Source organism: Syngnathus typhle, linkage group LG12, assembly GCF_033458585.1.
Source record: "Syngnathus typhle isolate RoL2023-S1 ecotype Sweden linkage group LG12, RoL_Styp_1.0, whole genome shotgun sequence".
Classification (NCBI taxonomy): Eukaryota; Metazoa; Chordata; class Actinopteri; order Syngnathiformes; family Syngnathidae; genus Syngnathus; species Syngnathus typhle.
The window spans coordinates 3590618-3711429 of record NC_083749.1 but is presented as its reverse complement, the minus strand read 5'-3'; the positions used below and the strand labels follow the sequence as shown (position 1 = coordinate 3711429).

At 41.1% G+C, this 120812-nt stretch overlaps 7 protein-coding genes across 12 annotated transcripts; 5 read left to right on the top strand and 2 right to left on the bottom strand.

The window, feature by feature from the left end:
- Positions 1–12906: 12906 nt before the first annotated feature.
- ube2g1b (ubiquitin-conjugating enzyme E2G 1b (UBC7 homolog, yeast)) lies at positions 12907–14619 on the top strand. Of its 2 annotated transcripts, XM_061292558.1 has the most exons (6): positions 12911–13120; positions 13404–13506; positions 13599–13696; positions 13770–13948; positions 14027–14120; positions 14197–14619. In XM_061292558.1, the coding sequence occupies exons 1-5, from the start codon at positions 13078–13080 to the stop codon at positions 14111–14113; spliced, it is 510 nt and encodes a 169-aa protein (XP_061148542.1). In that variant the 5' UTR covers positions 12911–13077; the 3' UTR covers positions 14114–14120; positions 14197–14619. The 2 variants fall into 2 exon arrangements, with proteins under 2 accessions (XP_061148541.1, XP_061148542.1); XM_061292557.1 differs by having other exon boundaries at positions 12907–13120; positions 13770–14120.
- Positions 14321–16489, bottom strand: arpc3 (actin related protein 2/3 complex, subunit 3). The gene is made up of 7 exons (XM_061292559.1): positions 16338–16489; positions 15945–16044; positions 15650–15726; positions 15438–15506; positions 15214–15340; positions 15053–15147; positions 14321–14948 (listed from the first exon to the last, which is right to left on the bottom strand). The coding sequence occupies exons 1-7, from the start codon at positions 16341–16343 to the stop codon at positions 14886–14888; spliced, it is 537 nt and encodes a 178-aa protein (XP_061148543.1). The 5' UTR covers positions 16344–16489; the 3' UTR covers positions 14321–14885.
- A 17-nt stretch (positions 16490–16506) lies between these two features.
- On the bottom strand, positions 16507–18580 carry gpn3 (GPN-loop GTPase 3). Its single transcript, XM_061292554.1, has 8 exons — positions 18403–18580; positions 18180–18288; positions 17780–17947; positions 17578–17702; positions 17386–17501; positions 17153–17249; positions 16936–17064; positions 16507–16756 (listed from the first exon to the last, which is right to left on the bottom strand). The coding sequence occupies exons 1-8, from the start codon at positions 18448–18450 to the stop codon at positions 16691–16693; spliced, it is 858 nt and encodes a 285-aa protein (XP_061148538.1). The 5' UTR covers positions 18451–18580; the 3' UTR covers positions 16507–16690.
- A 143-nt stretch (positions 18581–18723) lies between these two features.
- rnf170 (ring finger protein 170) lies at positions 18724–20741 on the top strand. Of its 2 annotated transcripts, none has more exons than XM_061292556.1 (7): positions 18724–18958; positions 19018–19208; positions 19299–19377; positions 19452–19581; positions 19676–19749; positions 19827–19958; positions 20059–20741. In XM_061292556.1, exons 2-7 carry the CDS (start codon positions 19069–19071, stop codon positions 20326–20328), a joined length of 825 nt encoding a protein of 274 aa, XP_061148540.1. In that variant the 5' UTR covers positions 18724–18958; positions 19018–19068; the 3' UTR covers positions 20329–20741. The 2 variants fall into 2 exon arrangements, with proteins under 2 accessions (XP_061148540.1, XP_061148539.1); XM_061292555.1 differs by having other exon boundaries at positions 18729–18958; positions 19034–19208.
- A 389-nt stretch (positions 20742–21130) lies between these two features.
- Positions 21131–31327, top strand: hook3 (hook microtubule-tethering protein 3). 4 transcript variants are annotated; one of them, XM_061292551.1, is made up of 25 exons: positions 21131–21319; positions 23451–23536; positions 23632–23704; positions 23829–23879; positions 23970–24102; positions 24176–24243; positions 24362–24424; positions 24636–24719; positions 25014–25076; positions 25307–25470; positions 25543–25683; positions 25807–25894; positions 25982–26095; positions 26173–26283; positions 26376–26460; positions 26527–26596; positions 26676–26816; positions 26901–26988; positions 27072–27106; positions 27175–27257; positions 27334–27434; positions 27511–27615; positions 27703–27774; positions 28111–28247; positions 28370–28771. In XM_061292551.1, the coding sequence occupies exons 1-25, from the start codon at positions 21263–21265 to the stop codon at positions 28380–28382; spliced, it is 2226 nt and encodes a 741-aa protein (XP_061148535.1). In that variant the 5' UTR covers positions 21131–21262; the 3' UTR covers positions 28383–28771. The 4 variants fall into 4 exon arrangements, with proteins under 4 accessions (XP_061148535.1, XP_061148534.1, XP_061148536.1 ...); XM_061292550.1 differs by lacking the exon at positions 28370–28771 and adding an exon at positions 29139–31327 and having other exon boundaries at positions 21132–21319; XM_061292552.1 differs by lacking the exons at positions 25014–25076; positions 28370–28771 and adding an exon at positions 29139–31327 and having other exon boundaries at positions 21135–21319.
- A 6411-nt stretch (positions 31328–37738) lies between these two features.
- On the top strand, positions 37739–64919 carry trabd2a (TraB domain containing 2A). The gene is made up of 7 exons (XM_061293956.1): positions 37739–38263; positions 39498–40058; positions 51877–52023; positions 52304–52478; positions 60626–60716; positions 61951–62223; positions 63660–64919. Exons 1-7 carry the CDS (start codon positions 38153–38155, stop codon positions 63847–63849), a joined length of 1548 nt encoding a protein of 515 aa, XP_061149940.1. The 5' UTR covers positions 37739–38152; the 3' UTR covers positions 63850–64919.
- A 37992-nt stretch (positions 64920–102911) lies between these two features.
- Positions 102912–118884, top strand: sfswap (splicing factor SWAP). The gene is made up of 19 exons (XM_061293413.1): positions 102912–103268; positions 104362–104525; positions 105133–105264; positions 105839–105915; positions 106430–106655; positions 106744–106844; positions 106938–107088; positions 107960–108200; positions 108362–108520; positions 108639–108732; positions 109333–109393; positions 109706–109809; positions 110042–110171; positions 111374–111570; positions 113206–113567; positions 113634–113765; positions 115822–115959; positions 116231–116300; positions 118399–118884. The coding sequence occupies exons 1-19, from the start codon at positions 103072–103074 to the stop codon at positions 118462–118464; spliced, it is 2802 nt and encodes a 933-aa protein (XP_061149397.1). The 5' UTR covers positions 102912–103071; the 3' UTR covers positions 118465–118884.
- Positions 118885–120812: the final 1928 nt, after the last annotated feature.

The window sequence follows — 120812 nt, the reverse complement described above, 5'->3', positions numbered from 1 at the left end:
CGGGACAGTCAGCAGCCCGGCCCGGCCCGGCAGCAGCTGTGCTAAACAGCGGTTAAAGGTTATCAAAGGAACGCAGTGACCCAGCGGACGATGGAGGAGAGCGGCTCTCCCTTCATCCGCCCAACACATCAGCTCAATACAAGGGGAATGAAATATCAAATGTGTATCGGATTCAGAATTCCCCTCTCGGAGGACGTCACTCGAGGAAGCTGAGTCAAGCGGAGGAGGAGTGGATGTAAAATATGAATTCTGACTGTTGCGCTTTGAAATACTGACATACATTGCTTTAGTTGCATTGGGAAAAAATCATGAGCATGCTGTATACGCCTTAGAATATTGATCGTTTCAGATTGGAAGGGTTATGATGATGGGTTTGGACTGACTGGTTGCTTAAAATGGCAGAAATATTGCATAATGTGTAAAAGCCTGGTGGAAAACCTATTACGGTACTGTAAGAAAAATAACAGACCAATTTTGTTGTTTTGCAATGTCAGCCAACAAAAGTTTACACAGCCCTGTTCAAATAAATGTCAGGAAAGAAATTTAAATGGTTTCCAGCCTTAACGTGACCAAAACAACTGAAATGTTATGGTTGCAAAAGTGTGCACACCCTCTAATCACTGGGATATAGTGGTGTTCCTGATTCGTTAATCAATAATGTTAAATGGTAGTCAGTCACTAATTGAAGTGTCTCTGATTAACCCCAAAATAAATTTCAACCGTTCTCCTTTTTTTAACAATTCCAGCAAAAACCTGCAAGTGCAGTCGCGCCCGAGAAATATATTTTTACACTAATATTGGAAACAACTTTGAAGAAAATAGTGCTCTTTGCAAGACATCTATTATAAACCTGTCACATTAATCGACATTATGTCACACTGAGCCGCATTACACTTTAAAAGCCTGCATGGAATCGGTGTCATTAACGTGGTAGGTAAGCCATTAAAGTTGAATAGTACAAAACAGTTTTTTTTTTTTTTAATATGTAGACATTTCACCTTATATACCTGAAACACTTTGTCAGTTGAACTTACCCAGCAGAGAGCCATCAATAATCCAGAGTGGTCACATGTGAGTCCTTCGCTCCAAAATGTGTCTGGCAAGTGACCGACTTGCATAACAATGAAGTCATTGAAGAGTTGTTCACCTGACTGGAAACAAAAAGCTCGTTAGAGGTCGAGGTGGGAGTGAAAATTAAAAAATTAAATAATAAGAATAAAATTTCCCCACCCTAACCCTGTGGTCATAAAAAAACTCCATTCACACCAATTAAATTTCAACAAAAATCGTCACAATTCCGTCAAATCCATTTATTAATTAAGCGTCATCGCCAGAGGTCACCTCGCTTATGAATTGTCGTACCGAAATTGTCCTTCCAAACGGCAGGGGCGTCACAAATAATATCGTTGAAGCTTAACAAATGAGGTGATTCGGCGTGGGTGCGTACTAACGGCATCATGTTGTAAAAGGACAATAAAATGCTCGAATGGAAACCATTTTTGCTCGCTGTGTGATGCTCCTTTTAGATAACGTTTCGTTCACACAAAGGAGCAAACGCGGGAACTGAGAAATGGGAGCAGCTGGAAAGGAAACACATATTGTGATTGAGCTTGTGACAAAGCTAATCACGACTACAGTGCGATTTATTCATAAGGCACAGTTATAACACCGAGCCGGGGACTCGTTTCGACGTTCTGCATTGTCTGCGAGGATTCTTTGTAATTCTGCTCACATATCGGGGAAGGGTTCAATTGAGAGCAGCTCGTAGCCAAGGATGGAGAAGAACGGGTTGAAAGTTCATTGGGAAGCCATTTGAGTTGTTTGATTGAAACAAAAGTGTTAAGAAAATATACGTTTTTCAATTATGCTCCATTTTCACTCGCATAAATATGTCGTCAATAGATTTACAAATCCTACTGGCAACTCACGTCTGAACTCTGCTAGCTATTAGTTAGCTACTATTCAGATAGCGAAAGGTTAGCTGTGGGATATTGCTAAAATAGCATGCTAGCAAATTTGTTTTTCTAAAAATAAAAAGCGCTAAAAATATTATTAAAAATTGGATGAATAATAGATTACCATTAAATCGAGTTGATAAAAACCTACGAACTGCGCTAGCTATGAATTAGCTATCAGCTAAAGTTAATGCTAAAATAGCATGATAGCTTATTAGTTAGTAAAAATGCACAAATGACAGTTTAGAAAATAGATGGATAATCCTGTTTTACAAAAAACAAACGGCAACCACAACCTGCTGCACAAACGAATCCTGGTCCCCAAGTAGGTCCAGTTCTTTCCTCATTTTCACAATAACATTGTTTTTTCTTAAGACGTCAGACCCATAAAATACTTGTCTGAAGACAAAACGACGTTGTAAATAAACAGAGAGGTCACTGCTGCACCAGTCCCAATGACAGGAAGACGTAAACAAACTATTTTCTATACCTGTCTGGTATTTTTCGATAAAAAGCCTTACGATAAACAGAAACCATATAATCAAGGTACATATATACATTAATACACACATGAAAATAGTCACAAGAGCAAAACAAAAGATACTCATCAGTAATCACTTGCTTTGTGTTATCGGGCCCTCTTGGTGCCAGGTTCTGTACTCTGGCTCATGTCAGAAGGGAGTAATTAACATTTATCAGTCTCTAGCAGACCTTTCCCACAGTGGAGAAAATGATGTGTAACCTGCAACATTTTTTTCTTTCTCTCTCTCGCTCTCCCATTGCAATGCACCCTCAACCTTTTCACCTTTCAGGGTGAGGGCTCCGATCAAGGCCCCCTCTGCAATTCAGTGGCAAACACTGAGTCACTGGCAACTGTGTGATTGTGTGCTACCTTCAAAGTTTACCATGGGTTATCCTAAACACAAAATTGAAATACACTTTTAAATCTAAAATGATTTGAAATTTTTTCCATACAGAATTTTCCAATCACAGATACCGTATTTGCCGCACTGTAAGGCGCACCGGATTATAAGGCGCACCTTCAATGAATGGCCCATTTTAAAACTTTGTCCACATATACAATATATACATTTGGCCCGCGGGCCGGACTTTGGACACGCCTGCTGTAGTGGCTCAATATTAGTCCATATATAAGGCGCACTGTCGGCGTTTGAGAAAATTGGAGGTTTTTAGGTGCGCCTTATAGTGCAGAAAATACGGTACCTTCGAAGACTGCTCGATTGGCCGCTGCTGGTGAAAAACATCAACAGTGCCATATGCTCATTGCTTCTTAATGAAATCAAATTAACCCGCGAAGCAGGAAATGAGTTTGATTGAAACATTTGAACCAATTCACAAATTTGATACCTCTTCACCGGATGATATCAATGGCTCCGATATTATTACGTACTACAAAGTCCGACAATATTACATTATTTTAATTGCATGGAGCTTAATTCCAGGTAGCATCAAATTAGTGGAAAAATATTATCAACCTAGATCCTCATTTAGATAACGCTGTTAGAGAAATATTTCTGCCGCTGTTGTTAAGCGGGCGTTGAAAGGTCAACGCTATTCTACCTTTTGTTATATTGATTAGTATGACATGGGTGGATCGTTTCCCGTAACATTTTAGATACTTGATGCGTGCCCTCTTTGCAATTATTGACTACCGGCTTGATGTTGTGTTTTGGGGAATGTACGATCAATTCAATAACCAAATAGTGACGATCACAATGCTATAAGTCGCCGCGTGGACAAATGATTGATCCCTCGATGTCTCTGATTGGCTAATTTTAGCTAGCCGTGACTAATAATTCTATTAGAGGCATAAAAATAATTTTTTATCTTCTTTTAAAATGAGTTTGAATGGCAACTTTGTATTATTGAAGAACTAGACACCTTTTTGTGGTGGAGCACATTAGAAAAGTGTTGAAGTGCAGAAGCAGCATGTTTCATAATGAGTCGGCAACAGTAGAGCGCACTGCAGCAGCGGCGTAAAGAAAGAGGAGCCCTGTTGCACATTAACGTCTGGAGTGGTTTACGAAGCAGATGAAAGCCTTCCACTAATCACATTTGCCAGGAGCTCACTTTTTTTCAACCAATACAATCTTAGGGATTTACCTGCATAAACAGCTTTTTTTTTCTAGGCTCTCATCAGATACAAACATGTAAATCACTTTGATACAGTCATGCTTGATATGGAAAATCAGAATGTTACTTTTGGGTAAGATTTTGTTACATTTGCATTAGAAGAGATGGTGAGTCAGGTGCATTCACATTTTTTTTTATATATTTTTTTATAATGTCGTTTTCCCAAAACAGCTCTCCAAATGACAATCTTGTACGGAAAACGTTTATGCATTCATGAGCCGCCGCGTAACCGCATTCACGACACAAACACAGTTAGCCAATGACACAATTTCGCACGAGTGCGTTTTGTGATTCATTTGGCCACGCCGGATTCACAGCAATTACGATTCTCATTAATTACGAGGAGCTGGCGAACAGAAGAGATAGGTGGAAAAGACTCCTGCGGCAGGTTGACGCCGAATCGCAAATGCAAGATTTAATCAAGTCATGCTTACTGAAAGTACTTATTAGACCGTCTTGTGTAACAAATCTACCTGCTTGTTTAATTCAAGAGGCACAATGCAATAATGGGTATTTTGATGAAACGTAATTAGTTCAAATTGGCAGCTTTATGCATAGCAGTGTCCTCGAGACACCGTTTATTATGCGGATATGGTGCGGTAGCTATTTTATGAAGAGTTGTGGGGGATGGATGGATGGATGGGTGGATGGATGGATGGATGGATGGATGGATGGATGGATGGATGGATGGATGGATGGATGGGTTGATGGATGGGGGGGTCGATGGATGGATTGATGGATAGTTGGATAGTTGGGGGGGTCAATGGGTGGATGGATGGATGGATGGATGGATGGATGGATGGATGGATGGATGGATGGATGGATGGATGGATGGATGGATGGGTGGGGGGTTGATGGATGGATGGATGGATGGATGGATGGATGGATGGATGGTTGGATGGATGGATGGAGGTCAGATAGATGGATGCATGAATAGATGGATGAATAAGTTTCATTTGAAAAGAGTGGCCTCAACCACAAGCTCCATCATTCTTCTAAAACTCAGCGGCGGTCTGATCAATGATAGCACTAATAACAACTGCCACGTCGTCACCGCTGTCTCATCATCCCGACTGACAGAGCCTAGCGGCACCTCTCCCCAGATTGCCTCTGCAGATTAGAACTGCATTAGACAGGCTATTTACCCAGCTAAAGCCCCCCCGCAGGCTCCCCCTTGATTTTGTTTGCCTACCAAAAACACCCCACGGAGGACATCACAACCTTTTTCAAAGTGAGAAATCACCGCTTCATGTATATTTCTCTGGTGACTTCTGATAAAAAAAAAAAAAACGAACTCAGCAATGGCGTTTTGAGGTAACTTCGCGGTGAAGATAATTCGCGGTCTTTCATAATTTTCAGTTTTCCCCACTTGGTGTGTAGCGTTCATTACATGGGCCAGAACCAAGGTGGCATCATTGACACAAATTTAAAGGTTAGCTTGGAACAAAACCACTTGCCCTTTTACTCTAATAAATATGCAGGAACCTCGGCGATGAAAAAGTGCCCATTCGCATCTATACATCAGGGGTGAATATATATTTTACACCCTCTTCTAAAAGAATGACCAAATTTCGGTTCGGGAACATCCGTTCCACTCGATGCCTGCGATGTGTGTGACAGAAAAAAAAAAAAAAAAAAGAGTCATTAATCACCTCGCAGCTCTCGGTAGTAACCGTCATTAGAACAAACGGGCATATTGCACCCGTGGCTTCCCTTGACATCAACACTTAACCATTAATCACCCAAATCACTTTGGAAGGGGGTGAGAAGAATCTTCATTGACGCGGAAAAAAAAAGAAAAGTTACTTTAATCCGAGCATTATCGCATTTGTGACCCTTTACGATGAAAGTTGAACTCATTCACTGCCGGTTATCCAATGTACGTTTTGACGTCTATTCTCGTCAATGGTAGTGAACGTTTCCGACAACGAATGTTCCGAAAGAACAAAGTGTATAATCTGTGGAAACTGAATCTAAATTTAGACGAGCGATTTTGATCTGAATTTCCCAACAAAAACAAATCAACCAATCACCTTTCAAGTCTCAAAGGTCTTTTTAAATTTATTCCGTCAGCTCTTTCCTCAACGGAGATGCAAAACAAAAACATTTCCGAAGCAACCCATCTGGCACGTTAGATTAATTGCTCCCAATTTTTATTCACAGGTGTAAAAAGAACTTCTCTTTCAACACAATAGGTATTTAGATATAAATGACCCGTTATGATAATGTCATTCTCTTGTTGCTCACATTTCCCAAAAGGTTGTTTTAAATTTTACGAGTGCCAATCTGTCCGTGCAAAAAAGGAGAGGAATTACTTGAATGAATCTCGTCTCTGGCGGTCTATTATCGGTTCCGGCTCTCTCTCGGAGATTGGGCCCGCCGTGCGACTGGTCCCGATAGACAAAATGGAAAAGCAAAATGTCATATTTCCTCCACCACTCTTTAATTCATGAGTCCCTCCCGCCTTATCGGACCGCTGGAGTCTTGACCTGTTTTACTTTCCGCTTGCGTCCATTGTGCGTGGGTGTTATTCCACCCCTGAAGACTTCTGTCTTCCCCTCACCGAACACCGCGCCAGGGCAAAGGGTCCCTCGGTTCCTCCCGCGGTGCTGATAACACCTCACACATCCCGAGTCAAGGGGATGGGGTAGGATAAGGCTTTCAGACTTCAGAATTGCTTTTCTTAAATTTGATTAGCATTTCATGCTGTTCCATTTTCTCGCCCTGCTCCAAGGGCAAGAAGTGGGATTATGCGGTCCACTTCCCGTGCATGATGTTACGGAACAAATGCATTAGGAGGGCCGGCGTTTGGAAAACCGAGGCTACGCTTTTGATCTTTCAGCCGTGGCGCCCTACGACTTTGGAAAAATGATAAATAATGAGGCGTTAATTGGGTGAATGGTGAAATTGCGGTGAGAAAGCGACCGTGCAAAAGACCGTGTTTGGTTTTGTCAAAATCGTGACGTCAAAAGAATAATTCCGTACAAGTTGTTCTCTGATTCCGGGAACGTCGGAGCCGATCTCGAATGACTCAGGAGCGAGCGGCGCGGTACATTCTGGAGTGATTGGCACTCGGTGATTGCGGTTGATTGTGCAGAGTTGAAAAGGACCTGATGTTTTTTTTTTCTTAAATGTCGTAGCTGAAGGATTGCTGGCTTTGGCTACTAAAATGTTCATCTCTGCTACAGTTCTGCTTTTTTGGTCACCAATGAGAAGTTAAAATAATGTTTGTTTCTACTTCTGACTTTAAGATGATGGATTTAGGTTTTGTTGAAAACACAAGGATGCTAATAAGATTCCTTCCTATATTTTCATTCATTATTATTTTTTTAAGAAGAACAGACTCGCCAACGACAGATGAATCATTCACAGAAACAGCAAACGCAATAACTTCTGGTCTTAACACTTAATAACAGGACAGCATAACATTATGTTCTTCTTAATGTGATAATACACGCGAAGATTTAAGCTGTTTTCTTTTGACAGCTGCGTGCAAGATGAGGTGGCAAGTGTGAGCTATTATCCCGCCGTGACTTCCCATCAATCATAGCGGGCGGAGTCATATTTAAAATGAAAAGAGGCACAGCTGCAAAGACGGCCCAGCTATCTGTCTTGTCCTTCATTATTGTCTTTTTCCATTTGCATTGATTGGCTATGTAAAAAAAAAATAAAAATGGCGGCTGAGAAGGGAAGATTTAGGAATAGGCGGTTGTGCTCTGGAGGCAACGATATGCTAGAAGGACTTTGACTTAGCTAGCATGGACAGATTAATCGATGATTAAAATAATCGTTTGCGAGTCGCGCTGAAATTGAAAAATGCGCAAGGGGATCGGAGTTGTGAATGATCGGTACTGGAGCATTAAAATCCGGATCTGATCACAACATTACAAATCATTTCCTATTTGAGGAGCAATTCACTAATGAGGTGCAATTCACTAATATTGAGGAGCAATTTCAGGTTCAGCCTTAGTCCAGCCTGGTCACAAGGAGGTCAAATAGACGGCATCCATCAACAAAGAAAATACCGGATAGATTCCCAAATGGCCTCTTCCCAGCCCTTGCAGCCACTCCAGAGTGATGACGGCCTTGTCGGGGATAAAAACCAGATCCATCCGTGTGATTTGTGGTCAGTGTGGCGATTTCAATACCCGTCTATGGCTTGATAAATGCGATTGCGATGAAATTGCCGTCCCCTGCATCCATTGCGAAACCGAAGAAGGCTCGTCGTGCAAAGTAGACACGATCCAAACAAAAGCAATTGCGGTCGAAACTATGACTGTCTTTGATCACGGCTTTTAAAGAAAAAAAAAAACAGCAACCACAAAAGAAAAAAAATAATTCAGACTGCCAGAGTAGATATCAAGGACCCAAATCAATAGGCCCATTTGAAGTCAAATAGGGCGATTCACTTCGGCTTCACTTGACAGCTTCTCTCAAGACTGGAGTGCCCGCTGGATAACCGTTGTCGACAAGAGAGAGACGCTGTAATCGAAAGATCAGTAAACGCAAAAGATTCGATGCCTAAGTCCATTCTCGCCGCGAGCTGTCGGACAGGGAAAAGAAATCTGCATTTTTCTGCCTAAGTACCTGGCTCAATCTTTTGGATTTTAAATTACCACAAAGGCACCTCCATATTCTCTGGGGAAATGTATCATCTTACCAACTGCATATATTTTGTTTCAATTGTAGCGAGTCAGGCGCCCAATATTGGCTCAGGCCGGAGGGAACTGCAGCGCTTCTATTGTAATTAGGAGCGTATTCGCTTTACCTGGGAGACAAGGAAGAGTGGCCGCTGGCATTTGATTGGTGCAAAACATAAGACGCGTATCCATCCAATCGAAGACCACATATGAAAGAGGCCAAGGTCGGATTTGAAAAAAAATTGGAATTGAACTTTTTTTTTTTTTTATCTGATCTGAGTAAAACAATCAGAAGTGAGCTGCAGTGTGATTACAATCTTAAATTCAACCAGTTTGTGTTTTGGAATCATTGCCGAGATACACTGGGCAATAAAAAATGAAATCTTTCAAATGTTTTCGCTATACGGTAATTTTCGGACTATAAGTCGCGTTTCTTTTCATAGTTTGGGTGGGGGGGGGGGGTTCGACTTATACTCAGGAGCGACTTATATACATATATATGTTTTTCTTTTCACTTTTTTGGGCATTTTATGGCTGGTGCGATTTATACTCCGGTGCGACTTATAGTCCGAAAATTACGGTATATTTAAAAAACAGTACATTGGTATATATAAAAAATATATTGGCCAAAACAAAAATCTCTCAAACTTTTAAGGGAATTTTCTGTATATATTTAAAAGTGGCATAGTGTGGTCATCAATTCCAACCAATTCTGACTTCCCTAAAGAATCAAATTACATCATCACCATAAGAACGCAACTGCATGATAAACCTTGGACCATCCGTGTTGTCTTCTACATGATATCTACTATATTGAAAAAATACACTGCACCGACAGAATGGGGAAAAACGACGCTGCAAAAGAAATCAGGCCGAGATGACAAAAAAGGACGCGAGCACACGGCGGGAAATGAAAATGTAAAACGTGTGACTTCCATCAGATTTATCCAGATCTCAAGAATAAGTAGAGTGCCTAGGCTTATTGGCATGAGAGCCTAAACGTGATTACGCTAACCCTCGTTCTGCTTGCAACACCTGCGCTCATCATGTCAAGTAATAACCTCACATTCAGACGGAGATTATCCGTAATCTTATTTCTGCCTCTTGAGTCTCGCTCGCATTTGATAACTGCCCGTACGGCAAATTAATTTGCATGGATTCCTTTCAATTAAACACACATGGAATACTTTGGGCATCCCTCAAAAATGGACACACAAACAAATGACCTTGAAGAGGATTTTCTCCTTCCATGTGTTAGCCATCAATCGCTAACACATAGCTAGCTTGTTTTCTGTCACAGTCTCTCTCGTGGATGATCTGCGTAGCATGATACATTAACCAGGCCAATTGCGTTTTCATCCTGTAATCTCGCAAATCAATGTTGTTGTAGCCTTTTACGCTCACGCGTAAAATGGAACACTGATAAACACCGAACGGCTCCCATTCGTGACCAGACACCAACCGAGAGGACAAGGGCATCTATTTCGGGTGGTCAGCCTGAGGGGGCCGTATCTTATTTTACAAGGTTGCGTTAAAATGGACCAAACGCCACGCGTGGTGCCATTAAGGGCCGCTGCGGAAACAAGCCCACGACGCGCATTACGTTTCGCTTTTACGGCGGCATTTCATTTGTCGGAAGTTTAACATCAATGAGGACTCCTAAGGGTGGGACATAACGGGCACTCAAAGTTGTGAGCAGGATAATCAGAGAAAGGATTTACCGTATTTCCTAACCTCTGTTCTGGTTTTCCGTGTCGGGGAAAAAAATTAAATGTTTATCCAAGTTTGTTTTTATTTACCTTTTGTTCTTTTTCAGGGATTAGTAAGTCCCGATTCTGGTTACTCATGGAAAATGGCGATACCAGCCATTCAATAAATAAAGTCGAATGGAGTAAGTCCTCCTTGGCAGTAGGTGGCGCTATACCATGGCAGTTGCATCAGAAGCAAAGGTCTTTCTTTACATTTTTGCTCCTGCGTTAAATAAAAGTCCAAGAGGTATCGGTTCTCGGTATCGAGTTCTCAAAGAGTCGACACTCCTACTCTTATCAGTCTGGAAAAAAAAGTATTTTTAGATCATAATGACTTCTGAATCTACGCTCAAGAAAATGTCACATTCCCATATTTTCGAACTATTTCGCAATTCTTATTATAGTTTGTGCAAAACCCTTTTTACAACCCAGTTACATATTAAAAATCACACACTGCTAAGTAAACGCCCAGCTACCTGTTAGTCATTTTCGACTGGACCGATAATTTCCGGCCAGATTGGAGTACTCCATTTATATCTACGTAGGGGCGAGTGAATTTACATCAAGGCAGGATGCAATCAGCCCTGGCAGGGGGTCACGCTCTGCCCCTGCGGGGGCGTAACGCTCCATTATTTCAATGAGGGCATATCAATGGGAAAATAAGCACAATCAAGAGGTTGGACAGGTCAATCAAACGGGAACACCAGATGGAGAAAGAATCACGATTGCGGCCTTTCAAATACATCCCTGACTTTGGTTGGCGTCTTCGTGTATTATGAGCCAGCGTTTGTATTTCTTTAAACGTTACAGACAGTGAGAGAGCAGTGAGACTTTCCCCAAAGATTATATTGGGACAGAAAAAGTCATGTTCTTATCTTACATATTTGCTTTGCAGGGATAAAGAAAAGTGTTGTGGGGTTTTGGAATTTTCTCGTCTGTGTGTTTGACTTGTACAAATGGAGAGTAATCTTTCATGCTCACTAGCCGTGTTTGGAAAGATGGGGGAAAAAGGAGATAGAAAAAGTATGTATGGTCTGCCTCGCTGATTCAGATCTCAAAAAAAAAAAAAATTCCTGAGTGGGTGCTCTATCGTCTTCACATATTTCCAAAACATGGACGTTTGAGTCTCTTCTCTATGAGTGTGAATGGCTGCTTGTCCAACTGGTGATCAACTGGCAACCAGTGCAGGCGACCACTTTAACTGGGATACGCTACTACCTGACTAAAGTGGCAATCTTATGAACTCAACAAAAAATTAATGTATGAATGTTGAGGTAAAGGTAAGCTTGGCTGCAAGGACAGTCAGCGGCTTTTTGTTGAATATCTGTGACACGCTGCCCCCTGTTGGAAGCTAGCAACAATGCAGGTTCCACTGCAGAATTAAAAGTAACCTTTAGTTTTCATTTCCTCTCCTTCTTGTCACTATTATTATTTGTATGTATTTATTTTTTATTATTTTAGTTTGGATTTGTGAAATGGATGAGTAGAAAAAGTCAACACGCCTCTGTTGTGTTGTCAGAATGAGGAGTTAAAAAAAAAAAAAAACTTCCTGCCATAAAACATTGCAACAATTCAAATCAACAATATAACTTCAATTTAAAGTGCAAGCAACTTTCACTCTCAGCAAATTGTTTTACATAAAAGCGATGATGATTAATGGTAGGTTGAAATGAGCAACATTCAGTGACCTTTGAGGCAACCTTTATTGAAGATGCCTAACCTTTTCTTAGAGAGAAAATTCTTATTGCCCGAGGAATAATAATGCCACAGTTTTTTTTTTTTTTAACCCTCCATGTGCTTAAATTACTGCTTGCTCACTACTTAGTAGTTCCATTTATTCCCCTTGTATAGAGTGGGCCTCTGCAACTATTTTGCAAATTAAAAAAAAAATATATATATATATATATATATATATATATATATATATCAGCTTTTGGACTTAAGCCTCTGTTGTTATTATTTTTTTTTTTTTTATTTAGCAATTCTGCACGTCCAGATTCTAGTTTGTACAAAATTTCTTCAGTCATAGAATATTTGTGCAAATTTGAATCAGAAATAGCATCATCGATTCTATTTTGGACTTGCTAAGTAGCCTGACGGCCTGATGCTCCACCTTTTTTGTTGTTTTTCTGAATTTATCGCAATAAATTAAACCTGACAAACCCCAAAGCTTCTCTCAAAAGAAAAAAAAAGAAAAAGAGCGCTTCGGAAATTGCCGAGGTTTGCCGAACTCACCCGAAGTAACCCGAAGTAACGCATGTTGGTCCTCTATTTCGCCCTTATTTCAGTGTAACAAATCTTACAATCAAACGTCATATAAGTTGAATTCTAACTGTTTTTTAAATACTGAAGGAAAATATTTGTCTCTTAGACTTCCGGTGAGCTTTTATACCCACCCGTTTATTTTGAAAGAGCGTCATACCTCTTTTTACGGCCAGCGACGTCCGCTTTCCATAATTAGAGAACGACGAAACGTGGATGTTGTCAAATGTCTTATTCACCAGGATCTGTTGTCTGACTATTTAATTCAAAGTTCCTTTTAAATAGCAGATTGGGAAAATTTTAGTCAAGTGAACAAAAATGACGGGACAGTCGGCTTTGTTGCTACGTAAACAATTAGCAGGTAAGTTAGCCAAGCGGTGCTACTGCCAACGAGAGGCACAGCTCGCTAACAACAACAATTTGTTGAGTTAAAATACATTTCTGTGTAATTCTGTAATAGTGAAACAAGAGTGAGCACTTGTAAGATTAGCTAGCCGCACTTAATCACTGGCTTGCACGTGAAGTTCTGTGTGCACGAGGACTAGTGAAAGGATTCGATGCCTTGTTGCGCAGTCGACGGTGTTGTTTACCTGTTTACCATTTTCTTGGTGATCACGTCTCAGCAAACAATTATAACCTTTCAGATCTGAACAAGAACCCCGTAGAAGGCTTCTCGGCTGGTCTTGTGGACGATAATGACATCTTTCAGTGGGAAGTCGTCGTTATTGGACCACAGGACACACTCTTGTAAGTGATCATCCTGTCATTGGCTTGGAAATGCTTGGTAGGAAATAAAAAAACAAGGGCTTAAAATTGAACTGCTGGTTTTTATTTTGTAGTGAAGGAGGTTTCTTCAAGGCCACGTTAACATTTCCAAGGGATTATCCTTTGAGACCACCAAAAATGAAGTTCATCACGGAAATCTGGCATCCAAATGGTTTGTAATTTTTTTATTTTTTCATGTGTGACGTCATCTACTACTCCAAGTCAATGAGTTGTCTTTTGGCCAGTTGCAAAAAACGGTGACGTATGCATCTCAATCCTGCACGAGCCCGGAGAAGACAAGTATGGGTATGAGAAGCCGGAGGAACGCTGGTTGCCAATCCATACGGTGGAGACCATCATGATCAGCGTCATCTCCATGTTGGCAGACCCCAACGGAGACTCACCCGCAAATGTGGACGCGGCGGTAAGTTGGTGTGCGATTGTCGACACCTTTTGTGGGAAAGACCGAATGTTCACATGTGTATGTGTGGCGCCTTTGCAGAAAGAGTGGCGTGATGATCCCAGAGGTGTTTTTAAAAAAAAGGTTGCACGTTGTGTGCGGAAAAGTCAAGAGATGGCTTTTGACTGACGTCTCAGTAAGTGCAACAATTTCAAATGTGATTGAGTGGCGGATAATCAGCGAGAGCTTGATCAACTTGTGTCATTTTTCAGATTGAAGATTAAACGAGTGGTACAACAAAGTCCACTTCGGAGTTCTGACCCATCATATTTCCGGACTTCAAAAGATTCAGCAAAAGCCATCAGTTGTTTATTTCCCCCCCCCCCCCCCCCCCCCCCCCCAAGAATCTCAATCCATATTTTAGTTTTCCCTTCATATAAAGTATTTATTTTTAAACAAGAACCTTTTTTTTTTTTTTTAAATAAGTCTGCCACACTGAGCCATACAGTGCCTTTTATAAAACCAAACTGAGGGCTAGTGTTGTAGAAAAACAAAAAGGGCATATCAGAATAGAATGCATGTCGTTTACAATCTTTGCTGTGGCGAGTGTTATTAAATAGAGTAGTTGTGTGAAATTGATTTGTTTTGTTTTGGAGGATAGTGCTGTTAAATAAATTTCAACCGTTACCAACTCATTTGAATGCATGTGTCATTTTTAAATGGGTGAACATTTTATGATTTAAAAGGATCATAGTAAATTGAAAATCAACTAAATTTCCCGCATCCACAATAACTTTATTGAATCAAGCACCAGCTCAATTTAAACGTACACTTATGTGACAACATGTCCTTAGCAACAGTATAAAATTGCTCTGCAAAAAGCACAAATCCGATCTTAAGAAATAAAGCGTCCATAAGGTGAGGCTCGGATGTTAACGCCGTGCGCCCCCCCCCTACCGGTTTACTGTCCTGGAGCAGACAGGCTCTTGTTCATGAACTGCTTCTTGACAAAACACATCCACCACTGCAAGAAACAAACAGAGGAGCATGCTTACACTTCTTTGCGAGCAAGAAGATTATTTGCTCCATAGATAAGTGCAATTTTACATTTTGTGTGTGTAGTCTCACCTTGCTGGGTTTGTCCGTCACAGGATCGAACACACGCTCGCATAGCCTCAAGCCGGTCTCCTGTCTGATCTGCTGGAGGTAAAGCCTCATTGTGTCTGGACAAGGTTGGAGAACGTCAAGAGATTATGTTTGACCACAAACATTGCATGGTTTTATCTCACCTTCCTCCTGCCTGTTAGCGGGCTTGGCGTACATGGCGTTGAGCGGAAAGCCGGGCTCTCCTGGAATGGGGAAGTGGGTAATGCCCAGCGTGTACATCTCCTTCTCCCCTTGGCCCCTGGAGCTGCACTGCAAAGGGTAAAAAAAAACACTTATCGACAAGCTGTTCGGCAGCGTTAGTGGATTTTTTTGTTTTGGGGGGGGGGGGGGGGGGGAGATTTGTCACCTTTTGCAGCTTCTTTAGACACTCCGAAATATAGAGTGTGATGTAGATCAACGTCCTGTCTGCCTCATTCTTAAAAGAAAAAAACAGACACATTCATAGAGCAGCAATGAAATTGCAAACTTCCAGTCTGGGCAATGAGAGGCAAGCAAGCTAGGGCATGTAAAGGAATGAAGTGCGCACAACGACATTGACGTTGGAAAAATGCATCTCACCTTGATTTCGTAGTTTTTGAAAAATACATTAGCCTTGAAATAGTAGATAGCCTCGTCGATGATGTCAGAATCGATTCCTGCGATGGACAAAAACAGACTACTTGATAATCAGTTTTTTTGGAATCATGTCATAATTATGCAAGCAGAATGTTTTGTCACTTCGGAAAATAGTATTAGTATGTTTGATAAGGATTTAAATGAATTTATCAGATCACCTAGAAACGTATTCTGTGAACAGGAAGTCACCCACTGACTAATCAACTAATCAAGTTTAAGAAACAGGAAATACGCTTACCATCTCCTCTCGCTGGTCCCTTAAACTGAGTTTTAAGGGGCATTAAAGCCATGTTCCCCACCGACCTGGTGTTCTCCTCCTGCATGGTTGAATGATAGGCCTGGCAAGAGAGGTTCAACATATCTGATGACAAATCCCAAACTCTAAAGCGTCTGCTTGCATTACTCCCTAAATGTCGCAATTTAGTAATTGTTTGCGCTGACATTTGAAATAAGGTTAAACATCAGTAGATACTGAATAAAGCGCGTACAAGCTATTTTATTAAGGAACGACTGCTAACCCTGCTAGCCATCGATGCTAACATCATAGTTAGCCCGCTCAACAGCGTCCCTTTGATTTGTTTTGCTACCTTTTCGGTTATTAACCGACCATAAAAGAGTGGAATGCACTTACCGGCATGTTGAGGGACAAATAACGTAATTCAACCACCTCAGCGATGAATATTAGCACCGTAAGATGCTGCTTCCGCTTGTCCCACCCTTCTGTTGAAACAGGAAGAGGCCACACAGCATTTTGCAAGACGGACACAAGAGGGCGCCATAAACACCCGAGAACACGATGGTGCGGTTTGGAAGTTTGTTTATTATTAAAAATAATATTTAAAACTTATTTTACACCAATCTAAACGTTTATAATAATAACAAACATGATAAATGTCAACAACACAAGTCCCTCAGCCATTGGGCTGCACTTCCTGGTTCTTCATATGCATTTTAGAGAGTCCAGAAGTCCTGAAGTGATATTTCTCAGCTTTCCACTTGACCTTGAAATAACTCCTCAAAATTGTTTTCATCGGGATTTTCATCAATCTCCTGTTAAAAAAAAAAAAAAAAAAAAAAAAAGACAATGGGTAAAGTGAATTGCTGTTTTATCAAAATGATGCTTGTTAAAAGGTGGTCCTGGATTTATGACGGTTCCAACCTACGCATTTTAAGGACACACATCCCATCATAAATCAAGGACTTCCTATAAAAGGAACTATGTGAGTTACCTTTGGCTCCTTGACTTCCAGATCCTCTCCGTACTGAATCGAGAAGTCAATATGTTGTAGTACTATGTTGATACCTTCATCATCTGTGCGGTCAAAGGGCAGAAATCTCACCAAACTGTAGTCATCAATCTGGAGTCAAACAGAAAATTTCCAGCGCAGTTTAATTTCCATAGCAGCAGATGCTTCAGTGTCAACAGTATCAGATCAAGCGGCTTACCAGTTCGCAAATAGCTTTGGTCAGCTTCTTAAACTTTTTACTTCGGATGGTGTCAGAGTTATCCGTCATCATGGAGTACATATCAGGATCAAGGTACCTTGTGAAAACAGGGAGAGACACTTTCAAAATATTTACTGCCTGCTTCTGGTTGTTTAAAAAGCTACTTATGGTAGTAAGATGAATTGAACTAAATGAGGAAATGGAGTGCAAGGCAAGCTAAAATTGCAATTTACTGTTCAATTTCTTTCTTGGCTTTAGGACTGAGCAGATCCATTTTGGTCATGATGTTTACTTGGGGAATCTCCAACGACACCATAGCGCTCAGGGCCGCCATGACTCCCGAGATGAACTGCGGTCAGAGGAACGGTCATGTCAAACTATGAACATCTGAAATGGCGCGTTCACTATGGAAACCAAAATGCAACCTTGAAAGACTCCACCATGAACTGGGAATCCACCAGGAAGACTCCGCACACCCGAAACTCCCACTGTTGTAGTTGTTCCACCAGCTGCTTCATGACAGGCAGGTGAGTATACAATTCAATTTGACCTGTAAAAGGAAAAATGGCTCATTTTAAAAGGGTGCAAACTGGTTTTAAATTGTGAAAAAAATATTTGGATGTTTACCTGGGCAGTCGAACAAGATGTAGTCATCCTCGACGTGACCCAAGGCTTCCCCCAGCCAGTCAAAGTTGTTGACAAAATATTCCATGCAAAAAACCAAACCTCCATTGGGGCCGAACTTGAGAGATTCATCTTCCATCACATCATCTACCTGGATGAGTTCACGGATGTCTGAAAACAAACATTCCACATGGTTCAGTTGTTTTCTTTATATGTTAGTGAGAGACAAACGTGATTAGGATTACAAAATACTGGGGGCTCCCAAATTTAAAACCAGGGCCCAAATTTTGTCACAGGTTTATTTTAATAATTGTTTGAAGTAAAATGTATTGATCACCAAACTGGATTTTACATAGTGAATTCATGTTTACATTCTATTATTTATGTCATGTCACCCCCTCACCTGCCATAACAGGGTAGTCAAAATACTCCGCTGCAGGGTCCAGATTGACCACTTGAACAGAACGATTCATAGCCTCAAAGTGTTGGATCATCCTGGCGCAGTAGGTGCTCTGTGAAGTCAAATAAATCAAAACATAGCACATGCATCGTCATTTGTTGTTAGCATAAGAGCTAACTAAGCTATGATGCCATCAAATTGGATCCAGAATCGTCGGATATCTCACCTTGCCGCTACCCGCTGGGCCCATCACCATCTGAGCATAACGAGGCATTTTTATTGCCACAAATCAATAAGTATATTTATTGTTGTGAAACTAGCTCCCTGATGGAGATGATAGCATTTTGCGTAAAGAGTCTAGCGGAGGCCTGGTACTTCTTCGCAATTGATTGTTGAAAGTCATATTGCTGTTGATGGACATTACTGCCGTCTAGCGTTGAAATTGTGAATTACCAGCGTCGCTGCTCTGATCAGAGATGTTCCGAGAATAAGATGACACGCTACGTAAATGAGACCACAAAATTACATAGACCTGGTACGTTGAACCGGAAGATCTCCTTCACAGAACATCTTTCAAAATACTCAAGACGTTTCTCAGCGATCGTAGCTAGCGAGTTCTGGCTTCTTGAAGCTAACACCAACCGAAATTCAGTTATTGTCATTTAATAACCATTGTTCAATTGTAACCCTAACATCATGGCAGACTTAATTTACTGGCGGGCGATGTAGAAAGTAAAAATATTTTACACACCAGCTCCAGAGATAGTTTGTGGAACTTAAAGGTGAGTACATAGACAACAACACAAACATGGTGAAATTAAAATTAACGAGTGACATGTAGTGTGATTATACTACAGTCATGGAAGTAACAATCGGGTTATGAGTGTGGGCGATGGAGGACAATCAGTGTGGGGACGTGGACTATCTCATCCAAGATGAAAACACGTTAATCGAAGGCGTGAGCAACCAAGTTCTGTTTGTTGTGGTACTCACCATCGCATTCCTGGCAGGCTTCCTCACGCTGCTCTGCAGGTAAATAAATGCAACTAAAGATTATGTTGCATCACCTGAAATCACATTGCTGAGTTGTTGTTATGAACAACGTACATGTTGATATTTCAGAGAGGATCAGCAGCCGAATATTCACCCCGAGAATCAGGAGCATGTTCGAGCTGTGCGACAGCAGCTTCAATCAGAGCAGGTTTGCTGGCTGTAATAAATATGGATTGTTAGTCATCCAATTTATGCTCATTTTTTTATTTGTTTGTATCCCAGGAGGAAAATTCCCAGCCGCAAAGTCCCCAGCCGGAAGCCAGGCAGCAGTATTACAGAGATATGTCTTGCCCGGTGTGTTTACAACAAGCCGTTCTACCCGTCGAAACCAATTGCGGTCATCTTTTCTGTGGTAAGGATGTTGTAACGGCAGTCAAGAAAATGTCAAACAGATATCAAAAAGACAAACTGTCGGAATTGAACAGGCTCATTTCTTTGTCCACCAGGTTCCTGTATTATAGCCTACTGGAGATATGGCGCCTGGTTGGGTGCCATTAACTGTCCCATATGCAGACAAATGGTGACACATTGATTTCTTTCAAATATTTATTTGTGAAAAGCTATACTACATTTATTTACTCTCCTCCTTGTGTCCAGGTCACATTGCTCTTCCCACTATTCCATGAGCATGCTGCTCCTCAGAGAGTCCAGGATGGTGAGGCAGAACCTCAGCTCATCCTCAGAGACATCAACGATTACAACCGTCGCTTCTCGGGCCAGCCAAGATCTGTGAGTTTTTAGTTTTGGAGCAAAAAGAAACAATCACAGTCTACACAGTCTAAACAATCTAGATTTAACAGTCTTGTTCTCTCGCCTTTTGTTTTCACAGTTGATGGACCGGCTCCGTGACGTCCCCACCCTCCTTCGCCACGCTTTCAGAGAGATGTTCTCCATGGGGGGCCTGTTCTGGATGTTTCGAATCCGAATTATCCTCTGTCTGGTCGGAGCACTCACCTATCTAGCGTCGCCGCTCGACATCCTCCCCGAGGCGCTTTTCGGCCTCCTCGGATTCATGGACGACTTCTTCGTCATCCTGCTCCTCTTTGTCTACATCTCGATTATGTATAGGGAGGTGGTCACGCAGAGATTGAACGGCTAGTCCGGCACATTTCGCATCCAGGAAATCGAAGCTTGAAGGTAGTTTGCGTTATGTTATAGAACTTTGTTTACAGCGGATTCAACATCAATAAAAATGTTTGATTTGTAATGCATCAAATTCATATGCCGCTTTTTTGGACTCTCAAAGACAAGGTTTATGAATTTGTAGAAATGGACATTGCTGTGTGACTCTCACAACCTGTTCACTGACTTTACACTTGTTTATTTTGTTGAATATTCAATTTATGTAAAATAATGAATTATCCTTAGCAACCATTGAATGTTTCTACTTGCAGGAATTTTCTATATTGTTGCACTTGTGACTGTGAGCTGCTGCTTACTGTAAACTGGACAATTGGTTTGTATTATTAACCTGCAATTGATAAATAAATGTGACGCTTGTGCAATGTGCAATTATGACATTTGGGACTTATTGCCTCTGAGTTTTGTTGTTGTTGATACTTTAAACTGGTTGGGCAAGAGTCTGCTGACAGTGTGACTTTAAAGTCAAGGCCAAGGCGCATTCCACACCACCATTATAATAATCGAGCATCAACCACTGATACAGTTCAAGTGATTAATCGTGCAAGTCATCATTTTGGAATCAACTACAAAAATGTTGCTCACTGGGTGTGGGAAACACAATTATGCAACAAAACAGAAAATAGTCATGCAAATGGTTAGGTCACTTAAAAGGAATTAATATTTTCTATGAAGTGTCAACAGAAGAAAAATGTCAAAATATGTGCCTTAGATAAATTAAGGATGGTTTATAGTACAATCGATACAGTCCAGTCAAGTTCTCGACTCCGCCCAACCAGCCCGCCTCAGGCAGACGCCGGTGTCGGATTGTGAGACACCCAGAGAGCGAGAGACCTCGGGAGCTCGCTAATAACTTTAGGCTCTAGTCATTATCTAGCTTACTTTTATTTACAATGTCTACATCGGGGCCCTTGGATCGAGTGGAGCTCTGTGAAAGCCTTTTAACATGGGTAAGTCATCGACCATAACATCCGGTATTGTTTTTTTCCCCCCTCCGGCGCTAGCTAGCAAGCTAGCATACGAGGCTAACGTTAGCTCATGAGCTAACAGCGGTACCGAGGAAAAATGACACGAGCTCACGTCGCTTACGTATGCAGGCCAGCTGTTGGCTGCCTTAGCTGCTGATGCGTTGCTTGCTAGTCGCTCTTTTCTAGAGAATCATTTGGGGCAAGCGATTATTTGCCAATGTTCCTAATGGATGACACTTTTGTGACAGGCAGGTCAAGAGGTTCAAAGAAATACATTGGAAAGTCTTTTTGTTTTTGGATCGATCCTAGGACGGTCCACCCTTTTTTTTTGTGTGTCTTTCGTTCACATTCTGACTTGGTCATGGAAAAAAAAAGCATCTTTAAAAGAGCATCGACTATGATCATGTTTACACGACTGACACGTTACAACAGTGCTTCTCAATTATTTTCTGTTACGCCCCCCCCTAGCAAGAAGAAAACTATTCGCGCCCCCCCTTCCCCACCGTGACTATCCTAACTTGTCTTGTAAGTCGTAAAATGTTGTACTGTCGCAAACGTCACAGAAGTAACAATGAGAGCGCCACTGCCCCCTGCTGTGAAGATTCGCAATTACACTTTATTCTAGTACTGCCAAAAAAAAAGCCTGTTCCCCAGGGTCACACGCGCCCCCCCAGGAATAGCACCGCGCCCCCCAAGGGGGGCGCGCCCCACTATTTGAGAAGCACTGCGTTACAACGTCATGTCAACAGAGTGGCGAAAATGTCATGTTTTGAATAAAACACTGTCTGCATTGTCTGCAGTTTACAGTCAAAATATGCACGGTGTTAAAATAGAGCTTTGTCAGCTGCATTGTTCTGCTTTAGAATCAAGCTGCCATGTTACAATAGAGTAAATCACATTTACCGTGAAATCTCAACAATGGGATTTGCTTTGTGTACTAAATTTGTAAATTGGACTTTTCCATTTTAACTGTTCCACCTGAGCGAATAGACCGCACAAAGTGAAAAACCAACCAACAAAGGATGCTGCAAGTGTAAATAGCACGCTAAGCTTGACTGAATTGTCAATGTGAGAGCAGTGAATTTAATTTCTCACAACTTGGTGTGCATATGTGTTCCGGTGCTGCAGTGGGAAATATTTTTGTGGTCAAATATGTGACATATTTCACACATGCTCAACTCTGACTTGCTTTTGCATCTTATAGATGTGTTGAATATTTTGGTTCACTTAAATAGTTGCAAGTCAAATATAAAAATAAATAAATAAACACCTCATCACCAATTTTTGTAGAAAAAATAGAAAGTACAACAACCTGGGCTGTGCTAAAACGGTCGCAAATATATTGCAAATGAATTACATTTCTATTCCAAAACTGAACAGCCTTAACACTCATTAAGTAGCTTATGCTTACTTTTGTTCCATGACCCCCTTTTAAGCGCCTCTGGTGACAACCCCCCAATTTTGACCTCTTTTTAGCAAGTTGCTACTTGCATTAGCATGGCCTTGTGTGTCTTGCTGCCTGGGATTTAGAAGGTTAAAAACAAGGGGGAGATCTATTACATCAACACAGTTCCAAAATAAATGTTGCCATCATGCAAGCGGGATATTATATGGTGATGTCGTGATTTCCCTGGTAAACGGTGTTATGTAATAAATGGGTGTTGTTTGGGTTCTGTGTGCTGGCCCTGGGCCAGCGGGCAGTCTTGAGATATTTGTCTGCCAGATACAGATCGGCTCTTTCAGTCCTTTTTGGATTAGTTGAGCCTTTTTCAATTCAGGAAATTAATTCTTTGGAAAAAAATAAATAGATGTCATGGTCTTTTGTGCTCTGTTATTAAAAATATAAGGAAATTGATCCATGGGTAGGAATTCAGTCCTGTCCTTTGCTGTCAAATTTCCAACATTCCTGTTCTCCATTTCAGTTACGTGGACTGTTGGCATGTGGACTTGTCATTCTGGGCAACAGCCTTAAGTCGAACTCCAGATGATAGACTGAACCGGGCGCATAATTGAAATAGTTTTCAAGTTGGCTTTAGACATGCTGTTTATTTTACAATGTTATCACACGCGGCGTCAGCACAATCAAATGTGATCGAATAATTATTTTGTTTAGGTTCAAACATTCGGGGTCGAGGCTCAATGCAAGACTGTGGAGGACATGACGAGCGGCGTCGGTATGGCGCAGGCTCTCCAGAAAATGTGAGTGGAGAATTAGAAGTGTTACATTTTTAGAAATGTCAACTGGTCTTAATATTCCGGCGACTGGAATTTGATTTTCCGTGTTCATTTCGTAGAGACGAAGTGTATTTCAATGACGCATGGATTAGTCGAATCAAGCCAGATGTGGGTGACAACTGGAGGTTAAAGGTGAGGATCAATTCCGGTTTGTAATGATTCATGTTTTCGATCCACTCAGTCATAATTATTGCGTGTAATAGTGTATTAGCATTCATTCAAATCATGACTTTTTGGGCAAAACTTTTTTTTCCAGGTCAGCAATCTAAAGAAAATTCTCAAAGGTATCCTCGATTATAACCAGGAGGTAAGATGGATGGACTACATTTATTTATTTTTTGAAACGTTCAAAGTTGATTTAAAATTGGCAATGTGTAATCTGCCCCTCCCTTTCAAGATTCTGGGCCAGCACATAAACGACTTCACGCTACCCGACGTCACCCTCATCGGAGAACACTCCGACCCGGCAGAACTCGGGAGGATGCTTCAACTCATTCTGGGATGTGCTGTCAACTGTGAACAGAAGCAAGGTGAGCGTCCAAAGTCCAACAGAAGATTTGTGTGCTCCAACTTATCTCACCGTTTTATTTTCTTCCTCTCTAGAGTATATCCAATCCATCATGATGATGGAGGAATCAGTCCAGCATGTGGTCATGACAGCCATCCAAGAGGTAGATCATTTTGTGGAATTGGGAAGATGTTCCGGTCAAGATTGAATGGAATTTAGACATTCAGACTTTCAACCTTCAATTTTCTGGGTTTTTTTTTTTTTTTTTGCCTTTCCATCAGCTGATGAGTAAAGAGACTCCCGTGACAGGAGGAAACGACTCCTACGTGGATCTCGACAGACAGGTACGCATATTCATGAGATGTAAATTTGTTATTTGTCTTGTTGCAATAATAGTGGGATAAATTGACTAATCTTTTTTTTTTTTTTAAATGATCAGTGCCACATGGTCTGTTGAATTGACCAATTCTTAACCAGTATTAACTTTTGATGGATACAAAAAAATAAAAGAAAATTTAAAAAAAAAAAAAAAACATTATTTTTTTGCATTTTTAGTTAAAAAAGTCTGTTGAGGAGCTCAATGAAGCTTTGGCCACAAAGGAGGAGATTTCCCAGAGGTGTCGTGAGCTTGATATGCAGGTTGGTTTCATGTCATCCTCATCCTTTTTTTTGTTTTTTTAAAAAAGTCAATTTATGAGCCTTTTCACATCTACCACTAAATTATGTTTTTTTTCCTGATTGTATTACGTAAGAATTCCATTACATTTTGACTTGCTTTCTCCCCAATATTTCAATATTTATTTATTTTGCATGGATGCATTCATTTCCTGCCAACTCCATAATTGAGCCGTGGTTTAAAGGATGATCTAATCTCCTGTTCTGTTCAATTTGTTTCTGTGCCTATTTCAATATCATTTGTGCCTTGCTTCCAAGGCCCTCCATATTCAAGAGGAGCGCGATAGACTGAGGTTAGACTTTAATGAGCTAGAAGAGAGGGTAAATTCAAACTTTATTTCTTCCACTCATTCTGTGTGGTGTGACTAATAAGAGTCATGTCGATTTCTTTGTTTTTTTTTTGTCCCCCCGCCTTCAGTTTTGCTTGCCTCAAATGACCCACTTTGCTGAGGATTTGCGTGTGTTTGCCTTGTTAGCAGAACTTTTGAGGTGTCATCTCCAGATACGTGAGATGGCCTTGAAATAAATATCTCCCACGCGTTCAACTTCAGGTGGCAGCCCTACAGGAGGAAAAGAGTAGCTTGCTTGCGGAAAACCAACTTTTAATGGAGCGACTCAACCAGTCGGACTCCATCGAGGATATCAACAGCCCGGCTGGCCGCAGACACCTCCAGCTGCAGACGCAACTGGAGCAGCTCCAGGAAGAAACATTCAGGTGCGGACCGAGCGAGAAAGGTTAGCCGTCTTCGGAACCAGTCGGGATCATTTCATTGTCGTCACCTTCCAGGTTGGAAGCATCGAAAGACGATTATCGGATCCGTTGCGAGGAGCTTGAAAAAGAACTTTTGGAGGTGAGGTCGCAGAATGAAGAGCTCACATCTCTGGCTGATGAAGCCCAGTCGCTGAAGGATGAGATGGATGTTCTCAGGTAAGCAACTTCTGTCTACCACATCTTCTCATTTCTTTAGAGCTCAAAAAATCTAGGGTGTGTAGACTTTTTATACCCAAGGCAAAGGGAAACAAGCCAGATGTTTTGTTTTTTTCTCTCTAGGCATTCATCAGACAAAGTTTCAAAGCTTGAGGGCACAGTAGAACACTACAAGAAGAAACTTGAGGACATGGGACTCCTCAGGAGACAGGTGCCGCTTACAAACATCCAAACCAGTTCTCACAATTTTATTGTCCTCCATGTTCTATCAGCAACATTTGTTTTCCATTTTTTGCAGAGTAAGCTTTTGGAGGAGAAGAACACAGTGTTAATGCAGACCAACATCAGTTTAGAAGAAGAGCTCCGAAAGGCTAATGCTACCAAGGGCCAGTTGGAGACTTATAAGAGACAGGTAAATCGGAAAAGCTACATAAGATAGCTTGCGTTGCTGTGATAGTCATCGTGGATTCTTCCATCCGCTCTGCGCAGGTGGTGGAACTTCAAAACAGACTGTCGGAAGAATCGAAAAAGGCCGACAAGATGGAGTTTGAGTACAAACGTGTCAAAGAGAAAGTCGACTCTTTACAGAAAGAAAAGGATGTATGTGCACGGATAAATTATTTATTTCTTTTTTTTTTATGCTATGTACAAAATTGTTGCATTTTATGATTTTTTTTTCCCCCCCTATGTAGCGTATGCGAACGGAGCGAGACTCTTTGAAGGAGACCATTGAGGAGTTGCATTGTGTCCAAGCTCAAGAGGGACAGCTAACGGCAGGTATAAGCAAAAAAAAATTGGCTAAATTTAACGTTTAGAGTTACAAGACCATCATTTGTGCCCCAGGTCTTCTCCCACTCGCCAGCGCCGACGGTTCCGATTCTTTGGCAGCCGAGATCACAACGCCAGAGATTCGGTATGTTTGGCGCGCTGAAAAAATATTGGATGCTTCTTAACGAAATCACTTTATTATTTTTTTTTTTGCTTTTGCACAGAGAGCATTTGATTCGCCTTCAGCACGAGAACAAAATGCTGAAGCTGGCTCAAGAGGGCTCGGATAACGAGAAGATTGCGCTTTTACAGAGTCTGCTGGAAGACTCCAATAGAAGGAAAAGTGAGCTGGAGACCGAAAACAGGTCAGTGTATTTTAATCTTGTCAGGCTGTCAACTCCGTTTTGTCTTCCAAACAATGTTGTCCAACCGGCTTTACGTGTTTGTAGGTTAACCAACCAGCGCCTGATGGAGGAACAGAGTCAGATAGAAGAGCTCCAGAAGAATCTCCAGGAACAAGGCTCCAAAGCAGATGATGTACGTCATGAAACGTGGATTCAAGAGACTCCCAATTTTCAACTTCAGTTTGTGTTCAACCATATTTCTCTTTCACGTTTCAGTCTTCCATTATGAAGAAGAAATACGCCGAGCACATGTAAGTACATTGTTCATCTATGACTGTGCATCTTTGAGAAAATACAAATATTTCCTCTGCCTCACCAGGGAGAAGCTTCAAGAAGTGAACCACGAGTTACTGAAGAAAAATGCCTTCATCGACGAGATGGAGCCCAAATACGCCGCCAGCTGTGAGTTTACGCTCGAGTGCTCCTTAACTCGCTGTCGTTTTTGAATCTGGTTAATCACTCGGCTCTCTTTTGTTAGCTCAACGAGTGGATGAACTGGAGGAGGCCTTGAAAAAGAAAGATGATGAGATGAAGCAAATGGAGGAGCGGTATAAGAAATATTTGGAGAAAGCCAAGAGCGTGAGGGCATATTTCGATTTTCAAACATCCTTGTTAACAGTCGAACATCCCTGACTGGTTCCATTTGGGTTCTCAGGTCATTCGCACTCTAGATCCTAAACAGAACCAGGGCTCAGGTCCAGAAGTTCAGGCCTTGAAAAACCAGCTGCAGGAGAAAGAGCGGATGCTGCACTCGTTGGAGGTCATTTGTCTCTTAAATAAGAACCAAAGATAAACTCTTGGTGTGATTCTCTTTTGATTATGTCTTTTTTTTTTTTTTCTTCAACAGAAAGAAATGGATAAAACAAAAAGCCAGAGGGATTATGAGGAGAAACTGATTGTGTCGGCCTGGTATAATATGGTAAGAGTGACATCAACAGTTTTTTGAAATTACTCCAAAACACACACAGACGTTTAATGGACCATTTAATTCAGACAAAAAAATAACAGAATTAATTATTTCAGTGCAAAACCGCCATAGACATAACATGGACAGAGTTCACCGCTAGGTAGCAGTATTGCTAAGAGCTAATCTTAAATCAACACTCATGTATTTTTCCTCCCTCTCTAATTCTTCACCATTAGTCGGCTGGTAATAATCGACTCCCGCTGCGGCGTCTGGTTTTAAACAAGATAAATTTAAAGTCAATTGCTCCGGTTCTGTTGAATACTCATCTTTTTATATTTATTTTCCCAGGGAATGACTTTCCAGAAAAAGGCGGCCGAAGACAGATTGGCCAACACCGGCTCCAGTCAGTCTTTCCTGGCCCGCCAGAGGCAAGCCACCAGTTCCCGGCGCAGCTACCCAGGCCACGTCCAGCCGGCTACCGCGAGGTAGAAAGGCAGACAAAAAGTTCCAGCAGCAAAACTACTTTATTCAAAACCCTGAACTGTTCATTTCAAATTCTGCCTGTTGGTTTTCATTTTGTTTTTTCTTCACCCTTCTTCCCGATTAGATCCGTCAGGTAGAGATGCCAGGCAAGACTGCCCAAAAACGTTTCGCCGCTTTTATTCCCGGCTAAACTTTTTTTTTTTTTTCCTCTGAGTCAAGTGACAGAGCACACATGAGACGAGCATTATTATATCAACACGCATTGCTCACCACTTAACCTCAACATGCAGTAGTCTTGCACAATTCTACCTAGATCAGTCTTAAAAGTTTTTTTTGTTCATCTTTTATTTCTAAACGGGTAACAAATGTTGCTGAAATAATTTCAGTGGGTGTAACGTCACCAGCGTATACTTGGTTTTCTCATCACACATTTTAGTGCCAAAATAGAAAAGTAAACGCACAATAGGACAGCTGCATCTCCTGGAAGTGGAAATTGAAGAAAGGATTGAGTGGAGCACCGCTTTAATTTTTTTGGGGGGGGTCATCTGAGACAACTTTCGTGGCTCACAAATCCCTATTTTGAAATCATTTTTTTGGTTTTAGTCTTTCAAAAACTAACTCTGTTAATTGTTCATGATAGGACATGTGATTTTTTTATTTTAACAATAGCCAAGAAATATTCATTTGTGGCCACAAAAAATGTGTGCACTAAATACTCATTTGGGGCCACAAATGAACCATTCATTAGTCCCCCCCCCCCCCCCCCCCAGCCCTGTATCACATCTGGGGCACATTAGTCACCCGCTTTTAAAATCCAGGCCAAAATTCACTGCTAACATTCCCTCTTATCTGACTGTTATCTCCTGTTCTCCTCCCTCCCCCCCCCCTAACAGCAATATCCCAGCATGATCGGCGCAGCAGTGACCCCGGCCCGATACGGCCCGGCCCGTCCGTGCTGGCGAAACCCGAGGCGCACGATGCATGCAATACCTGCCCGCCGACCCTTTGCATGACTTTGCATTGACTGTGAGTTAACCCGGCATACGGCAACAGCAGCATGAGCACTAACAGCCCTCTGCAGCATTGCGATCCTCTGTCGCGCCACTAGGGGGAGCTGCGGGGAAAGAAAACACTTCATTTAGTCATCTTTTGTATTCCTCTTCCCTGTTGCTTTCTTGCTCTTCATGGACATGCCTGCTTTGTGTTTCCAAACGGCATCAAGCCTGTTTTAGCACAGTGACATCTATCTGGAATACCTCAACAGCATTTTTCCACATATTCAGTAGTGAATCGATTTCAGTATTTGAGAGGGAAGGAAAAAAACCAGGAGAAAAAAAAGTACCTTTTATATCGGAAATTTTCCTCTCCCATTTTGGACACTTTGTCATTGTAAAAAAAAAATCTAAGAAAGACTTTACCTATCCTTAAAATGTGACCCGAGGACATGCTAGCTGGGCTTTTACCTCAACCTTTTAGCAACTAGGCATAGGATGGGAAAATGTTTGTATACAACACAAAAAAAATCACAAATCCACTTTTAAGTATTTTTCTAAGCTCCAACATGTGTGTATTTTGCGACGTCATGTCGATTTGATACATTTGATGTATATAGCGTACTTGAACATAAAGCAGGCGCGTCCTTTGCGTGGTGCCGTATACATCCAAAGAAGAAGCAGTATTGAGCCAAAAGTAAGTATTCACACATGTCAAGCATCTACATTAACTCATTAATGTGGAGTTTCTATCAATAATTAAATCAATAATTGCGTGCAAGTCATGACAAAATAATCATAGGTCAACTTTATCATGCAGCTTCATATTGTACATTTATTTCCTGTAGCTTCTTATTGCATATTTATATTTTAACTGCAAGGCTTAGGAGGTCGGTTTATTTAAAATGGTGGCGCACGTTACAGGCATGAATGCAAGAGAAGGTTCAATCCGCCAGTTTAGTGCCTTTGTTACCCGTGCGCTCATTTTGAAGGCAGCGTGCGAGCTGACTTTTTTTTTTTTTTGGTGTCGTTTTGAAAAGACACATGATGGGATATCAACTGCCTCCGTTTTCATAGTTGCTTCTAAACAAGAGTTGATGAGGGTTTGTCTTTTTCTTATTTTACTCTGTCATGTGCAACGATTTATCTTATGCAGTGCATTTTTTTTAAAATTCTTATTTATTCTTTTGTGTCTTGCAGAAGTGTTAGTATTATCTTCCTAGCTTAACGATTCATTTAAAATAATTGTCTCATACAAACAACAAGGAAGTGACCCAAAACTAAAAAGTCAGACCGGTCGGTGAACAGCGTGTTGCTTTTATTTCTTTACAGGCACGACACAGTTTCAGGATTGTTCGAACTCGTAAAAAGCACATTTTGAAATTGGATTTACTCTCATACTACAAATAAAAATTAATTAGCGGTCATTTGCAGTCAATAGGAAATGAATTTAAAAAAAGTGTAGCGGAACCGTCAAAGTGAAATGATCCTTTATAATGTGACCTGAAAAACATTTTGCTTTTGTAAAATAAAACAGAAATGAATCAAAATAAAACTCACCTTGAGGACAGGACGTGATATTCGGAACTTCAGATCGGCTTTAATCGAATGACACAGAGGACGGAAGTTCCCCGATGCAACTTGATCTGATCAATTGATTTAGCACACCAAACTGTAATGGAGGCGATTTTTGGTGCTTGACAATCCGATTATTCCGTTTCATTTAGCCGTGGCGGTCAGATAGTATCAAAGAGTGAAATAATCAAGAATTTGGCGTTTCCATGTTACCCGACTGCAAATGGTCAAATGTTCTCGTACTCTGTAGAGTATCATGCAGTTTATATACTTTTTTTTTTTTTTTTGTTACTCATTTGGACAATGAAGTTGCAACTAACTATCCATTTGCCAAGTTTTTTTATTGCTTGTATCCAACCCCCACTATGTATATAGTCTCATTTTGCAACTGCAGTTACAAGGGGGGCCTTTTCGGGACGGTGATCAAAGTGGTTAAGATGGAGATCTGATAACGTGCTTCCGACACTGTAAACTTTGCAGACGACGTTGTAAATAAAGCTTATATTCAAATATAATTGTCTGCTTTGGGTTTTATCAGGAACCGAATGCCGGGTTTCATGATTTGGTAGCTTATCCTGTCCGTTCTTGAATCCTGGATTCCCTTCGGTCGGTCGGCAGAGATTCTTTCAGTCTGTCTCTGGGTGTGTCCTCTTGGCGCGTCAAAGCGGCAGGCCAAAGTCAATAAAAGACACACACCACTGGTTCTTCACATATCCATCCAAAACAAATTGAAAAAAAAAAATTCAACTAACCTCACTTTTATTTTTGTCTACCTGCATCAAAAGATACATTCGCATATTCCGATATCCAAGTTCAACAAAACAAATGAGTGCATTCATTTATAGATTTACTCCAATCTTTTATTTTCCGTGACCAAAGGATTACATGGATGTTCAAGGGTCCAAAAGTTGTCGGTAACATCCTACCGCACTGACTAACCGTAGTACCAAATTATGTACTTTAGATTTTTGCAAACGCTTATTGTGCATCACACCTCAATTACAGCAATTACAATCGCAAAGTCAAAATGAAATACGAGCATTGACATAAAAATGTGGCCGTATATATTTGAAAAAAGAAAGACGGTCCAACCGAGAGCGCTTTTAACCCTGGTGGTAACGAGAATGAACAGTTATTCAAAAGTTCTATTTTATTTGCGTGAGTCGGTCCAAAAAATGTGGTTTGTTCAAAAACTCCCTGAAACGCTTTCGCACATATCTGTCACATGCGGCTGCCGGAAAGATATATGTAGTGTGTATTTGAAAAGATGATGCCCTGTGTAGTTAGCATAAAAGCTAACCGTTAGCAAATCAGCTAATTTAGCTACCGTATTTTCCGCACTATAAGGCGCACTTAAAAACCTCCAATTTTCTCAAAAGCCGACAGTGCGCCTTATAATCAGGTGCGCCTTATATATGGACCAATATTGAGCCACTACAGCAGGCGTGTCCAAAGTCCGGCCCGAGGGCCAAATGTATATATCCTATATATGGACAAAGTTTTAAAATGGGCCATTCATTGAAGGTGTGCCTTATAATCCAGTGCGCCTTATACATGGACAAAGTTTTAAAATAAGCCATTCATTGAAGGTGCGCCTTATAATCCGGTGCGCCTTATAGTGCAGAAAATACGGTATGTTCTTTTTGGAGCTGCAAATTCTTGCTGTTTTTGGAATTTAAAAAAAAAAACAGAAATATGTTAGAGTTCATATAGCTTCATCATATCTAACATTTTGTTTTACAACTAAAAGCAAATATTAAAAATTTAATATCAAGTAATGCATAAACTGATCCTTTCCGCCATACAAAAAAAAAAAAGACCTTACAGACTGCGGTAGTCCATCCCCTCATCTTTTTACACTTTGTCTCAGTTCCAAACGCCTTTAGGCCACAGAGAATCATCATATTCATCAGAAGATGACAAAAATGACAGTAAGAGACAATTATTGAGCGCATGAAGACACCACAGGCAGACAAGGACAAATATAAATATAGTGACTAGAAACCGCTGCCACGTTTCCTAAAAAGCATTCATTTTTCTAGCGGCTACTGGAAGTACCGCAAAAGTCTGTGTGTTCCATTATCACTCGCAGCGAAACACGTGCTCAGATTCCTTATAAGAGACAAAAGTATTGGGACGTTTTTCGAACAGCGTCTACCTTTCTGTGGGATTTATTTGGGTGAATTCATCCAGAAGAATATTTGCGAGCCTTTCATGGGTTTTGCACGTGACTCAAGTTGGAACAGAAACGGCCCTTTCCTAAACTCTTCCCACACTGTTGGAAGTTAGGTCGCCAATTTTCTTTTTAAAAGTGGAAACCTGCCATAAGAATAACTTGACATGTCTAAGCAAGTTTTGGGGAGGGTGAAGGTAACTTCAATATTTCTGAAAATGATCTTGTTGCACAATCATATTTTCTGCTTTTTCAGCACCTTCCCATCTTGCCCTGGAATGCTTCACTCTGGTATTTTGGTTATATTACACCTCGTATGCAAATGATCTCATCTCTGAACTTGCCCATTTAAACGAAAACATCTGATGAGACATAAAGGGAGGGAGAATTGTTTGTCTTGCGAAAGAAACCACATCAGACAATCGAAAGCATTTAATTCAATTCAATTTTCCGCTTTTAATTGTTTGAGACAGGTGGAACAAAAGCAGGCAGGCAAAAACAAGTCGACAAAAACAGAAAGATCAGACTGAGAGATTCGGTAGCAGCTCAATTCGAAATTAAAAAGTGAAAAGCAACTTGATAAATAAACCTCGATGAACAAAACTAATTAGAATCGTAAATATTGCGAAATCCACCGTGACACTTTTGACCACCCTAACACATAACAACCGAAAACTGTCACTCTCGCAATCTCGGTTTTGATATCCCAAGAAAAACTTACCATCCGTGCCAGATGTTCTTGTTTTTCCAACACTCCTCTTTCCAAATATCAAAGTAATTACCGAAACATTCCGCCGAGGAGAAAATCAGCCTTCTATTATTTCTACGCAACTTTGGCCGCCAACGTGGCCTTGGTGTCGTGATAACAATGCTCTCATTGACACGTGCAATCAAGACACTCCCAGAAATGATGTTTCAGCAATTCGCTTTTGACACATTTGATCGTACAAAGCGTTCCCTCCAACACAAACACTTGGACCGCTGCTCGCGATCGTTTTTTTGGCGCCGCTTCACAGAATCGCAGGTGAAGGAAACTTAAACCTCGCGCTCGGCCTGTTGACACAGTCGAGCGGAAGACGGGCGTTCTTCTTAGGATTCCATTCAACTCCGAGAGGCCAAGCGGGAAGACGTGACTGACAACCGCTCGGGTCGAGATGTTTGTTTCAAGACAAGAATCCCTTTCAGTTTTTTTTTTTGCCCTCGCCGTCCGGCTTGCTGTTTAAACACATCGAGTCAAGGTGTTGATAGGATATGATGGGCCGGCAAGAAAACAGCAACAGGATTTTTTTTCCCCTAAAATCGGCCATGTTCGCATCCCTCGGGTCAATGATAAGTAGGCCATTAAAACCGCGAGGAACATAAAGATAATCATTCAGGCTACCTTTTGCCATCTTGAACCTCAAACGTTTTATCTATAGATTGATGAATGTTTAGTTTAGACATTGGGACAATAATCACCTTTGATTGGTGGGGGTATTTTTTTTTTAAGGCCCAATCTGGATGCAAGTACTTTGAAAGTCATCTGGGCTGAATTCTGTGAGATGTAGCTCAAGATGTCACAAAGCAGGCAATCATTTTTGGAGACAGGCGGGATTGATTGGGTTGATATTCGTTCTAATTGACTCCAGCCTTTCCAAAGCGGGATTAATAAAACACATACAAGATGAAAGATGGGGGATTTTGAGATGAATTAGGACCGTCGTTTTATTTGCAGGTGGTTCATCGGGAATGCAGTGCATGAGGGCAGTCTCGAAAGTCACATCGTTGCATCCCCCCCACCGAAAAAATCGGACTATAGAAAGGGAAGCCACGTCAAATTGAGAGTGACGTGTTTTTAATCCGAAATAAACCACATGAAACAAACTCGATTGTATTCTGTTGATTGTTTGCGGCAGGTGGAACAAAGGCTGGCAGGCAAAACAATTCCAAATCCAAACCAGAAGGAACACCATGAAGATAAAATGAAATGTTTTTAGAGGATCCACAAGATTGTTTTTGTCGCAGTTGGCAAATCAGAAACATTTTATGTCTCCTAATCCTTCAACACATGTAACAGCCACAAATCCAAAAATGAAACATCTGAATTTTGTCTGATTCAGATTTAAACATTACAATAATTTTAAATGCCAAATTTAACCAACAAAAACTTTTTTGGTGCTCCTCCATAGCCGGATTGTTTCAGAGACTTTTGTAATCTTTACAATTAAAGATCTCTGGTCAACTGTTCGTATATAACGTGATCTATTCCAATTTGCGGCTCAACTTTTTTTTCCCCCCCATTCCACATAAGTGGTTCAACTCATGTCGCGGTTGTCGTCTCACCATCTGGTCATCTTCATTTTTAGAGTGGTTTTAAGTTTTTTTTTTCTTGGACAGGGCTATTTCCTGAAAAACTCCATCTTGACAGACATAGGAACCAATTCGGACCAACCACAGAGACGAAACACGACTTGGTCCGACTACCAGGGTTGACGAGAAACTTTAAAATCTAGAATCTCTTTGACAAGAATCAACATGTTATTAATATTAGCAGTGACAATCTGTCTGGCAGACAAAAGCAGGAATTTGCAACATGTTTTTTGAGAGCGACAACAAAACACGGGGTGAAGGCGGTCGTCATGTTAGTCTTGCTCTGATTAACTACATCGGACTTAAGATCAAACCATCGGTGTACGTGGCACATGTGTCAGACCGCAAAGCCATGAACGTGTTGGCTTCCCGTAAATGTTTTTATACGTTGAACACCACGTTGGCTTTGATGCCGTGACTAACACTTTGGTCACTAACCACTTCCATCGCAGCTGACTCTGAAGCATCGGGATTATGGTTCTAAATGTCACTTTGGGTTTTTGAATCAAAAAAGATTCTTTTGGTAGGATGGAAGCCAAGTCAGGACATACCATCGTCTCTACTCTCAAAATCTGGCGGGGAGGGGGGGGTCTCCCGTCCAAATTTGTGGAGATACGGGATTATACCAAAAATATATTTCCTATTAAATATACGGATCACTTTTGTTCTAAGACTAATCTAATAATGGGCATTGTAACTCAATTTATCTTTAGGATTTTTTTCGATTGTGCGGAATCCATTGAAACAATCGAACCAAAATCGACTTCTACCAGCATTTTGCTTTTATTTCCACACAGATGTGATTTAAACGCTGCCAAAAAGAAAATCCCAAATGCATGTATTCATCTTGTAATTTCCAAATATGCGCCTTGGCGTCCAAAACTATCCAGAGGCAATTCACCGTCTTCCCAAAACTAATGTGATACCTTTGTACAACAACCGGGGGACCTCTTGATTTCAAATTCGTGGTACTCGGGGCCCCGACGTGGAGGAAATCAGTCTCACTTCTAAGCAACCGCACGCACTCACGCTACGGCTTTTCAATCAGAGTTTAATGCACTGTGAAAGAAGCGGGACACGGTCGATATAACTAACCATCCGTAATGGACTGACTCATAAGATTTGGAGCTGTTGTTACTGGAAGAGACTTCTTCTCCTCCTCGCTAAAGTCACGTCCTCATGTGGTCACTTGTGAGGATCATAAAAAGAAAAACAAGGAATGTGGAAACGGGAGGACAGTGCGGACTTGCCAACGGTGTAATCGAGAGATTGGAATCTAAGATCTCGCCCACGGAAACGGTATTTGTTCTTTTTTTTTTTTTAGGTCACTCTGCTTTGGGTTCAGTCAATTGGAAAATCTATCGTGAAATTAATGTTCAAATCTTGCAGGGCTCACCTGGTCCTGACGGGATCAAATAAGTCCACCGTCCCGGCCCGTATAAAACAAATTTCCATATTCTGCACACCTTTTGAAGCTATTTGAAGATGTTTGCGCTGGATTCCTCAGAAGATCTTTTTGATCTTTGCTTAGGACAGTCACTTTAATGTGGAAATGCGCAGATGGTCAACAATATCCTAAAGGCCAAGGTGGACTTTGAACGCATTCGCTTTTATTCAACCAAAGACTGAATTATCTTTGGCGGTAGATTTTCAGGTGGATAAGTTCAATCACACATTTGATATCTTTGTCGTATTTTTTTTTTTAAATCTTTTGTCTTAATAATACAGCTGTTCCATATGCTTTCAATCCAAAGTGACATTTTGTCATATGTGATCACTCACTAAGCATAAAACCTAAGGTAAGAAAACATCACTTGCATTAAATAAGTCTCCACGAGGGGGCGCTTTAAGCAGACTTGGATTTAAGAATCCAATTGATGGAAAAAGATAATGAAAGTGACAAGGTTAATTTTTTTAAATGTATTTATATCGTGATTTTATTTCATTCCCAGCCTCTTTAACTTAATTTGGTTAAAGTCAACAACAACACGACAGAATGCGCATGCAATTGTTCAACTGGGCTAATTAAGTGTCTGCCGCACCTTCATGAATTTGCAGTGCAAAGCGCCTCGTTATTGCGCCTTTTCTCATGTTAATTGCGCTCACTTTGTCCGCCATTATGATAATCGGCTTGCCGCATCACCACTGGCTCCGCTCGTCTTTGCCTGCAGGCATCCATATACAAATTGCACCCCCCAAAAAAAAACAATTAAAAGGGGGAAAGTTTCCAGATAACTTTGGAGGAGTCATAAATCTGCTTGCACGCTCACCCTGTCCCGATTATGTTAATCATTAAAATATTCAGGGTCTGAGAACTTTTGTAAGGTTAAAGTAAGGTGAGAGGGTGTGTTGTGTGTGCGTAATGGAAGGGGGGGGGGGCAGATAGACGACACAGGGGGTAGACCCCTGACAGCAGAGATGTTTGTGCGCACACGCACGTACTCACCGATAATATATACACACACATAGAGATGCAAATAAAAACAGTGAGACAGAAGTGAAAACTTTTGGGGGGGGTTCCTCCACTCACGTCACTTTTCTTATATAGGTTCATTGTGACGCGGCGTGTTTTACGCACCAACTTTGGATCGCCTGCGCAGGAAGAAGAAGAGCAAGGAGGGAGCTCTGACAAACACACGATGTGATGTGACACCCCGCGGAAGGGAAAAAGAAAAAGACCACCAGATGACCACCGCCGCGCTGCCCGAGTGCGGGCTCAACGCGTAAGCATGTTTGGCGTGGCCGCGTGGAGCCCTGGACGGTCCAACTCACCCATGCAATAGTTTGGAATACTTTTTTTGGGGGGGAGAGAGTCACGATGATGCGCTGCACCCGGAGCGCACTGATCCTTTGCTGCCTGGTTCTGTTGGTCCGGGGAGACCCGTGGAGGTTCATAGCGGACTCCAGCAACTGTGAGCTCAACAAGAAAGTAAGTCCGATGGACGGGTTGATGGATGGAAGGACAGATAGATAATAATAAAATAATAATCAATAACAAAATAAAATAATGTATATATATATATATAGTATTTTTTTCTTTATTCCCTCTAAATTAAATTTTAAAAAATTATCTAAGTTGCATATCAGAGTTCCTGGACTTTAGAATAGAATGGACGACAATGTTAAATCTCTCATAATTTGAGTCACTCTAGGTACTTTTGGCTAAAACTGGTAAGCCATCAATTGTACACATTCAGTCTCCAATCAGTCTGGTTTATTATTGCAAGTCAGATCCAGGTCCAAACATGAAGACTCCTAATCCGCAGTCTGATCATGTGACATCATGTGTATTGTTTGTTTGACACTTTGCTCCCAAGTGGCCTGTTAATAAGTCATTATGGCTCTGTTAGCACTCGGGCTAATAAACAGTCTCTTGGGTAAAGTGTCAAGACAGCCTCAGTTTTTGGCATAAAATAAAACATCCTGTTACACTGCTGGCTTGTTGAAATGAAACAATTGTTGATTGCTTTGTCACAAATTTGTGTTGAGACACAAAACAATGGCCTTTAATTTCCTGTGAATATTCTATGAAGATCCTTCAGTAATTTACTCAACACGTCCCGTTTTTCTACAACTTGGTCAAGTGTTAGACATGGACTGGATTGTGATACATTTATGCAAAAGAACTGAACCCAGGCCTAAACCCCTCTGTGTACACCGCCAAACACTTTTGAAGCATGTTGTTAGTGGTTAGCACATCCGCTTTACACTTCTGAGGTCCGATGTCGGAATCTCAGCTCCCATGTGGAGTTTGCATGTTCTCCCTGTGTTTGTGTGTGGTTTTTTTTTTTCTTATCATTCTCACATTCCAAAAACAAGAAAAGTCAGAAAAGTTCCAGGTCTTGTGTGACAAGAGTCCAAACGAAAAACTGACTTTTGTGGCTGTCGCCATGACAATGTGCCCGCTCAAAATGAGCATCTGACACTTCCTGGTTGACATGAATATAACACATTTAAATATATAGATGGAATATTTGAAAAGAAAAAAACACATTTTGATGTTTTAATTCTTCTGCCATCATTGGTAAGCTATTTTTAGAACAAATCCTTCGGGCTAACTGGTACCTGCTGGCACCAGTTTGAAAAAAAAAAGACAGAAAAGGCATTTGTGTCTTCCTTCATTTATCCCATCCAGAAAAAGAACATTTGTTTTCTCCCTGCAGCAAACCGACTTAAACTCCTTCTTGTGGACGATCAAACGGGACCCTCCTTCCTATTTCTACGGGACAATCCATGTTCCCTACACTCGTGTTTGGGACTTCATCCCCGAGAACTCCAAGCAGGCCTTCCAGGAGAGCAACATCGTCTACTTTGAGCTGGACCTGACCGACCCTTACACCATCTCCGCCTTGACCAGCTGCCAGCTGCTTCCTCAGGGCGAAAACCTGCAGGACGTTCTACCCAGAGACATCTACCGTCGACTCAAGAGGCACCTCGAGTACGTCAAACTCATGATGCCTTCGTGGATGACGCCGGATCAACGAGGGAAGGGACTCTACGCCGACTACCTCTTCAACGCCATCGCCGGGAACTGGGAGAGGAAACGACCCGTCTGGGTCATGCTGATGGTTAACTCCCTCACTGAGGCGGACATTAAAACCAGAGGGGTTCCGGTTCTGGACTTGTACCTAGCCCAGGAGGCGGAGAGGATGCGGAAGAGGACGGGAGCTGTGGAGAAGGTGGAGGAACAATGTCATCCCCTCAACGGCCTCAATTTCTCCCAGGTGAGCGCGATATTGAAGTCGGCCGAACCGAACCGACGAGTTGTGGACCTGCTGGATATCATTAGTCGTTATTCGTAAAGTGTGACGCAACAAAAAGTCTTAATGACATGTCTACTTAACCCATTCGCTGCCAGTGACGATTATAGACGTCAAATGTCCATCGGGCCGGCAGCGACTTTTAATAGGTGCCACCTGATGTATTGCCGTGCAACATGTGTTTCCACCCTCCTTCAAACACACCAATTGATTCCAAAGACCAAATAGGTGGATTCAACTTCGACAAGACTTTGTTATGATGGAGGAAGAAAAAAAAAAACGGATCTTAATGGTTGAGGTCTAAAATCACACCAGAAAAAGAGCCACCTTGTTCCCCCGAACGAGAAGCACACTTGAGGCTCCTTGTCCGCCTGCCTGCCTGTCTGTCTGCGCCCTTTGCTGACCCTTCCAGTTTTACAAACATCTCACTAAGGCACGGGTGCCTACAGAGTCATGTTGCCTATTATTGAGGAATTTCAGCTAATGCTGCTCGGGAGCTGAGGGGGGATTATACGCAAGCATTTACGCTAACACCCAGAAGCTTTAAGTGATGTTATTTGAAAGCGCCACCTCAGGATATAATTCTACAAAACCCACCCCGGCGGATTTTCGATTTTTCATCCCTGGTGGCAATTTAGCAAAGACATCTCGGACAGGTTTGGGATGCTGCGTTAAGAGCGCCGATGTAAATGCGGCCCTGCTTTTTTGTTCTTTCAAATCCATGTTGACTGTTTTTGGATAAAAGTATTGTCAGGGATGTCTTCTGGGAGAGATGTTCAGATTTACAATGAGAACAAGAATAGCACTCGGTGGAGCGTAGCCGTCCGTCACGGTTGAATTGTTTGTGAGACCGCATTGTGGCGACGGAACTTTCTGAGAGTGTGCGCTCTGACAAGAGTTTGAGAGACAACAGGAAAAAGGCACAAACTCCGAAATTTCTCATTTGATTCTCGGATAATGATGTCATTTGAAATCGGAATAGACTGGTGGTTTTCCACCGTTTGGTTCCATTATGAGCCAAGAGGAAATAAATCCAGCTATCCATATTTTATCCAAATTTGCACTTAAATTTAATTGGTAATTTATTTGAATGGTTTTCCGCCATGAAGAAATCTTACTTGCTGATCCTCAAATTAGATTGTTGGGTCAGACGGTTTACAGGGAAGATTGTTCAGGAGACACGTTCCACATCTTTTCTTCCTCTTCCTCGACTTTGTTTTCATCAACAATCTCCACAACAATCTCAGGAACTCGTGAAAGAAAGCAGAAGCAGCCAATGACAGCACTTGTGGTCAACATGTGGCGCCTGCGTGATGATCCGTTTTGGAGGAGATGCACTTTCAAGTTCAGGGTAGCTTTGGAAAGATCGTTAGCATTTCAGCTATTTGGATTAGCCGAAGATGATGACGGTTTATTTCTTCACTCAGAAGGGAAGGCATGTTAGCAAATATTTGCCAGGTTGGATTTCCCAGATGGGTCTTCATTACCGTAAAGAAGAAGAAGAACTGCTACCTAACTTTTTTTTTTGGTGGAACTCTTAAGATCTCCCTGCCGATTTTCAGTGACGCCATTTTCAGGACGTCAAAAACCAGAACAAAAAAATAAAGAAACACTTTTGTATTCAAAATCTGTAATTGATTTATTCTGTACATGATTGTTTGAAAATTAAAAAAATATATATGCATGACCCACCAAACCGAAACCACTTTTGTAATAATAATACATCTTAGCACAGGACGTCCATTTTTTGTCGTAATTCAAATAACGGCGTCCATCTTTAACTACCGCATTCTCACGAGTTCATATTGAGCTATATAAATACGAAATATTTTCGCAGATTATCAGACTAACAAAACACACATACACGCTCCTCAAAAACAATTCTGAGTCTCTTCACATAAATCTAATCAACAAGCTCCAAAAACCTAATTACATGACTATTAAAATCTCTACCGATAATTGTGTTACGCTAACCCTCAACGCATGGTGATTTGAAACCCCCCCGTGTAATCACAGCCTTCGTTGCATTTAAACCCACCAAATCTCCCGAGGAGTAAACAATGAATTCCCGTGCCCCTTAAATAACCTTCCCCGGCTGACAATACTCAAACACAACTTGGCACAACCTTCCACTGGCTAATCAGCGGCGGTTTGATGTACGCCCAGATCCGTCTGACTTCAAGCGTTCCGCTCAATATTTCAATAAACAATCCCATCACCCCTCCCGGCTCACCTCAGCTCTGCCGTGTATAGTTTAAAAATACCGATGTCTTCTTTCAAAGCCTTTAAGCTCAAATCAACTGTAAGGCTTGTAGATAGAGCGTGACAAGTGAAATTGACTCCGAAAGGAACAATTACGCTTTCATTTTTTGCGTGACGGCACAAAATATGTTCATGATTTTTTAATAGTCTCGAATGTTTTCACGAGAAAATTACATGGAGCGTTAAACCAAACTCGCTCGAAGTGAAAAGCACCCGATGGAATTCGTAAGTGATCATTGTCTGCTTTTGTTTTGAAAGGTTATCGTTAGGAGTGTTCATTTTTCTTCCTTATATTTTCTTTCGGGTATCATTCATACAGACACGAGTCTACGTTTTTCGTAAGCATATCGTTCCCTTGCCAATTGACATCGGAGACGCGTTGCAAAGTTGCCACTTGGCGACAAGTTGGTCTTTTCCTGACTTCAATTCAGCGCCAGTTTAAGAAGTCTTGTCGAAAGTGTCGGTGGTCGTGTTACCAAATCCGTTGATGAAGATAAATGTAGCCCAGTTCGAGACATGACACGAGGAATTTTGTTCCTGTTCCTGTCCAGTTCATCCAACCAGAGCGATCTCCACTTGTCTCCAAACCGGAATGATTCACGTTTCCAGACAACTGACCTAATTATTGCCATTTTTTAAAAAATATTGCATCATATTAATGTCCATTTTTGAATGGGTCGGCAGAAATCAACGAGTCCCATTCAGCGCTCGCTCTTTACACTCCAACAAATGATCCTGTCTTTTCTTAGATCTCTAATCTGTGTAAGCATGACTGCTCTTATTCATGCACTGTGCCCCCTTGTCTTTTGAAGAACGGCCTCGACCAAACCCATTACACTAAGTGAGCTTGTTGACGACAACAATGGACGCATGAAGGCTTCCATTCTGTGTCCGTGTTGTTGGAAAGCAACGGAACATTCCGCTTCTCACTGGAGCAAACCCCGCTAATGAAAGTGTTGTTTCTTTCCTGCCATCACCGAGAGTAATGGTGCATAGCGCCGGGATGAATGCAGGTCTATGAGGACTGTTTGAAGTCTATTTGGTCCATTCATGACGACCAGGGATTGGCACATAGAAAACTGAGATGTGGTCTCGGATTTTGAAGAAGAGTCGTTAAGGAGCCAAGGCGTGACTCCATCTGTGTCTTTAAAAGGCGACATGATGTTACTTGCTCGCCTGTGACTTGAGGTCACGCTTCAGATCTTTGGATGTTTTACAAAGTATGGTCTGATGAAATCCAAACGAAACTCAGATTCATAAACCCGAGAGGAATACAAGGTTGGCTGGCTGAAAATAATGCATCATTCACGAATGTAGCGCTGGTGTGACGGAGCAATTGAGATACCTTCTCTTATTACTTAGTTGCCAAGTACAGTGCTAGCTGCGCTAATGTCAACTAGCTTGTCCTGACATTTTGGCTAATAAAATAGCAACTAATAGGACATGTAATTATCTGTGGCATTCCAATTAGGACAAATATCTTTTTAGGGTTAGTTTTAAAACAACAGTAAAGTATTGCAAGGGCAACTTGGTAATATTCAGGTAAGACAGCAAAATATTGAACTGAGTACTGGAGTGTAACTGGAATTTTCTTTTTGTATCTCCACAATTGCAGTCTGACAGAGTGAACTGTCCCTCAGCACGTGAACTCATGCATGTATGCGTCCGGAAGAGCGTGCTGTAGCTCTACAGCGCTGCTGGCATGATGACAGTATCTCACTGTAACACACAGGCAGCCAGACCGATTACATCTCAGCAAAAAAGAATCACATCCTGTTCCAGTCTGTGGCGGCACAATAGACCAGTGGCTCATATTTGCAGATGCGGTCGAGAACAAATCCGTTGGAATTTAGGTGGAACGTGACAACTCAGCCAGATCGTTGTCTCTGCTTTTGTCATGTTCAATTAGCAACTTTATTTTCAGTGTATCATCTTCATGTGCTGGAAAAGTAACCGCTTAAAATGAGTTGGACTACGCCAGGGGTGTCGAACTCTTTTTTTTTTTCACGGGCCGCATTTTAATCATGGCTTCTTTCTGAGGGCCATTATGACTGTCAACCCAAATAAATGTATGAGCACCTCACATTATATACAGTAAAAGCTACAAAACAAACTGACAAATAACTCGTTTTCGAATCAGACGAGTTAAAAACTGGTCAAATATTTCAAAAAAAGATATTATAAGTGAAGACAATTTGCAATTCTAGTAATTACGCACGGATTTGATGCAAAATTTGTCTTTGCGGGCCACATAAAATGATGTGGCGGGCCGTATCTGGCCCCCGGGCCTTGAATTTGACACGTGTACTTCGCCATCAATTTTCCTTAATTTAATTGATGTCGGCTGTTTCCCAACTGCCGTGTCTTATATCATCTCAAGACATCTACATGAGTCGCATTTACAGTAATGCATCGAAAACATTTACAAAAACGCGCTGCAGTCGCTACAGTGAACACGTACTGGAAAGAAAATCAGCACTAATCTCAAAGCAAACACCTACCAAGAGTTTGTTCCTTGCTCTATTTCAACACAAACAAACATTTATTGACATAGCATCACGTATAAACTGTATGGATTTCGTCCGTTTGCTTAGCAGAAATGCCAAAATGATGCCAAAGTGTGGGAGGTGAGTTTGCTTACCGCCAGGTGCTTGGAAAGCCTCGCTAGGTCGCTTGGCGTCCTCTGACAAGACCAACGTGGAGTCAGCAAAATGGCACTGGAGGCAGTTTGTATTATGTTTTTTGTTTGTTGGTTGATCTGATGTTACTAAGAGACAGCGAAGAAGTGATTTTTAATCGTTTCGTCCCAAAAACCCAGCATTCGCACAGGGGTGTGTAGACTTTTACTACCCACTGTATTTGAAATGATTGAGGAGAGAAGGGAGCATTTCTCAATCATAAACAAATAAATCATTTAATGATAGCAATCTTATGCTGATTTTAGAGGCAAAAAGGATTTATTTTTTTTTAAAAATCGGGAGGGGTGACTCGGTATCGTGTATCCTGAGTGATGGGCAGATAATGTCGGAGGAAGTGGTTGACATCTAATATGGGAATGTTTGGTCAACAGAAAAGAGGAAATCAAGCACCGTCATGTGACATGATCCCGATGCCGTGAGGGCACCGCGGAAATCCGAGCGAGGAGCACTTAGTAACACATACCCGCCCATCTGTAATTACCGAGATGAAAAACTACACACAAATGCCCACGTGCACAAACAAGCATGCCGACCCAGACCCAAAGAATAATAAACATACACACGCAATTACGGATAAAGTGGACAAACACAACTGGAATTCAAGACGGAAAGTTTATACTTCCTGTCATCAAAGCTCAATGAAAGGATTATTTGAGAACATTAAAAGCTGAGTACACGAATTTGACTTCTAATTTGTTTTTATTGTCCGCCGGCGGATAATTAGAAGTCGTGGGCTCCAGGGGTTACCATGGCAACCCTGGATCATGAAATTTCACAGCACAATATATTCAAGTTTACTAAATCCCAACAGGTTGTGTGAAGCTCAAACTTTAAAAGCGGTCAAGCATCACAGAGTATCTTATCCGCTTATTTCCTGAATAAGAAGTTCACAAACCAAATTAAACCGCAAAGCAAAACTTTCAGGATAAAAAGCTTCCCCGAATGCGCAACATGTCAGAAAAATATTCGTTGAGGATTGTTCTTTGACAGGCTTTAGTTTTCAAATGAGCGTGAACCTGACATGCGGTTTAAAAATCAAAATGTCCAAATGTCTTCTTGGACGGCTCCATACTGGCCATGTTTGTTGCTGGTCTGGTTTAAATCCAACTTCTTCTGCACTTAGCAGTAATGAGCCAAACCTCGCTGGACTTCAGCCGAGGGACCCCGAGCCAAATTTGTCCGCAAGCGACCAACAGTGGTTTAACAGTTTCTCCTGCCTTGAGCAAACTCACCTGTTTTGATTTATCGTATTTTTTTTTTTAATTACAGCAGCAGCCTTTTCGTAATTTATCTGAATAGAAAATATCTCTCTTCTTGTCAGACAGATATTAAGTCACATCAGAATTTAATTTTTTGTGGTCATCTGTAAACCCGCAGTTATTTTTTGCGGCTCTTCTCTTGGCTCCCATGAAATTATGCAGCGGTGCGAGTGTATGTAAATATGTTTAGCTCCGTGCTGGTATTTGAACGAAACTAACCATAAACCTCCTATGTGTTCACTGCACATTTTTGGTGGCTTTTGTGGAATTTCACATACTAGCACCACACAGGAGGCATTTGTTGCATCCCCACAGATGTTTGGAGCAGACTGGGGAAATGTTTGCCTTACATTTCTTCAAGAGTAAAATCAACACTCCCCTTAAGCATCAACTTTTATCAGGGTGATAGTTTTTAACCATAACTGTAAAGTTGCACTGGGTCGCTTATCTGTGTGTTGGCTAGCTCGACAGACAGAATACCTTACTGTAGACGTAAATAAATGTTCTCATTTTTGAGATGTCAGGCTATTCCCATTGGCAATAAATCACCTTGTTTACAAAAAAAGAACTTCTTAAGAAGCTATAAAGGCCCCTGATTTGAACTTCCCTACATAAGTAGGGACAAAGTGACGATGCTATGCAGTTAGCTAGCTAGCAATGTCTATTTATGTCAATGTATTAAGACTTAATAATTAAGTAATGTAAACTCGTTAATTAGATTCCCAATAACACCTTTACATTTACAGAACAAGAGGAAGCGCGAATGTCTGTTAGCTTGCGAGCTAGCCTGTGGCTAGCTCCGCTCATGCTAGACAAAATGGCAGCCATTTTCATCAGTTCCACTCAAATTGATGGACCATCTGAATTTGCGGCATACTTATCGCGTGTCGCTACACCACTTATACAGTTTCGACACGGTTTTGTCCGTACTTCCGCTTCATCGGTGATTGCAACGAGACATTTCGTCCAACCAGACAAAATTGGACATTTTTGGGTGTTTCTGCCATTTTGCTAGTGTGCAGTTGTGAGGTTGTGGTCAGTGGTGGAAAGCTGCGCATCAACAACCGCCAGTTAGTGTGACTTTATTTTTTTCTACGAAGCAAACTGATGGAACACGCTTGTAAGCATGTTGCAGTGACGTGTTTTGGTGTGAGCGATGTTGATTAGGCTTGCTTTGCAGTTCCAAGTGTGGCCCAGCGGTTTATGCAGTCCGGTTTTGTGCTATGATTATTGCTGTCTGTCCATCTGTGACAAAAGTTGCACATTTATTTTTAGGGAGTGTTTTTTTGTGTTGTTATGGGGGAAAAAATTTTTTTTCAGTATCATCCCAATCAAGTTGTGTAGTTGTATAAAAAGTGCGCAAAAATAATATGGGTATCATAAGACTTGTTTTATGAGGCATAAGAGTCTAAAATGTGCATATTTCCTTTTTTATTATATGTTATTATATAACTGATGACAGTTTTTCACTATTTTTAGCCAGTAAAATCTCAAATAACTGTAATTCAAAACTTGTGAAATTCAGGCCTCTCAATTAACTCCAAGCGGGTTTGTCTTAAAAAAAAAAAAAATTAAACCCATCATTTCTGACCATTTTAATTTCCCCTGTTTTTATTTTAACTCAAGAATATTTTGAATATCACAATATTAATCACAATACTGTGTTTTTATTTTAACTCAAGAATATTTTGAATATCACAATATTAATCACAATACTGTGTTGGGCCACATAGAAGATATCAAGAACATTTTTGACTTGACTTCCCTTTTCTCCTCTCCTGTTATTTTAACACAGAATCTTCACACCACAGTTCGACTATAACTCGAACGTGAATGGAGACCTCAGTTCTATATCAGGAGACCATATTATAATCCGAGCCACAACTATTAGCATCCCTGTCATTAACTCGTCCGTCCTCAGTTGTTTAGTCTAAAACGTCAGAAGCACGTTCTCGCTCGGCAAAATGTGGCATAGTCAGCATTTTTGCTGCGTGTGGCTCCCACTCCAAGTCATTAAAAAAAAAAAATATATATATATTTATGAAACTGCGGACGCTTTAAAATTGAAAGGGGTTGATAGGTTCGCTTGAACAGCTTTGTCGAGGTGCAAGTGAGGAAGGATAGTCTTGTGACGGTGCTTTGGGGAGGATTGACATTTCAATCGACACAAAACCCAATACACACTTACACGCACCCACACGTGCAGACCTCCGAGCCATTTGAGGCTGATTCCCTGTGACAGCCTAAATATTTTGGCTACGTCAGGGCACCAAGGTAAATGCACCCTGCGAGAATGTTTTTACAGGGTGAGAGACTTAAAGACAGAGACGGCGAGAGAATGAGGTTTCGGATGAAGGGAACAAGGAGAAGGCGAAAGGGATGACTGGACTTTTAGCTTCTTATTAAATGCGGTTTGTATATTTGACTGCGGACCCAGGGGTCACTTTGGAACAGTGGCTAAAATGTTTAATGAAGACGGAGACCGGCTGAGGGAGTGTCTGATGACATTGGTGTTTATTGACATGCACGGTTACGATCCACAGGCGAGTCATGGGTCATTTTTCGGACTCGGTGGTGCAGTCTCATGGAACGGGTCTATTTTTGGAAATGTCCATTTTTGACATCCATGCATAAGATGCAAGTAGTTATAAGGCGCACGGATAATTTTTTGGGGGGGAGAAAATTGAAGGATATTACGGTAATATCGAGCAGAGTTAAGATGGATTCTTTTTTTAATTCTATTTTTTATCTGGCCTAGTCTCGCAGCAGTCTTAGTCCATTGAATTATTTGCAGGTTTTCAAAGTGGAAAGTTAATAAAGCTAAAAAATGGTCTACCTTTGACTCCATGTGGGGGGGGGGCAATAATCCGCAATATTGAAGCATTTAAAAAGACACGCTGCAACATAAATACGGGGCGTAGTACATGTACACATGGCGCAAAAGCCCTAATCTCACGCAGGTGTACACACATACACGCGAGCTCGGCGAGGAGGTCATTAGTGACCCGAGGAATGCAGAGGTCACGTCTTTAAGAGAGCTGGCTGATAGAGGGGATGTTTAGGATCAAAGCGTTAGACGAGGGGAGGGAGAGATGGATGGAAAGAGGCGTATGAAGAGAGGGAGGAGAGGGAACGTGCTCCATCAAAGGGGGGTGGCTGAGGATTGAAATCATTGCGTGAACCGTGTTAGTGAGAGCAAAGGGGGAGGCGAGGTAGGACGAGTCGAAAGGATGGAGTGTGGAAACACTATCGCTAACTTCAACACACAATCGTGTGTGTTTATATGCAACCCGGTGTTTAAAAGCTGAGGTTTCAGCGTAAAAGCGAAAGCGCACTTGATTTATGCACGGTTTCGCTACAAAAGCCGCTGAATGAAACTTGGACCTGTTAGCCGTTAGCTTTTCTTGACAGTCGTACGCGGAATAAATGAGGGGCTCACGGGGAACCGCATATTCACCCGCGACATCATCAGTGTGGAAACTTCAGACACGATTGATCAACTTTTCGGGGACTAAGAATAAAACCGGGGACAGCTAGCTAGTAAAAAGAAGAACAGCTAGCTAATCTTAGCCGTACATTCCGTTGGATAAACATTTCGTCATCGACTTTGTATCGTCAGCTCTGTTGGTTGACCACTGGTCCAGGGATTCATCTTGTCTCTCACAAAAGACGGTTGGGATAGATTCAGCAAGAGTGCTAGTTTTGTTTTTCTTAACAAGCGAACCCTCCAAATCTCCACATGTGGGAATCCGAGCGTGCTAATGTTTGCGGTGCATGGGCGCTCCCACTCCACTCAATCTCAACAAGAGGGAGCATTTCCATGACAATGGACAATTATTGACTTTCATTGGCTCCGTTTGCTTTGATATCAGCGAGGGGTGTGTCTGTGTGTGGATGCTAGAGGGGGCGCCGGCCGGCTAGGGGGGGGGCGGCCATGGATGAGAAGAAGGAACGGGGGCACCTGATGAAAGGAATGGGAGTGGGAAAGTGCACCCACTGACCCACTAAAACCAGAATGAGAATCACCGTCGGAAACAAAGACATAATTCGTTCGGGGTTTTCTTTCCGATTCTGTATCCGTCTTCATGTTTGTTTGCTTCCTCTCCATCTTCTCTAAACGTCCCCCCCCCCTGTTTTTAGCCGCCATCCAAGATTCAGCCCCCCTTTACCCTCCTTCTCCCTTCACAGCCATAATTTAAGGGTCTGAAAGGCACGACGAGCTGAGAAAAAGCGAGTGGATACGCCGTAGATGAGGGCCTTCCTTCACGGACGGGGCACAGATGTGAGGGTGTTATTGTGAAATGAAGTCGGGGAGGGGCGGCGATAGGCTAATTTGCGTGGCATAAAGACGACGGGGCCCTTTTCATATGCAGAGCGCCACTTTGATGCGCGGCTGATGAAAGCTGGAGGGAGCGCAAAAAAGAAGAGAGGACAGAGTGACGGAGGGCTTCTTTGTCCCCCTCCTGACAAGAAGGCATCTGCTCCACGCTACCCTCCTCTCCCGTCCCGCCGCTATACCGAGAAACCCACAATGGGGGAGGCCGAGAGGGAAAAAGTGTCATCGGAGGACCTTTAGAGGCCAGAACATGAACAAAACCGAAGCTCCGAGTAAGGCTACGTGCAGTGAAGTTGCATAAGCATTCATTCATATTGTGGACACATCGACTTAATTCCACAGCTGTCAACACACATCTTCACTTTGGAGAGCCGTTCCCACCAACTTCACTTTCCTGTTCTTTGTGAGAGTGTGTGGCGTTGATGAGATCTGAGACGGCGCGCGGAGGTGAGTGTAGGGCTTTGGAAGACGGGGGGGGGGGGGCACTCTCGGACCTTCAGTGTGTGCGTTTCCCCGCGGCGACGATCATAGGCGGCAGGCTCGCCGGGGTCCTCTCACCAAACACTGGGCAATTTCACGCTCGCACAAAAGCCGGGGTTTGCTAGCAATGGAGCGTAAAGGCGCTGGCGGGACAAACTGCCTCAGAAGTTCTTAAGTAAATCTTCACCTGAAATGATGAAGATATTACCAAGGGTACAGAATCTTTTGTCTGGTTCTCATGGAATGTCCGTTTGGTGATTGACTCCCCTGATCGGAATCGATTGCTTCACCTGAAATGATGAAGATATTACCAAGGGTACAGAATCTTTTGTCTGGTTCTCATGGAATGTCCGTTTGGTGATTGACTCCCCTGATCAGAAGCGATTGAAACTCCAGTTCAATGGGATCCCTGACATTCGTGATTTTTTGGGATTTTGAAATGACTTTTAACGGAGAGCTCTGTGTGTCTTTCAAGGTATGGGTTTTTTTGGAAACCTTTGGTAAAACATCAAATCATGTGCCACTAGTTTCGAAGTTTCGACTTGGGTACCTATTAGCAACCGTTAGCACACCAAACTTGCCTTAGCCTGTTAGCATACCAAACTTTCTGTAGCCTGCTGTACAATGGAGCCACAAAATTGGGAGTTTTGTTGACTGTCCTGCTGAATTTGTTTTCAGATGTGGAATCTTTCATACTCTAAAAATCAGTGTGTAATCTAAAGATGTTATTCCTTCTCTCATTTTAGGTCATCTTTGCCCTCAACCAGACGTTACTACAACAGGAGTCTTTAAGGGCCGGTAGTCTTCAGGTCCCGTACACAACGGAAGACCTCATCAGGCACTACAACTGTGGAGACCTCAATTCCATCATCTTCAACCATGACACCTCTCAGGTAACTTATTTCCTTAACACTTGAATATTAGTGATGAGGTCATCCTTTTTTTGTTGAGTTTGGTGCGGACGAAGGGTCTCCTTCTCGTTAATCGGCGAAGAGTGATTTTGACCCTTTCACCCCATGGAGTGTTGCAATGACACGGCCCTTGACCTTTTGTAACCCTCAACCCCTTTGCCCAACCTTTCCATCCCACCAAAGCTCCTCCTTGACCCCCCCCAACATCTTCTTCTGAAGTTGCAATTCAAGTTTTCTGATCTCAATATTTTCTCCTTGTCAGGTCCCAAACTTCAATAACGTAACGCTGCCGCCCAGCGAGCAGGTGACCGCCCAGGAAATCGACAGCTACTTCAGGCAGGAACTCATCTACAAAAGGAATGAGAGGATGGGCAAAAGGGTGAAAGCTCTGCTGGAAGAACACACAGACAAAAGCTTCTTCTTTGCCTTTGGAGCAGGTTGGTGTCATTTATACTTTCCAGATCCAAAACAGCCTTTGACCAACCGATGATGCTCAAAATTTAGGGCCCAAATAAATCCAAACTGTATTGGATCTTTCTAATTAGCTTCGGGCCAACCAGAACGGTGCTCGTTGGCTGTTTGAAGTCTTTTGGTTTTTCAAAAAAACTCCCAATTCCTGTGTAACTACGTAACAAGCTGTTAAACCTGATAAGAGACAAGATCTGAGGCAGAGCGAAGATAACAGACCAGGTTAGTGTTTAGCGTCCGTGGTTCTTGATTGGCTGATGTGTATCTACGCTAGACAGCCTTTGTCCTGTCGGGAGTCGTGTTGCTTTGCTTGCAAAGGCATTGATCTCGTCCAGTAAAACGCACAAGGCAGGCTTTGTAATTATTGACTTAATAATTAATAAATAAATAAATAAATAAATAATATTCAATAGAGCGTAAGAAATTATTTTTCTGAGTGTGTTTATTTGAGGATTTACGGTATTCAATTGAAATGGCTTCCCAAATCATAAATCATTGTGGCCTCGCTCAGGAAATAAGCGTTGAAGAAAAAAAAAAAAAAAAAAAAAAAAAAAAAAAAAGCCGCATTCAGTCAAAAGACACGTGGAAAAAAAAACACATCACATATAAAAGTCATGTTTATTCAACATTAAAGGAAATTGTGCTTGACCATTTTACACTTAAAAGCCAATTAGAACGTACCCAAACACTGCAAAGCAATGGAAAGAACGTTTCAATATGTTGTTTTGTTCTAATGATGGCGTCCGTTTGGTGGCGAGAGGATCGGATTTTAGTGCCATCCATTTTGCTGTCACTTTTTCCCCCTTCCCGATGACATCGGCCAAAGCCAGAGTTTCTCTTTGGGTCATTTCGTAGACGAAAAAGCAGATTTAAACAAAGTCGGAGACTAAGAGGGAGGCCTTTGCAGGCTCCTGGCAGGAAACAGCTGAGCAAAAGCAGACACACACACACACACACACGCACGAGAGTACGTTTCAAAACGAGTCCCCAAGGATACACCTTTACAAGGGGTTGGCCTCAACGTGTGTGTGTGCGTGAGCTGGTGAGTGAAAGTGATACGACCAATCAGCCCAGAAGCTCTAGTTTTAGACAAATGGAGGGCAGCTTGGGTCAGCGCCGACAAGGAACTGAATGGGAGACATTCGTTCTCTCGCTCATTTTCGCACACACACACACACACATCAGCCCTCTAAGCCACATTGAAGACAAACTAGGGTAAAATGTGTCCTTAATTATCCCTGGAGGGGTCAAAGGACACACATACACACACACGCACACACACCACAATAGAGCTCATTATGGCGGCTTACTTCCCTGTTAGAATCAGTTGAGCGACAGGTCTTATCAGTTATCTCTGACCGCCAAAGTCCCAGGATGCACATTATTCCATTTATTATATTATTGATATCGATAATCACTAGCATCTATCACTCAGGCCGCCTTAGCTTTTGTAGTATGGCTTTTTTTCCATTGCATCATGTGTTAGAGAAACTGGACTGCTGAATATTAAAAATGAAGTCTGGGGACTTGAAAAAGATACTACACTCTAAATAATAATATTTCAGATTTTTTTTTTTTAATTCTTTCATATATATATTATTATATTTATATGAACATTTCTGCCTGTCTAAATATTAGTTTCGCTTTAGACGATATAGAAGAATATGAAATCAGCTTTGGCTTAGGGAAGCATAACAAAGAATCCCAAAGTGTAGAAGAAATAATTTGGTTGTGTCAGCTTGTATTTGTATTCGTCAGGACTGACAGACCGCGGCGGAAAAATGCCCTAAAACAACAGTCCGGGTGACAAATGAAATGTATTTGGCAACCGAAATGCTCCTCGGAGAACCACAATCTCAAACTTCATCTTCACGCTCGAGTTGCGACAAAATTACTCCGCTGCGTGATGACTGATTCAGCAGTGGAGGAAAGTGGACCCATGTCGCTGCCAGGATCTTATCAGAGGCGACGGAAAAGAAATAATCAATTGCCGAGATTGTTTAAAGAGAGGGGATTAATGATTCGTTGGAGAATCGTGCTTAATCATTCCATCCTGTTCACACACACTTTTCAAATCACTGTGTTGGTCCCCCACCGAAAGGGAAACCGTACGGCTATTTTGACATGGACCCTTCAAAGTCTCCGGGAGCATTTTGGAAAAACGTCAAGCTTTATTATTTTCAATCTACACAGCCCAGAAATGTCTATCAGATTACCTTACACTTTGTAGGTAGATTAAAATACGCTTTTCATCCTTTTCTGGTCGAAAAACAAGCCGCCCGTCTTGTACCGACCAATGTTCCGTATTACGGTTTTGTCAGGTCTTGCGATCCGTCACTATGCCGTAAGTAAAGACCTCCTTGGAGCTGTCTTCCCTCCATGTTTGTCTGAACCACTGCAGTCATCACTCACGATAAATGACGATGTTGAAAAGGTGCCACATGCTCCGAACCGCCATATGGAAGCGGTTATTACTCTCGCTCTATAGGTACAGTAACCCAATCCTCATATACTACATGAACCCGTGTCCCCCTTTAAGATGTCCGCCGTCGTCCTGACTTTAATAAAGTGATATGTTTATGTATCTCCGAATGCTGATGGCTGCAATTTTTTTCTTCCCCCCTTACACCCGTGATCCGGGTTTGTTTTCCTGTTCCAAGCTGCTTAGCACGTCGTGATTCCCCACAAAAGTGCTCGGAAACCCAAAATATAATTATTAGTGGCCTGACTTACACCACAATGGTTAGCTCTGTTAGTGTGTGAAAGTTGTCTTCTCGTTTGTATTTGGAGTTTACTGCCATTACGGTATCGTATGGTTTGTTTTCCTTTAATATTTTATATGATATATATATTCCATTCGAAACCGTAAAAATGGAAATTGCCAAAATATACCCGGTTCACAAAACGGCTTTTATTTACCACGAAAATCTAAAAACCTCGATAAAAAGTTCGACAAAGCAAAATCAAATCCTACAATTAAAATATTAAATTAAACTGGACATTCCTTTACCACAGATCCCAAACCTTCTGCATACCTGAGCCAAAAATCCCTCCAGTGTGATTTCACACAGCACCGCAACATTGTGGGGTCCGCCTTTGTCCCCCACATTTTTCTCCTTCTCCAGATGGTGTCAAAAAAGCACTTTTTTTTTTTTTTACAGCAACTCTCCCTCATAAACAGCTATTTTACAACTGTTTGGGGCAGACGCTGACATGAGTGCACACATGTCATGGAGTACCATTAAAATCCAGAGCCGACCTACCACACACTTGGCTGGGCCGCCAACCGGCTGAGGCCTAAACATGGTTGAAGTCCCAGAATCAGATTTGAACCACATTTGTTCTTCACTTGTTTTTATTCTTTGATATCTTTTGTTTACTTTCATTTAATCAGATCTGTTCTGTTTGGCATTGAAATTTCAATTAAGATCAATAATAAACTTGGTGGTGTACTTCTAATCCTAATAATTAAGAATTTTTCATGGCAAAACCGATTATAGTTCTTTTAATGTAGCCTCTCCCTGTCTCCTTCTTCCTTGATAATAGAAACTTGCCGCAACATCTTTGGATGATTTATTAAAAGCGTTGAACTTCTCACCCTTGACCCTTTTCAAACCTGAGCAATACTTTCTTTTGCACCTGGAATGAGCTTTTTATGTGCTTGCCCAGCGGCTACACTCGATTCTTACGCTTATTTGGAGATGAGACACCGTGCTGTTGCAATGTCATTAAATGTCTTTAAAAAAAAAAAAGTGATGAAACTGATTCCCAGTTTCAAATCTGATCCCTTGTTTGCACAAAATACAAACGAAAGAATTGGACGGAACCAACATGGAAGTAGTAATTTTTTGCTCAATATATTCTTAACTCTATTTGTTTTTAATTGACTTGACATTCTAAAAAAAAATAAAACTTCAAACCAATAACATTTACCGTTACGAGTGTAACGCTAGCTTGTTTACAGTGCTAATGCTAGCTTAGTATTGCTAGCACAGCCATTTTGTTAAAACTTAACACCAACTTAGGCGATGCTTACATTTGAACTGAGGAGCATTTATTCAGAGTACCAAACTTATAAATTCTATTTGAGCTACCGCTGAAATTTCCCTCGAGTGCAATTAATCGTAAAATGAAACGTCTCGCGGCGGCGCCATTTAATGCTGACAGCACGTTGGTTACTTTAGTCAAAACTGCTCCCCTTATACACAAACGTCCATCTTTGATCGGTTTTTGACGAGGCCGCATTGAATGAGTCGGTGTGTTGGAAGCTCTTTAAGATGTTGGCACAAGTGAGTCTTGCGCTGGGGATAAAGCGAGCGACTGGACTGTGGCCGACCTGACATATGTAATTCCTTACACGGCTCCCAAATGTTCCGCGCTGCCACACATTCAGAGCGAGAGTTTATTTAGAAAACATCCTCGCACCACAGACCTCTTGTGTGCTCGCCGCCTCGTTTATTCTCATCATAAATTCTAGGCTAGTCATTCGGACCGATCCAGAGAATGCCTTTTTCACACTGTGTGGCCGTTCAAGATAACTCAAATTTCGACGTGGTTAATGATCGCTCTATTTTATCCTTCGCAAGAGAACGGGTCTGTTTCCATCTGTAGTGATGAGCGATCTTTTTGTCATCCAGCTTGAGAGAAATGGAAAAACAAAGTGTTTGAGAGCTGCTTGAGATGTTCGTATTATTTCTTGGTGGTCTCGAAGAAGAGTGGTCTTGTGGTTTTGGCATGTTATGCGTTGTGATTCTGCTGTGTGTTGTAACTGTCAGCTCTCTCGTCCCAGTATCTCTTCATCAAAATTCCATCAGATAGATTCCACATTTACACACAATCCAAATCAACTTAAGAACGATTGCTTCTAATCAGATTTGCAGTCATAGACTGAAGATGGCGAAAATCCCCCCAGTTTTCCTGAAAATTTGCGAGGAAATTCTGACATCACTTTGTGAAACAAGGCTCAAGCAGCCCACCGTTAACCACCGAGCAGCAGTTTGCGCTAAAACAACACAAGTACGTTTAGTTTGGCTTCATCTGCGGCTTCACCCTTGCACTGGACTTCACTGCGACTTTACGTCAACCTGCGCTGTGTTCTTATGTTCTTCCACTGTACTCGTAAGTGGATGACATATGTAGTTTTAAGAGGGTACAATTTCCTTTTATTAGTCTAGCTAACACATAAGACATTGGATTTCAATTTGTAGTCCTTATGACAGACTAAAACAAAACATTTGTCTTGGAAGACTGATATTCAATTGACACATTATTATTACCGTATTTTTCGGACTGTGACGCAAAGAAATCAACGCGTTATAATCAGGTGCACCTTGTCGCCTTTTCAGTTTGCCATCTTTAATTAAAATTCCTTCCTATTTACTTTCACCTTATGGTACGAAAAATACGGTAAGTGACCATTTTAATTTGAGTTGACGGGTTGACAGTTTCGGTAAAAATCGTTGGCCGTATGTGTAAGCACATATCGAATATCCAAAAAACTCATAAAATTACAGTAAACTAAATCCAATATTTATTTTAGACCTTTTCATTTAGCGGTGAAGAATATATTTTCTGTAAGGACGATTATTGGATTAACATTAAGAGACTGTTAAAGATCAGCACCACAAGTTATGAAAGTCTTACAGTACTTGAAATAATATTTTACCGCCTCTCACGGTAATTTAATTGTGGTTAAGACCACTTAACATGACCCGCTCACTTCATCTGTGCAGCATTTCCCCACATATTCCATTATACCAGTAGTGGGACTGCATCACTATTGGTAAGTTTTTGGAATAAAATATCTCAACAACTGGTCGGGTTTCTGATAAAATTGGCAATGAGACTAAAAGCTGTCAACATCGGCAATTCTCTTTACAGAAGTAAAAACACTGGAATCATAAATGATTCAAATCAACGGGACAATTGCACCAGATTGATTTTAAATTTTTATATCAGTCAACACCCAATAATTTTGCTTTAGTTTATAATTAATATATTATAATTTTTTTAAATATATTTTGCATTTGATATGGATGTCCCCCTATCTTAATTTTGTCAACTTTTCGATTGACAGAATTTGTATAACTGGATTACCGTATTTCTCAGACTATAAGGGACATTAAGATCCTTTAGTTTTCTTAAAATGGATGTCAAATTGGGGTTAAATAAAGTTCCACTTCTTCGCTGTACTGGTTTGTTTCTCTTGATTCCTTATTAGCCGAAAAATACGATAATTGACTTGTGAGTGGTTCTACATTCACATAAAATTACACTAATAGAGTAAAAACCAGTCCATAAAGAGTCTTAATCCATTGTGAACTACTTTTGAATCCAAATGTATTTTTACGACTCTGGCCGCCCGCCCGCTGTAAGAAACATCCATCACAGTCGGCGAAAGCCTCAAGAAAGCAGCAGACACCTCGTTCTCTTCTCCGAGAATAGAGGGCTTCATTCAGTGCTTCGTGCTTCTGGTGATAATGGGCTGTTGGAAGCAGCTGACTATGGGAACATGTGTATTTAACACAGCTTGAAAAAGCCAAAGGGGGAGGCAGAATGGCCTCAGCGCCGCCTGTGGCGTTTGTTTATCCAACATGTCGTCATGTTATGAGAAGGGCCGTCTGAGCCTTGGTTACAAGTTGTAATGTAAATATAGATGTGTATGGAAAATGAATACTCTAAGACTTACCATATGCGCTAATATTTCTAGCCTGCCATTGTATTGAAAGGCTTTCTGCGTGAGCACAAACGCTACTGTTGTTTCTGTTATCGAGTGATGATTCAGATAAGACTTCACCAAAATGTGAATAAATTTGACGTTAGCTTAAAGCTAATTGTGTAAATTGCGCCATGTACTGTATAGCATGCTGCTAATAAAAGCTTCCAGGCCTGTTGCTGGACTTTATCTCAGCCATCTTGCCTCTCGAAATGTTGGCGCGACATACAGTGAACTGATTGTACATTGTAAGTGTTCTTGGCCCATTTCAGAAATGTATGAAATTGGCCTGTATAAATAAGCCCTGGAAATAAATGTCAAATTTTAGCCGCCGCGGAACATAAGTAGGTACTACAGACAGAAAATTGTATTTTTAGATTTGACCTCAAAAGTAGCTGTCAAATGCAAACGTATCAAAAATTCGCAGTACAAAATAGTACACGGCGGTAATGATTGTTTGGAAACGTTTACAATCACGAGAGTCTTTGATCATAGGTCCCTTGTCCTGTTTTGAAACCTAAAACCAAAGACCACATCATCCTTGGGGCCTTCTTATTAAATAAAAGCAGCCCAGACATATTTTTGAGGCTTTGGATTTCAGGGAGAACAATCATTTTTAATCAAGACGGCTAATCTTTGTTTGACTTTGGCCCGACCGTACCTGAAGTTCTCATCGAGGCCTCGGAGAACATGACGGAATTGATGGAATTTGCATCTACTGACATTTGTGTGCGAGCCAGCGTGCGTGCCCCCCGCTTTGAAGTTTGGAAACCCGCCCACCCTTCTGAAGCCGGACATTGTGCTGAACAGCTCCATTTGTCCCACCTTAATCCCCTGACGTAAACGCACATAAATCACATTGAGATGTTTCTAAACGCGGGCTGGCTGGAAAGCTTCATCGTACCGTCTCGCTCCGATTTCCAACTTCCAAAGAATGTCCACCAACGGGCTACTGGCTCTTCCAAATACTCTGAAGCTGGACTAACAATAATAAAAAATGAGATCTTAAAAGTCTATCGCTAACCATCCTAGCGATGGTAGCTAGTATCATGGCACCAATAGTCCGTCTTGGCCCCGGCGCTCCCTGGCAATAGCTTTGGGCCAGATTAAAGTGCCGGGTCTCATTGTTCGCTCAGCTCTATGGTGCCACGGTTGAACAGGCCCAAACAATGGCTCCCGTCTCTCCTTTGTCACAACGAAGCTAAGAATGGAGACCTCTTGACACGGCAACCCAAAGCCTCGATGGTCCCACTTCACTTAGCCGAGAGGGTCGATGAAAGACGGGGGCAGGGGAAGTCAGCGATAAGGACGAGCCGGTACGGGTGGTGGATGTCGATCATCAGAGTCGTTATTTGTCTGATATAGAAATAAAGTTCTTAAATGTTCCTCTTCTGATTGCAGGTCACTTCCTGGGCAACAATACAGTAATTGATGTGCTTCGTCGTCAAGGATACGAGGTGGAGCATACCCCTGCTGGGCAGCCCATCAACAGGTAGTCCCATTTCCCACCACATACGGACAATTGCACGACTTGTTCCGAACAGCTTGAAGTTCCCTTGAAGTAAACAGGAGAGAGAAAAAGTAGACAGCCACACAAAGACCCAATAGATGTGAAAGCTCGTTTGTGTAGAACTTCATGTTTTATCACTTAAACAAGTCTCAAGTTCCGGCCAATAATATTTCTTCCAACATTTTCTGCCGCTTCACCCCCAAATAGGAAATCATTTTTAACATTGGTGTAACTTCATAGCTGCTACGTGCTCATCTCCAGACCTGAAACAGATGTTCCAAAAACATGTTGCCTGCAAATAATCACAAAACGCCCGCGGGCAGTTATCCGCTGATTAATTCTCATTTCTTCCACGATGCACTTCCTCCATATGTCCTCAAACATGACTAGTAGTGTCATGGCTTTCCTCAGCTCCAATGAATTACAAATCTACAAATCAGATTTATGTTTTTATAAACAGTCAGAAAGGAAAAATAAAAGATTTAAATCATACCAGAGTGGAGGCCTTATGTGTGTAGTTTCTGGAGAGGTTTTTTTTTTTTTTTTTACAGTCTGGTGTCTTCAAAGGTTGCAGCAGGGCCAGATAATTGGGTATTTTCAGATTTTTCCAAGATTATTCATCAATATCTTTGCCTGTCAGCTGTCAGTAACTCAAATGAATCTTCATCGGCATTTTTGGTCGAATTTTCTGTTTTTGTTTGTTTTGCGGAGTCACATCTTTGAGCCCCCCTTCCAAGGAAAAAAATCCTAGCTCCACCAGTGCACAGACACAAAACATTACATTTTCTTTCATCTACTGAAATTTAAACTGGAATTTTAAGTCAAAATGCAGGCCCCTTATTTAGCTTGATTTATTACCCACGTTAGGCTCATACTCAAACCGAACAAAGTCATGTGGAAAGTGGGCAGGTGTCTATGGGATGGTTCTAAGGGTGTGATGAAAAATGACTATTTATAGTTCCTGCTGTTTCTGTCTGTGCTACCTCTATGACTACACTGACCACCTATGAAGTGTTATGGAAAGGCCCAACTGAGCGTAGCATCCCACCCTGATGCGATGCATCCTTTGCAGTGCGACGTAGCATAGCATGAAGGCAGCTATCGCCGAAAAGATCTTGAGAAACAATGGAGGGATTCCTCAAATATAATACAGAAATCATGTTTAGAAAAGGAAAAGGATGGTGGAGTGTGATATTTATCATTATCAACCATCTAGGAGAACATCATCCAGATCTGATTGGACTGAGCCAGAGGACCAACATGACGAGTCCTTTTTCCTGGAGCCTTTCCTCCACGAACTCCCAGAAAGGGATCAAGATCCGGGGCGGTCCCTAGAGGACGAGCGCTTGACCCACATGCTTCTGCCGTCGGACAGCCTGGAACTGCTGGAGAAAGCAGAGAAGAAGTTGCTGAAGAAAAGAAGGAGAAACAAACAGAAGAAACAGCGGCACAGGCATTTCAATGATCTCTGGGTCCGCATTGAAGAGAGGTAAGATGGCAACCAAAACAAAATTCTATAGATCATTCTATAAATTGCACATTGAAAAAAATCTTGATGTCTTGACACCCACTTTTTCCCCAAAATGCTCTTTTGACCAAAAAAAATGGCATTTTTATCTTTAATGAGTAGGAAATTAAAATGTAAAACCACAGTACCGTAATTTTCGGGCTATAAATCGCACCAGAGTATAAATCGGACCAGCCATAAAATGCCCAAAAAAAGTGAAAAAAAAACATATATATGTATATAAGTCGCTCCTGAGTATAAGTCGCCCCCCCCACCCAAACTATGAAAAAAAACCGCGACTTATAGTCAGAAAATTACGGTATATAAAATATACAGACTGCCTTAAAATACATGAAACACAAGGAAGTGAGTAATCCGCTAGAATCAGAAAGGTCCAAATGTGTAACACGCCCCCCCCCCCCCCCCCAACCCTGTTAACCTGTAGAACAAAAACCGACACTTCCTGCTGTTCCGCTGGAGGCCCAACCAGACAACATATCATATCACCATCTACTTTCTGCACCCATGCCCCGCAGTGACAAATGAGTCCTGACTAGTTCCTGGCTAGTATAGGTGACTTAAAGGTGAAAATAACTGCCTGGGAATTCCACGCAAGAATCCGGTTTTGGTCTGGCTTCAGGCGGGGGCTAACCGGACAACGAGACAAGCTCACCTTTCAGATGAAAACGAGACCACCGCGCAGGTGTGGTCCGCTAATAGTTTGTGAATGATTAGCCGTGCCCGCACCGCCAGTTAATTTGCTGACATTCTATCCGGCCATTTATCATGCTGATGGAATAAGCAAGGGAGGGAGAAGGAATTATATACACACGCATCAGAAATGAACATTTCAGAGGTTTTCCATTAGAAGATTGGTTCCACTGAGACCACCGTGGTATCTTAAGAAGTTTTCCAAAATCGAGTTCAGTAAATAAAACATGAACTGCAATATGTTAAAAAAAATGAATAATCCAACCAAATCTGTTTTCGTTCATCCCGGACACAGAGGATGTGTGAGAACGTTTGTGTTTTCATTTTCGAAGCGACCTTGTCTTTTTGGGCGGTAAGGAAGTAGACTGTTTGTTTCCACGTGTGCCAAAAAGCGTACAAGGTTGACATCTTTGTATATTTGAACGTCTGACCGGATGCCTGAACGGGAACGGTAAAGGTGGTCCAAAACTCAACTCGGTGCCGTCGCAGAAATGCTCCAACAAAAATCTCATGAAATGGAAATAAATGCTCTCTGCATAAACACCAACTTTATTTATACACAAAACGATTTAGCAATTAATTCTGCATGTTGAATATAAGATTTTCCCATATTTGCGATTTTTCATCCAACACCCCAAATTTTCAGATAGTGCTTTTGGAGTCCCACCTAAAACCGTTTGTGTGTCTCTACGTTGTTGCGTCCACAGCGCCGCGGCCCAGTCCCCGCCACCGCCCCGCATCGTCGACGGTGACATCACGGTGAAGCCTCCCAGTGGAGACTCCAACCACTACAACTATTACAACTTGCACTCCGCCTCGTCGACTTGCTCGTGCACACTGATCCTCTTGTTCGCCCCGCTTGCACTCCTTCACCACACCTGGACGATCCTCCTTTAGCATTTGTTGCACTCCGGTACAACAATCTTAGGGACTACTTTGTGCGCAGGTGATGGAATCAAACGGCTGGATAAACACGTATTAAGCAGAAAGGTTTTGGACAAGGAGGTACAACATCTTCGATGGATCGTATGAATATAAGGGCAATGTACCGTATTTTTCGGACTATAAGGCGCACTTAAAAAGATTCCCTTGCTCAACGAGACCGTGCCTTATAATCAGAAAAATACGGTAAAAATCAGTTTGTTCATCCCGAGACTCATTTAACTTCAAATCTGCAAATCTCTCAGCTCTTACATCCCCAGGCCTTGCCCGAAGCAAGTTTTCCAGATCTGTATGTATTCTTCCATTTTCGAAGAATCTGAATTTGTTCTGAACAGCCTACGTCAGGGGAAATGTGTATATATTGTCTAATATTATAGATGTATTTTAGAATTATTAAAAACAAAAAAGAAACATCACATGTTGTTGATATGAATATATAAATAATGCAGTATATTTTTGGACAGAATCAGGAACTAACCACCATAAATTGTGCGTCTCACTGAAAAGTTATTTTTTTTTCGGAATGGACAGATGATATTATTGTACTTTTGTGTATCAGTGTTAATCACTTGCCAATGTGGCCACAATGTAAGGACATTTTTATTGTTATGTATTTGTTTAATTTATTTAACTACTATAGTTTTTGCCTACACTCAAGTGACACATTCTTGATGTTTTTCTAGAATTTGGAATTACTGGTACATTTTTTCCACACGGTCATAAATTCTCTCCAAGTGAAGACAATATATTAGACAAGGATGACAAGTTTCCTCCACAAGTGCCAAATGAAGGTAAGACATATTGTTTTCACCTTCTCACCTTTGGATTAAATCAAACCATGCCGTTCATTTCGTTAAAATTTGTGAGTAGCTGGCACGTGCAAGAACGAACAAAACATGGCGTCCATTAGAATTGCTTCTCAAATCTTAAAGGGACCGTCAGCCGGAAAATAAAAATGTCTCATTAACATTCAATCGCAATCACCATTACCAAATCAAGAATAAAATATTTATCTAGATCAATTATCTGAATTGTGTTTATTCTTTGCATTTACTGGGTAGGGCAAATTGATGCCACCAGTGTGGTCTGAGTCATCTTCGTGCCTTGTTTAGATGGAGTTAATGTGGTGTGATAAGGCAGTTAGGTAACAAACAGGAAACGAGAGCCTAAGCCATCTTTACATGTGCGGGAAATGAATGTTAGTTAATTGGTTCGTTCTATCAACAGGAAAAGATGCTCCATTTGCACTTTGATTCACGGGTGGCCAACCCTATTTTAATTATTTATTATTTTATCTCAGAAATAAGACCCGCAACCCAAAAAAACATGTCATTGACAATCAACACACAGCATTTATCATTGTGTTTGACTTGAGTCTATGCTTGACTCGATGTAATACAACACTCGGGATAAACATACCTTGTGTGTCAATCTGGCATGAATCAACAAACTAAAATGCTGTTCATCGCTCTAATTGCCTCCTGTCGCCTTCATTTGCTGACAGACGCAGTTCAAGTCCAAATGAGATGTGTATTCTATTTTTCTACTTATATAAATGACCAGGAAAAAAAGAATAATTCATTTATTCATTCAAGGGGCTGCAGTAAAGACCTAAAAAATGATCTAGAATCAAATAAAAGATGAAAATCATTTTTTGGTCTGAAACCAGAATGTCCCCGGGAGAACAAAAATAAACAAATTGGTGTTCCAATAATTTTGGACTGGACTGTATACGGCAATTTTTATATGTCAAACCTCAAAAGAAATGTCCATTTCTCTTCAATCAAACAAGAACGAGGCGTTAAAAAGTCCACGCCCCGCCAAACCTGGCAAGCTTTGAATTGAAAGCAGATGTCTGCACAGACGTCTGTTTCCTGCGAGCTGAGTTGAAGCAAGACATGGCATCCAATCGGACCAAATCAAATTGTTGATTTTCAACGGAATCTTAATGATCCTGGCTTGTATTTCCAAAAATATCACTTTGCTTCGTGGCCCTTGTTAAAAACCAATGAATAGCTTCATTTATACGATGATGGACTTGCAAATACTCGAGGTGTTCCTGGCTTTCACAACTTTGATGACTTCCTGTTATTAATCCAATCCTCACTTGGATGGATTTAGTCCCCCCCCCCCCCCAATTATGACTAATCTACTTGAACATCTGATTTTGTCCAGTGCTCGAAAAAGCCCGTCCCCTCCGTACAGAAGGTCAAGCAAGCGTACTGTTGAAACAAGTCGGGTTTATTTTTCAAGCGGAGCTCTGGCCGCTGTGTGTCTAAGCGTGGCTATTATCAGCACATCAGTCACTGCAGCATGTTAGCTGAGACCCATGTAATAAGTGCTCTGCTGACTGAGTCCCTCGTATATTTACACAGGAAAGCTCCTCGGGTGTATTTCCAGCTTCAACCAGTGGGAACTGTTGATTTGTCTTTCAGCGCTCTCTTCTCAGACTTTGGTGTTGATACATAAAAAATATTTTTCACATCAAAGAAATAGATAAGGCTAATTGCGCTGTTGTGGGAGTGAACACAACCGACTTACTCCCTGACCAATAAAAGCCATTCAGCGCATTCCGTCATAGCAGAAGATTGGAACGCGCCACAACTTTGACCGGCTCCAAGCTGGTCTAAAAAGAAACCTCTTTTAACAAACCGATGGTATAAGGTTTGGATCAGATGACGGTTATTCGCGGGTTAATACAGACGACTATGTTGGCTGTAAAATATCAGTCCGCTGATATACTGCACAGTAATCTGAGCAAAGTCCAAATATTGTAGCGTAAGCTTTAAGTGTGCAATGCTGCCCTCTGTCTGTCATCTGCGGTACTGCCACGGTTGACAGCATTCATCAAGTAATTTAGGTGCCATTATTCAGAGTCGGAGTCGTGTATAATTGGGTGCTTGCCGAGGTGTCATGCACATTGCTTTACCGTATGAATTTCCATTATGGGCTGAAAGTAGGTCACCATATTTATCAAACCTGAGCTTTTACATAGAGGCCACTATTTGCTTGACAGATCCTCACCCTATCTGTCCTCAAATGGGCCTGCAGGTTAAAGCAGGATTTGGCAGGATAGACCGTGGCGGTCAAGCGTGAAATAAATGACTCACCTCGAAATAACTTTCAAGTGGATTTGTACTTGACTGGCTACAATTTGATGTGGATTTCTCCCGTCTTAAATCCTTAATTCAATAACAGGTGCTGCTCTATCATAAGTTTCATTTCAGCATTTGGCATTTCACGTTAACTTGAGTTCATGAAGTCCGTCAATTTTACTTTCGACGGGGAATCATTATCAATAATATTTAATCAACTAACTAAACTAATATCATGCCAAGTGTTGATCTGGTTCCTCCTGACCAAATCAGAAACAGCCACGCAAACAAAAAACACATTTTTGGGCTTTTTTCCAAATCACAATGTCTTGCAGAGCTGCTGGCGCGGTGTTTTTAAAATAGAATCAATTAAAATGTGCTTTAATAGGACTTTATAGGGAAACCTCATTTGTATTTACAGGCTGCCAATGGAGTGGCAGCAGCTTTGCTCTCCTGAGATAAAACACTCCTCATTGTAACTACCCATTTAATTTTCCATCCAATATTAATCAATACAATCAATTAATACAACTAATCAAGCAATCTATCAAAAGTTCGCCTAGACCTCTCATTCCTTTCCAATCCCTCCATGTGAGTCATCAGTTTTAAAAAAATATCTATGCCCAACGTGAACTCAGCTTGTCCACGTCTCACAATAAGGTGCAATGACGTTTGTGACCACTGGGAGGCAGTAGTGCGCTTCATATTCGGTCTTAGCTAATTAAAAAATATATATGGTGGTTGGCATGGTTCCACAATGCTTTTAAAATTTTGACCTGATGATACATCTCAATAGCAGACAACACTTTGTAAAAAAAAAAAAAAAAAAGTTAAAATTATGCCGACAGAAAAGTTTGGCTGTATTATTGTTATCACCAAATCTTATAAAGCGATGAACTACAGTGTGGACCCGTAATGTGTTGCGTTGTCATTTAGATAAGGATCACTCACTCAAGCTCGAAAAGGATTATTTTCCTTCACATCTCTCATCTCATCCACTTTACTGTCAAGCACGCTCGTGTTTATCCTCCATAATTAATGGAGGGAAAATCCTCCTTAAGAGAAGCAATGGAGCTGAACAATTACATGACACAAGGGCCCAAACGCTGCTTCAAAAACCTTCTAGTGGCATTCCAGACCAACCCAAAGTGTTTCACGTTGAATCAACCACTCCGAGTATGTCGAGCAGTTGAACCCTGCTTTCGTGATCCTCTGAAATTTCAAGTCTACTCCTTCCATTTGTGGTTTTCCTCACCTCAGGGGTTCTGTCGGACCACTTGGTGATAACACGTTTGCGGAAAAAAAAAACCCCAGCACTTGGGCCTCGGCTTTTGCCAGCCAAATCGATTTCAGGGCAGAAATTGAGGAGAAAACGTGGCAGAAAAACCCTGAAATGAAACTTTGGAGCATCAGCTGCTCTCGCTTTCAATATAATCGTCCTTGTGAGATCTTCCACAATAAAGCTGAAAATATACAGGTGAGATTTGATTTGACGCTAGATGGCACTTTGACACAGAGCAGAGCTGTTTGCAGTCACACTAACTCCTCTTGTTTGGCGACGGAGGCAGCAATTACCTCGTCTCAGCATTCCGATCAGGTTCCGACTGCTCTGAGCCTCCTTTGATTTCACAATCGCTCCGGAATATTAAACTTTGCGTTAATCAACTTTTGGATATCCGACGACAAACAGACCGGGCTTCCTTTTTGTATCCTTTATTATATTATAATAGTCTTGTTTACTTGCTGATTTTGTGTCATAAGAAAGAAAAAGCTTCAGTGGGGAAATTGGATAATAAAGCACAGCTCCAAAAAGTCCAATTACACTTCAGGGATCAAAGTGTTCAGTTGAGAATCGATGATTATTCGACAAATTCCAGCAGCTGTTGGACGGAAAAAAAGAGGAAAAGGCCGGAATTGGTCTTCCACGTTTTCGTCAGAAGTTAGCATTGCTTATCAATAGCCAGCAGAAGTTTGCTGCATCTCCTCCAAGATGCACCAAGGCCAGAAGTTTTTACCATCTCTCAGCACAACGTCAAGAGCACGGAAGAGATACCAGAAGGCAGTCCAATAGTCGGGAAAAGTGCAAATGGGAAGCAAGAGCAAGGCAGAGAACACCACACTTGGCAGATCTGACACTTTACAGAGCAGAGAGGGTTCACTGAGCACAAATGCCAGAGAGGCTGAAGATTAACTTTCTGCGGCCTGCAACATCTTCTGGGATAAGCGCTTTCTTTCACAAAAACCCTTATAGGGAGTATGTGTAATTTTTTTTAATATATTTATACTTATTTTTATTTTAATACATTGAAAGAGCTACACAGGAAGAGAACCTTGAAACATGTATTAAATTGTATATTGTAAATTATATATATAAATTAATATTATAAATTAAAATTAAATTATACATAATTATATTTCATAATTAAATTTCCTAACATAATATTTTACCTAACATTTTATTTATTATACTTATTTTTATTTTAATAACATTGAAAGAGCTACAGGGGAAGATGACCTTGAAAAATAAGTCATTCAATTATACATAATTATATTTTATAATTAAATTTCCTAACATAATATTTTACCTAACATTTTATTTACCATACTTATTTTTATTTTAATAACATTGAAAGAGCTACAGGGGAAGAGGACCTTGAAAAATAAAAGTCATGTATTAAATTAGAATCAGACTACTGAAAGGTACTTTTTCCCAAATCGCTCAGCCCTACTTTGATTTCGAGTCCAATTCTGAATCAACTTCTCAATGTGTTAAGAAAGTGAGCGACTTCCTTAAGTGTCTAATCGATGAAGATTTTTCAAGTGGAACATTTAATTCATTCTTTCAAATCAGCAGCTGTGAGAATTCTATCCGATAACCCAATAACAACGGAAACTTAAATGAAACCGAATGAAATCAAACACCTCGTTCGGGCCGACAATTTTGAGCTTGTCGTGAAGACACAAAACCACAACACAAACCTACAATTGTTACAAAACAAATCCTTCCAATAATCACAATCTTTAATCGTATTCATCGACTTCCTCCGAGGGCCTTCCGCACTTGTCGATAGACTTCCCATCAGAATGCGCCGAATTACAATTGGCAAATTAAAATCACAATGCGAACAGCACAACTTTTAATATCAACTCATTGTTAACAAGCTTAACAATAACGGCAATGAGGAGCGGAAACCCTGAAGGGACGGCAGCGCCTGAAATATAAAATTGATTTGCTCTTTCTATCGCCAGTCGTGTGGATAGATTTCATTAGAAGGGAAATTGCTTACAATTCTCAATTCGTGCGCGGGCAACAAGTCCCTGATATGAGCTTCTTGTTGTTTTGCTTTCCTGCATCAGCACAGCAACGGAATGCAAAATTCAAATGTGTGCGTTAGGTGTTTGTCAAGTGTATCAATGCGAGTAGAAAGCTTCACGGCAGGCGACGTAAACAAGATAATGGTTTCCTACAGCGTCACCCAGGCTCGCTGATGATGTTCATTTGATTCTTATAACATCTCGTATTTGTTCTCTGGGCATCGTAGAGGGATTGATTTACATTCACGACAACATTTGTCATTTACATTCTCGAAAGGGACCTCTGGATTAGCGGTTAGCAAGCTCAGCTCAGCGACTTTCGCAAAGATTGTGAGTGTGAATTGTTGTTTGGATGAAAAATATCAAGCCCAAACATTTAATTGTCACCTATGCTACCTCGTGTCACATAGTGGAGCCCAAAATTCGAAACAAACACGGCGAAGCGGCATTTAGCTGTTACGCCGCACGCAAAAGGAATAAAATATCCCGAGTGTGAATGTTTTTCAATCCAAGTCAATCATTTTTCTTTTTCTTCAAAGCTTTAATTAAGGTCTAAAATAATATCACAGGTACAGTCTTTTAGAAATCTAGTAATTTAGTACTTTCTAAAAATAAGAACAATAAATAGCAATAAAAAGCATAGATGCTGTGAGATTAATTGTCAATTTTTGTGAAGCCCTTTGAGACCGCTTGTGATTTAGGGCTATACAAATAAATTTGACTTGACTTGACTCGAGTAACATCTAAGCTACCTATCCTTGATCCCCTTCATAGCCCCCCCCAAGAAAAAAATCCTAGCTCCGCCAGTGTAATCAGAATCCGTACCTTCCCTTTGGTCCTCCACTGAAATAAAATACCTCAAAAGATGAAATATCACTTGAGCACCCAAGCCCTCCCCTCATCGGACTTTTAAATGATTACAACGCATTATTATTTTCCGAGTCTTACAATGGCCAGAGAATTGCAGGCTCGTAAAACGCAGACCGATACAATTGCGCAGTACAAACAGTACAACAATCGTCAAGCCAATTAGGTAAAGGCTTTGATTAGGGTCCTCTAATGAACCTTCAAAATGATGTTGTCAAACCGTCGGAGGCTTAGTTGTTTATTTTAGCTTTAATGAGCAATGAGGAGTCATCGCGCTCTGGTGTTTTGTTGCAAGGGAAGAATCTTTTCAACAGCACGGCGGTCGGTGTGAGGCGCATTTATTATTAAAGCCGTCTGCTGAGGATTGTCTGGAGGAGTGAACCAATATAAAAAGTCTTCACACCCTGCTGTGAAACGCACACACACGAGCAGGTAAATGATGCTAATTTATTTCACTCACGAGACGTGATTTTCACAATGAGACGAGAAAGCTTCATTATTTTTATTACCGCACCAGGGCAGAGATTGGAGCTAAGGACTGTTTTAGTGATGGATTTAGAATATTATCAAGGAATTAAATTAAATTAAATTAAATTAAATTAAATTAAATTAAATTAAATTAAATTAAATTAAATTAAATTAAATTAAATTAAATTAAATTAAATTAAATTAAATTAAAAACTTCTGCCTGTATATCACACGTGACTAAACATGAGCATTTTTAGGTGGTGCACAAAACTGGTTTTAGCCTCAGGTCAAAAATTAACGCTTGCCAAAATGGACCACAAAATCAGCCAACCACAAAAGGCAATTATTAGTGAGAAAATTGGTCTTCAATAATGAATAGTCAGTCGGATAATTGGCAACCAGAGCTACTTACTCAGTCCTTGGAGGGAGAACTGGTGTTAGATAAGAATCTCTGTATTCTCACGTGTCGGAATGCATTATAGATTCCCCGACATTCACACGTTTGGACTCACGGACAGAGGTAGACAAGTGGATAAAATTGGGGTTCCTGCATGAATCAGTCATGAAGGTGACAAGAGGCCAAACGGCGATCTGAATCTTTCAAGCAGCAAATGCGATTGCACTTGGTAAAATATGTGCGTAGAACACCAAGGGGTCAGCTTGAGACCAACTTGCAAAAGTTTTGCCGATGTGCATTAGACATTAGATGAACATGTCTTCCCGCATTTTTTATAACCTCCATTAAACTGACGGCAGCCAGTGGAGTCATCGATTACAAAGATGTTTTAATTGCTGCTATATGAATATTTGGATCTCTCAAGTGCCTCCTCAAGCATCGAGTGTGAAATTACACAACCAAGGAAATGATTGGATAAGATTTCTATGTAAAAAAAAAAAAAGTTTGTATGCCGTTTAGGTTGTGATGACACAGCATTCATATTTCCGTGAAATTAAAAACAATGGTGCAAGAAAGTCGAGCATTTTTATGCTACGGCACGCTCGTTGCTCTTTAAAATTCTCGTGGTCTGACTCACTTCAGAACTTTCCGGGGACGATGACTTATGGAAGACATCATTACATATTGTGTCTGCACAGAGAAGCAGTATGTTTACTTTTGAAAAATAAATGTAAAAGAAAAAAAAGGAGTCAAACTTTGACAAGATTTCTTGCTGGCTTTTTTTTTTTTCCTGCAGTATGTTGTCAAAGGCAGAGAGTGCTCGTATATTGGTTTGGATTACTTCTTTGTCCTTTTAGTGGCTTCGGTGCTTAGTTGTAGCGGCCACGTAATTGAACAAAAAATGCCAAATCTTGGTCTAAACGATGCCAAAATCAAATCCACTTGTCTGAAAATACCCAAAAGTTAATTATCTGGCCTGGCGTTTTTCAGGGGGGGCAGTGCTCCGGCGCCGCCCCCCCTAGTACCGCCTGTGTGCATGCAAGCTATGTCATGACTGCCTCATTAAGTTTTTGGTGTGTCATTATTGCTGTTGTACTGTTTCAAAATATCTTAGTACCGTATTTTCTGGACTATAAGGCGCACCTAAAAACCTACAATTTTCTCAAAATCCTAAAGTGCGCCTTATAGTCCAGTGCGCCTTATATATGGATCAAATTCCTAAATTTAAACTGGCCCAAAGCATTGTGTCATGAAATCAATCCTAAGTGGCCCACTGAAGACTATGAATCATGAATCAAAAAGACTATGGATCATTATTTTGTGATTATAAAGTAGTTTGTTGCGTCTGAAGTTGGAATAAAAAAGATAAAATGGAGAATGATTTGATTTGGATTAAAAATCTGACATGATGCATTAATGGTGCGCCTTATAGTCCGGGCCGCCTTATATAAGGACAAAGTTTTAAAATGGGCCATTCATTGAAGGTGCGCCTTATAGTCCGGTGCACCTTATAGTCCGGAAAATACGGTAACATTATAAATCTGACTTCTTTTCATATTTTTAGTCACCAGTCAAAATTGTTTTCCCATCTGTAGTTTACTTTCCTAGCAAACTAAGGGAATTTGACAGGATAATTGTAGTTTTGGCGTCTGGGCAACTGTGTTATTAAATTTGAATATGAATAGTTAAACAGACAGACATGTGATCTTTTCCAGCATTTGTTTTTGTTCGCATCCAACATCAATACTGTTTTGAATTGATGAAGGGCGGCAGTGCACAAGTGGCCATCAAAACATTTACGTCAGGGATCCATTTAATGTCTGACCCGCACATGGCAGGAAATTATTGCAATATAATTGGGCAACATGTAAAACGTTGCACTGCTTTTGTGTCTGTGACTATAGAAAGAATTCAAATAGCACGTTTGATCCAGTCGACCGCACTCCAATAACGCCGCATTGACCCATAATGAATTCATCCAATGAATCGAGGCTAACAGGTGCGAGGCTTCCTCCAAAGACGATATCGACTCTCCGATGCTGCGTAACAGCCGGTGCAAATTCACAATTACGTCGATTCCGGTTCCATACATGACACACGGACGCTTTTTGTGGCACTTTGATATTTTCGTCAGGCTTGATGCAGATACGCGAGCGGCCTACTGGCAATGGCGACAGCGATCTAATCGGGTCTGCTGATGTGATGACAGTGTGAAGTCTGTTTCGGGCGATTTATTATCTGATAGTATCTGACTGTCCATTTTTTTTTCCTCTCCAAGACTGAACTAAGCAGGAGTGACAACACTTGGCCGCCATGATTGGTTTTCTGGCATGAGCATTTATTGTAGTCATAGGAAAAAAGGCACGAGTTGGAAAATTGAATTTAAAATGTGTTTGGGTGGCTTTGTCAAAAGGGACAAAATAAAGAGAGTGAAAAGCTCACAACTTCAAAGTAAAAAAAAAAAAAAAAAAAAAAAAAGCCGCATTTAAGATGGTCTTACTTAAGGTGCGGCACAATTGCTGCAAGTGATGGTTAAACGTAACAAACCTACTCTGCCTAATATGCAGTGACAGCCTCGCAAATGAGCTAACGAAGCCTTCCCAAATGCTTCGGCGCAGGGAGACCAAGCACCTCGCATCAAAAGACAAGCCTTTGAAGTTTTTTTTTTTTTTTTTTTTTTTTTTTTATAAATCAAAATAATTACCCAAGATGGGACCGACCTGTTGGCGGCGAAAAAAAAAAAAGGAAAACTTGCCACAATATTTCCTTGACTTCATTTCAAACAATCCTCACAATAAAAATAATCTAATCTAATCTAATCTAATCTAATCTAATCTAATCTAATCTAATCTAATCTAACCCTAATCTAATCTAATCTAATCTAATCTAATATAATATAATATAATATAATATAATATAATATAATATAATATAATATAATATAATATAATATAATATAATATAATATAATATAATATAATATAATATAATATAATATAATATAATATAATATAATATAATATAATAATCAAAAGCAAATGGCCCAAATGCACATCTACTGCCGCCAAGACACAGATGAGCAACAAATTGTTTGAAATAACCCATTTCTACAAAATGCTCCAATTTTCAACATAAGCAATCACAAAAAGCTCGTCTGAGTGCAGCAAAGCACACATTTTGCGCTGTAGAACAATGTCCCAAGGCCATTCCTCCCCCCGCCCGCTTTAATTCTGTCAGCGTGAATGTATTGTAGCAAAAAAAAAAAAAAGCCACATCTTAACATTATTATTGTTCTTTTTTTATATTTCCTGGCAGTTTGACGGGACAATCTTGTTTCACTTCGGTGCCTTCACCATTAATATTTACACAACCTATTTTCAGAACCAAAACACGCACATGCCTACTCGTGACGATTCCGACGTATTTCACTGGAGGCTTCATGTGGCGTCGAGAGACAAGAGAACGTCACCGACGAGGAGCCGTGACAGGCGAAATGGCCAACGGCAAACTAAGTTGGGCCTTAAAGTTGAAATTCGTCAGAACTTTGACGAATACCAACAGGAGTTGAGTAAAATGAATAAAACATGACAAAAGAGCAACCAAAGGCAGTGGGAGGATCATCACTGAAATCATTTTTGTAGAAATGGAGCATCAGACCTCCGTCGAGGTGGAAAGATGATAAGAAAATAACCCAGAACGGGTTACACCAAATATTTTCCAGCACGGCGCATTCATGAAGAAAAATGACTCCCGCGATGCAAATAACTTACAAATGCAAAACACCTGATGTGAAATTTGCGGCCCCCGAGCCAGAAACGCCTCCAACAGCTTCCGATGAATAACTTCATATTATCATATCAATTTATGCACATTCGTACTTTCCCCCATCTCTCTGAAAATTTACCGTTTCAAAACAATAAGAAGTAAAACACACTTGGAGGAATTTCTTACTCTATTTTTTTTTTTCCTCAATCTCATTTGTTCCCGCACGCTTGCCGTACTTCATTATGGCGACTGTTTAGCTTTTCCTCATCTCAATGAAGGGAAACTAATCAGCTCGTTCTCTGTGTGCTTTGTAACTCGGGAGTTGTACCAGACTGGTGATTATGTTAATCATCACACCACACTCGTTACTATCAAGTGCACACAAACACACACATAGCGATGCACAGATAGCAGAGTAATGCTACGCTGTTGTGAACTCATTAAAAAGTTGCGTGCATTAAAAAACTTCCAGTCGAGCAGCCGAGAGTGGATTAGAAGAAGTCTGCAGGAGGTCTCGAGAGGATGCAGGATATTCAACAACAAAAAAAATGATGCAATAAAAGTACAAACATTGCCTTTAGGATTTATAATTTAATTTCACAAAGAGCTGTGCCGTGCTTTACAATGTTTACGGCGGCGAGCGGGCCGATGGTCGGTCATTCATCACAATGCTAACAAATCACAAAATGGGACATGACAGCAGTAAAGTTAGTTTTCAGAAAGGCCTGTCTGTGGATTTTTCTTGAATTATTTACACGACGTACATTACAAATAGGAACTTTTGCGGTATTATTTTTTATTTATTTTTTTATTTTACACAGCACCTTAGGGTATCCCAAACTGAGACATCACAATTCAACATTTCCCATATTTTCTGGAATCTACGCCGGTTATCTTGAGTAGCACAAACCAAACATATTGAGTTCTTACGGAAAAAAAATCAAATATTCCTTTTCATTTTCAACCTTGATCTTCTCCCTTTGATTCACCCGACTGCTATCCAAGTAGGTGTCATCGCCAATTCTCCACCTGTGACAAGGTGGTGACTGCTTTCTTGTCGCCTATCGCCGTCCTCGGCCCGCACTTGATTTGCTTCGGATTCCGTGTGAGGAAAATTCAATACATTAAAATGCGGGGTGTTTTGCGTTCCGCTAGTTCAAACCGTCTGACTTTCTCTCAGGCGTCGACTCAAAAGGAAAAAGATGAGGCACTTGACACAAATGGCGTTATCCATCGACGCAAATACTTTGCGTGACTTATCTGGCATCGGCGTACTTTGTGACGTAAATGCTGATTTTTATCTAGCTCGGTTTTCTTGTAACCATCGTTTGAACGCACTCGACTTTGGACAATTTACACTCGAGCTCGAAAAATCATTGCAGTCGTGATGGCAAACATTTTTTGGCCGTGGAGGGTGTGCGAGGCAGTTTACAGAGGAACAAAACTGGAATGTGTGACTTTGGATCAAATATAATCTTGTGTAAAATGAAATATTGAGCCTTCTCGCTCCACTTAATTTCAAGTGACGGCTCCTCCTTTCATCGATTTGTCACACGCTCCCCCTACGCGAGAGCCGTATCAAATTTCTTGAAATTAAAATGTCACCTTCACCTGCTACCCAAAAAAAAAAAAGCCCACCTTGTTGTCTTATTGGTATTGATATTTCCCCGGTACCGAAATAAACAACGATATTTATATATTTGGCAGCAACCTCAATCTGTCCTGCGTTAAAGTTTACAGAGAGTTCACATTGTAAACTGCAAATAGAGAGAGACAAAGTTTAGTCGCCTGCTCAGCTGTGAAATAGACTTCAAATTGCATGTAATCACTGTATAATGAGCTTAATGCATTATATACCAGACCCCGACGATCATCCCGTGTTAATTAACAGACCACGACAGTTTGTTTGCTTTATTTTTTTCATAGAAAAAGTTTATTGCAGATTAGCTCTAGAGTGACATTCAAGCTAACATTCCATCTAAAATTCCACAGTGTAGAATTTCGATCGATAGAATATCATCACGATCTCAATAATGACAAACTTTTCTTCATTTATCAGGAAATTCTGTTCATCTGGAGACAAATAAAAAACAAAAGAAGTCAAAATAAATAAAAGCGCCATTGCCACCTACTGTGGCCTTTATTTAAGGCCGGAAAAAAAAACGTTCTGTGCTCATCGAAAAAACATTCTAATTACGTGACCGAAAGAATGGACTGCATAAAACCAATTCTTGAACCATTGAAAACTTAGGATTCCCATTCCGAGTGTTTGTCTCCCAGATTCTTGAAATGAAAAGAAAAAATAGCCTTGAGCTATTCATTAGTAATGTTTACGTTCTTCCTATGACGGCTTACATTGTCAGCATTGTCTGATTGAATAAGAGCATTCGGAAAGGTCAAAGTGCTTGAATGTAAGAACTCCACAAATGAAAATCTATTTACTTTCATTGAATGCCCTGTGGAGAGCTTTTATTGGTAAAAGAAAAAACTTTTGTTTTACCAAGGTCAAAAGGAGGCCACGGCCGCCCATCTAGTTTGTTTACTTTGCTGCTTGTTCATCTAAAGTTCTTGTTTTGGACGGGATTTACCATTTTCCATTTGACCTCGCTTTCGAGAATAGAGGATGGATGAGAACGTGATGACTAAGGAGACAAGCCAAATTAAAAGTTCAGAAAAAAATGAGAAGTCTTACTAGTTTCAGTAGATTAATTCATTATAGGAGCTCAATCAATAAATGATGCCTGCTTGTCATCAGTGCACCGATGTTCTCTTCTGGGTGAATTTTAAAGATGTTCTGTCGACTGTCCGTGACCACAACATCGAGTTCCAAGGGAGTACAGCGATTCTGTAATCCAATCTCCTGGTTGTGGAGTATGTAATTGGATAGGAAGGTGTTGTTTCCGAATACGTGTCACAAGTTGGAAAACAATCGGCGTGTGTTCACAATTCATTTTTAAACGGAGGATTTCTTGACACATAGAAACACCTTGCCAACAAAACAGAAAAGGATGATTTCGACAAGGGAATTTGCACGATGGAGACGTTTGAATCAACGAGGTACCGGAGAGCACTGAGGAAACTTGGCTCCATCTTTCACAGCCTCTCCTGGAGCTCTTTGTCAAGTAGAATTATTCTGCTTCACTGGCAGAAACAACACCGTAGATCATCTTTTATTGCTTTCACTATTCTCTCATATGAAAATTCCCTTCCATCTCTCTATAGCTCATGAGCTAGCTTGCTAGCTATAGCCTATTAACCATCCATCCATCCCTATTTCCCATCTAAATTATATTTATATTATAATTCATTATATTCGTTCTGCGATATTTTAGCTTCAAGACACCCCAGCCGTAGTTATCGTAGCTTCTCCCTGATGGGTATCTGACCTTTGTAAGTCTTCGGTGCAAACGTCATGTTTGCAGCGATTCAGTGCGATGCAACATCAGAGCAACGGTTTGACAGAAACATTCTGGAGGAGAATGCAAAAGAAATATTAATGAGACTGCCCTTACTTACTTGGAACCTGTACTGAATGTCAAAAAAGGAATTTTTCTACGGGTTGCCACAGAGCTGGAAGATACTGCGACCTAACAATGAACATGCATGATATAATTACGAAAAATATTTTGGACAATAAAATCAATTTCCACCACGCATTGATTGTAAATGTGGAGTGGTTCCTGCAACTTAAGTTCATGCTTAACATTGGTCGGATGCCCTCATAAATTTACGGTGGAAACTTCGGACTAGTGCTGCTTTGCCTTTGTCACGATCTAGGGGTGTCAAACTCATTTTTGCCGCGGGCCACATTGTAGTCATAGTTTCTTTCGGAGGGCCATTATGACGGTCAACCTGAATAAATTTATGAACTCCTCATATGATATAATAGTGTAAGCTACAAAACAAACTGAAACTCATTTTCAAATCAGACTAATAAACTGTTCAAACATTTTAAAAAGATAAGTTTTAAAGGTGAAGACAATTTGATGTACCGTAATTTTCGGACTATAAGTCGCACCGGAGTATAAGTCGCACCAGCCAAAAAATGCCCAAAAAAGTGAAAAAAAACATATATATGTATATAAGTCGCTCCTGAGTATAAGTCGCCCCCCCACCCAAACTATGAAAAAAAACGCGACTTATAGTCCGAAAATTACGGTACATTTTGTCTTTGCAGGCCACATAAAATGATGCGGTGGGCCACATCTGGCCCCCGAGCCTTGAGTTTGACATGTGATTTAGACCTTCACAGTAAATGATTTGAACATGTTTTTCAATGAAGAGTAATGCTTCTGTTGTGCACTTGTTATTTTACAGTTTCCATGTATTTTCATTTCCATGGTATTCTTTTTGCTTCTTGTACCATCTGACCAGTCATGACTCATCGTCAAGTCAGCTAGACAAAATAAATCCAAACCTCGCAGCATTTGTAAGACTCTAAGAACCGACCTCGACCTTTCCAAGTTCTGTTTTGGTAGAACATCACCTTCCCAGCCAACACGCACACAGGCAGAAAGTAATGTCATATTAATTAAAGCCCCTCTTATCACAAATATGAATTTTTCAGTGCTCGTAGACAAGCCCATGGTTTATTGATGTGACCTGACTTGGGGACTGCATGGGATTTAATTCACTCTAGCAAGCTAAATGCTTTTTTTTTTTTTACTACACCTGCTTATCACGTATTAACAGGTCAAATTTAATCACCTTCCGCCTGATATCAGGTCTACCAAGTTGAAGTCCCGACTGACCCGCACAATTTAATTTCTGTCTCAATTGTTGGGACGTTATGTGTTTTTTTTTTTTAGTTAGGCAGGATTAATGACAAATTATTGTCAGGCATTATCCTGAGATCGTGTCTCTACCGATTGCGATGGTATTCTGGTTACATGTGTTGCTCCCTGATGTCATATAGGATTGTGCAAATCCTTCAGGAGCTTCCAATTGTATCTGTGCTAACCTGCTAAAATAACAAGTGCGCCTCACACTGAATTATTCACATCGGGTATTGACTCACAGTTGGCTAGCACATCTTGTAATTGTTTCCAATGACGGAAGGGGCCAAGTAAAGTGTAGCGCCGAGTCCCTCGGCCACTTAAGGGTTGTCTGGAGGTGCAACAGTCTGGCCGCCTTTTCACTCGATGCACTTTGAATAAGTTTGAAGTGCAGGATTCATCCCCAAAATGGGTGGTGCTTTTCTTTTTCCAACCCAAAACTTCCAATCCCTAATGCACTATGAAAATGCCAAAGTTGTATAAGTGGACCGACATGAACCTGAATCTCATTTTCATTTCATGTCCCGGTTGTCTTCCTTCAAAACACATCATTTGTATCCGTCCCGCTGCGCCTTTTGCCGATTGTTAGGACACAACATGTTGGCCAGTAAATAAAGCTGGCAGGATTGAGAGGAAAGCAACCAGACGAGAGAAAAGTTCAACAGGAGAGTCAGCCAGAGAGAATAAGAGACGGAGTGGGGAGGCAAATACCCACAGCTGGTAGCAGGATGTGGGAGGATGAACAACAAAGAGAATAATTCCCTGGTAGCTATGGGAGAAAGCAGAAGATGAGGGGCAGGCAGGAGGGGGGAGTAAAAATGCAGAGGCAAGGATCCTTGAGGAAGGGGGAAAAGGAAGTAGAGTGAGAATAAATATGCCATTGCCTGCACAATTTGGTCTCGCTGTCATGTGACGGGAAGCAATGGAGAATGGCGGATAGACGCTGCGTGGTCAAGTGTGTCTGGAACAGTTCACTATTTCAATATTTTTTATTTTTAATAATAACATGATGAAAACATGAACTACTTTGTCGTGAGAGGATAATTATTAAATGTATTAATGTGTGCAGGTTTGCTACCGATGTGTTCCGCTAGCCAAAGTTAGCTGTGACAATAGTTGCTCTGATCGTCCAATCAGGGGACAAAGAAATGATGATGTCATGGAAGGCAAATTGGAAATCTAATTGATTGAAGAAACGGAATCATTTAAGTTACTTCAGTCATCACTGCTGCAGTGTGGAAGCCCTGGGCAGGTCTCGTAAGAGTGGATAAAAATTGTGCAGCGTCATTGCTTGAGAAGCAAAAGTTGAAAAGCACGAGCGATTCCTGCGGCCCATCATAAATGTGATCATTAACCCTTATTAGCCCCATTCGCCATTGCGTAACCCCCCTCATTATTGTGGGACACCTCTGTAATTAAGTTGTTGGGATCAATTGCCAAACATCAACATTGGGCTGCAGCAAAATTAACTTTGAGCGCTCTGTGTTTATATCCTCTGTTCATCATAATTACAGAGTGCAAATTGGGCAACGCTGTGCGTTATTGAAAGTCACTTAGTCTTTGGGAGTACACGGGGAAATTGCATTTACAGTGTTGTATTTTTTTTTTTCAGGAAAGTAGCACCCTAATATTGTGCTAACTACTACATTCATATATTTTTTTATTGGTGTGGACAACCCTGCCACCAGGGGCAGTATAACATGCAGAAGAATACCGTATTTTCCACACTATAAGGCGCACCGGATTATAAGGCACACCTTCAATGAATGGCCCATTTTAAAACTTTGTCCAAATATCAGGCGCACCTTCAATGAATGGCCCATTTTTAAAACTTTGTCCATATATAAGATATATACATTTGGCCCGCGGGCCGGACTTTGGGTACGCCTGCTGTAGTGGCTCAATATTGGTCCATATATAAGGCGCAGCAGATGATAAGGCGCACTGTTGGCTTTTGAGAAAACTGGAGGTTTCTAGATGCGCCTTATAGTGCGGAAAATACGGTAATTGTAAAACGGGTGCCTTGGTTCAATCGAGTCGGTGCTCCACCAATGACGTTCAAGTAACATCTCCACTGGGACATTCATGTCTTTTGTTGTAAAGTGTTTGTGGAAAATAAATGACCTCCACTGAGTACAGTCCCAACAGTAAATTTGAATCGGATACGCCACGTGCAAGAAGGTAGAACAAAAAAGCTATTAGGCCGAGTAAGCAAAGCTCCAACACAGCCGGGCAGCATTCATCCTTGCGATGGGGAACTATTAGCGCTTCACGCTAGAAATGATGAGGTGCAAATCCACAACTGTTTGAGAATCATTTTTAACGGCGACACCCCTCCGATCCCCCTGTTTGTCTTTAAGAAATAATGAGCTGTGTTTATTTGTCACCAGTCTATTCTACTGCCTGCGGTTGGTCTCATCTGCTTGCAGGTGCTCTCTCTCCGCAGCGCCGATGCGGAATGCTGAAAAGGCTTTCGGCCTTGTTTGCCAAAAAACATCTCGGATCTCGGATGATTGTGAAAATCGATCTTTTCCAGACCAAGAGGGTTTTTACAAAAAGTGACTGAGGCCGTCCCCGCCACTGCCGCAAGACGAATGAAGTACGGTAAAATGAGAGAAAGGCATTGTTGTCTGTTTTGGAAATGATTTACATCCGGAGAGGCCAGCCGCGTACTCTGGCTGATGACAAATACGGCGAGCCCACTGCGTCTGTTCAAGATTAAAGATCAACAATTGACTAAGTGCCTTCTTGGGGGAGAAAACATAGAAATCACCTGCGTCGTATTCATATCAAGTGGGGACAAGTGTAATAAATCAAGGCAATCAACCTGGGACGGCAATCTGAAAGATGGCGCGGGTGGCAAACAAGTCCACATAAATCAAAAGTCTAAGCAAACGGCAGAAAATACAGAACAAGGAAAATATGATATCAAAAATGATTTGTCCAGTCAAAGCTTAGAAAGTGTAAAAATGTATCAGTTCATTATTTGCTTTCTGAGTGGGGCAGGAATTTGTTTTTAAAGGAGATATTGAATTTGACTTTTCCAAAAGTCGGAGTAGAGTCAGGCAGACTCAAACGCTGAATCAATCACCGGAGGCGGAGAGAAAACTCAAGCACTCAGATTTATTGATAACATCCATTACGATGACAAAGAGTTGTTTTGGACATTAATAGGAAAAGAACCACTCAAAAAACTTTTCTGCAAGATAGAGAGGAGAGGAAGTCAATTAGACAGCAAACAGAAAAAAACACAAATGAGTCATTTAGAAGTAATTTTGCAAATAGTGATCGAAACCAGATGAGAGCGATTCTCAGAATAAACGGATTCCTCGGTCCCGGCGGATGCTTTAAGGAGGACGCTGAATCAACCGTTAACTACCACAAAATTAAATAAGGTCCAGGAAAACACAGCCCGAAGATGCACAAGGACTTGAAATTAAAGCTACTCTTAAATTAAATTGAATAAAATGTGGCAAGTTTCAAGTACAACTGGTAATTTCTTTCCCACCCCTGTGGGCGGTATGTAATTTTCTACATATTATAAAATTAAACATGGAAGTAATGTTTTTTTTCTGAAAAATAGTAGTGCTTCATACCCAAGTCAAACTTAGTCCTGTGTTCACACCCACAAGGGCGCAAAGGCCCCTTTTAACTTGTTTGTACAAATTTGCACTGTGACCTTTAAATACATTTACAAAATTGACACTCAAAATAGTAATTATCATTCTTTTAATACAATATTACACAAAAACTGCTCATTTTTGGAGAGAGGAATAGAGCAAGCTGTTACGTGTTTTGTTGAACAAGCTAGCCGGGTTTCATGACATCCGTTTATACCTTCCCACATCAACTGGCCTACTTGACAGGAGCACAAAAGAGTGAAAACACAAAGGAAGCAGAGGCAAACAAAGCACTCAAGGTTTCAAACTGTGTGCATGGAAAAGTCATTTCCAAGCAGGAGATTACCTCAATTGCAGGTGTGCACAATATAGTAGTCATACCAGTTTGGGAAAAATATGGGCATGTATATTAGTAATTTTCAATACAGTTGCTTTGAAATCTCTTCAATATTACGTTAAATGGAAAACATTTTCCGGTGAGCATGGAAAGCAAAGTTAAGAAAGTTCATGTAAGTGCAAGTTAAAATGTCGAAAAGAAAGTAAAAGGTATTTTGAGGCGTGTGGGTTTGTTGTTATTAAATCACACTAAAATAATCATGAAACTTTTATGGCTTGTGTTGCAATTTTAGCTCAAGGTAAAGTGCTGGAGTTGACCAAAAAATATGTTTTTTTTAAAGGTTTAATATAGGCAATGTGAATTTATGAGTAAGAGCTTTGTTGGTGAAAAAGCTCCAAATTCAGCTCGAAGTCATATTCATAAATGAAAATGTGTTTGTGTATATAGGAGGGAAATAAAATAAATGGTGTCAGGATTTTGTTGGCATGTTATTTAATACATAAAAAGAAAAGTAAAATCAAATACATGAAGTGATGATCATCAATTTGGCCTTGAGTTAAAAAAAAGATAAAAAAGAGGGTTTTTTTTCTAAAAAGAAAAATGAACAAAATCGGATTTATGGCCATAATGTTACTGCAGCTTACTGAGTCAGTTACGATATTTGTAAAACTCTTCTTTGTTTGTGTTAACGTAACTGTTTTATACTGCCTCCTAGTGGCCAAGGTGCAAATGAATTTGAATGCAAAAACTTTTTCTTTTCATCAAATTTATGTCATTATTTGTTTTTCAATTAGAGTTATTGAGAGGAAAATATTTATAGCATTTCCATTTTTATTTCAATGGGAAAAGATGATTTGATGAATGTTTTAGCGATACACTTGGTCACAAAACACTCTCAAGGCACCACTGTGTTTTTATTAGATGCTTCATTTACTGTAATTAAGGTTTATGATGTTGTAGTTGGCAAATTATACAACCAGTATGTTGTGATGCACAAATAAAACATCTAATACCAACACAATATTTTGAACGTGTAAGAAAAACAAACTTACTGTTAGCTGCCCTACTTTAGTCTCTAGCTGTGACACGTCCACGGGCTAAGTTATGAATTAGTCAGGGAGCTCAGTAGGAGAACAATTTAATTAGGGGGCTCCTCAACAACATTTTACTCTCTTTAATCACAAATTTGTTTTCCTGCAATATTCACTCACAAATACAAACACACATCATATAGGGAGAAACACTTAGGCTTCATCATTAAGTGAATAATCACAACAAGCACTGCTTGTTCAGCATATATATATACGTATATATATTCTGATAAATATTATATATAATATATGAATATTATATATATTACAGTATAATATATATATATATATTTATATTTATATTTATATTTATATTTATATTTATATTTATATTTATATTTATATTTATATTTATATTTATATTTATATATATATATATATATATATATATATATATATATATATATATATATATATATATATATATATATATATATATAAGCACTTCTGATAGATTATATCCTCGATATAAAATCAGTCCCAGTTGTCATTTCACCATGTGTCTTGACAAAAGTTTAGTTTGACAAACAGCAGCCACTTGTGAACCCTTGTCATCATCACAGCAGTCACTGGAAGGAGTTAATCTGTGTCACCCCGGATCACATCCACCGACGTCTCGCCTTAATGCAGCGCCTTGGACCTCAGTGGCAGGTCATCGTTATCCATCGTGATGGGTTCGCCCTGCCCCCGCAGCCGCCCGGCAAGCGTCATCGCTCACGTCCGGGAGAGTCAGAGGCGGAAACCAGGATGGAGTCTACAGCATTCAGACACGCTCGGTAATCACTCATGTCGGCCCCACGATGCGCCGAGAGTACCTCCCCATGTGATGGATGGTCATCATCTCCTTTGCTGCCTTCTTTCCTTCACCCCCACTACTTTCATTCTCTCCGTTTCACATTCATTCTGCATCGCTTCATTTATCTCTCACCTGCCACTTGACTCCAATCCGCAAGTGTTAACGTCTAAGCGACTGTCCCGCCGCATGTGGCAATTTGGCAGGAACCAAAAGTGTACAATCGGATGAAAATGACAACTACTCCCAAGTCAGGACAACAGCCCCCCCCCCCCCCTGTATTCGTATCACTCTAATTTATACCTTCATACTTTCCTCAGAATTATGAGAGGGAAAAAACTTTTGTTTTTGCTGCGGTTAGAATTTTTTAAGCTTAATTTTCTCCACAGAGAATCCAATCTGTATAATGGGCCGGATTCAGATTAGTGCCGGATCACCGCTTGCAGCGATGTAAAGAGCGAGTGAGTTTTTAAAAGCCTTTTTGGGAGAGGGGGGGGATGCGAATGATGCCATTTGGTTCACTTGGCTGAGCCTCAGGATTCTAATTTCCAACATAATTGGCTAAGAAAAAAAGTCGGTGTTTATGTAGCGACAACACAATAGTGTCATTCCACAAGCTGTCAATAAAATGGAAGTTTATGATTCTGCCCTAAAATACTTTAGCCAAAATGTAGAAGAGCAAACAAACACTTGGCTCCAGGTTATTATTCTCGCAACTCATTAGAACTACCCAGACGTAGCCAAACTTCTCATCTGTAATTGCTGTCGGAGCATTGCGGATAATCGCTACAGAAGCAGCCATTGTTTACAAACTTTGATTTTGAAGACATCAAAAGCCTCAGGCTACCGTTGTTATCGCCTCACAATTTTATTTATTTTTTTATTCTTTTGAACAGTTGGAAAGAGATTGACCTCTATTCTCAGCAATCCAGCCGGCTTATAAAGTTTAGATAAGATGAGGACAAAGCGGCCATGATTGGGTAACCCAACAGACACATGCTGTGCGTGAATTCACCATAGATTGAGTTTGGCAGAACATAAAAGTCTAAAAAAAAAAAATGAAACAAAAAAACAAATGACACGGAATTTTCCCCCATTGATGATTAAATTCCGTAACCGCCAAATCGTTTCAAATTTTGCAAGCCATCTTGTGTATTAAAAGTGCTATATGATTCAATGCACTTTTATATTAATCTATATTTTTTATTTATGTGTTTGGAAAACTCTTATCATAACAAAAGTTTGCTCCATACTTTATTGTATGACTCCCCTATTTGACAAAAGTGTGAATGACTTTAGTGATGACACACAGACGAGAAAACAGAAAAATGTTCGATGAAAAGCTATTTACTGTTGTGGAGAAAGAAATGCAGGAGTTATCAGAAACATTTGTAACGGCATCTTACAAGGTCTTTATTTTTATTTACCTCCAATGGCATTCACTGTGGAATGCTGAGATGACTTATTGACATTTCGGATTTCAGTTTGGCACTCATAAAAGTATTCTGCGCGTTCCTAAAGGTTCAGTCAGAAATCACTAGATGTCAATATACATTGTTGGCGGTCTTACCGAGCAATCATGTCACACAGTGCAATGTTTTTATTTGGAATAAAGAATCGTTTTTTTTTTTTTTTTCTTTTCGGATCACCGTGCCACATTGTCCTCGTCAATGTAAATAACACTGAAGGGCAGAAACGCACAATACGCTTGATTGTCCCAATTTTGGAAAGCGTTCAGAACAAAGCATCTGGCAAGTTTTCACTGTTTTTAATATGGCTCTTGTGCTTTGAAATAATGTTCAATCATAAACTACCATCTGCCTTCGCCATTTCCGTCAAGGTCTTTTGTGGTGCTTTACCCTGAACGGTTAGTCAAGCATAGCAAATATCAAAAACTTCACAGTTGCGTAGATGCGATCAATAATGCAATGTTTTGCGTCCTTCAGTTTTCTGAAAACACACCGTCCTTCTTGCGTTCTATTTATTTGATTTTTTTTGCTTTAATATATATTTTAACTTTTTGGATAATAGGTAGAATACCACGAATGAATTCTTGTGATAAATATTCAATGATTAGTGACTGACTCTCGAATAAGTGAATTAGTTTCCATTTTTTTTCCTATGCCACTATTTGACTCCAGACCCAGAAAAAAAAATAACCTGAAAGGTTCCACAGTAAATTTTTAATGCTTGAATTTATTTATTTATTTTTTTGGTGGGGAAATGAGTGTTTCCCAGCCCTTTTGAATTTCATTCTGACAAAAATGAATTAGGCAAGCACTTTCCTCCTACTTAATGACGTAAAAGAAAATTTGTCTTATGACTCATACACTCACAAAAGTTGAATATTTTTAAAGAGAATCTGGGTCAGGAAAGGGCAGAACAGTGAAACGCAAACTATCTTTGAAGACAATACTCTTTTTTTTTTTCTTCACTCTCTTGCTCTCTCTCTTGAGTGCTTCTGCCGCCCTTCTACTTTACTATTGTTATTTATGGTATAGCACTCAAACAAAAGGCTTTTATTCTAGTTAGAGAAGGACACGCCCCCCCCCCACCCCACCCCACCGTTGAGTATATTTATGCAGTATATTTCCGGCGCATGTAAAATATTTACAGCGCATCTGAAAGCGTTCGTATTCATCAATCATCGGCGGCTCCTTCATAAGACAAATCATTTGAATTTAATATTCAATATAGTCTGTTTTGGATGTCTGTGAAATGTTTTCCAAATATATTCCGCTCACAAATTCAATGCTAATTTGAGAAGAAAAGAAAATGGTGGCCTGACACTTGTGCGCCGCTAACGAACATCATTCCACAGATAAAGAAACAATTCCAATTGGGTTCCGACTTTGGCGTTTCATGAATTATTAAAGCGTTGCAAGAGTAATTCGGCAGTCAGAATGAAAATAATCAAAAACTCCAGGGGGTGTCAAGAAAAAAAAAAGAATTGTGCAAACCAGATGAAAAAGTGTTTTGAAGGACAGTTAAGGTTGCGCTGGGAAAATGAGACGAGCAAATTTCCAATTTCAAGCAGCCAGAACTCCAATTATTCAGCAAAACGTTTTTTTTTCTTTTGCTGCCATGCACTTGTGACCTTCACATAACTGTTTATTGCGTGTCATGAACTCTGAGTCAGGTACTTTTCCAATTGGCTCATTTTCAGTCGTCCTCATGGCGACATTTTGGCTCATCGTGACTTGTTCAGAAAAAAACAAAACAAAAAAAACATCACATTGCTTGATTTCATTGCGAAGCGTCCCTCGCTGACAGTTGCGTTATCGCACACTCAAGTGTAATCGATTTTTACCGAGACAAACTAGACCTCCGCCGCGCTTGACCTGTTCCGAAAAGAGCAAAAAAAAAAAGGAGCTTTGGGGGATTTGGATTGGTCTGTCTGCCATTTCCTCCATGAAAGCAAAAAAAAAATAATATATATATATATATAGCGGAGAATACTAAACCCAATTTTCTCATTTATAAAAAAATATTTTACTAAGCTCCCAATTTCAGGCAGTGTTGTTTTTTTTTACTCACAAAAGCAACTTCAATGAATCTTTTTTTTTCTCCTAGTGTTATTAAAACTAGTTTTCAACCTTTGACAAAGTGAAAAGTCGTGACACTCGTGAGCAGAAACAAATCATTACATGGCGGTGGCAGGAAAAACAATACACAAAGGGAGAAACTTTCTCCGCCATAAATATCAATTTTTTAACTCTGACAAAGTGCCGCGTGTTCCTTTTGTTTTTACCGCAAAACTTTCTTACATGGTAAACATTTTATGCTGCGGGAAGAACAAATATCTTCAATCTTGGACAAGGCAACTTTGTTCCATATTCATCACTGACAAAAGAACGCAGCACTCTTCTTCCATTATTGTTTTTGGACGCATTTCAATTATTTATCAGCGTAACAACAAGACGAAAGATGTCCGTCAAGAAAAGAGAATGGAATTTTCCCATACAAAGGTTTGAAAACTGGCAACAAGAAAAAATGAATGTAATTCTATTTAATGATGTACTGCGATTTTTAAACTAGTGAATTTAGAAAATCTTCTTCTCAAGGTTACAGATGTCCCATTTAAAATACCTTGCAAAATTGGTCCGTTTCACTCCCCATTGAGCCTCACAACAAAAGATCTGTAGTTAAAAGCTATCATCATCAACATTTGAAAAGGACTTGAAGGCCCAAAGCTTTACTTTGTATTCTATTCAATAAATGGGTTACAGAACAGGTCTCAAAAGTGTCCTGTTTCTGTAGCAACGGTAATAAAAACACGAGGTAACGTTTTTTTTTTTTTTTTTACCATACCGATTATCACGTGTTCTGCCATCTTCCTCGGAAGTTGAAAAACTTCTCGGATGTTTGCTCGCTTAGTGCTAAACCACGCAATGCAAAATGACCTAAACATGCTAACAGAAAGCATCTAGTATGTTTTGTAAGGCGTGAGATTTGAACACAAACGGTGCAGCAACACATGTGGGCAGAAAATATGAAAATGAAATAAATCAATAAATCTATACTAACCATATCACTGAGTCATGCAGTGATTTAGATTTACCATTGGAAGTGAGTTCTAACAATACTCCATTAGTGTCAGTGTACATTTTGCTGAAGTAACATTCCCAACAAAGCTGCTATGCCCTCATGGCACAAAGACAGCCGATGCTTGATCATGATGGGGGTCACGCTAAGTCTCAGCTTTCATCTTCCGATCTTTTTTTGCTGATCTCATTTGCTACCACGATCAAACTGCACCTTAAAGGGAATTTGCATGAGCAGCAGGCTCCTGGTTGTGCGCTCATCTTCTATCCAACCCCCAGTTCACACCAACCGGGAGAAACATGAAGGGGACTCCACACCAGCCGAGCCAGCTGGATTTCGACAGTTCAGAAAATTAAATACGATTTTTTATTTTGCTGCTTTATCCATATGAGGAGTTAGCTTTATGGGTTAAGCCACAGGTGTCAAACTCAAGGCCTGGGGGCCAGATACGGCCCGCTACATCATTTTATGTAGCCCGCGAAGACAAATTGTGCATCAAATTTGTGTGTCATTACTAGAAATTGTCTTCACTTTTAATATATATATTTTCTTTTAAATATTTGACCAGTTTGTACTCGTCTGATTTGAAAACGAGTTATTTGTCAGTTTGTTTTGTAGCTTTTACTGTATAGAATATGAGGTGCTCATATATTTATTTGGGTTGACAGTCATAATAGCCCTCCGAAAGAAGCTATGACTACAAAAGAATGAGTTTGACACCCCTGGCTTAAGCCAAGAGACATGCGATATCAAATATTCAAAACTTTTAGCTGTCACGTTAGTGTCACCAAAATGATACGACATTGTGTTTTGGGTTAGATTCTTCTGAGTCGTAATCGTACTCAGCCTCTGTTTAAAGTTCATAACCCGACACCATTTTTGATCAAAACTTCTCAACTGTTACCGTCTTAATCTAAGCCGGGAACCTTAAGGCCGATTTCTGTTTTATTCCAATCTGAGCATGTGCCTCAAAACACATAAGAGGGCCACCAAATATGTAGTTCCTCCCCGGCCTCCCATCTTGAAAGGCGTACTGATCCTTATAACGATGTCTCTGGAGCCTTTTTCATCAGCTCTGATTTCCTCCAGGCGTCTTTCTGCCAATCTCGTAGCTCTCTGGTGAATATCCCATGGGCTGCCTGCTGGAGATGGCTTCTTGTGCGGTAATAGCCCATTATATATAATTTCTTCCTCACACACGTACATAACACACACACTCGGGCACACTGTCACATTATGATTGACACGGCATAATCATGGGAAAATGGCTTATTTTCAAGTGAGGTGACAAAACAGGTGTGACGCCCACTGGCGTTTACAGCAAATAGACGCGCACACACACATACTGCGGAATTTATATCACAATTTCTAAAGGGGGGGAGATTGAAATCAGCCTTTCATCATTCCCACAAGGAAAATTATAGATTGCATCCATCTGTCCTTCAGCTTGCCTTTTTGTGTTTTGTTGGTTAGTTCTTTGGCTGTTAGTTTCTGTTCTGTCAGCAAGTGTTTGAATTTTTTTTAGTCGTTACAAGGGGGGGGGGGGCAAAAAAAACTAAAGTGTTGAAAAATTAATGAATTGCAAGAAATGAAATATTGAAAAAAAAATGCTAAATTCTGTGTTGAAAAATTCATGAATTGCAAAAAACGAAATATTGAAAGAAAAAAAAACGAAATTCTACTAAGTGTTGAAAAATTCATGAATCGCAAAAAACAAAATATTGATAAAAAATATTGGGAAAAAAATACAAAATTCTTCCAAGTGTTGAAAAATTAATGAATTGAAAATTGATCAATTGCACTGCATCAGGCCCGGGAGACTATTATCGATGGTTAGTCCAGCCTTTTCTAATATGTGTAATATATGCCGACAAAATGCATTTTTATGCATGGACGCACAAGTGGAGTTTATATTAATGGCCTCGAGGAGCGACGTCTGAAGTACAATTCCAGCTCATCTCTGTAAATCCCCCCCCCCAGTATTAATCTTAATTCAGAAATCAAAACAAACTGAACAAATCAAATGTGTGCCCAACCTGGAATAGATTGTGTTTTATTGCACATATTTAATCCTTTTATTTATTTTTTATTTACTCCCTTTATTTAAATACTCCCTGCTTTCCTGTATTTACTTTGGATATTGTTGAAATCTCATCAGCTCACAGTTTAGTTACAGCAGATGAATAATTCATACATCGGTGACGTCCTGCTATAGCTTCAATTACATCCTCGGCGACTATTTCCTGTGGGGCTGAAATGGAAAACAAGCAGAGGCAACTCTTTAAAATGTTGTTTACATTTGAATAAATCAATCTTCACCTATTCTAAATATCTTGCTTCGTGCCCCCGGGCCACTTTGGGTGCACGCTTTTACACGGCTCTTTAAAGATTCACCGGTGATAAGTGCTGCCTTTGCAAGGCGGCGTTGCTTCGAAAACAAATATTGACAAAGCAAGCAGAGGGAGGCATACGTTGCGAAAGTCAGATTACCGTTGGAGGAATATTACCTTGCCTCAATGAACACCACCAAAGCCGTTAGCGAAAGGGAAAAAAAAAAGTCTACGCAGAAGAAATTTAGTGTTGTAGAAGTCATTGCCTGTGGATTTCATTTCCTTTTCATTCCTGTCTTCATTATTCTGCTTTTGTTTATTCTTACGGTGCTTGTTATTCGAAACACACAAGGCTGTCATTAACACTCGTATTTATGGCACTACATTACTTGGCTTTATTAAACTCGGCTCCATAGTTTCTGCTCAGGTGCATTCTGGATACAAATCGGAGCTTGGGAGAGAATTGGATTCGACGTATTTGGCTGTAATATATTCATTTATTTTCTTTGGCGCTTACCCTCATTAGTATTGCAGGTGAAAGTATATATATATATTTTTCCAGCTATATAAATTCTTGCTTATATATAGCAAGCAAGCGACATCTCAACAATATTCTGCCAAAATGTACCCATTTAGATTTAAATGTAAATGCACTACAAATAAAAACATGGTTATCAATCTCAGGCTTTTGGGAGATCATTAAATTTCAACTGGCGTCAAGGTTAGCAGGCTGCAGGATGTGTGTTTGACGGTTGACGAATCCAAACTGAAGAATTAAGTTGTTTGCACACTAGAGCGGTGATGAAAAATCGATCTGCTCACTGGTGAATACATTAAATCTGGCAGCATTGCAAATTTGTTACTCACATAGTGATAAATTGATGTACCAGCTCATTTGTTAGCGTTTGTGGTCCAGTGTCTCATGTCATGTCGGGTTGATTATCCGCTACCATGATTACTTGCAATATTTTTGTTGTTATCTTCAAATATTTGAGTATATCTTTTGACCCTGCATCATTTTGGACCAAATTTTGTCGCATACCGTATTTTCCGGACTACAAGGCGCACCGGACTATAAGGCGCACCTTCAATGAATGGCCCATTTTAAAACTTTGTCCTTATATAAGGCGCACCATTAAGGCATCATGTCAGATTTTTAATCCAAATCAAATCATTCTCCAGTTTATCTTTTTTATTTCAACTTCAGACGTAACAAATTACTTTATAATCACCAAATAATGATCCGGTTTTTAGGCGCACCTTATAGCCCGGAAAATACGGTACTTAAATTGAATTGAATTTCATGTAACATTTTGAGAATCATGTTTCCTGGTTACCAATTTCTTTCTAGCTTTAGCTAGCTACAAGCTAGCTAGCCAGCTCTAACTCATCAGTATCAATAGTTTCATCACTTGATCAAAAATCTTGACCCAACGGGTTGGGTCAACCGCTCAACCTAATGGGGACTGTCTCTCCTTCCGTGCTTACATCTCGGAAGTGTCAGTAACACGGTGAGCGCAATCTTCTAATCTCCTCCTCACGGGTCGAACAATGTGTCCCGCCAGTTGACAAGACCCAGTTCACCCCCAGGAGCATAAACAGACGTTGACCGTTGACAGCAAGATTAAGATAGCGTCTTTTGGGGCAGATTGAAAGAGAGAGAGGATGATTCACGACGATAGCGAGAAGGAGAAACGCCACTTGCGTTTGCAGTCCTGTGCACAAAAGTGACGTTCCATTAAAGCCAACAGACATCAAACAATAACTTGGTAGGGAGATGAACAAAAGGATATCAGGAGACTGACCCAGTTCTTGTTTTTTGTTGCTGTCTTTTTAATTTTTAATGAAATCCAAAATAGGAGCCATTATAGTCAAATAATCAGAGGCGTTACATAAAATCAACTCCTTTTCCGATATTGCCTTAACTTTAATTAACCCTTGGAAAAAAAAATATTTTGTATGTGTAGAGCCTGGCCTTGTGTCGCTGTTTATTTTATTTCTCTCGAGAGCTTCAGTTCAGTGCACAGACTCGAAATAGTAACCCTTGATATGCGTGTGAGGCTCAGCAGACCGCATCAGAAGATCCGAGGATTCAAGAAGCTGAACTTGGAGGGGTGAGAATAAATAGACTTGAAAGCCTGTTGGAAATCCCATCTGGGATTGCCTCACAGACTACAATTTTGACAATATTCCACCCATCCATCCATCACTTTTTTATCACCCTGGTCCTTGTTAGGGTCGCAGGTGAGCCAAGCGTATCTCAGCCGACATTGAGCTGAACTGGTTGCCAACAAGGCTGACAATATTCCGTTCCTGATAAAACCAAAATTCGACTTGGAGCAGGTGTTTAGTGAATTCAAAAGTCTGTATTTCAATTTTGACAAATCAAAAAACTGAAATACAGAGACTGTATCTGCCAGTCTAGCTCTTATTTTGATTAGTCAGAATTAGTTTACAGATATCTTAAGTGAAAGCGCCAAGCTAGCTACTAGCTAGCTAACTGGTATTACATTACCGTAATTTTCGGACTATAAATCGCGTTTTTTTTTCATAGTTTGGGTGGGGGGGCGACTTATACACATATATATGTTATTTTTTCACTTTTTTGGGCATTTTATGGCTGGTGCGACTTATACTCCGGTGCGATTTATAGTCCGAAAATTACGGTATTTTCGCTTACAATGTTAATCCCAGATGTTATTTACTTATTGTACTTGTATGACAGTTTAAAATGTTGGTATCACTTTGACCTTGGTAGATACTTGTGCTTGTCTTGTTCACTTTCATCTGATGTCTTTGGACTCATAAATGTGTCAAAGATTTCATTGGCAATTAATCAAATGGTTGTCAAGAAAGATAAAAGTTACAGATTGACATTGTCACTCTTATAGGGACGCGTTACTGTTATGCAAGAAAGAAAGCCCAGAAGGTCCGCATTGTAAGTATTATAATGGTTTGATTTACGACTTTGCAGTCGATGCTCCCATTTGTCTCACTCAGCAATGCGTGAAGGACATCCAGTACGAGCTGCCCACGGAGATTTGTTTCCTTATATATAGGCTTAGTCATTTCATGCAGAACATCTGCAATCATTTTTAAAGTAACATTCGGAGCAGAATTTCAATCAGTCAAAAAGTTACAGCGTAGAGGAAGAGGTAGATCACCGCTCTGGTAAATAATTCAGATGTGTACATTTCCGATGGCTTACACATTACCCAATTAAATTCACCAAAACAACTCTCTGTTTTTCTAATGGTGGAAACACCACTTTGCATGTATCACACAACCCTTGCCGGACACATAGATACAAATCTCGAGTGAAAACAACAGATTGCGTTCTGTATTTTTAATGAGACGCATCCTGCCTCATTGCGAAAGCCTTTACCGCTCCATCTTGTACTAGTATTGACTTTGGCCGCTCACGGCGCCCATTTGTGCACATCTAAAAATCTCGACAAAAAAAAAAAAAACACCCATGCTAAGGTAGTGATGTTGTTATTTCCACGCTAACATGCTCAAATAACCCATAGGGGTCTTGGACATCAATATTGGATCTCAGCCACGACAAAGCGGTCGACAAACGATGCCTGAAAGATGTTGTGGAGTCGCTCGCTTGTAACTAGCTGTAGTCTTCTCGATGTAGAGTGAATACAAAATGAGAGCCACTGAAGGTAGGCTTGACTTTTTTTTAATTTCTCTTTCCATGGTAATATTCCACACAATTTATTAATGAATCCATTTTATATCAGTATTCTTCTGATGTCATGACACACTTTTGTATTGGAAGCTCCGCTGATAGATGACATCGTATGGTTCCGGCACGGCGTAATCTATTGTTGCACCCTACGGCTCCAAAGTTTTCTTTACTAATAACCATCATTTTTCTTTTCCAACCTTCAGCCATCTGCTCGCTCATACGTAGCGAGCTTTCGAGTCACACAACAACCAAGCATTTTTGAACCCGGAGGTGAAGACTAGTAGATCCTATGGAATCCATTTTTTTTTTATCAGCTGCTTCACATGGTTGACCAGGAGAGCCTTTAAATTCCCTGTCTTTGTTTGCCTCCTTATTTCTGCGCTTGTGAAACTTCACAAGTACCGTATTTTCCGGACTATAAGGCGCACCGGACTATAAGGCGCACCTTCAATGAATGGCCCATTTTAAAACTTTGTCCTTATATAAGGCGCACCGGACTATTTATCTTTTTTTTTTTCAACTTCAGACGCAACAAATCACTTTATAATCACAAAATAATGATCCATAGTCTTTTTGATTCATGATTCATAGTCTTCAGCGGGCCACTTATGATTGATCTCATGACACAATGCTTCGGGCCAGTTTAAATTTAGTCCATATATAAGGCGCACCGGACTATAAGGCGCACTGTCTGCTTTTGAGACAATTTTAGGTTTTTAGGTGCGCCTTATAGTCCGGAAAATACGGTAATCCGAAACTAAAACCAAAAAAAAATATCAAAAGAAATAATTGGGAATCATTTTGGAGATTTTATTCAAAGGGAATAGAAAAGCGTTCATGTTGCAGTAAAAACTATTCCTGCGGGATTGATGGCCTCTCCTAAGGGATACATACCATCAACGGCTGATATACTACAGTACGTTGCCTTGAATTATTCAGCATTGTACCGCGAGGAGAATACACATAAAACACAGAAAAGACGATGCGGCTGCATTCATTGATGCCAGCAGCAACACACATAGCACACAAATGTAAACATTGTAGCCCGCTAATGTAAAAAAAGAAAATAAATCACAAGAAAAGAGGGATTGGCTCTTGTCACAGATTCTATTTATTATATTTGTTTAAAAAAACAAAATGTCATTGAAGGCGATCTGCATGTAAAATAATCGCAGCGGCTTCTTGAGAATAGTAAACAGAATCTCCATTCCATTTTTTCCTCAGTTTACTTTGCCCTTCGTTAAAATTGCAGGATTTAATAATATGCGTGCGCCTGAGCCCGGAGGCATCAAATTTCCACATCTCATGGTATATGAATGCTGAATATTTGACCAAGATTGGCATCCGAACTATTTGTGACATTACAAGTCACGCTTCAAAGATTTGCCTCATTTCCAGGGAAAGTCGGAGCAAGTTTACTCTGACATCAAGTCATGTTAAAGCATATGTCAAACTTCTTTCAAGCTTCGGTCGACACTGTGAAGCTCAAATATTTAATTATAGAATCTACGTTTTTTTTTTTTTTTTTTAGCTCAAGAGAGCTAACTTTAAATGTAGGGAAAATCTTTGAGGATGCTGCTGGGAGAATATCGCCACCTAATTAAGTACCCGATGGGAGCAGGTTTAATGAATTTTTTTTCCGGCACTCTGCAGAAATGAGTTGGAAACTTTTCTTTGACTTGAAGTTTTTAATGGATTTATGAACACATGTATATTTAGCAGCCGTGCAGAACGGAAAAAAATTTCATCATGTTTTTTTGGTTGTTGTTGTCTGCCTTACTGTCGCCAAGATGTAAATACAGGCAACCCACTTTCTCCATTATTATCCAAAAAAGTTATGAGATCTAATTATTACTTAATCAATACAGTGCTCTAAGTTTTAGCATCTTTAAATAATAAAGACTAACCTTTTTTTTAAAAAAAAGCTATTCATTTATGAATCCCCCGAAGAAGCCTTCCTATAATATTATATTTTACAGGAAGAATTTTTCTCGAATCTCTCGGGCTGCTTATTCCTTCTCCAGCTTCCTCCCTAATGTATTACAACCTCCCCATTGAGGATGTAAACTTTTTAAGAGTCTTCACATAAGGGACTCATTACAAGTTGTAAAATTGATCAGAAATGCTTAGAATGGGGTCACAAAATTCTACACTCGCGACATCAGGAGTAAGAATCCATTACAACAGAATGCTGCAATTAGAGTTGTTGATCCAATACCACCCAAAGATGTTCTGTGGGATCGTAAAAGTGTCGTCGACTCGCCATTTTTAATCAGAGCGATCCATCGGTGCATTTTAATCAAGTCCTGCCCATTTTTTTCAACGAAACCAAAAGTTGATTCATTTTATAAAGGTTTCTTCTTGCACATGTATAGACCAGTGACAGAGCTAGAGGGCGGGGGGGCTTCAGGATCATTGCTCCCCCCACCAAAAAAAAAAATGCCATGAATCTTTAACGTTTGAAATTTGAAAAAAGAATTTGAAAATGTTTTGTAGATCCACTGAGATATCCTCACCCCCCCCAGGAAAAAAAAGTCCTAGCTCCGCCCCTGGTATCGACTGATTAAGCCATTAATATATAACATATGTTAATTATTGTATATGTTAATTCATATACATGTTAATTATTCACCCTGATATCCTCCAATACATTTTTTTTCTTCCCCCGACCGGTCTTCCCTTATGCATTCTATCCGTCAAAGTCTTTTAGCTTGCTTTTCCATTACAGACTCCCAAGACGAATGAGGCTTTTGCTTTGCACTGACCACAGCCACAGTCACTGGCACTGAATGATGCCATACATCATTTACTCAAGGAATGGTTCACACGTTTCAAAGATTTCCCCACAGGAGGAAAAAAACAAAAAACACATTTCCTTTAGGCATGTCCAGTGGCTGTTTGTCTCCCCATTTATTGGTTTGTCTCATACTGGTGATCTGCTTTTGGCATCTCTCCCCCCGCCTGTCTCTTGCTATTTCTCTCGTTTTATTTCTTGGTCTTCTCCTTTCTCCTTTTTTTATTTTCTGCTCATTGACAAGTTTTTTTTTTTGCTTGTTCTGTTTTGAGCAATAAGACCCTGAACCGGTCACCACAACTTTGACAAATATCAAATATTGTTAAAGAACAAAAAAAAAGATGCATCATATTTTTTGCCACATGAACTTGATGGAAAACAGAAGTCATAAGGGATCTTGTTAAAAAAAAAAAAAAAAAGTGTCTAATACGTCCTAAAGACTTTTTTGGCGAGAGAACAAATTGGATGGATGACATGGCATCGCCAATCCTTTCACATTTCAAAATCACCCTTTTAGTCAGGCCAACAATTAACAACCAATTAAAACTCATTTTACTCCGTTAAAGAACTTGGCTGGTAGCCCTGAGCTGGAAAAAAATAATTTCGATACACACTCAGATTGGATCATTTTGTTAATTGCGTGTAATTTAATTAGCCCGTATTTTAACCCTTGCAATCATTACGGAAGTTCATAAACAAATGAAAATAAATGGATTTCAAACAGGACCAGATTTGTTTGATAGGCTCTCCAATCCACATTGATCCGTTACATATTAAGCACAAGACAGTTTTATAGCTGCGGTCGAGCTCCATCGAACTAATGTAAATGACTACGTCTATAAAGAACTGAAGTAAATGTAAGTCGGAGTGGACGATTGGATTTACCGTAAACACACACACAGAGAGATGATGACCCGGCTGCATAAGTGAAGTAGATCTCGTAAATCCTCACTTTGGACTCTTTTAAAGGCCGTAGTAAATAAACAGTTCTAAAGTCACCAAATTCCAAATAGGGCTCTAAAAAAATAGATTTGCTAATTGAAACTTTAGCTACAGATGCTGAGTAATTTCAATAAATGGATTTGGCTCAGCAAAACAGTCAAAGTTGATTTGTGTGGCTTCTAAATAACGGTGGCAGTTGTAGCAGCGAGGCATTTGTTTTTGTTGGCGCCATCTTGTCCCACCTGTCAATCAAGAGATGGCTTGGGAAAAAACGATTTAAGGAACTTGTCTCGAAAAAAGAAGCATTGTGGACAACGTCGTCTGCTTAAAAGGCAAAAATATTGGTGTTAGGCTAATAGTTATGCAAATTGTCAAAAACTTTTTGACGCTAATAAAAGTTTTAAAAGGTTCACCTTGCTCTCCACCATGACAGCTCATGAATAATTAATGAACACGACCACAACAGACAAAATTTAAATAAAATTCAAGATTTGCCAAAATTCAGAGCGCTCGTTTCTCAGCTATTTTTCTTCTTAGGGCTAAAGTGACATTAGCAACATTCCATAATTTATTTTCTTGATAAATATTATTATTAGGCCATTATTTCGAGATGTCATTTTTATACCTTCTGTGAAATGGATCCAAATGTTTGTGTGTGCGATCCAACATGTCAGCGTTGTACATGCGTGTCAAATAATTACCTTGGAATGATTATAATCGTGCAAGCCAGACCCATTTGTCACTTACATCCACACATTAAAAGTGGCAGTCAGCAGGAGAGACATAAATTATACTCGTAAAAGCCTTGGGCATAAGGGGGCTCGGCCGTGTTGCTTTCATTCAGGGGCTCGGCTCCCGCTAACTCCTGATGTATTACGATGCCTTTGAGGGAAACTCGATATCGCTACCAGTCCATGAGAGCCCATAAAGGTGAAATGATCCGTTATTAGCAAAGCTGTAACAAGGGCCCATTTCTTTCTCATCTAACAATCTTGAGGGCAAACTGAAGTGCACCTGTACAAAATGAACTTTTGGGTGGTGCTTGTAAGAGGTTGCGTGTGGCATGTGTACAAGAAAGCCTCTGATCTTGAACCCCAGAATTCGGATTTTCAGGAGAGGTTCACTTGAGTTTAACCGTGAAGTCTTTACACAAGGATATTTTGGTATCTTCCTCGTGCTGTATTTACATGAGGCCCGACTGTATTATCGTGATTACACATCATACAGTAACAGCCTTTTAATGGGATGGTAATAGTTTGCAAAGCCTGCCTTATTGATGAGCAACTGCAACCGTACGACATCGGGGCGACAGGCGACTCACTTAGCAGAGTATATTATGATACAGTATGTCATTTGTCCTGGTTATAGCTGTGGGCAAACTGTAGCTGTGCATTTGAATAAGGCAGGCAGTCTCTTCGCATCTTGTTTTCACACTACTTTTTTTTTTTTAACAAAGCACGAGCTGAGCTAATAAATAATAGAAGGAGAGATAAAAGAGTTACATTGTTCCTTTTTGACAATGGAGGATTCACAGCTTTATTCTATAACCTTGAATTGGCACGATGTGTTTCCTCACTTAATGAGACAGTAAATGGTGTGTGTTTATTGTTTATGCAGTTTTTTTTATTTTTTTATTTTTCTGAATTTGTTGTTTTATCCTTAACACATTTTTTTAAATTTCTGAATTTGTTGTTTTATCCTTATTTCACACACGTACATACACGCTTAATAGTTGTTTCTGAGGAATCATAACACACAATTTACAAATATATGTATTTAAAAATACGAATGCTATAATTATTTTGCATTTCATGGCATTCAAAGGGGCCCAATTGCTTCACTGGCCCCGAATCAAATTCTGAACAAAAGCTACATTTAGTACTGTTTCAATATTATTTAATAAACCTTATTATTTTAGCAAAATTCTGCATTCAGATAACCAAATTTATTCATGAGAAACCAACTTGTTGATTTTATTTTTGACATTGTGTCCAAAAAGCTGTGAAAGTATTTTTTACAAACTATATAATATGATCAAATCATAAATTTGTTTACACTGTATTGGTTTTCTTTCATATTGAACCTTTATTAGTTTTTTTATACACGTTTTAACGTCCGGGGTGTGTTTTGTAAACGTAAAGTTGTTGCTATCTTCTATATCAATAAAGATTGTTGAAAACAAAAAAACCCACTACGTTTCAAGATGGCGACCAACTGCACCTAGCATTTTGTAGCCGTGCTATCCGAACCACATATTAGCTTGACATCTGCGAGTATTTTGTTTTCTTTTTAAGTTCTATTTCGATACGCACATTAGCGTTTTTTTTTTTTTACATCGATTCGGAAATGTATCGTCGCGGGACGTCAAAGAAGGATCCAAACAACAAACCGGCGACGGATGCAAGTGACAGTGAAAAATACGCCGACCTTTTGGTGTTCGGCTACGCCTGTAAAGTGTTCCGAGACGACGAAAGGGCTCTTTACCACGAACATGGAAAACATCTTATCCCATGGATGGGGGACAAGCGCATCATGATTGATAGGTCGGTTGAACACTTTCACCGAAACCCTATGCTAACCATCTAGCCTATCCGTTAGCCTGTTTCAAAGTTGACGGAACCGGTTGGAGTTAGTTTTGCAGAAGCCCGAGTGGGATGCCTGAAACTGTTGAGAATGTTTACTCCATGTGTAATGGGACGTTGAAAACAAAGAAAACGACATTTCCAGAGTAACATGTTGATGTGTAAAAACCCCGCATTTGTTTTTGTTTTTGCTAGCTTCCAAACGTCACGTCATTTTCAATCGCTAGCCGTTAATGCATTTCTTATTTGTTAACGTCACCCAAACAAACAGATCAAACTTTTAGTAATCTCATGCATTACGACCATTTGGCCTTTGCATTTGGCATGTCGGAATTGGAATTCCTCTGGAAATGTTAACTTCTAACTGACTATGATGTAGTGAAAACTGTGATTGTTTTCATTTGTTTGTTCTTTTCCCAATTAAATTCTGCCTAAAATACCTCTCAGTGAGCATGTCCTACCTCCAAGGCAACACACGCTAACCTTTCTTTTTGAATCACCTTGACCTCCAGTGGCCCAAGTTGTTTCACCTTGTACAGCCTTTTGTATGTATGTCTTAAATCAACATAACCCAGTTCTTTCCCCAGCAAGGTAGGCAAAAAGGGGTCCCGACAAACCCCGAATGCCAACCTCAGCCACCCCGTTTCTTTGTCTTCCCTGAAGAAACTGCAACGATGGAGTAGAGGGACGAACCCAGGAAAATGTCGTCCGTTTGCGTTCTTACGGATAGGTATTTATGTACCCGGGTTTGTGTGAATGTAACTCTCTTTACAGATGTAAAAGTATTGATGAGTGTTACAGGGGGTGGAAACCCTGTAAGGTAAGGGGTTGCTTTAATTGCTTTGATTTCGATGTAGGGTCCTTGGTTTTTTTTCCATTTTATTGTTAGCCTTCAGACAAGATCCTAACATTCTCCAAGCGCACTCAGATCGCCAGAATATTTCTTAACTAGCTAGGGGTGTTATAAACCACCCGCCCCTGGTAAGTAGGCAATTAATGTAGATAAGCGGGTTTGTCAATTTCGTCAAGGCTAATGCGGCTTTTCATTCAACAGATACGATGGGCGCGGTCACTTACATGACCTTTCAGAGTATGACAGTGGATCGTGGAACACATCCTACCAGCTGTCGGAGGAAGAAGCCAGAATCGAGGCGCTCTGCGACGAAGAACGATATCTGGCTTTTCGTACCGACCTGCTGGAGGAAGAGGCGAGACAAGGTAAGCACGGCTACGTCGAGCTTCGTTCGAGCTTGTTGGACGAACGATTAATCGTTTTGAGATCGAAATCGCCATCGCTTTGCGCCGAGGCCCTTTCTACAGGAACCGCGTTTGACTGCTGGAATACTCATCTGATTCATTTGACATTGTCACGGAATGGCGTATTTCGATGACAGAGCACCCTCCTGGAAGACATCCTGACTCTCTTAATGAAATTAATAAGCCAGCGTATTGAGTGAAATATGGTGGCTTATCCCCAAACGGACAGGACAGAATGACTTTGTTCACGATTGATGCCAGCCACGCTCATCTATACGTTTTCATCGCTTAAGACTGTCTTGCCCTTGAGTTTGGGACTTTGACTCCCATTTATTCCGGTTATTACCCAGGTATCCCACTAAAGAGCGTTGGAGATACTTTTAGTGGGAATTTTGTCCTTTAATGAAATGATTTCATTTGGGGGGGGAAAAGCAACTTTCAGGTCAAACCGCTTATGCCTCTTCAGTTTTTATTTCTCATTTCTTATTTGTCAGTGCGAAGTGTCAATAATTGGAATATAACGTCCCACGTTACTTGACTTTTTATTCCCCCCCCCCCCCCCCCGCAGAGGAGGAGTACAAACGTCTGAGCGAGGCACTTGCCGACGAAGGCACCTACAACGCCGTGGCCTTCAAGTACACCGCCGAATACTACGACCCTTCCCAGCCGACCGAGGAAGAGGACGCAAACAAGCGCGCCGGTGAGAAATCGGGAGGAACCTGCACCGATTGTCGCGCTCACACATGGATGGAGAGAAAAATAGGCGCACGCTTTTAATAATGACATTCATTAAATTGTCATCACCAGTAATGGCAGGTTGGCGTCTGAAGGTTAATACCTGTATAATTAACAGTCATCTGTCAAAACATGTCATATGGTGTTTACGTTGCGTAATTCTCACCCCAATTTATTCCAAACCATCGGTCACCGCACTGGAGGTGTCGCTCCTCTTGCCGCTAAAAACATGGCCACCAAAACAGATGCTGGTTAAACGAGCAACCCTTTGACTTCCAATAAATGCCCTGCTGTGCAATGAAATAAATGGATATTAAATAGTAGATGGTAGTAAATAGTCTCGTAACATTTGTGGTTATATGTCGTATAAAATTCATGATGCGACTGAACATTATTGCAACTTTGGACTGATTACATTGGAGTCACCTACTGAGCATACGCACAATCGCAATCCCTACAGAAAACAAAGCGAGAACTTCTAATACAGTTGTTAATACAATATGTGACACTTGCATTTTGCACATTTTCCCAACACATAGTCGAGGCAGAGCCCGAAGAGAATGAACAACCATTTGTTGCTCCCCAAGGACTCGAGATCCCACCTGACGTCGAACTGGTGAGTATTAAAGATCAATATACAATGAACAGTCTAATAATAAGTCAAATGATTATTTTTTTTGTCATTGTACTCGGCCCTTGTATTTTGCACAACTTTGTAATTGGAGCGTGTGGGGTCCTCTGAGGTCCTAAAACTAATAGCAGCCCTGAGCTCCATAATCGATTAGCATTGTTTGACCCTGGCATCTTTCTGGCCGCAGTCTTTAATCGTATTTGATAGCTTATGGTTTCATTGAGATTAGCGTCCGCTCAGACATTTCTGCACGTCTATGTGCTCTCTAGGTAATGACAAAGATTAATCATTGAAAGCGCACACGGGGAACAATAATGAATTAATGATGGAGCATTTCTTGTTCGACTGATTTCCACCCCGTGCGAGTTGAGAATTTATATGACTGCAACGCGTGTCGGAGCGCTTGCATGCAAATGCCTCGGTGATGAAATAGCTTGTGTCCTTGCCATAAAGTCTTGTTGACCTTTTTTTTTTTTTTTTGCGTATTTGTTTTCCCTAGCCAGCCACCATCAAAACTCATAACATCATCGAGCGGACGGCCACCTTTGTAAGTCAGCAGGGCGCTCAGTTTGAGATTGTGCTGAAAGCCAAGCAATCCGGCAACTCCCAGTTCGACTTTCTCCGCTTTGACCACTACTTGAACCCGTATTACAAACACATCTTGAAGGCCATGAAGGAAGGTCGCTACAACGCGGCCTCCAATAACAAACAAGAGCAGTCCGAAGGTGAGAGATATACTCTGCCACCCGGCAACACACCTCAAATGTTTGGCTAAACGCCCGTGTGGATTTTCTTCGCCTGCTCTTGATGCAGAAAACGATTCTGACGATTCCGATGACTACGGGGACGGCAACTACCTTCACCCTAGTTTGTTTGCGCCCAAAAAATGCTCACGGCTGGAGGAGCTGGTGAAGGTAAATTACTTGGGTGAAGTTTCTTGATGGAAGAGTCAAATGAGAACTATGTAACTGTAGTGATGCGACCTTTTTTTTTTTTTTCCCCCGCAGCCTCTTCATGTGATGGACCCAGACCATCCCCTTGCCGCGTTGGTGCGTAAAGCGAGAGAGGAAAGAAACGGCTTGGCGGCAGTGCAAACGGTTGCAGAGCAAGCGCCCGATCCCGCCGCGCCCGCCGCAGCGACGCAGTACGCAGCGGACCGTGAGTGAAGCAAGACAACGCAAAGTTTTTCCCCCCATGTTGTCGCCGAGTAAAATACTCGAGCGAGTACCAACAGGGACTTTGCGACTGTCGGTGACAGTATTTATGAGCATTCACATGCCCGGGTAATTTTGAGAAAAGAGTCGTAATTTACCGCTTTGTAAGCCGAGAATGTCTTCCATTTTACCACACCGCCGGAATCCCTTTTAGCCTTTTTGTTCCTCACCATAAAAGTCTTTCATCTCGCATTTTTTTTTTTTTGTAATGACGGCTCGTGGTGTCGCTTTTTTTTTTTTCTTCCATTTTCTGATTAGAGAAAATTGGATTTGCCGTGAAAGTTAACTAGTTCAGTGACTAATGCGTTCATATCGCCGTGCCCTCGTTAACGCCGACCGTTAATTTCTTTCTCCTGCTCCCCATTCTCGCCTGCTTCAGGTAAACAAGCGTGATGAGGCCCATTTTGCAGTAACTTACTTTTTTTGGGGTATATAAATTAGTTCTTGTAACTACACATCATTGCGTAAGTATTAAAAAAAAAAAAAAAAAGAAACCTGCCGCCGAACAATAAGGCGCACGGAACAAAGCGAGGCTCGGCGGCAGTGGAAATATCAATATCGCAGCCTCATAATGAACACCTCGGCTTTGCTTTACTTGCGAGGGCTGAACACAAGCAGCGTACTGATGTGTTGTTCTCAGGAGAGCCATTTGAATGCAGCTGCTCACTCGACTACGCTCGGCCACATGCTCTCTGCTGTCTCCCGAACAATCGTAAATCTTAAGATGACACTGAAGCTTGATTCTTATTTTGGGCTCCACGATAAACCTGGTATTTGGATGACACAATTTGACTCTGTCCTCCTCCTGTTTCCAGCAAACGCTTCTGCTGTGTACTACGGCTATTACATGCTTCCCGATGGAACATACTGCGTAGCCCCGCCTCCCCCAGGAGTCGACGCCAGCGCCTACTACAGCAGCGTAACCTCATCCGGGATGACTCCCACGACCGCTTCCGGAGCATTCCCGCATCCGGCTATCTCGGAAAACGTCGGCGCGGCGTCGCAAGCTTCTCAGGTCACGGCGTCTGCTGCTCCTGTTAGCATTCCGGGAATCAGGTAGCGCACGATCGACTGCGTTGAGAACACGTCAATCTCGTTGTAATGAATCGCGACTCTTGCCGCGATTTATAGACGTGTCATTGAGTCAGGAGCCGCGTAAAAGGACGCAGGCCGCTAATAGGTTTAACTTGTCGAACCATTTTGGCTTCACCCGAAAGCAATTTCAAGGCTGAAGCTCCAGTTGTCACGGCGGCAGCGGCGCCCGCTATAATCCCCCCACCGGTGGACATCCAGGCCGTCATCGACAAGCTGGCGGAGTACGTCGTCAGGAACGGGCTCAAATTCGAAGCCAGCGTCCGTGCCAAGAATGATCCGCGGTGAGTCTCGCGAGTGAACACGGTGGCGCTTTTCTCTTTTCGTTACGTAAAAAGCACTTCCTTCATCCGCCTCCCGAGACCACGCCATTGTCAGACGGCCTTGTGTTCTTCTGTACAGGTTTGACTTTCTGCAGTCTTGGCACCAGTACAACCCCTATTATGAGTACAAGAAGAATTACTACATGCAGAAAGAAGGGAAAAGCTTGTCAGAGGTATTCCAAGTTTTGGTATGCTTGCCTTTTGCTGTATGGATTTGCCCGGAAGTCCCTTTTCATCTTTTTCCAACCAACTGCGTCAAGCATTCCCGGCCTCACACAGATGCTGAAGAGAGCGGCCAATCTCTCACCAGCATTAAAAGTCCAAGTAGCCCTCCTACAATCAACAAGACCCCCCCCCCCCAACTTACTTGTCCGACAACGTACACACTCAACCTCTCGGAGGCTGCCACAGGCAATTCTTATGCGGCCCAAACGTGGTACTGAATGCTGAGGCATGCTTTGGACTATCCTGCAACCATGACACTCACCGCGCTGGAGGCAATTTCTCTCAAGCGCTCGGGGATCTTTAATTCATTTCTTTTGCTCGACATACTGTAAATGGTTTTTGTGAGAGAATCGCTGTGACTCACACTAGTACAAAAAGAGGAAAGTTTTTTTCTCTCTCCATAGTTTCAGATTCAATACTGCCCCCCCGTACTGTTTATAGTATTTCCCGTAGTCACATAGTCAATGTTACTGTAATAAAATTGAATACCCATCACATGTGGAAATTCCAAATCAATTTTGTAACTGCAACCATTGTCCATTTTTCAGATGGCTGAAGGTGGGAGCCTCCATTTGGACGAGTCTGCCAGCGATTCCAAAATGAACAAAGGTATTTGTCATTTCCCTTTAAGCATTGGGTGAATAGGCTTGTGCTTATTGGATTTTTTTTTCTTTTTTATTTCCATAAGTCGGCGGGTGCTTGGTATACTATACACAGTTATTTCTCGCTAGTCGGCTGAAAATATCCCAAGTCTGCCAAAGCTTGATGTGTGTTTGCAAATGACGGTAGTAATTCACAAAGGCTATCAACAGGCCAGCAAGTATGAATATCTGCACTGTTGGTAATAACACAGCAAGCATTAAGTTTCTTCCTTGTGTGAATCCAAAATACTGCTTCACTCGCGTTTCTTTGCTGTTCCAGCTTCTTTTGCACCAATTTGTTTTGCCATCAAGCCAAAGGAAAATGAAATGCTGTCACTGGAGAAAAACCGAGTGCGGCTGGATGACGACTCGGATGAGGACAAGGTCAAGTCAAGTCAAGTTTATTTGTATAGCCCCAAATCACAAGCAGTCTCAAAGGGCTTCACATAGACAGAAATTGACAATTATTCTCAAAGCATCCCCTGATCTTAAGCTCCCAAAATGACTGTGGGTGGATTTATTATTTTTCTCCCCTCCCTGCGTTTGATAGAAATGTTACACTTCATGCCGTGTGATTTGAAGTCGTCTACCTTAACAAACAAACGTGTGTTTACAGTTGCTCGAAGGGGAGCGGATCCAAGAAGTGGTCGGTGTTAGCGCCGAACCGGTTGAAAAAGAGCCTCCGCCAGTCAGCGCACCGGAGGAAAAGAGGTGTCTCAGTTTGCAACAAATGGAGGCAAAACAAGGTAACATCAAAAAGAAACCCTTCCAAATGGGTTGATTTCATTTTGCCGTCATGAATTATCTCTAAAGGCATTCTGAAATGTTGACCATTTAACATCTAGGCACGAAATGCTTGGGCTATCAGCCTGAGAATAATTTGACTGTGTCTGAAGACAGTGTACATATTTAAACAGGCTGTTTTTAGAATTTATTAGATAACGAGGGGCAGAGCGAGGGAGTAATAACTTGCCCTAGATCATAACGACGCCTACTAACGAGAGACTGGAAAGACAAACGCGCAGCCCATTCGGACAAATGCCCGCCACGTTTTCTGCATCGAGGGAGCCGACTGGACCGCTTAAGGTTCAGTGGACAAGTCTCGAAAAAGTGAAACGAGAGAGAGGCTTAAAAAGCCTTATAAATGGCTAATTGAATTTGCTCGGCCGTCCGGCAAAGTGGCCGTCGGTCAGCCGGCCTAACTTGATCAGATAGCGAAGCTGGAGAATCAGCGGCAGACGGCTGAATGCTAATTTGTATCGACGGGCTGGGAAACAGTCACAAGTGCCAAAAGTGCTTTCCGGTGAGAAGTACTCTCAATTCCGAAAGTATTTCCTAGAAATATCTGTGCGTTTTAAGGTGAAGGTATCAGTCTGGCCAGCACTTGTTTTTCCGCTCGGGATCTCTTTGTCCCTTTCTGTCTGGACTCATTTTCGCCCGTTGCGTGAGCGCTCGTTCACATCGTTTGTGTCACTCCGTTTCTCAGTTCTCCCAGCTGTGAATTTATTCCACCCCCATTGTCATGCAGATTTCTCCACACCTCCTCCCACATGCCGATTTCTTCCTTTTATTTGTTTGATGCCGTGTCAAATCGCACCGGATTGTCTGCCACCACAACATGGTGTTTCTTATCATTAAAACCGGAACATCCATTTTTTGTTTTTGAGTGTGGAAAACAAATCAAATTATTTGCCTTATGGGTTATTTTCGCTTTCTTACTTTTTCCTCCCGGCGCTTATTCGCAGCACCTAACAAGGCTCCTGTTACCCGTTATTTGTCATTCCGTTTTTTGGTACAGCAAGGTTGCATTAAAAGTGTCACTTTTTATTTTCTCCCTCACCAACATCTAACAAACGTGTCTTTAACAGCGGAAAGAAGAAGGGAAAAAAAAAGTCGCGATTGTTAAAATGTCCGTCTGTGTGCTGTTTTTTTTGCCTTTTCATCTCAGCCAAACAAAAACTGGAGCATCGTCTAGCAGCTGCAGCCAGAGAGAAGCTGGCGCAGGCATCCAAAGAGTCCAAAGAGAAACAGCTGCAGGCGGAGAGGAAGAGGAAGGCAGCGCTATTCCTCCAAACTCTCCGCAACCCATTAACGGGGGAGCCAGAGGCCAAGAGAGCCCAACTCGACTTATCCACACAGCTTGAGGTAGATAAATGTTTGATCAAAGAGCGTCTGTAATTGTCATTGTGTTCATGTTTGTCCATAATTTAACGGGACTATTAACCTCCCCAACCTTCCCTGAAATCATGGCTAAGCAATTCTCGAAGGAACAAATTGTTGGCACCTGAATGAGCCGGCGCTAGTCAATCTTCTCACATAATGCCCCTTTGTTACTAAAGTGCCACGCGTAGGAAAAAGAAAAGAAAAATCCGTGTCAATTAACCGGCTAACATTTAGCGACTTGTTGAAAAGGTGCCTTTTCTATAAAAACGGTCAAAGATGCGATTTATTAGTTCTGACCAAGAGAATGGTTTTAGGCACATCCATTAGTTTTAGTGTCGTTCCTCTTTGCTAGGGTTGGGACTTCAGTATATCTCGGCCAAACAGGTGAGGCGCCGGTCGGTGTTGGGGATAAGCTTTCCATAAGTCAGAGCTAATTTTAAACAAACCTTGCTTGCTGTCATTTCATTATCTCCGCCTTAGCACCAACTGGCGATAACGCGCCAACGGAAAGGTGCGATAAATATTCCTCTCCCGACTTTCCTGACTGTTTTTAAATGGCTATTGATTGTCCTATGCAGCCAGCACTCCACTTTGCCGACCCCTTTATCTCGTTCGCCTCCTGCCTTCATCTGCTTTTGGCCGTCATGCCTTCTGTTGTCCTTCACCCACTCCCTCGTTTAACGCTCCGTCCATTTCCGCAGTCGTTTTAACCGATGGAGATTGGCGTGGGATTGAAACGGAGCGATTGGACAACTTTCCCCGAGTCATCCCGTCACCCTGACAAATTTCAACTCGGGCGAGTTTGTTGTCAGCTACCTGATTTTGTACAGCAGCGTGAATCATCCATTCTCCGGCGTAGATGTACTCAATGCGTGTGACTCTGGTCACATTAGTAAGAAATGGAATTGAATATGGAAAGTAGTCAGTGTTGTAGTCTTGCCCCACAGATTGCACCTCTGAATTGGAATGACCTGAATAGCACCCGACCTTGAAAGATGAAATCGAACCTTTCAAAATGTTGGGGTCATGTTTAATCCACTGATGGACTTCCATCCACCCACAGCCATCCAAATGAATGCAAACAGACGGGGGCGCAGCGCCGGAGTAATTAAAGGCACTCAGCAGCTTGGCCTGCTATCGCCGTTATATTGTTTGGGTCAACAATGGGTTTACGGACGAAATGAAAATATGTTAGCCATTCTTGCCCTGGACTGATACGGAGCTCATCATGGGCGAAACCGATGAGCTAGAATTTGCACTTGTTTACCAACAGACTCTGAAAGTCAGACTCTGCACATACATTAGTTGGACCCTGCCTGCCATTTGCGCTAATCTCTGGCATCTCGCTCAGTGGATGGCTCTGTTATCGATTGGACACGAACAAATCCATTCCTCTCCCTAACGTCAAATTGACAAAGAGACCGTTAAATCCAGTCAGTGGAAATTCTCTCTCTTTTTTGTGTGTGTGTGTGTCTTTTGACTAATTACTAAAACAGCTCAATTCAATTTTGACTCGAAAGGACTAAAACAGCTCAATTCAATTTTGACTCGAAAGGAGCATTCTGTCACTGACTTGACATGACCCCCCCCCCCCCCCCCCTCTAAATCTCCTTTCAGATGCAAGAGGCCCTTTCCCTTCTGTCTGATCTCCCGCTGTCTCAAATATCCTCCGCAACAACCACGGACAAAAAGCCTCGCGCCGAAAGCCGAGGAAGCCGTCGAGGCAAGGAGGCGGCGTCCTCGTCGCGCCGCTCTCCATCCCGAGCCGCAGACAGGGACTCGAAAAAAAGCCGACACCGAGACGGTGATCGGGAGCGGCGCAGGGATCGAGAGCGGGAGAGAGACAGGAATAGGGAGAGGGAAAGAGAAAAAGACAGAAAGAAGAAAAAACACAAAAGGAGGTCACGCTCCAGATCCTCGTCAAGGCCAAAGAGCAAACACTCGCTTTCCAGTGCCTATAGGAGGTCGCACAGGTCACGGTAAGTTTGTTACCTCGGAGTTCCTCTCGAGCTCTATCTTACGCTCTTCTTTGTGTGTCTGACAAGATCCCGCTCACGCTCCCGAAACAGAAGAGGCCGGGAGGCTCCGTCACCAGAACGGCGACACGATGTCAAGGATCGCGAGTCCCATCATCACAGCCGCCGCTCCAGCCTGCCGAAGGAGCGTTCCACATCCAGGTGACGTCACGAGCCTGAGCATTAATCATCGCACTTCTGACAAGTATTGTTCTCCTGAAGGGATGATGACTAGTAATTAAGAGAAGATTGAGAAGCTACACTAATAGCTACGCGAACACAAGATTGACACGTAATCATGAAACTTCACTATTAACCGCTTGAGTGACGTCTCGCTCCAACCGCCTTGCAATTCCGAACAGCGAAATGTCTTACTCGCCGCGCTAAAGATCTATTTCGAGCCGGGTGCGCGGAGCGTCGTTTACATTGTGACCGACATCGACACGTTTAGCACCTTCGAGACGATTCTAGACGTTGAAAGTAATGCTTTGCTACACGTTTACTCGCGCGGAAGCCTTGGTTTGATGAACTGACTGACTGTGTTTGACATCTAAAGAGTGAAAGGTAATTAAACACTCTGGAGAGTCTGCCCTAACTCCCCCCCCGTTGCCTTGCCTTTGTAACTGACACATCAAATTAATTCAAAGGGGAAACGAGCTTCATGCTAAAATCAACAGTAAATCAATCGAAGCAATCCATTGTACAAATGTGGCCTTGGGTAGCTCATTTAAAGACATTGACACGCTTGATAATCAGCGGAACTTTCCATTGTGGCTTTCATCAGCCGAGCAAAGATGTCGCATGTCGTTCAAAGCCTGAACCAAATAAGAGGGGGCGTGCTATTTTTTTTTTCAGCCTGTCAGGCTGCAGTCGAGTATTCGTCTGAGGATAAGAACAAAGTTGAACCTTTTTTGGAAAAGGGAGGCAATCGCTATCGAATCTCGGAAAGTAATTGTACAAAGATTGTCTGTCACATGAATTACAGGCCAATCGGAACAAAATACCATTCGACAGAGTATAAACGGTAGGCGGACCGCACAAAAGCCAATTGAACAGATATTGCTGGTGTGAAAATCGATAGTCACCTGAATCTGGTTTTAGTTTTGAATCCGTACGTACTCATTTTAAAAGAGCTCCGTGTTCGTGTCTTTTCAAACTGCAGCTTAAGTGTAGCAAAAGTGGGAAAACAACCATTTCAACCCGAGATGAATAAAGCTGCGCAGTCAAAAAAGACATTGGGAATCATGCTCAGAACGGACCTGTCCACTTTCCGAGAAACATAACGTAGGTTTACAGTTGTGACCTTAAAGGTCATTCATTGTGTCTTGGCTACAGCAAAGTGGTTTTCAGGCTGTGAACAGAGTCATTGTGTTAGCCGTCCGTGTGCGTCGACCTCCTGGAAGTTGACATGGTGATGGTTTCTTCGAAATTTAGCACTTGCCGTCGGCGCCTTTTGTCAGTTTAAAAGCAAGGAATGAAAAGTGGAAAACGAAAGTGCTCATGTTGGTCGCGCAGGTAATGGGCTCATGAGTCACCGACGTAGTTAGCATAATTTGCTTTTTCGGTTGAACTGTTTTCAGACGGGTCCGTTTCAACGGAGCTTGACAAAGACGGAATTTTTAGTCGTAAAGCATCATTTTGGCAAGTCGATTGAAGACAGTTTCTCACTGCTAAATGGTGTTGCCTTTTTCACAAATAAGGGAAGGCTAGCAATCGAAGCGGCTTTCCATCGCAAGCGGAGCCGAATGAAATCACTCGTGCCAAAACCCCTCAGCTCCGTTTCACCAGGAAAAGGAACAGTCGTATCTTGTCAACACCCCCTAAGAATCTATAAATGTCAAGCCGTTAATAGTGCTTTATATGAAGTATTTATGAAGATATGCCCTTGGTACAATGGCAGACATCTTCCTCTTTTCTGGAGAGTGGGGAGCACATGTTCAGGATTAAATTTTAATATATATATATTTTTTTGTCAAGGTTTTCCTGAAATAATGGGAATCTTTGTCAGTCTGTTTTTATGTGTACTACATATTTCGGCGTTTCCTGCATGCTAACAAGACTTTGATGCAAACTGGAACCGGCAGTTTTTTTTTTTGCAAGCATTCGTTTCGAGAGCGGCAATCTGCTGAGCATACAAAAACCCCGTCCTCGTTGAAATACTGCTGTCTATCTTGAAAATGTTTAAGAGCCCTCGATTTGTCACCATAATTTCACGCAGGTCTCCTCTTGTAAAAAGCAAGAGCTCCCGGTCGTTAGGAAGCAAGAAGACGACAGGTTCCTCTGTTTCTCCTTACCCATCACCTAATCGAGCTTTGTCACCATCATCAAGCCCCGCCTCCAGCCTGGCTCAGTCCAGGTAAGCCCACTTCCTCCCTTCCCTCTCTCATCGGTAGATTCTGAGTAATGTTGACCACTTTTGATGTGATAGCTGTTGGATGGATCATCTTCAGGTAGATATTTCACTTTTCTACTCTTTTGACTGTTTCACATTCCTGTGTTGCTCTGAGCTTTTGAGAACATATCATGCATTTTGTATGACTCTCCCCGTTAACCCGATTGTATTTTTTTACTTTTGCTCTCCGCTCTGCTTTTTGTCCAACACTGATTGTCCTCTTGTCTCCGTGCAGGGGTGCCTCTCAGGAGAAAGAGCCTGTGTCCTCTTCTATAGTATCTGCTGTTCAATCCAGAATTACTCAGGTACTGTCTTCTTTGCTTTTTTTTTTTTTTTTCTTTTTTCCATCTCGTCATCTATGCGGCTACACTCACATTTTATAAGATCCATAATAATTCTGTAATCTGTTAAATATGCATGCCTTCAACAAATTGAGATGCATCATAAAGAAATAACAAGATTGATATTATCATCAAATCTACCCCAAACACACATCTGACAACGCAAGGATTGAAATATTCCCCAAAAATACGGTAATGATAATGACCATCTTTGTCACGCGCTACTAAAATCCCCAAAAATAATGTCTAATAATAAAACAACAGAACATTCCAAGTGTAAAATGTAAATCGCACACTGTCGACTCACCGGGTCCGTGTGGCGTGTAATGTTCACTGTAGTCCTTCTGCGAAATCCCAAGACATTAGTCAGTGTAATCGTGCTCTCACTCACCCAGATATACTCTGACCTTGGTCAAGCCTCTCTCCTCTCCGCCCTGTTTAACATCATCGTGTCAAATTTACGGCGCTCATCAAGCTGCTTTCCATAATCGCATGCGGTGCACACGTCATTCCTGAAAGAAAAATGTCGAGCGTGATTGTACAAAGCTATAAATCGGAATGCCCGGCATGGTAAAGGCGGGGGATAGCTTGTTAGTTGGGCATTTATGTCGCCACCCGCGTGTCTCCAATGACAAAACCTCACAAACGTCTCGGGCGTACCGATGAAGTTGACTCTGACTCTGACATTTGTTTGGCCAACTTGCTGGTCCACTCCCTAACTCCCGCTGTTCTCTGCCGAGCGATTGTAGTCACGGCTACTTATTACGACTTAAACCGGTGATGTTTTACAAACACGCTCTGAATAATTCAACGTTTTATAATAGCCTCGATGCTTTCTCGTCCGCTCGTCCTCCCCCGCTGTCGATTTCTTGTACGCGGTATATACAGAAAACGAAACGTCGGCCAATCAAGTTTTTGGAATCGTTTGTCTTAAGACGGCTTACCTTAATTGTCTTTAGCCAAAGGTCCAATTCAAAGCGGGTCGGTCTTTTTGAGGTTATTGTTCAAAGCCAAAGCACATCCCGGTTTTGCTTCTTCGTGATCCTCATTAAAGAGACAAGACTGCACCAAAGAAGTAAATGCAAGATACATCCCTCATGGTCACCAAATCTTTTTGATTTTCACAACAATAAGCGTTTCAATTCGCATTGATCCACCAGGAAATCCGCCGTAGTTAAGGGAAGCCATTTTAGGATCAAAATCAAACTTGAACGCGACGCTAACAGCAAACTACCTGGCGGGAACCACATTGGGTTCTGTCTCGCATGCTAATATCTTCTGGATAGGTCTCACTAATGATCATAAATGAAGTCAGCCACACGAGGTTCCTCCGAGAACTGACCAAGAAGGTTGACAACTGTCGAGGTGGCGCTAGCTGCAGGCCGAGGCGAAATGATCATCTCAAGCAGAATAAGGAATGAGAATATAAAAAGCCTGCAAGCGGCAGCTCTTTATGGCAGACTAACCGAGTCTGGTGGCCTGACTTTCGTGCACACCTTGACATCAAGCTCTCACACTGAGAAGAACAAAGTGTGGCTTACAGGCACCGTGTCAGCGGCAGACATCACTGACAAGTGTGTGTTAGTGTACATTTCCAGTCACTGGGGGGCAGAAAGTGAAATGAAATAGCCTTTTGAGTGATGTGATATGACAATTCCACCCCCCCCCCCCCTTCTGTGATTACAGCTGTTAATTCGTCTCTTCTTCCAGCCAGAGCTCAGAGCTAGTTATTTGTCCACGTGTGAATGAATGACTCCCGGGATGTGAGCGAGCACATCCCCCGGAGGAAGGGAAATGAAAGTGCAAAGTGGAGACATTGTGTGACCGCCGGGGCTATGGTGGCCATCTATCGAGGGCTAGAATGTATGTTTGGCTGGAACAAAGCCTTACCCCGAAACAGCTGTAGAAACACGTCGGCACGCAAAGCGCTCCGTAATCCGATTCCAAGGATTGAAAGCGGCCCCAGAAACACGTTCCGTTATACCGCCGTCATCAGAAGGATACTGAGACTATTCAAGGTGGTTCCTCACCGAGTTGTTTTGTTTCCGTCCACTCTGTTCAGGATCTAATGGCAAAGGTCCGTGCCATGCTCGCCTCGTCAAAGGTTTTCCAGACTCCCACCTCCTGAAGACATCTCGGCCCCGCCTGATAACCGATAACACTCAACAATTTCCAGGGGATCACTCGGCCGGCGTCTCCCTGAGCTCTTTTTTGTTTATCTTGGGTTCATCTTTATTTGAGAGTCAGATTGCCTCAAGTCTCGTTTCACCCCCTACAGGAGATAGTAGTTCGGCAACCAATTGAGGTCTACATTTGATTCCCCCCACACACACACGTATCAAATTTGCCCTAATGTTGGAACTTATCCAAAGGTTGTGACACTCCTTCTGTGAAGGATATTCACTTTTTCCACATCTGTCACGCGTACTTTTCAGCTCCAGAACGCACCTATCTATAGCTATCAATTTTATATTTCCCAACAGCGCTAGTGTGGCCTTGTCTTTCTCTTCCTGATCCAAACTGTCAATAAAGTTGAAGAAATGTGTCACTGCCCTGACTGGAGAATTTTTATTTTTTTTATCCCTACCTTAACTAAATACGATAACGTCTCTCGGGTTTAAAACCTTTTGTGTGCAAACTCGTGCGGATTAGAGAGAAGAACGTTTCCTCGCCCTCAATCCTAAATATCATCGACTACACTGTGGTGTTGACGATAAAACCCCACAAGCCAATCAATTCATTGTCTGAAGTCCTCCGGGTGTTTGGATCTTAAGATGGCATTGGTGACCAACTGTGCAGTCAAAACAGCCTGCACAAATCTTTCTCAGACTTCTCCCCAACAACCGCAGGCTGACTTTAAGCTCATAAAAGAGTAAATGTTCCGAAAGATAGTCTGGTTAAGACCCCACAGAGCCGTAAGGTGATCAGCAATAAATTCTCTTATAGACAAGCCATAAAGAGACCCTAAAACGCAGATGCGATGCTGTCAGTCTGCTAGAAACACGCCAGCGTCTCCCGTTTTTACAACTCCCCAAATGTAGGTGTTTTATTAAATGAAACGATTTGGATCATTAGATTATCTGTCTTACCATTAAACCATATTAATTGATTTTTGTAAACAAATGGGATTTTAAATTATTACAATTGATATTTTAAGCTGCAAAAACTTCAGCGCAGATTGCTGGTTTTGGTTTTAATATGTGATTGTCATTATCATTATGAATGTATTTATTTTCACCGTTGCACAAGTTTCAAGGATTTTTATTTCTGGGCATATTTCTTTTTTTTAATTTTTTTTTTTAAATAAGATTACTGTCTTCCATTTGTGTGAGTTCTTGACCCAATTCTAAGCATTGCATTGTAAGAAATGAAAACCCCTCCATCAGTTAAATGAGCTGAGCTGAAAAGCATTACAGCCAGGTTGTATTGAGTCTCCACCATCGAAGGTTTCTTGCGCAGAAGTGGAAGGCTTTATTTTCAAGTGTATATATATATTTTTTTTTTAAGAGCACAGTAATATTCGGCCTTGGGTGTTTATTTTAACATGTCAAGTGTGCTTATCAATGTTCCCTAACGTCATGAATGTTTTTCGCTTTATTTGTCTTGCAGAAAAAATGAATGTCCACATCTGTTTTCCCATACACTGAATATTTATTTATCATGGCTACGTTGAAAATGAAGCCATCTTTTGAATGACTGCTAAAGTTGTCAGGCAAGGCGGTTCTAATCCGATAAATGGTTCAAGTTTTTGTATTTTTTTCCTCGCATCAGCAAGAAGATCCCTTGAGACCCCAGATGTGGCATGTGGGTCAAGGAATTTCACAAGCATTTTATCTGGCCAATTCAAAGAAAAAGCACTTATTTCATTAATTAGGACCTTTATCTTCATGAAGAGCTGCTCTAGCTTTTATATGGAGGACTATGGAGCTAATTGTGTGCCACCACAGAGGAATTCCTAAGTATGGCATAAGAGATTTAGACGTATTTCTTTTATTAGCAATGCAAATACACCCTGATGTTTTTTCCCCGCATTTGAGAATTCAAAAAGTTAAGAGGTCAGTTAATCTCACATTCCCCATTTGCGTAATTAGCATGTTTAGCAGAATGGAAGCTAATAATAGCATGTAAAATGCAGCGACCTACACGGTTAAAACATGTTTAGAAGGAAAAGAAAAGATCAAGGCAATTTAAAAACATCCTCAGTTCTCTTTGGGATTTGAAATCCATTTTCGGGTTTTGTCAGTGCACTTACTGGCTCGGGTAGGCAATTAAATGTGTATTTTTCATGCAGAATGTGAACATGAACTTTAACTCCTCGGAATAGACAAGAGTCCACCTGTTCATTTTAAACAGATCCACTTTGATTTGACATTTTACCAAAGGCGATTTTTTATTTTAAATCTTGAAACCAATCACTGGCATCCAAAACCAGCTCGGAGTCCTGGTGGCCTTGAATCCCCTTGAGAAACTCTGGTA

What these genes read in the sequence shown, in the direction of transcription:
- gpn3 (XM_061292554.1), bottom strand. Translation starts at nt 18,450, where the DNA reads ATGCCTCGTTATGCTCAGATGGTGATGGGCCCAGCGGGTAGCGGCAAG. An exon ending in TCATGGTGGAGTCTTTCAAG is followed by an intron (nt 17,502 to 17,577) that starts GTTGCATTTTGG and finishes CTCTGACCGCAG; the next exon opens with TTCATCTCGGGAGTCATGGC. An exon ending in TGGAAGTCAAGGAGCCAAAG is followed by an intron (nt 16,757 to 16,935) that starts GTAACTCACATA and finishes TTTTTTTAACAG; the next exon opens with GAGATTGATGAAAATCCCGA.
- hook3 (XM_061292550.1), top strand. Translation starts at nt 21,263, where the DNA reads ATGTCTACATCGGGGCCCTTGGATCGAGTGGAGCTCTGTGAAAGCCTT. An exon ending in AGAGGGACAGCTAACGGCAG is followed by an intron (nt 26,461 to 26,526) that starts GTATAAGCAAAA and finishes TTTGTGCCCCAG; the next exon opens with GTCTTCTCCCACTCGCCAGC. An exon ending in AAGAAATACGCCGAGCACAT is followed by an intron (nt 27,107 to 27,174) that starts GTAAGTACATTG and finishes CTGCCTCACCAG; the next exon opens with GGAGAAGCTTCAAGAAGTGA.
- ube2g1b (XM_061292557.1), top strand. Translation starts at nt 13,078, where the DNA reads ATGACGGGACAGTCGGCTTTGTTGCTACGTAAACAATTAGCAG. An exon ending in GCTACGTAAACAATTAGCAG is followed by an intron (nt 13,121 to 13,403) that starts GTAAGTTAGCCA and finishes ATAACCTTTCAG; the next exon opens with ATCTGAACAAGAACCCCGTA. An exon ending in GGACCACAGGACACACTCTT is followed by an intron (nt 13,507 to 13,598) that starts GTAAGTGATCAT and finishes TTTATTTTGTAG; the next exon opens with TGAAGGAGGTTTCTTCAAGG.
- trabd2a (XM_061293956.1), top strand. Translation starts at nt 38,153, where the DNA reads ATGATGCGCTGCACCCGGAGCGCACTGATCCTTTGCTGCCTGGTTCTG. An exon ending in GCTGGGCAGCCCATCAACAG is followed by an intron (nt 60,717 to 61,950) that starts GTAGTCCCATTT and finishes TCAACCATCTAG; the next exon opens with GAGAACATCATCCAGATCTG. An exon ending in TGGGTCCGCATTGAAGAGAG is followed by an intron (nt 62,224 to 63,659) that starts GTAAGATGGCAA and finishes TTGCGTCCACAG; the next exon opens with CGCCGCGGCCCAGTCCCCGC.
- sfswap (XM_061293413.1), top strand. Translation starts at nt 103,072, where the DNA reads ATGTATCGTCGCGGGACGTCAAAGAAGGATCCAAACAACAAACCGGCG. An exon ending in GGAGGAAGAGGCGAGACAAG is followed by an intron (nt 104,526 to 105,132) that starts GTAAGCACGGCT and finishes CCCCCCCCGCAG; the next exon opens with AGGAGGAGTACAAACGTCTG. An exon ending in TCCAGCCTGGCTCAGTCCAG is followed by an intron (nt 115,960 to 116,230) that starts GTAAGCCCACTT and finishes GTCTCCGTGCAG; the next exon opens with GGGTGCCTCTCAGGAGAAAG.
- rnf170 (XM_061292556.1), top strand. Translation starts at nt 19,069, where the DNA reads ATGGAGGACAATCAGTGTGGGGACGTGGACTATCTCATCCAAGATGAA. An exon ending in TTCCTCACGCTGCTCTGCAG is followed by an intron (nt 19,209 to 19,298) that starts GTAAATAAATGC and finishes TTGATATTTCAG; the next exon opens with AGAGGATCAGCAGCCGAATA. An exon ending in TTGCGGTCATCTTTTCTGTG is followed by an intron (nt 19,582 to 19,675) that starts GTAAGGATGTTG and finishes TTTGTCCACCAG; the next exon opens with GTTCCTGTATTATAGCCTAC.
- arpc3 (XM_061292559.1), bottom strand. An exon ending in GGGACCAGCGAGAGGAGATG is followed by an intron (nt 15,727 to 15,944) that starts GTAAGCGTATTT and finishes TGTCCATCGCAG; the next exon opens with GAATCGATTCTGACATCATC. An exon ending in CGCTAACAGGCAGGAGGAAG is followed by an intron (nt 15,148 to 15,213) that starts GTGAGATAAAAC and finishes AACCTTGTCCAG; the next exon opens with ACACAATGAGGCTTTACCTC.